Source organism: Lampris incognitus, chromosome 5 (assembly GCF_029633865.1).
Source record: "Lampris incognitus isolate fLamInc1 chromosome 5, fLamInc1.hap2, whole genome shotgun sequence".
NCBI classification, from domain to species: Eukaryota; Metazoa; Chordata; class Actinopteri; order Lampriformes; family Lampridae; genus Lampris; species Lampris incognitus.
The window spans coordinates 8,604,050-8,747,299 of record NC_079215.1 but is presented as its reverse complement, the minus strand read 5'-3'; the positions used below and the strand labels follow the sequence as shown (position 1 = coordinate 8,747,299).

At 47.0% G+C, this 143,250-nt stretch overlaps 1 protein-coding gene across 1 annotated transcript; it reads left to right on the top strand.

The window, feature by feature from the left end:
• Positions 1 to 46,451: 46,451 nt before the first annotated feature.
• Positions 46,452 to 105,497, top strand: vasna (vasorin a). The gene is made up of 2 exons (XM_056280031.1): positions 46,452 to 46,699; positions 102,044 to 105,497. Exon 2 carries the CDS (start codon positions 102,064 to 102,066, stop codon positions 104,197 to 104,199), a length of 2,136 nt encoding a protein of 711 aa, XP_056136006.1. The 5' UTR covers positions 46,452 to 46,699; positions 102,044 to 102,063; the 3' UTR covers positions 104,200 to 105,497.
• Positions 105,498 to 143,250: the final 37,753 nt, after the last annotated feature.

The following is a 143,250-nucleotide window of genomic DNA, read 5'->3' as shown; positions in this document are numbered from 1 at the left end:
CATTATCCGAATTGCTTATCCTGCTCTCTGGGTCGCGGGGATGCTGGAGCCTATCCCAGCAGTCATTGGGCGGAAGCGGGGAGACACCCTGGACAGGCTGCCAGATCGTCACATAGGGCCGACATACACATACACACATACCCACACACATTCATAACTAGGGACAACTTAATATGGCCGATTCACCTGACCTACATGTCTTTGGACTGTGGGAGGAAAACAGAACCCATGCAGACACGGGGAGAACATGCAAACTCCACACAGAGGACGACCCAGGACAACCCTCAAGGTTGGACTACCCCAGGGCTCGAACCCAGGACCTTCTTGCTGTGAGGTGACTGCGCTAGCCACTGTGCCGCCCGACTGTGCATTGCATTGATATAATGTTGAAACGTACTGAGAATTTTCAATAATTGTAGGTGCTGACTGAAAAAGTTTTAATATTTTGGCTTACAAGACAGAGGCTTGTAGCTCTAACCTTTGAAAGTGGACATAGCAAATCTTTATGAATACTTTAAACCCACTCACTTGATGACTGCTATGTTCCAAGACACTTTACAAGGACATATGGATGATGATGATGGATTCTGATTCATTGTTGCATCAAATGTGTGAATTAGTTTGTATTGGTCTAGGTGCAAGGCCATCTGACAGGTAGTACGGCTGCCAAAATACAACCACTATTGTGTGTGACAATACAGCTATTTCTGTGTTTATGTGACCGTATGTTCTGTAAAAAAAAAAACGCATGCCTTATGGTATGAGAAAAAGCTGACACTTCCTCGTAGCTGACAGTTATCTGTAAATCTCATAGACGTAAGCTTTCTGTTTGCTTGGTATTCATTGAAAGACTGAGTCAGTGTTGAAATGTTTATTCTCTATCTCCAGCATCCGGCAAGCGGTTTGAACATACGTCACTCATTTTTAAAATAGGCTGAAAGTGATGTTTGGATGCAGTTCAAAATGGCTGTGGTCACGAAAGTTCCTCCTCTTCAAACGCCTTTCATGGGTTTTTTTTATATCTTGTAAATCCAGATACTGTTTCAGTGTTATATCCTTTTCTGACCTCTGATGTGTGACTCGTGTCTGTAGTCTGTCCTCCTCCCAGGTCTCCATGGTGATGGTGGTCCCCACCTGGAAACTGCTTGACATCCTCATCACATTCTTCATATATCTTATAAACCCATATGATTTTGTTATCCTGTTTCAGTGGTGTATCCTTCTCTCTCCATTGTGTGACTAAAGTTTTTTCTCGTCTCTTCTCCTGTGTTTGTGAATGGTGTGATGTGAGCCTCCCCTGTGTGCATGTGTATTCTGTCCTCCTGCCAGGTCTCCATGGTGATGCTGGTTGCGTGGCTTGGATCCTGGGCTGTTCCGGTGGCGTCTGGACACTGCTTGGCATCCTCTTCGTCGTATTCTTCATCCATCCATCCATCCATTACCCGACACCCTGGACAGGTCGTCAGGCCATCGCACAGGGCTGACACACACACACACACACACACACACACACACACACACACACACACACACACACACACACACACCTAGGGACAATTTAGTACGGCCGATTCACCTGACCTACATGTGTTTGGACTGTGGGAGGAAACCAGAGCACCCGGAGGAAACCCACGCAGACACGGGGAGAACATGCAAACTCCACACACAGGACGACCCGGGACGACCCCCAAGGTTGGACTACCCCGGGGCTCGAACCCAGGACCTTCTTGCTGCGAGGCGGCCGCGCTAACCACTGCGCCACCGTGCCGCCATCATATTCTTCACATATCTTATAAATCCATTATAATTCTGTTTATCCCCTTTCAATGTTGTATTGTTTAAATTGTGTAAACACAACATCCATTGCACGTTGTCCGTCTTGGGAGAGAGATCCCTCCTCTGTTGCTCTCCCTGAAGTTTCTTCCCATTTTTTCTCCCCGTTAAAGGTTTTTTTTTTTTAGGGAGTTGTTCCTTATCCGACGCGAGGGTCTAATGACAGGATGTTGTGTTGCTGTAAAGCCCCGGGAGCTGCCTTTTATTTCACAGGCGATGGAGGGAAAGAAAATGGAAGATTGTGGTTTTCCTCAAGCCTTCTAGATGTTTGTTGTTAATTGAAATGGTGAACTTACGGTTTCATAGGCTGTAAATAAATGTTTTCCGTTCATTCAAATAAACTCGGGAGTTTTGGTTCCTGGTGGCCGAGCTAAGTTGACATTGTCCCTAGGTGTGAATGTGTGTGCGTGTTTGTCGGCCCTGTGATGGACTGGCGGCCTGTCCACGGCGTCTCCCCGCTTTCCTCCCAATGACCGCTGGGATAGGCTCCAGCATCCTCGCGACCAGAGCAGGATAAGCGGTTCGGATAATGGATGGATGGGTGGATGGATAAAACTGACTTAACTTGAAGGAAAGACAGCTGGCAACAGCATCTTATCATGCCGTGTCTGATTTTTAAAAGCAGCCGTTACTTTGATAAGCCCTGCAGTCGAGTCTGTGCTGGCCTCACAGTACTGACCTGTCTGCAAACGAGTCTCCCTTTTTAGAAATGTAAATCGACAAATCAGTTGACTTTCTCGCAATTTAACGTGAGAAACGTCCAAACATCGTTGGTGTGTTGGGTTCCTCCGTCCACACACACAGACATGCTGTACATAGCAAGGAGGCTGTTTAGATCAGGGGTTCCCTTTTTCAGGCCATGACCCGCCTATGGGGATGGTTTTTGGCCCAGGACCGGTCAATTATTTTATGCAGTAAGATTTGTGTCATTACCAGTCAAAAGTAAGATAACCAAAAGTCCTCTTTATTGTCCAGCAACACAGAATCAGAAAAACTTGGTGTCGTTTCCCCCAGCCCACAGCAGTGCAACACAAAGACAAAAACACATATCCAAAAACTACAAGAACACGTATATCCAAACTAACACGCATATCTAAAAAAACAAAAAAATCACTGACCAAGAGAACGAACGCCAGCCCGGATGACTGTCGGAACTGCCGGTCTGCATGGGCTAGCAGTTAGCTTAGCCTGCCCTGCTTCCGCGTCCTGTCAGATGGCCTCAATGTTTCTTCTTTGGGCGCAGCTCTGGTCAGGGCCGTGGTCCTTGGGCCCACAGGATGCAACAGACCAAGCTCCCTCAGCCAATCCAACGCCAGCTGTCCCAGCCAGACACCTTCGACACACCTCCCCACACTCCACATGACAACACTAAAAACACAGTCAAGGCTAGGCGAGGCCACCGCCAGACCGCCCTCGGTGTTATCGGAACTGCCGGTCTGCATGAGCTAGCAGTTAGCTTAGCCTGCCCCGCCTCTGCGTTCTGTCAGACCGCCCTTGGTGTTTCCTCTTCGGGCGCAGCTCCAGTCAGGGCCGTGGTCCTTGGGCCCACAGGACGCAGCAGACCAAGCTCTCCCTGCCGATCCAGCACCAGCTCTCTCGGCCATCAAACCAAGACAAACGTAAACGCAGATGTGGACAAAGAGACTGCATGGCCAGTACTGGGTGACACAGCTGAAAATGTAAATTTGCGCCGCCATCTTCCTACACTGGTACTGGATGAGGCCACTGCAAATGTGAATTCGCGCCACCATCTTTCCACACTGGAAGCGGAACTACAGTATTCCCCTTTTCAGTCTTCAACATGGCCCACGGCACAATGTGGGGTGATAGTTTTGACTGGCAACTGACAAAGACAAGGGGGGTAGGGGATTCAGGTGTTTTTCAGGTAATATTTTCCCTCCTCTCGCTCCCCATCTACTATTGTTTTCTCTCTATCAGTCTCCACACGTCTTCCTCTGCATCTCTCACCAACTGTTTAGCAGCTGTATTTTAATACCAACTTCTTCCTCTCTCTCTGTCTCTCTCTCTCTCATTCTATTTAGATATCCTTTTTATTAGTCTTTATTAGTGTACGGTGTATATAACAAAATCCTTGCATTGTCTCAAAAACACAATTGAGGCAATACAGTCGCATGCATTTTTTTTCGCAAGAAAATATCCCAAACATGTGTTTGTGACATCCTACATCCTTTGTCTCCTGCTGTGACCTGCTTGTTGGTTGCAACCCACAGTTTGAAAACCACCGAAATAAGATGATGGCGTGCCTTATTTATCAACTGTGTGACTGCTGGTATAACCGGCTTGTCAAACCCTTGTTTATTCATCATCACTGATCTACTTTTGAAATTATATAACAAGGTTTTGAGATTTATAGATTACACAGATCATGGAATTCACTCAGTATGAAGAGAAAAACCCCTGTAAACTCTTAAGTTTAGATAAAAAGAGAACAGACACGCTGAAAGCAAGCAGATATTTACAAGTAGAAAGCAGAGATGTCTCCAAAACGGGCCTCGGTTCTGCAGTGAAAAACTGCAGTACATGTGTTAATGGGGTGTGGGTGTTAATACTGGCTTGATATGGGCCTTAACCATGTTGTTGGAGGCGTTTATCTTTTGATTTCATGCGCAAATGTTGCATTTATGAACGTAAACGTCTTCTGAGTCTTAATTTTTACATGCGTCATTTCCATGCATTCATTCTCACGTATTAAAGACAAACTTCATATTTCTTCATTTTGCCATCACTGTCATCTGCTGGACAATTCTTATGTTTCGAAACAACAGGTGGTATGTAGACTATTAAATAGTTTCAGATTTTTTTTCACATTTGACATAGTACTGAGGCACTTTTTCTACCAAGTGAAAGGTATAAACAAGTCACATTTGAGAAGAGGACGTTCTATCCTACTGGTTTATATAATAGTTGGTGTTGAGGAGCAACATCTGAGCTATCATTTTGTTCATAACCAGTCAAGCGTAGGTCTCTAATTGCCATGAAAATGATCCTGTTTGCACTATGAAACCACCTTGGTACTACAGCTTGTTGAGGAACTTCATTATTAAACTGCTTATTCTACGGCATCGCGTCAGTTTGTTGGTCTCACCACAAGAGAGCGCTTTAACATCAGCTGTGAAACAGCCATGTGCTGTGCCGGTTCCTCTTAAAAGTCCTGCTGCAGGCAGCGCGGAGTGTAAACTAAACAAGTTGTTGAAAACCGGGTTTACAGTTGTGTTTGGCCTTGAAGAATGTTGTTTTGCCTGAGCAGCAATCTAGGAATTATAATATTTAGAGCTTTATATGAGCACATTTGGATGTTGTGTTCCAGTGTAACACACCCCCAGCATCTGCATGGTAGACACATGCTCATGTCCCCCCACGCGCACTAATTCACCACCAGATGTCTTGAAACTGCTCTCCCTGTCTGAGGGAAAAGAGGGACTGCTAAGGCCAGAGGCCTTGGCTTGCTTGGCTGTCCATAGCCGACACAATAGCGCAGAATCCGATCTGAACCTGAAACCGTCTTGTTCAATTAGGGAGACCAGATAAAGCCATTGTTTATAGTGTGTTGCCACCTGATATCAAAGACACAACTCGCCAACTGAAACGGGTCGCTGTATGTTCATGCATAGCCTCATCTCACTGCGTGTGAGCTGCAGGTCCAGCACTAAGTATGTGGAGCTTGTTTTTGAAGATCTGACGAAATGTTGGTTGTCTTTCTTTTTCTATGGTATAGGTTATCTGTTGGCTTCGTTCACATACCATGCCCATCCACATTTGTGGACACAGAAAGACCAAAACATACGCACGTGTCTTTGCAGTCTGGTGCAGGTACGTGTACCGAAGAAGAAATGATCAACAGGTAATAGAATCAGGATCAGAACCAGAATCAGAAACATTTTATTTGTCATTTCATCTCATGCACTTGTGCACATGAAATGAAACGAAACATCCAGCCCACAGCAGTACAACACAAAGACAAAAACACACATCCAACAACTACAAGAACTACAAGCACACATACGTATATCCAAGCTAACACATATCTAAACTAAAAAAATCACTGTCTAACGAACGCCAGCCAGGATGACTATCAGAACTGCTGGTCTGCATGAGCTAGCAGTTAGCTTAGCCTGCCCCGCTTTCGCGTCCTGTCAGACCGCCCTTGGTGTTGCCTCTTCGGGTGCAGCACCGGTCAGGGCCGTGGTCCTTGGGCCCACAGGATGCAGCAGACCAAGCTCCCTCAGCCGATCCTACCCTAGCTCTCCCAGCCAGACACCTTCGACACACCTCCACGCACGCCACACGACACTAAAAACACAGTCACGGCTAGGCGGTCTGGCCTGCCGCCAGACCACCCTCGGTGTTACTGGAACTGCCAGTCTGCATGAGCTAGCAGTTAGCTTAGCCTGCCCCGCTTCTGCGTCCTGTCAGACCGCCCTCAGGGTTACCTCTTCGGGCACAGCTCCAGGCAGGGCCCTGGTCCTTGGGCCCACAGAATATAGCCGACCAAGCTCTCCCAGCCGATCCAGTGCCAGCTGTCCCAGCCATCAAACGAAGACAAACTTAGACGCAGACGTGGACAGAGACACTGCATGGACGGTAATGGGTGAGGCCTCCGCAAACGTGAATTCGTGCCGTCATCTTCCCACACCAGTACTGGGTGAGGCCGCTGCAAATGTGAATTTGCACCGCCATCCTCCCACACCGGAAGCGGAAAGTAGTGCTGTGGTTACAGTCTTACATCTGTCCACATTCATCAGAATCAGAATCATGTTTATTGGCCATGTAGGTTTGCACATGTATGTGTGTGGACTCAGACCCACAAACAGTGGCATTCATAAATCCGCCAGGTGCTTTGTCCTGTGTGCCAACTCATTTTAAAGGCCCTACCTTTAAGGTGTGTTTGGATCCTGCTGAAGGTAGCCATTGTTAGTAATGAGCCCCAGCTGCGGCCTTAGCACACCCAGGCTGGCTCTGCCAAGCTGGACTGAAAAGAGGCTAAGATGACACAAAACAAAGACCTGTCTCTTTGCTCCCCTGTTAGCCATTTGTTGCATTTTCCATACACTGTCACTCTTTTAAAACAACTGTAAAATTAAGGAAATATTCTATGTTCAGTACACCAACGGTGTAACCATATCGACATCGGGGGATGTTTTCCCCTCAATACTCAGATATGATCAATTTAACAACCCGATATTGTGTGTAAAGATTGTATTGATATTTTTCCCTCAATGGGAATATGTCATGGCCCACCAACATGGAACTTTTTAATTTCCTACTTGTCACTTCCATTCAGGTGTGTAAGTCATAGTTATTAGTGGTTCCATCTTGATTTGAACAACGTATACAAGTAAAAGTAAAGTACTTCAGATTCACATTCATTACAAATTGTTATAGAGAATGGGGGCGTCCGGGTAACATAGCGGTCTATTCCGCTGCATACCAGCACGGGGATCAGCGGTTCGGATCCCTTGCGGGTGGGAAGCCGTATGTGGGTCTGTGCCCTGGTCGCTGCAGTAGCAACGAGGACTAGTCTCAACTTGAGACTTTAGGGGACGAGACCCTATCAAGCCCACATGCCCCACTGGCCCTCTAACACTGTTTTCTTGCATTTGGTTTGAAGAACAGGTATTACCTAATGTTGATTTGAAAGTTTTCTTTTGCTCAGTTGTTAAAAACACATATTGCCAATCTTTTGCCCCAAAGGGGGGAGGTAAACATCTGAAATGTCAACCACCGACGCGTGCTGACAACATAACAAAGGTATAAAATGGGTGTGGTAGGTATATCAATATTCCCTAGGTTGTACTTTTGTCGGTTGGTTCCTTCAGTTTTGTAGATTTTGCGATGAAAAATAGCAGCTGTCTGTTGACACGTTTCCCCAAACTTCCTGCCACCCAGGCATGCACAAGGAAATCCAAGATGTGTTGCACTAGGGGACTGCTCTTTAAAGCCTATAGGGGACTATATTAATCAGGAATCAGGAACACTTTGTCATTTCATATCATGTACTTGCGCACATCAAATGAAACAAAATATCGTTTCCCCCCAGCCCACAGCAGTGCAACATAAAGACAAAAACACATATCCCAAAACTACAAGAACACACATATCCAAACTAAGAGCACATATATCCAAACGAAACACATATATCCAATCTAAGCAACAACAACAAAAAAAAAAATCACTGACCAAGAGAAGGAACGCCAGCCAGGATGACTGTCAGAACTGCCGGTCTGCATGGTCTAGCAGTTAGCTTAGCCTGCCCCGCTAAGCTAACTGCTCTCGCTCTCCTCTTCGGTCGCAGCTCCGGGGAGGGGCCGTGGTCCTTGGGCCCACCGGACGCAGCAGACCAGGCTCCCTCAGCCGAACTAGTAAAACGATATGAAAGTGTAATTCCACATTAGCGTTACAATTTTCCACATTTGCTTGTTATTTCAGTAAAAATGAAAATGAATGTTGTCCCAAACACAATAGAAACCTGGTCGTACGCAGCCCCATATGTAATAACCACTCATTTCTCCCCTCTAATTTAAATACAGCTTTCATTTTGTGGAGAGGGAGAGGCCTGGCTCGTTTCTCACATTTATGTTTAGAGGGCTTATTTGCCACTTTTAATGATCTCCGCGTTAAGTGTAATTCGCCCCAATCTCATTTGTTCCGGAATTTTCAAGCTCATAATTATGCTCGCACATATTTTACATCCTTCCCTCAGCTTCCAGCGAGGTCTCCTGTGGCTGAGGTACTAAGGCACGTAGTAGGATCTCAGCTTTATATGGCCTTATATCATCCTCAGATGTGGTCTTTCTTGAGGGGGTTAGCAGCGATTGGGTAAAGCAGCTTAAGCTTGATGTGACAGAGGAATGGTGGGAAGAAGCACTATTCATTTGAATTCAATTCAATTTATTGTCATTAAAAATGTGCAGGCACATGCTAAAAATTAAATAAGGGCTGCGGCTATGCCAAACAGTACAAGACAGACATAGACAAACACAGTATAAGATAGTCAGGGTCAACTCTACCTCTTCAGGTGCCCATCTAAGTTTAATTCAGTATAAGGTCCTGCATAGGGTTCATTTTACAAAAGCTAGGCTTACTAAATTGTTTCCAGGTACAAGTGATACCTGTGATAGATGCGGCTTGTCACCGGCGGATCATATTCATATGTGTTTTTATTGTCCAAAATTGGTTGAGTTTCAGTCTTATTTCTTTAATATTGTAATGACCACGGATGAGTAGACTCGCTAGCCCATTGGCTAACGGGTCGGACCCTTTAGTTGACTGGTTAGCACAGTCGCCCGTGGTGCAGCAGACCCGGGTTCCCGCCCCGGCTGGAGCGGTTGCCGGCTGTCCCCCGAATTCACTACATAGGTGCCAGAAAAGGGATGGTGAGACCGTGAGGCCATTGGAAGCGCGTGCGCCCAGAGGCGACAGGTAGTTGATATGCTGAAGTGTTGGGACGCGCTTCCCAAAGGGGGGGGGGGTAACGACCACAGATGACTAGACTCACTAGCCCTTGACTGACTAACGGGGCGAACCCTTTAGTCGACTGCTTAACGTAGCCGCCTGTGGTGTGGGAGACCTGGGTTCACATCCCGGCTGCCCCCCGAATTCTCTATAATATGTTCGGCGAAGCCCTCAATATTACACTAGAACCATGTTCCTTGATAGCCATCTGTGGGGTACCCCTTATTCCAGCCAGTCTCACTGCAACCCTTTTTACACCAAAATTAGCGTGTATAAGTGGAGTTTTTTTTTTAAACGTGGGTAAACCCGCTAAAAATAGGCAATTGACTCCTTTCACAGTGCCGGCAAACCTGGGTCTGACTGCCAGCAGATGAGTTTGCCTTGTTTTTTCCTTCTTCTGTAGCATCATCTTTGACGTCGTGACGTTCATGATATCATGAACACGCCGGAAAACAGAGAAGTAATCAGTAGAAAGCCGCATGGACGCCAGAGACGGTGGTTAGCGTTATTCTTTTATATCTTGTACTTCAGCCTCTTTCAAACCATACAAACTCAACGCAGACTGAACAATGTCCGAGCGCTGCTTGAACGAGGATGGAGACCCACTAACAATAAATGTTTTTCCTCAATTGCCGGCACGATTTTATGACGCGCGGACAACGGCGCTGGTCATCACCCAAATTAGCGTGTCCACCCGGGGTCACGTTTATATCAACGCCGATCGGAGGTGGAGCCGATAAATACCAGTGACTTCTGCAGAGTCATTTGACCCGGGAGTGAATGCCGATTGTACCCTTTTACACTGACCACCAGTGTAAAAGGGTACGAGAGGGTTTTTTGGCCAGTGTGAAAGGGGTATGAGACTCTGATGCTGCCTTTGCCTCACTCACAGCCCATAGACGTATCCCGTTAAAGCAGAAACGCCCAAATTCATCTTCTCCTGCACCCTGGTTAAATGATTTAATATCTTTTCTGTCGTTAGAGAAGGTGAAATATTCCTTAAGAGGTTCAACTGTCGATATCTGCAAAAGACGGCAGCCCATTACCTCATATGTAAATACTCTTACCTCTCTGGACCCTACCCGATTCTCAATGCATCCGATCTCCGAAGTAAGCACCTTGAGCATCCTTCTTATTTTATTTTATTTCATTTTATATACTTCTCTGCATGTATATTATTTATTTATTTATTCATTTTTTATGTGTGCATTTAATCTTTTGTCTCCTGAGAGTTTGGGATGGGTAGGAGGTTGGAGGAAGGTGTTGTTTTATTTCCCTGTTTTCACAAACAAAAGGGGGGGGGGAATTTTGGAACACAGATTTGTAAACTGGATTTTATATTTGTATAATACATATATTATAGGACAGTTACAAGTACCTGGTTATTCCACAGGCAAATGGAAACCATGAGGAGGCCGCAAGGAGGTTAGCTACAGCCAAATACCCACAGAGAGTGAGGCAGGTCCTGAGGAGCCAGCTCAGTAGGAAGAATAAGATCCAAGCCATCAACACATATATCCTACCACCCATCAGATACCCAGCTAGAATAAGCTGGCCAAAGGAGGAGACAAAGGCCACAGATATCAGGGTATGGAAAATCCTCACAATGCAAGCAGGGTTCCACCTGAAGTCAGCAGCTTGAGCCTGTACGATAAGCAAAAAGATGGGGGTCGAGGGTTAGTGAGTGTCAGAGCCACTATCCAGGATGAGACAAGGAACATCCATGGGTACATCAGAAAGAGGGCCCCCAGGATGAACTGCTGAGTGAGTACCTCAGGCAGCAGAAGACAGAGTTCGGAGGAAGAAGAGGAGGTATCATGGAAGACTAAGCCCCTCCATGGGATGTACCATCGACAGATAGAAGACATGGCTGATATCGAGAAATCCTACCAATGGCCACAAAAGGCTGGACTGAAGGACAGCACAGAAGCTCTGATCATAGCAGCACAAGAACAGGGACCCAGGGCCAGATCGGTTGAGGCAGGGGTCTACCCAAACCAGACAAGACCCAAGATGCAGACTGTGCAAAGATGCCCCTGAGACAGTCCACCATGTAGTAGCAGGGTGTAAAATGCTAGCTGGGAAAGTATACACTGAAAGGCATAACCAAGTGGCTGGGATAGTGTACAGGAATATCTGTACTGAATACAGACTGGAAGTCCCAAAGTCCAAATGGGCAGCACAGCCAAAGGTGGTTGAGAATGGCAGAGCTAAGATCCTGTGGGACTTCAAGTTCCAGACTGACAAGCAGGTGCTGGCTAACCAACCAGACACTGGTGATCGACAAGGAACAGAAGACAGCAGTAGTGGTTGATGTAGCAATCCCGAACAATGGCAACATCAGGAAGAAAGAGCATGAGAAGCTAGAGAAATACCAAGGGCTGAAAGAAGATCTAGATGATAAGTGGAAGGTGAAATCCACAGTAGTCCCAGTGGTAATAGGAGCTCTAGGGGCTGTGACCCCCAAACTGGGAGAGTGGCTCCAGCAGATTCCAGGAACAATGTCTGAGGTCTCTGTCCAGAAGAGTGCGGTCCTAGGAACATCTAAGATACTGCACACGACTGTCAAACTCCCAGACCCAAGCTGGAGGAAGACACACACCACCCGAAAAAGGGTGAGGGAGATTTTTTTATATGTAATAGAGGAATTAAGAAAATGCAATGATCCAATTTGCATTTTCATTTTCACATACATACTTTGTGTTGTATGACCATATTAAAATGTAAAAGCTGTTTGATATTTAATTTTCAAAGTTTTATCCCACTCTACACTGGACAATATTCAAATGTTAATTCACATTTGAAAATGAAAATGCATTAAAGACAATGTAGCTTTTTGTGCAAGCATTATTTGTCACAATTAAAATTAAAATGTAATTTTTTACAATTTGAAAAGGAAAATGAAAATGGCAGTGTCATCAATGTGGATATCAAAAATCAACCAGGAGGACAACAGAAGGTGAGATGGCACCTAGCTGGGTCACAAAGTCATAGAGAAAAGAAGGAGTTTGGATTGGGGGGGGGGGGGGAGATAATGGCAGTGACCAAAGGAGTGGGACCAGAGAGTTTAAAGGCAAGGTGTTCGAAAGAATGAGCGGCAAAAATGGAAATGGTGGTTGTTTTAATGTCCTTCCTGTAAACAAAAGGGCTGTGTATTGACAAGAAACTGGCGATTCGGTACGTGTCACGATACAGGGTTACGATTCAATATATCGTGATATATTGCGATACTGTAAGAAAGGCGATATATTGCGTTCCATAGACCTATGTTCTTTGTGCTTATGCTACTTCCTGTCTCAGTTTGCACTGTTTGGCTGAAGATAGATTACAACACTTAACTCGCGGTCGTGGGGTTACACAACACAAAATGTTTGTCCAGAACCTCTACATGTAAACATTTAAAAATCGATATAGTGGGTTTGAGAATCGATACAGTATCACAAAAGATATTATCGCGATACTCGAGTGCATCGATATTTTCTTACAGCAGCAACACAAGCTCCCCGCCCCTCAAAACGAGGTTTATCAATGTGTGTGAACCCTGTGGGTGTAGTCTTGTTTAGTGAGAAATAGTTCAGGGGTTTATGCCGGGTTTCAGTGAGGCAGAGGAAATCTGGGTTACTGCCAGTTACAGATTCATTCAGAATGAGGCTTTTGTTATTGAGAGAACAAGTGTTGAGCAAAACCAGTTTCAGATGACGTTGCTTTATGATAGGTTATGAGGACTGAGGAAGGAGACTGGACTAGTTCACGTGTCGTTTGTTGTGGTGGAACTTGTACAGGGAAACATCCATGTTAGCAGGTGTGGTTAAGGAATTTTAATAGGAATTTTGTGCACACACACACACACACACACACACACACACACACACACACACACACACACACACACACACACACACACACACACGCTTTCAGGTCTCACTCTTCACCCACTCCTCATGCACACACAAACGGGGTGTTACCCTACCATTTCTCCCCCTCTGCCCCTCCTGCAGACTGACTGTCCTCTCTGTCACCCCGAGAGAAAAAAAGAGCACCACCAGGCCATAAACCACACCTGGTCCCTTCGTAGGCAGAGACAGACAGACAGCACCAGCCCAGCCTCCACCACCCCCCTCTGGCCCACAATACTCATCAGCCCTGTTGACTTTCAAGTAGTAGTGTTACCCAAGCATAGATTTACAAACAGGGCCAGCCAATAAAACAATGTTAAGCAATAATAAAACATGCAACAAAAAAGTTAACCATCCTCAAAACAACACATCTTTTGGGTATTCCTTTCTTTCTCCCCCATTGTATCCGGTCAAAATTGGCCACATCCTACTCTTCCGAGCCGTCCCGGTGGCTGCTCCACCCCCTCCGCCGCTCCGAGAAGGGCTGCAGACTACCACATGCCTCCTCCGATACATGTGGAGTCGCCAGCCGCTTCTTTTCACCTGACAGTGAGGAGTTTCGCCAGGGGGACGTAGCACGTGGGAGGATCATGCTACCCCCCCCCCCCCCCAGTTGCCCCATCCCTTCGAATAAGTGCCCCCACTGACCAGAGGAGACGCTAATGCAACGATCAGGACACATACCCACATCCGGCTTTCCACCCGCAGACACGGCCAACTGTGTCTGCAGGGGCGCCTTACCAAGCCAGAGGCAACACAGAGATTCGAACTGGCGACCTCTGTGCTGGTAGGCAATGGAATAGACCGCTACGCCACCCCGACACCAAACTTTTTTTTTTTTTTTTGCAGCGTGTCCGGGGTGTCTCCCCGCCTGCCGCCCAATGACTGCTGGGATAGGCTCCAGCATCCCTGCGACCCTGAGTAAGGATAAGCGGTTTAGATAATGGCTGGATGGATGGAAGTTTTATTATGGCTTAAAATGTGTCATTGGTTATTATTCATTATTATGCCCACATGGTGGGAACAGCAGCCAGATCTCCTATATCGGCAGTTGCTGACCAAGATAATGTCCATGCACCGAGTAACCCATACCACCTTATGTCGATAAATCCAAACTATCCCTTTACAAGTTAAAAAAGTGCCAATAAGCAAGAAGGGTGTTGGACTGTATGGACTGGACAGAGGCAGGGAACAGGGACAAGCACTGGCAGGTTAGAAAGAGAGGTGCTTTCTTTCTGTTTTCTTGGGTAATGATGAAGAGAACACAAGCCAAGAGCCTGACCAAAGGAGGTGGTGGGCCCCTCTTTTCATTTCCCACATTTCTACTCATCTGTCCTTTTATTGTTGTCTCGGTCTGTCTCTCTCCATCTCTCTCTCTATCACACACTCTGTCTCTCTCACTCACACACACACACAGCAGTGTTATGGGAAAGCTAGCCAGACTCGCTGGTGATTTAAGGGTAGCAGACAGTGAGAGAGGTGGAGGCTTAGCTCTGGGTTTCATCTCATATCTCTCCATTCACCAGTCAATAAATATCCCCACTGCCACACATCAACAGGAGGCAGGTTGGAGTGCAAGGAAATGGACTGTGAGAGAAAAGGGGAGTATGTGTGTGTGTGTGTGGGGGAGGGGTGAACAGAAGGATGGGGGTGTACAGAGATAAGAGAAAGAAGACACTGGACAGGGAACGGAATAAATACTAACCTCTTACTGCAACAAGTCCCGTTTTTAACACAACACTTTATACAAAATAATTCATGTCGTTTCATTCCAACTACTCGGACAGGTTTACACAATTATGACAGTTCAGATAGCGTCAGACAGGCACTCCTACGCATCAAATCCCCCTCATGTAAAACTTAAAGTACCGTACATCCCAGACTACAAATCTCACTGGAGTATAAGTCGCACTCAGCAAAAAAAAAAAAAATGTAAGAAAAAAAAAACCCATATATAAATCGCTTCGGTGTATAAGTCGCATCTATAGGGCAGTACAGTATTTTCAATTGAGCCACAAGATTAAACAGTGCCATCTAGTGGCCTCAGTTGAAATGCGGTATATTCGTCCGACAAAATTACACAAGTTGCTTTGGAATATATAAGTTGCAGGACCAGCCAGACAAGAAAAAACACAGCGACCTATAGTCCGGGAAATATGGTAAGGTTAGACGAAACGCTGCAGATGAGAGAAAGGTTTTGTTCAGGTGTAGTTGACAGAATGATGGGGATTTTCATGAAAGCTTGTTTTGGGAAGAGAACTAAAACTTTTTCTCTCATGCCGCAAAATGTTCTTTTAATATTTCCCCTTTTCCTTTATGTCATTTTAGATTAATACTTTTTTTTTTGAGGAGCAGGAATTCCCAGTCTTCTTTGTGCCATAACCCACCTGAGGAGACACTTTTTGGCCTGGGACCCACCAAATATTTTGTGCAGTAAAACAAGCAATACATTCTCTTATCTTTAAAAAACTGAGATAGCTAACAACCCTGTCTATATTGTTCATTGGTGCAATATTCCTCTTTTCAGCCTTCAGTCATGATCAAATGAAGCAGACAGGGAGCGTCAACAGTAAACATTATTTTGCCGCTATTTCGCAATACAATTAAATCCCTGCATTGTATGCATTGATTCAAAAAGTGATTTTTTTTTTACAGAAAATATACATATTTGATCACAATAAAGAAAATAAACATTCATTCATTCATTATCCAAGCCGCTTATCCTATTAGGGTTGTGGGGAGTTGGAGCCTATCCCAGCAGTCATGGGGCGGCAGGCGGTGAGACCCCCTGGACAGGCAGCCAGCCCGTCACAGAATAGTATAAAATAAATATGCTTAAACATAAATAATAGTAATACTAATAATAAACATATAATAAACAAATAATACAATACATATTGCAATAATACAAAAATAAAAAATAAAATAAATAATGATAAAAAATAAAAACAATACAAATAATAAACATGAGACAATAGACATGCTTTTTAAAAATGTCAAACAAAATGTGTATACTGGGGACATCCTGTGACCCTCCTGGCCTCCTGCTGTGGCCCAGTTGTGGGACCGTGACCCACAGTTTGAAAACCACTGTTGTAAAGAAATTATTTTGTTTCTTACACAGGCTGACTTGTGGCATGCATTTACTGTGACATCCAGTTGAAACAAGAGTACTTCGCTGTACTGACCCAAGAGAAGTTTTTTTTAAATTTTTAATTACAGAGAGGGATTACAGAATCCAAGATCAAATCATGCAAAAGGGGATTATCATAGTAGTGTGTGAGTTTAAAGCCAGACGGCAGGAAGAGGTTAAGTAACTGATGGGTCTGATAAGAGTGATAACGGAGGGGGAGAGGGGCCAGGTCCGAGGTGATAAGAAAATAAACGTGAACTGACCCTGACGAACCTTCAAGAAAGAGAAAAAGGAGGTTAACAAATCTTTCCAGACTGAACACCAACACTGAAGGCATTACAGTTATTGTATGTAGGTGTTCCCTGTTTAGATTATGGCCACCTCGGTGATGTCAGCTGCACTTCAGCTTACATCGGCATACGCTAAATGGGGCTTTTGTAGAAAACATGGTGGTTTGTAGGACCAAGAACATTGAGATTGCGTCTGTGTGTTTGACTGTATGTGTGCATACAGTATTTGTCAAAGGGCACATATATACATGCTGGCAGCCACACCAACATGTACCCTGGCTCTGCAGGTGTGGGCTTGGCTAGCACTTAGATGGGAGCCCTCCCAAGAAAACGGAGTTGCTGCTGGAAGTGGTGTTGGTGGGCCAGTAGGGGTAAGTCTTCCCTCTGGTCCTAATAATAACATCCAGCCATCCATTATCCAAGCTGCCTATCCCAACTGGGGTCGCGGAGATGCTGGAGCCTATCCCAGCAGTCATTGGGCGGCAGGCAGGGAGACACCCTGAACAGGCCACCAGGCCATCACAGGGCGGGCCAGCCAACACACACACCTGGGGACAATTTAGTACAGCCAATCACCTGACCTACATGTCTTAGGACTGTGGGAAGAAACTGGAGATCTCGGGAGAAACCGACGCAGACACAGGGAAAACATGCAAACTCCACACAGAGGATGACCCACCAAGGTTGGACTACCCAGGATCTTCTTGCTGTGAGGCGACCGCGCTAACCACTGTGCCACCGTGCCGCCTGCAAATATAATAAAATACCCAATATTGTCCATTACGTGTTGCCCAATACAGGTTGCTTTCAAACTATGGGGACCGACCAACAAGTGGGTTGCAGCAGTGGGCCAGATGGGCTGCAGACTGTTGACAATCAACTCCCTTGGTTTGTGGACAGAATTTGAATGATATAGAAAATAAAGAAAAGAATAATTTTCATACTTTATGACTCAATGCAAACAATGCAATGATTTAAGTGTATTCCAAAATTTCACTGAAATAATGTTTAATGTCGACATGCCTTGTCTGTTTTAAGGCAGGCCGTGATTGAAGACTGTTAAAACGAGAACAATATAGATAGGATTGTTAATAATCTCACTTCTTGACAGGTAATAAGAATTTATTGCTCATTTTACTGCACAACAACTGGCCAAAAAGTATCTCCACAGGTGTGTCATAACCTGAAAAGGTTAGGGAACCCATCTCATCTCATCATCAGCCACTTCTCTGGGGTCGGGTCATGGTGGCAGCAAACTAAGTAGGGCACTCCAGACGTCCCTCTCTCCAGCAACGCCCTTCAGCTCCTCCTGGGGGATCCCAAGGCATTCCCAGGCCAGATTGGACATGTAGTCCCTCCAGCGAATTCTGGGTCTACCCCGGGGTCTCCTCCCAGTTGCACATGCCAGGAAAACCTCCAAAGGAAGGCGCCCAGGAGCCATCCTAATCAGATGCCCGAACCACCTCAACTGGCTACTTTCGACGCGAAGGAGCAGCGGCTCTACTCCGAGCTCCCTCCAGCTGTCGGAGCTCCTCACCCTATCTCTAAGACTGAGCCCTGACACCCTACAGAGGAAACTATTTTCAGCAGCTTGTATCTGCGATCTCACCCTTTCGGTCACTACCCAAAGCTCATGACCATAGGTGAGGGTTGGAACGAAGATTGACTGGTAAATTGAGAGCTTTGCCTTTCGGTTCAGCTCCCTCTTCATCACAACGGTCTGATAAAACGTCTGCATTACTGTTGATGCTGCACCAATCCGCCTGTCAATCTCCTGCTCCATCCTACCCTCACTCATGAACAACACCCCGAGATACTTGAACTCCTTCACTTGAGGCAACAACTCATCCCCAACCCGGAGGGAGCAATCCACCATTTTCCAGTAGAGAACCATGGCCTAATATTATGTTTTCACATTGACATATGCTTCTTTTTTTCCGTCATTAAATTCGCCTTAACCACAGTGAGGCAGCCATATGGGTTCTCAAGATCCTCGTCAGAGTTGGTCTGTGGGCGGTGAGAACTACAAGAGGTCTATAGGCTGTTAAGGCCTCATGGTGGGTTTGGGTCCCTCAGTACAAACACAAAGACCCAAACAAAAACACACATACCAACAAGTTACAAGTCTTCATATGTCATATGTACACAATCTATCCAGCATAGTTAATCGAAGACAGCCGCCTCCATCTGCTTTCCCTCAGCCCACCCCCAAAACCACTCACCACCCACCCCTGAAAACAAACACAGCTGTCCAGGCTACACTGCAGTGGATCACTCGTGCAAAGCCGAAATGTGTTATTCTCTAATCCAGGGAGAAGCAACAAGGTCCAGAAAGGTCCGGTGTGGGTGCAGGTCTTTGTTCCAACCAAGCAGTTACACGCCTGATTCTATAGATCAACCAATAGTCTTGTTCCGACCAAGCAGTTACACGCCTGATTCTATAGATCAACCAATAGTCTTGTTCCGACCAAGCAGTTATGCACCTGATTCTATTAGTCAACCAATAGTCTTTGCTAAGGACCTTGATTTGTAGACTCAGGTGTGTAACTCCTTGGTTGGAACAAAGACCTGCATCCACACCAGACCTTTCTGGACCATGTTGCCTATCCCTGCTCTAATCAATGCCGTCAATGAATGGATGGCGCACTCAGAAAAAAAAGAAAAAGATAATTATCAATTCATCCATTCATTGACTTTCTATACCCAATTCATCAATTTCTGGGTTGTAGGTTGTTGAACTGCATCCCCTAGGAATGGGTAAACAGAAGAGATTGTAGCACCCAATGATGTTATAGCCCCCCCCCACCCACCCACCCCCACACACACAGCAATTTTGAGTCTCTTATTCATCAAACATGCATGTCTTTGGATTGCATGCTAGGAAACCAGAGTGCCTATAAGAAACCCACACGAACAGGGAATGAGCATGTGAACCCAGACAGAACGGCAGGGGTGGAATATACATTGGGGTATAGTCAAGTCAATATTATCTGTATAACCCACTATCACAAATTACACATGTGCATCAAGGGGCTTTACAGCAACACAACATCCTGTCCTTAGGCCATCGCATCGGATAAGGAACAACTCCCTAAAATAAACCTTTAACAGGGAGAAAAAATAAGAAGAAACCTCGGGGAGAGCAACAGAGGAGGGCTCTCTCTCCCAAGACGGACAGAGGTGCAATGGATGTTGCGTTTCCACAACTTACAGAATACAACATTGAAAGAAGGTAACAGAATTATAATGGAATTATAAGATATATGAAGAATATGATGACGAGGATGAGAAGCAGTGTCCAGACGCCAACGCAACCGCCCAGGACCCGCGCCACACGACCACTATCACCATGGCGACCTGGGAGGAGGACAGACTACACATGCACACAGGGGAGACTCACATAACACTATTCACACACACGGGAGAAGACAGGGAGAGACATCATTCAGAGAGAGAAAAGACATGTCAGAGAAGAGAACAGTTGCAATAATCTATAATCTCGTCAGCAGAACAGAGCTTTGTGAATTCACTGAGACAGAAACCAACCCGCAATGCAGTCCAGGTCATGAAGTACTAAATTTAAAGGCAACTAATTGCAGGTCATGTTAGTAGGAGTAGCACAGTTAGTAGAGCAGTACTACAGTAGGACTAGCAATATGTTGTCGGTGTTTCCACTGGCATTAATCACTGGCTTGAAAGTGTTAAACTGTAGTATGTGTATGTTCTTCTGTGAATAGGTGATGCTGGTGTTATTCTTTTTTATAAAACAACCGTTATGGCCTGGACTTATGACTACGAGCATGGGTCCACTCCAAACATGGGTTACAGCATGCTCCAAAACTGCAATATCAAACTCTTCCTTGCTTCTGGGGAATATGATGACTGATCTAGTGATCCATGAAATTGCACAGCCGAACATTCATTCATCAGTCTCAATTGTTGAGAACCCTAATGTAATCCACATATAAGGTACTCCCTTTCATATAGGATTGCAGTCTTCGGGACAGAGACCTCAGATGTTGTTCCTGGAATCTGCTGGAGCCACTTTCCCAATCTGGGGGTCACAGCCCCTAGTGATCCTATTACCACTGGGACTACTGTGGATTTCACCTTCCACATCTGATCTAGTTCTTCCCTCATTCCTTGATATTTCCCTAGCCTCTCATGCTCTTTCTTCTTGATGTTGCCATCACTCGGGATTGCTACATCGATAACTACTGTTGTCTTCTGTTCCTTGTCGACCACCACAATGTCTGGTTGGTTAGACAGCACCCGCTAGTCAGTCTGGATCTTAGCTCTGCCATTCTCAACCACCTTTGGCTGTGTTGCCCATTTGGACTTAGGGACTTCCAGTCTGTATTCAGTACAGATATTCCCACCACCTGGTTATGCCTTTCAGTTTATGCTTTCCCAGCTAGCATTTTACTCCCTGCTACTAAGTACTGGACTGTCTCAGGGGCATCTTTGCACAGCCTGCATCTTGGGTCTTGTTTGGTGTGGTAGACCCCTGCCTAACCAATCTGGTGCCGAGTGCCTGGTCTTGCGATCTATCTATCTATCTATCTATCTATCTATCTATCATTTAGTGATTCAAGTAAATTCAAGCCTGTTCCATGCCATAAGCAGCAGGCTTGTCCCTTCTCAAAGAATTTACTTGAATCACTGAATTATTTTGCTTCTTATTTGTTGAGCACTTTTCCTACTGTTGAGTGTTTCTTTTAACGAAGTTTTATATATATACACTACCGTTCAAAAGTTTGGGATCACCCAAACAATTTCGTGTTTTCCATGAAAAGTCACACTTATTCACCACCATATGTTGTGAAATGAATAGAAAATAGAGTCAAGACATTGACAAGGTTAGAAATAATGATTTGTATTTGAAATAAGATTTTTTTTACATCAAACTTTGCTTTCGTCAAAGAATCCTCCATTTGCAGCAATTACAGCATTGCAGACCTTTGGCATTCTAGCTGTTAATTTGTTGAGGTAATCTGGAGAAATTGCACCCCACGCTTCCAGAAGCAGCTCCCACAAGTTGGATTGGTTGGATGGGCACTTCTTTGAGCAGATTGAGTTTCTGGAGCATCACATTTGTGGGGTCAATTAAACGCTCAAAATGGCCAGAAAAAGAGAACTTTCATCTGAAACTCGACAGTCTATTCTTGTTCTTAGAAATGAAGGCTATTCCATGCGAGAAATTGCTAAGAAATTGAAGATTTCCTACACCGGTGTGTACTACTCCCTTCAGAGGACAGCACAAACAGGCTCTAACAGGTACTATTTAATGAAGATGCCAGTTGGGGACCTGTGAGGCGTCTGTTTCTCAAACTAGAGACTCTAATGTACTTATCTTCTTGCTCAGTTGTGCAACGCAGCCTCCCACTTCTTTTTCTACTCTGGTTAGAGCCTGTTTGTGCTGTCCTCTGAAGGGAGTAGTACACACCGGTGTAGGAAATCTTCAATTTCTTAGCAATTTCTCGCATGGAATAGCCTTCATTTCTAAGAACAAGAATAGACTGTCGAGTTTCAGATGAAAGTTCTCTTTTTCTGGCCATTTTGAGCGTTTAATTGACCCCACAAATGTGATGCTCCAGAAACTCAATCTGCTCAAAGAAGTGCCCATCCAACCAATCCAACTTGTGGGAGCTGCTTCTGGAAGCGTGGGGTGCAATTTCTCCAGATTACCTCAACAAATTAACAGCTAGAATGCCAAAGGTCTGCAATGCTGTAATTGCTGCAAATGGAGGATTCTTTGACGAAAGCAAAGTTTGATGTAAAAAAAATCTTATTTCAAATACAAATCATTATTTCTAACCTTGTCAATGTCTTGACTCTATTTTCTATTCATTTCACAACATATGGTGGTGAATAAGTGTGACTTTTCATGGAAAACACAAAATTGTTTGGGTGATCCCAAACTTTTGAACGGTAGTGTATGTGTGTGTGTGTGTGTGTGTGTGTGTATATGTAGGGTGACTGCCCTCTGTCTATGGCAGCTCGGATGAGTTCCAGTCCTGTGTGACCATGAATCGGATTGAGCAGGTGTAGACAATAAATGGATAGGTTAGTAGAATGTATAAAAATATATATAATGGATATCATATATATTTTAATACATTCATGTCATGTATGCCCCAAGCACCCAAGCACTTTCCTCTGGCTAATGAATAATTATGAATGATATATCTGTTTTAGCAAATTACTATTACATCTCTATTGGTATTTCTGCTATAGCCATGTTAATCCCACAATGGGGTCTGTCCTCATAAACTGTCTCGCCATTGTTCATTGGTAGCGGTGACGGCTGTGAGTAGAAACTGCTTTGAGAAATGTCAACCCCATCTGTGGTCCACTGGGTGAGGTTGAAGGCCGTGTGAAAACAAAACAACAACGCTGGCAAGGCGGACAACTGCAGTGTTTGTAGCATCGGCAAAAGACAAGTTCCCATGGCCGTGTCACCGCCTTCCTTCACCCCTCTCGCTCTAACCCCCCCCCATCCTCTTCTCGCTTTCCCACTTTCTCTCTCTCTCTCTTCTCACACCCTCACTTACTAGTTCCCTGTCCCCTGCTTCCTTCCGTCCCTCTCTCTGTACCACTCTCTTCCCCCCTTTCCCTTCCTTCTAGAGTGCAATAAGCGCGGTAACAATAAGGGAGGCACACACCAAAGCTTAAACTATCTGAACTATTTAAAGTAAGATATAATTAACAAAAGAGAAAAATTAGTAATGGTGGGTCTGCGATGTCAGTAGTGAAGGGAGTGAATACAGTAGTAATCTGTATGTTATATAGTATTATTATGCTTTTAAATACCGTACATACCGTACATACCGTAGTACATGGCTATAGTGAAACTAAAGACCAATGGGGCCAAAAGACTGACACCAGAACAGTACAAGTCGAAATCAACACCGTGACTGTAACTGTAGTAGCTCGCCATCATAGTAGAAGTCAAAATTCCACCACACTATAGTATCTATTTGGGCTTGGGAATGTTTCAGATTCCAACTTTCCAATGTTTCAGACATTAAATTAATGAAAAATGAAAAAGAAACAAATTAGATTGCACCTTTTTGATCGCCTCAGTTGAAGTTTGATATTCACTTCAACAAAAAAAAAAGAAAGAACAGTAAATTGAAGTTTTGCACTTGACCGGTCTTGGAAAGTCATTGAGCTCAATGTTGTCCGAGACTGAATGAAGTCCAAGTCACTGTGCTACGAGATGCTAGATGAGACCCAGAGCTCCAAAATGTGGACTCCAGTCAAGTTTATTCTCCAGCACTGCAACCCTAGTTGTCACAAGAGGAGGTGTACGGTATCCTTCAGCCAGAGGGAGCAAGGTCAGGTTTTCCCCCTGGTGAATTGTGCTTGAGCAGGAAGTGGAATCCTTAAGAGATCTATAAGGAAAACTTCCCTGAAGTCTCCCCCACACGGTGTGATTTTTGGCTATCTTAGCACCATCTCAGAATAAAAATGTTCAAGTCGTGGACAAAATCTTTTGTCGTGAACCTTGGGCCTAATTCATCGATTGTTCGTACGTACAAATTTGTTCTTACACACCCATGGAATGTTTTAGCCCTGAAGTTTGTCTGACAGACCAGTGTAGAACCTGGGTATCCCCAGAATTTAGACACCAACTGACAAACACTGATGTGTTTGCAAGCCTGGGTGTAGACAATAGATGTTAGGGGGAAGGAATTACAAACAACCATCAGGCACTCCGGCTGTCAGACCATTATCTGGACTAAAAAATTCGACGGGTGTGTAAGAAAAAATTTGTTGACTGAGGCCCAATGGTCGGCTGTCTTGGGTCTTTCATTCAGTGTGACAGGGTTAAGGACAGCCAACAGAGTGCTGATCCATGCAGTCAAAGGCACCAACCAAGTTCAAGCAGTGTAAGAAAATTTGCCACCATCGTATAGTGTGGCAGGAGATATGACGATAAAAACTACAGCTCCCAGGTGTCTGGGTAGTGTAGCGATCTATTACGTTTCTTACAAACACGGGGATCGCCGGTTCGAATCCCCGTGTTACCTCCGGCTTGGTCAGGCGTCCCTACAGACACACTTGGCAGTGTCTGCGAGTGTGAAGCCGGGTCGTGGGTATGTGTCCTGGTCACTGCACTAGCGCCTCCTCTGGTCAGTCGGGGCGCCTGTTCGGGGGGGGGGGGGACTGGGGGGAATAGCGTGATCCTCCCACGTGCTACGTCCCCCTGGCAAAACTCCTTACTGTCAGGTGAAAAGAAGCGGCTGGTGACTCCACATGTATCGGAGGAGGCATGTGGTAGTCTGCAGCCCTCCCTGGATTGGCAGAGGGGGTGGAGCAGCGACCGGGACGGCACGGAAGAGCAAGGTAATTGGCCGGATACAATTGGTGAGAAAAAGTGGGGAAAACCCCCCCCCCCCCCAAAAAGGAATCGACAATCTCCTGCCAAGAGAGCTGTTCTACACTGCCTATATGTACAGTACCTGTATGCAATGTGTGAGAGTTTGTCGATGGCGGCGATGGGGGCACAAACATGCCAGTCTGCTACAGTGGTGACAAGTATTGTGTACGTTACAGCGATACTACAGCTACGATTTCTACATGGAAGTAAGGTTGAACGGTTTCACACTGAACTGTCCCGAGTAACAGAATCAATCCCAAATCACATCTCCTTTTCCGGTGCTTGCTTCTTTTCACAGCTTTCTCACATCCCCTTGCAAGAGGAAATCATGCTAACGCTCACGTTTCTCTCACTCACTCTTTTTCTCTGCCCTGTTGACTCAGTCAGCACTGTATTAGCCACACACACACACACACACACATGCACAGATAGAAACAGAGAAAGCAAGAGAGGGGAAGATAAGAGGGGGAGTTGTGGAGGAGTAATAGACCAAAAAGAGGTCAAAGTGCTCCTCTCAGTTCTCTCCCACACTATCAAACATACACTTTACAACCCCCACTGTACCCTATTTGCCCTGCTGTGTGAGAGAGAGAGAGAGAGTGTGTGTGTGTGTGTGTGTGATAATGTATTAGTTCCAGCCGTGACGGGGCTACAGGTGGTAACTTCATCACTTGAGGAGGGAACGTTCTATTTATACAACAGTCTAAGAGGACTTCGAAGGCGCGCGCACACACACACACACACACACACACACACACACACACACACACACACACACACACACACACACACACACACACACACACACAAACACAAGTGACACTGTAAGAATGGGATGAACAGATGAAATCTGTACTTTTCTTTGGAACAGTCTTCCTGCTGACATCAGAGAGGCTGAGAACGACCGGGATTTCACTCCTCCCCAAAACGACCACGGGCCGTCAAAATGACTGCTGCTTTTTAAACTCGGTCTTCTGTCAAGATTGAGATATTAATGCATTGCATACGTTAGTGTGTCTGTTAGGAAACGACTGACACCAAAATTAACATTTTAACCACTATAATACTATTTGTAAACAATTTAAACTCCAGAGAGACATGGTTGAACTTGAATAGCAAAATTGAAAAAGTGAAAATATTAACCTGAAAAACAAAACGGAAAACACATATTGCTAATCTAACAACCGTAACAAGGCCTATAAAACGTGAAACATAAAGAAAGAACTGACAATAACCATTGAAACAGTGCCAAACAACGACCGGAACTTACTAGAACGACCATGCCAAGATAAATACCCAGTTGAGATATTAATGCATTACATATGTTAGTATGTCTGTTATGAAGCTAACTGACACCAAAATTAACATTGTAACAACTTCAATACTATTTTTCAAACAATTTAAAATGGCCGCTGTCCAATGCCCGTACATACTGCAGCACCTCGGTGGTAGTCATGGTGCGTATGAAACGGCATCTGTACCCAGACATGTTGGAAATAATCACAAATCAAGTTCAGACTATTACTCTGCACTGGAGAACGCTGGCGTGTCTCTACAACAGAGCAATGAACGTCGCGAAGGCAATGACGCGACCAACACATCATAGTGACATGACGCACACCATGACGTGCAAATTACACGCCGTCTTTTTGACTGCTCATGGTCGTTTTAGGTAGATCTTATCATAACTTTTTATGTGCAATTGATCTAAAACTCATTTTAATGCAATTTTAGGAGCATTCAGGGAGCGGCAGGTCTGTATCTTTTTTTCCCCGCAAAGTTATTAAACTTTGAAAATCCAAAACCGTCAAAATGGCGGCCTTGGTCGTTCTAGTGAAAAATCTCCATGATGTCTCCAAGATAAACCTATTTTTTTCCTCGTTGCTGTTTAAGTAGCAGTCGTCTCATAGTTGGTTGACTTTGTTGATGCTGAACCCTAACACCTCCTCCCTGGGAGTGTCTCAGTTTCAGTGCAAGGTTAGCTTAGCCCTCCGAGCTAGCGCTCAGCTACACCACTCAACTACCAGAGACAGGACGAGAACAACCATGGAGACAGTGAAGGAGAGATGACTAGCCCCTGAAGGAAGGAATATGAGGACAGTAAAAGACAAACTGTAAGATGAAAGGTAATATGCTGCCTTGTTATATGTTGTGTTGTCTTCGTTTGCTGTTTTGCTTGTATCTTGTGGTGTGATAAGTGTTATACTAGAGGACCACAATGGAAATAAACCACAATGGAAATAACCTTCGAGCTTTATTTCGTTTTCATCCTCAGTGATTTTTAATGTATGACTGGCGGCAGTGTTACATGTGTTTTACTTATCATCCATCCATTATCTGAACCACTTATCCTGCTCTCAGGGTTGCGGGGATGCTGGAGCCTATCCCAGCAGTCCTTGGGCAGCAGGCGAGGAGACACCCTGGACAGGCCGCCAGCCCATCACACAGGGCCGACACACACACACACACACACATTCATAGGGGCAATTTGGTACAGCCGATTCACCTGACCCAGATGTCTTTGGACTATGGGAGGAAACTGGAGCTCCTGGAGGAAACTTACACAGACACGGGGGAACATGTAAACTCCATACAGAGGACGACCCAGGATGACCCCCAAGGTTGGACTACCCCGGGGCTCGAACCCAGAACCTTCATGCTGTTATGCGACCGCGCTAACCACTGCACCACCTAACCCACTGTCTGTGTTGTTTTTAATCATCAAAATAAATTAATTACTCTGATAGGACTTGGCGGCCTGTCCAGGGTGTCACCCCACCTGCTGCCCCATGACTGCTGGGATAGGCTCCAGCATCCCCGCAACTCGAATTCGGGTAAGCGGCTTGGATAATGGCGGAATTCATTCAAAGTAGGAAGAGACAATTTTTTTTTGGATTTTTCCCCCTTTTCTCCCCATTTGTATCCGGCCAATTACCCCACTCTTCTGAGCTTTCCTGGTCGCTGCTCCACCCCCTTTGCCGATCCGGGGAGGGCTGCAGACAACCACATGCCTCCTCCGATACATATGGAGTCGCCAGCCGCTTCTTTTCACCTGACAGTGAGGAGTTTCACCAGGGGGACGTACCGTGTGGAAGGATCATGCTATTCCTCCCAGTTCCCCCTCCCCCCTGAACAGGTGCCCCAACCGACCAGAGGAGGCGCTAGTGCAGCGACCAGGGCACATACCCACATCTGGCTTCCCACCCGCAGACATGACCAATTGTGTCTGTAGGGATGTCCGACCAAGCAGGAGATAACACGGGGATTCGAACCGGTGATCCCTATGTGGGTAGGTAACGGAATAGACTGCTATGCTACCCAGATGCCCAAAGAGAGACAATTTTAAAATTATAATTGTAAAGGGAATTGACATTTTATTGTAATATCATAATGACATTACGAAAATACAAACAACACTTCATTATACAGGTGTGGGGCGGCATGGCTCAGGAGGTAGAGCGGGTCGTCTAGTGATCGGACGGTTGCTAGTTCGATCCCTGGCTCCTCCAGAGAGCATGTCCTAGTGTCCTTGAGCAAGACACTGAACCCCTAACTGCTCCGGATGAGCAGGTTGGTGTCTTGTATGGCAGCCTCCGCCATCACTGTAAAGCACTTTGAGTGGTCGGTAGACTAGAAAAGTGCAATATAAATGCAGTCCCTTAACCATTTTATCTACCATTCACTGATATTAGCATGTTCTGGGGTCATCCCTATGTTCCCTCAGCCCAGTGGGTTAGCTGTCAAACAGGTTGGCTATCGGTTAAGGTTAGGTTATGTTAAGTATTGGGTTAAGGTTAGGCTATGGTAAGTGTTGGGTTAAGGTTGGGCTATGGCAAGTGTTGGGTTAAGGTTAGGTTATGGTAAGTGTTGGGTTAAGGTTAGATTATGGTAAGTGTTGGGTTAAGGTTAGGCTATGGTAAGTGTTGGGTTAAGGTTGGGTTATGGTAAGTGTTGGGTTAAGGTTAGGTTATGGTAAATGTTGGGTTAAGGTTAGGTTATGGTAAGTGTTGGGTTATGGTAAGTGTTGGGTTAAGGTTAGGTTATGGTAAGTGTTGGGTTAAGGTTAGGTTATGGTAAGTGTTGGGTTAAGGTTGGGTTATGGTAAGTGTTGGATTAAGGTTAGGTTATGGTAAGTGTTGGGTTAAGGTTAGGTTATGGTAAACCTTGGGTTAAGGTTAGATTATGGTAAATGTTGGGTTAAGGTTAGGTTATGGTAAGTGTTGGGTTAAGGTTAGGTTATGGTAAGTGTTGGGTTAAGGTAAGTGTTGGTTGGGTTAGTGTTCGGGTTAGGTAGAGGTTGAGGTTAAGTCAGGCTAAGGTAGGTTAGGTTAAGTTTAGCCGAGTTCAGTGAAATAGGGTTGAGGGAACATAGACACGCTGTCCATGTTCTTATGCAATGTAGTCTATTGGCAAGCCAGGAAGTTTCAAAGATACAGTAATATGATTGCTAATGGAGTGTTGTCTGTACAACATAGTGTTGAAAATCGTAATTATACCCCTTTATGTTGTGTGCCAGCGTGATGGAAAAGCTAATTCAATAGGCATCGGTGTATGATAAACCATAAATTGTTCAGCATTTCCTTTGCCTGTGGCTTCATTTTTACTCATCGATTTGGGCGTACTAGACTTTTTAAAATATCCCAGAGGAATATTTGATTTAGTGTTGTTGCACCTGTCTCGAGTCAGCCTAATTGGCTCATGACAGGTTTAAACGTGGCTACACCCGCATCAAGACTCACACCAGAGCCTTGCAGAAGGCTTCGTGGCACCGTGTCCCCGCCCCTGCGTCCTCAGGAATGGTTTGAGGAACATGACCAAGAGTTCGAGGTGTTGCCGTGGCCTCGAAATTCCCCGGATATCAATCTGATTGAGCATCTGTGAGATGTGCTGGAAAAACAAGTCGATCCATGGAAGCCCCACCTCGCAATTTACAGGAATTAAAGGATCTGCTGTGAACGTCTTGGTGCCAGATACCAGAGGACACCTTCAGAGGTCTTGTGTAGTCCATACCTCGACGGGTCAGAGTTGGTTTGGTGGCACAAGGAGGACCTACACAATATATATGCAGTAGACAGACAGAATGTACTGACAATTCAGACACTGCTAGAGAGAACAAAGGGAGATAGGATACTGTTAAAGTCTTGTTTTGGTGTTCCTGGATCAGGACCAAGCAATGTTTCTTACTGCCGCCCCTGTGGAGAAGAACTGTAGGCCTGAATTCCAATCCGCTATTTCATGTTTTCCTCTCCACAGGAGTCATTTAGTCCACAGCCTCTGTAACAGCTCTCATTAGAGTACCTTTGGCAATGTCTGATACGTAGTTAAACACATGTGCAACTATGCAAACTTGAAGCCATATGCACATGGAGACAGAGCTGCACGCATGCAGTTAGTGTGCGGCCACACACACACAAACACACACACACGCACGCGCTAACACACAAACACTCACATCATCTCCCTCTATCTAATACCCTCACATTTTTTGGTGGTGTTTACATTCTTGTAAAACTACAAGTAGAGAAACGAAGGAGGGAGGGGGACAAGCCAGGAGAGGAGGTGGGGGGAGAAGGGGGGTGGGGAGGGGGAGCGAGGGTATTACACAGGGAGAAGTCATTTCCGCTATGTTGGGGAGGTATGCGAGGGGTCAAGCATCCTCAGCCTCGATGGTGTCATTCACATAAACACTCCGCCTGTAACACCCCTACTACCACTGCAGCTATACGGTGGTCCGCCCGGCGTCCAACCATGGGAGCCACACTTGGCTCTATTTTCAAAGTCGCACCATTATCATCATGTCTGATGACATGGATCAGAAAAACAAGTCAGGGTTTTTTTTCCTTGAAAAAATCTAGTAATTTTCCAGAGAAGGAATCTTACCCACCTGGATGCTTCAGTGAGACATGTAGGATATGATACGGCACAATAAGAGGAGATTATAAGCAGAAGTAGAAGTTAGGTATGCAAGGGAAGTAAAGGAATAATTGGTTTCTCCTGTACAGTTAACAAAAAGAAAATCTAAAAAGTTCAGAAAAGGAAAAATGTGCAAACAGCAGGGATTCTACAAAATACTATACAGTTTTCTGAATACTGTAATGGTATTCTGATATGTGTGGAGACATAAGTAAGTAAATTTAAATACAAGTTTTTTTGGAGTGAAATTCATCAGTTCAACCCTCCGACCCCCATCCCATGAGAAAGACCCACTTCAACAGACTGAGGTCAGGATCTCTTGTTTGTTTTCTCGCGTTCCTGTCAAAATTTGTTCCTCTTTCTTGACCCATTCACGTCAACCTAAATCACACTCACTTGTTTCAAACACACGCACAAACACTCACACACACTTTGGCCTGGTCATATTTAAGGGTTTAAATGGGTTGAAAGCCCCAGGTTGGATGATTAGATACGCACCATGCCGGATACACTTACACTACCGATTATAGCGCAAATCACTTACAATTCTCAAAGGTCTTTCACTCGGCAAGCAGCATTCACATCTTCATTAAATCACTTCAGTAGCACCACATCTGTACAGTGTAGATTTTCTGTGGAAAACAAATTATCCAAACTCAAGCCATAGTCAAAGACGTCTCTCCCTATGAGCACTTGAACACAACATGAGTGTTTGAATACAAGCTGCAGCTTTCACCACCAGATTGGTAGCGCAGAGATGTAAACAAAGGCAATGGACTGGAAAAGGAAATGGAGCTACTTGCCAACCAGATAAACATAAACCAACTAGTGGCAGGGTAGACCAATTCCAGACAACTCCACACTGGTGGATGGTGTGTGAAGTATTCGACTGTTTTATGCCAGCAAGCCTGTGCCTACTGCAGAATTTGAAGTCAACATGGGCCTCTGCACACTGCCCTGCAAATCTGCCCACTTGCTAGCTCAGATCCCTACATACTGCCTGCAACTAGAGAAACTTCTAGGAGGAAGTCCTCTGTAAATAATTTTTAACCATGTGTGCCTCTATTTCTTCTTCGCTGGCATAGAAAAATTGGCTGCATTTGACCTTGAGGGCAACATCACGCACTCACTGCCAGTCACGTGGTATGCCCCATATCTCTGTTGCAAATTAATTGCTATATTAATTGCTACAGTACCGACCAAAGCATTACATGGTGATGGTGCAAATCATCACAGAGGTACTTGGGGACATGCTGAACAAGAATATTGCGGAGTTTACTGATAAAAATTTGATTTAATTTTTTTTTTAATTTTAAAACATGCCCATGTACAACTGAATGGGATACCGTACAAATCAATGTAGATGCACGATCAGTTTTTAAGCGGAGATAGCATGACCACGCCTACCCGAAATGTAGGTGGTGCGACTGCGGTGATCAACCACACCAGACACTAATTTTTCGAGTTCTCAATAATCAGCTCATTATCCCAAGAAAACGAGCTTTGCTATCTCGAAATAACGAGATAATTTACTCGTGATATCGAGATGACAGCTTTAAAACAAATAATTGCGGGGCGTCCAGGTGGCGTAGCAGTCTATTCCATTGCCTACCAGCACAGGGATCGCCGGTTCGAATCCCTGTGTTACCTCCAGCTTGGTCGAGCGTCCCTACAGACACAATTGGCCGTGTCTGCAGGTGGGAAGCCGGATGTGGGTATGTGTCCTGATCGCTGCACTAGCGCCTCCTCTGGTCGGTCGGGGCGACTGTTCGGGGGGGGATAGCGTGATCCCCCCATGCGCTACGTCCCCCTGGTGAAACTCCTCACTGTCAGGTGAAAAGAAGCGGCTGGCGACTCCATATGTATTGGAAGAGGCATGTGGTAGTCTGCAGCCCTCCCTGGACTGGCAGAGGGGGTGGAACATAAACCGGGACGGCTCGGAAGAGTGGGGTAGTTGGCCGGATACAATTGGGGAGAAAAGGGGGGGGGGACAATTGCGAGCACAGCCGTTCTCGGCTTCCATAAATGTCAATGCAGCTTACGTCTTAACCAGCAGCCGTGGGAAAATAATAATGGTTGCTACCCAGCAGACAAATGCTGCTGAATTTTGGCATTGGCAGGCAAACTTGCCTCCTCCATTAGTTGCTTTGGCAGGTGGCCAATCATGAGGGCCCTACATGAGGGAGTAGGACCCCCTTTGAGGGCCCTATTCTGGTTTATAAACTTTGTTGGTGGGGGACATGGTAACAAAAAGTACAATCAACCTGGGCCGGTAGACAAAAAGCTGTCTCGCAGCTGAGACAGATGAGGTCATGTGGAAAGAAGAGCAATCACCCAACTGTCTTTTTTACTGGCTTGTCTGTAATTTCTGAGATTTCCGCACAAAAATTTTAAGTCGGATCATAGATGCTCATGCCGATGCTCAAATGCAATTTGTTAAGGCGGCTCAAGATGATGCCAAGAAAGAAATCTGCTGACCATATTGATTTGTGCTCAAGTGTATTTCTCACGCTACACTTTGATTCTAGCAGTAACACTACTATCTTGTGAACATGGCCTCGGCAGAACCGAACACTGAAGAGGTGACTTTAGTGTCAAAGAGGAGCAGTATGGCGTCCACATAGCGTGGCGGTCTATTCCGTTGCCGTTCGAATCCCCGTGTTTCCTTTGGCTTGGTTGGGCGTCCCTACAGACACAACTGGCCGTGTCTGCGGGTGGGAAGCAGGATGTGGGTATGTGTCCTGGTCGCTGCACTAGCGCCTCCTCTGGTTGGTCGAGGCTTCTATTCGGAGAGGAGGGGGAACTGGAGGGAATAGCGTGATCCTCCCACGCGCTACATCCCCCTGGTGAAACGCCTCACTGTCAGGTGATAAGAAGTGGCTGGCGACTCAACATGTATCGGAGGAGGCATGTGGTAGTCTGCAGCCCTCCCCGGATTGGCAGAGAGGGTATAGCAGTGACCTGGACGACTCGGAATAGTGGGGTAAATGGCCGGATACAATTGGGGAGAAAAAGGGGGAAAATCCCAAAAAATTAAAAATTAAAAAAAGAGGCGCAGTATGTCAGTTGTCTGGACCTATTTTGGATTTAGGAAAGAAGATGCTACTCAAGAGTCAGGTATTGTGCAGAACTTGCCTTGCTACTGTAGCTACAACATGGGGCAACACTACAAACCTGTTCCAGCAGTTAAGAAAGCATCAGAAGGCCATGTATGTGTACCCACAGTGATGTTGAGCATATTAGCCACATTAATGGACACTGGGCACGGTGGCGCAGTGGTTAGCGCGGTCACTTCATAGCAAGAGAGTCCTGGGTTCCAGCCCCAGGGGTAGTCCAATCTTGGGGGTCATCCCAGGTCGTCCTCTGTGTGGAGTTTGCATGTTCTCCCCGTGTCCGCATGGGTTTCCTCTGGGTGCTCCGGTTTCCTCCCAAAGACATGTCGGTCAGGGGAATTGGCCGTACTAAATTGTCCCTAGGTGTGAATGTGTGTGTCGGCCTTGTGATGGTCTGGCGGCCTGTCCAGGGTGTCTCCACACTTGCTGCCCAATGACTGCTGGGATAGGCTCCAGCATCCGGCGACCTAAATTCGGATAAGTGGCTTGGATAATGGATGAATGGATGTATTTTTCAGAAGTCTGTTAATAAGAACACTAAGTTTCTGACCTCAGAAACTTTTTGCCACCATTACCAAATGTGAGAGGTCTTTTGTGCTGCCAAATTTGTGGTGTCACGCCAAATGAGATGCTTGTGTGTTATAATACATGTATTCACAATATATTTAATACTCGGAATGTCATGACCTGATATTCGCTTAATAAGACACCGTAGAAGCTTATGACGTCGTGCTTTTATTTCAGTGGTGATGTTGTGCAATGCACTTTTAGATCAATTGTTAGAGGAGAAAGTTGGGGACAGCTACTCAAATACACAGCACAGCAGCTCATTTGGAAGATAACACAAGAATCTTTCTACAGTAAATCTCTCATGATGACAGGAGAGGACTCTAAGTGAGACAGCGTTTCATAACACGGGTACGGATAAAGGAAGGTGTCTGGTGTTGGGGAACGTGTGAGGGTAGAGACAGAAAGACAGAAACTAGCATTTATGTACGTACGGGTGTGTAATTGTGTGTTTTTGTGAGAACGAGAGTGAGTTTTTGAACAAGCGAGTGCACGTGTGAGTGAGTGTGTATGTAGTCGGGAATGTGTGGCGTCCGGGTAGTGTAGTGGTCTACTCCGTTGCCCTTCTATTCCGGGGATCACCGGTTTGAATTCCCATTTTACCTCCGGCTTGGTCAGGCGTTCCTACAGACACAACTGGCCGTGTCTGCAGGTGGGAAGCCGAATGTGGGTATGTGTCCTGGTCCCTGCACTATAGCGCCTCCTCTGGTCAGTCGGGGTGCCTGTTCAAGGGGCAGGGGGAACTGGGGGGGAATAGCGTCCCCCTGGCGAAACTCCTCACTATCAGGCGAAAAGAAGCGGCTGGCGACTCCACACCCAGATAGCAAAATTGCTGTGGCCCGGACCTGTCCCACACCCGACACTTCATCCAGCCCACATACTAAGTGAATGGTGGCACTTGGGCGGTCCGCTCCTGTTTGCCAGATCTGGGCCAGAACCAAGCCATAGCAATGCTGCATGAGCCACATATTTGCCAAAGGTGGCCCATATTTGTTTTGTGATATTTGGGCCATATTCACCATTTACCACACGGGCCACTTCAGGGTCACATTCAGATTACATGTTGCCGAGAGCACCGCATCTTTGCCAGAAAAGGCCCACAACTGATTTGGTATATTTAGGCCATATTTGCTGTTATACATGTGGGCCACTTCAGGCTCACGTCCATTTTGTCAGGGCCAGAAGAAGGCCATCAGTGCCGCATCATTGTCTGAAGTGGCCCACATCCGGATGCTCTCTGGGCATGTATCAGAGGAGGCATGTGGTAGTCTGCAGCCCTCCCCGGATCGGCAGAGGGGGTGGAGCAGCGACCGGGACGACTTGGAAAATAAGGTCATTGGCCAAGTACAATTGGGGAGAAAAGGGGGGGACCCCCCAAAAAAGAGAATGTGTGAGAAAAACAACGTGAACGATGGAGAAGTGTACATTTTTAATTTTGTATATCGTAGATAAGTGTGTAGGTACGCATGCTTCTTAGCCATGTAGTCTGGATTTTCATGTGCATTTGTGCACGTGTGTTTTTAAGTAAAAATGGCCCCGTGTGACATTGTGGACAGCTATGGCCTGGATGGGTGCATTTGTGTGTGTATGCTGTTGTGTGTTTCCACTATATCTATATTTGTGTGCTTTGAGTTTGATTTTTGTGTACACTTGTGTGAGTGTGTACAAATGTATATCATCAGTATAGTTGACTGCGTGTACAGGAGATACCAGCAGAAAACGCTTAGGTCCGCGTACACACCGACGCTAATACGCCGAGTTTAGCAACAGACGTAGTCCTTCTCATGAGTGTCAGTTTTCAGCGTGATTATTTTTTCTTTTACCGCCATCACAACTGCACGGTTTAATATAGTTTCTATGTCTACAGCTCATTGACAGCTTGGGTGACAGAGAGAAGTGTTTAGTACTGGTACACCTAACTTTCCCAAGACTGTGTATAAATACACCCTGCTTAAAATGGAAATACAAGCTCGGAGAAGGCGGCGTAAACAAAAGGAAACAGATTAGGTGGCTCAGCCTCCGGGACACAACTTGCACAGAAAACTTAAAAATTACCCAAATATATGAATTTGCACAGCCTTTATTCTCTCTGACTCACCTCTTAATAAATGACTGTGTGGGCAGGAGGAGGCCTGGCGTGTTTTTGTAAGAGACCGTCCTCCACCAAAAAACGACCCCATAGGTCGTTTGTACAAGCAGCTTATTACGACCTATAGTTGTGTTTTAAGCTACTTCCTCACGGTCCTCCGTCATTATATCACGTTACTTTCCCTGTAACAATAAGCAATCTCCTTCCATAAGCTATCGCGAGAACAAATATTAATAAAAGCAAAGTTTAATGTCACACAGCGGTTACAATGTCCACGCTAGCTGACTTTCTAACTTTTGGCTAGCGTTAAGTTAGCTCCTATAACGTTACTCATAGGTAAACATGCTGCCAATAGCAATCTTAGACCCTGTTCACACTTGGTTTTAAAATGCGTTTTTTTGTGATTGGATCACAAGTGGACAGCGCTAAACACAAGTGTAAACGACCACCAAAATGTTTTGTGAACCGGTTACTCAAACCACTTGCCGAGGTGGTCTGGGACGCATTTGACCACATATCTTTTGTAGTGTAAACGCTACTGCATCCTGATGCGTCCCCGGCAAGGACAGAACAGGAAATCTTCTTCGGAGTAATGGAATCTGATCACAAGTGGTCAGCAGGACACATCTAGAGACGCATGATAGACACAGGTGTAAACGGCGATGTGTCTCGCTGTCCACTTGTTGTGATCCGATCGCCCAAAACGCATTTTAAAACCAAGTGTAAACAGGGTCTTAGTTACTAAACTAGACGGCGAAACAACACAAAACGCACTGACTACATATTCTACGTATTGTTCTCAAATTGTTTTAAAAACCCACAATGCACAGAGGCGCTAATTTAGGGAAACGCTCCTGTGGGTCGTATTAGAGGACAAACAACCTATATGGTCGCACGGGTTGGAGAACTTGTTGTTTTGAAAGGGTTTGTTCAGGGATAATGACGTTTTGCTGAAAACCACTTGCAGGGAGCTGGCTCCTAGGTGGCTCTGTCATGCTGGAAAACAGTTTGGCATGAAGCATGCCCACTAATGGACGTGACTTTTAAGGGGATCAGATCCATGAACACTTAGCTACCGGATGATCTCTCTAAATGCCAGACACCCCGCCCCCCCCCCCCCCGCCTCCGTCCCAAGCCTCGAAACAGATTGTCAAATTCAATACCACACAGTAGATCAGAAAAACAACACTAAAATAGAAATACAACTGCAGGTGTAACTACCATCAACGGTAGGAATTTTTGTGTTCATGCATCTAACACATAACTGCAGGCTGCTCCAGTTGCAGACTTGAAAGCTGTGTCTTATAACTATGCAGCTGTTGCTAATTACTTTCCAACAATTTCACTTTTGTATGGTTTGCAGGACTGGGATTTTACCCAGTTCCCTAACCAGCGGGTCACAGGTTCCATCCCTGAACAGACGAAGCGTTCATCCCTGTTAACATGTCCTCAAGAGCGACACTGAATCCCTGTCTGGTTTAAAAGGTGTAGCCTCTGGCTGCTCATGAGCTCTGAACCCTCTGGGGGAATACATGCCTTAATATGTGTTTTATTAGGGATAACACAATGTGTATTTCTGTCTTTAAATTGCGTTAAGATTCTTGAGGAACATTATTTAGACATACCTTCAGCCTGAAATTCAAGTTATGTTCAGAAGTGGTATTCCTCCTGGCACGAGTGCCCGAGTACCACAATACTCTGGGAAAATAACCAAGAATAATCAAATTTTCCTTGCTGTGGATATTCCATTACCATGTTTTTTTTTTCTTGTAAATGCAAAGCACATCATGAACCTGGCTTCTAACTCACTCACTCACAAAGCAACGTTTATACTCAGGTTTGTGACTGAGTGCATCTAAAAATATATGCTGTCGTAAGACATTTAATTTCTGTGTGTGTGTGTCTTTTTAAAAAAAATCAACATTATAAATCCATCCATCCCTCCATTATCCAAGCCACTTATCCGTATTCAGGTTGCGGGATGCTGGAGCTTATCACATTAGTCATTGGGCGGCAGGCGGGGAGACACCCTGGACAGGCCGCCAGTCCACCACAGTGATGACGCGCACACACACGCAAACACACGCACACACACACACACCTAGGAACAATTTAGTACGGCTGATTCACCTGACCTGCATGTCTTTGGACTGTGGGAGGAAACCGGAGCATCCGCGGGAAACCCACGCAGACACGGGGAGAACATGCAAACTCCGCACAGAGGACGACCCGGGACGACCCCCAAGGTTGCACAAGCCCTGGGTTCGAACCCAGGACCTTTTTGCTGTGAGGCGACTGCACTAACCACTGTGCAGCTGTTTTATTTCTATTTGTCTATTTATTTATTTTTAAAAGCATTGCGCTTATGTTGACTGGATACACTGCAACCAACCACTGCAACACTGCAACCACTATAATCCTCACTGCAAATACTTTTTTGCAGAAATATTTTTTCCGCACCACCACCAATAATCTCTCATAGCCCCTCCCTTGTATTCTATATCGCCCGGTACTGCCCATGCGGTTTCGTTCGGGGCGGGATTCCACAGAAACGCAAGTAAGACGTGGTCTATCATCTTTAACAAATCTTTAGATAAAAGTCCTTGAGTATTTCTGACGTGCGAGTTTGCCTAGGTTCGTCTGGGTTGTCGGTTAGTTAAAAACATGTCGTCACTGGAAAACTGTATACTCCAAGGTACATTTTTCAAAGTGTAGTATACTCAGTTTGGTTAAATAAAAATGTATTTGTAAGTATACTATCATGTTACTTTTTGGGACTAAACTGACCCCCTTTCAGCTCATAGAAGTATACTTGTAAGTGTGCTTAGATTAAGTTAAAGTACACCATACTAGTATGCATACTAGGTGTGCAAATACTAACCCTGTACCCCTTTTTGGAAAAGTATACTTCCAGTCAAGTCAAGTCAATTCTATTTGTATAGCCCAATATCACAAATTACAAATTTGCCTCAGTGGGCTTTACAGCAACAAAACATCCTGTCCTCACATCGGATAAGGAACAACTCCCTAAAAAATCTTTTAACAGGGAGAAAAAATAGGGAGAAACCTCAGGGAGAGCAACAGAGGAGGATCTCTCTCCCAAGACGGACAACGTGCAATGGATGTTGTGTTTACACAATTTATACAATACAACATTGAAAGAGGATAACAGAATTATAAAATTTATGAAGAATATGATGAGGAGGATGCCAAGCAGTGTCCACACGCCACCGGAACAGCCCAGGACCCGAGCCACGGGACCACCATCATGTTTAAAAAAAAAAAGAAAAAAAAAAGAACTGTATGTGTGTGTGTGTCTGTCTGCACAAGGGTTGCCACCCATTCTGGGTTTCCCGGGATAATTCTCTTTTTTGAGTGAATGTCCCAGAAAGTTAATTTTCTTTCCAGGAACATGAATTGTCCTGTTTTGTTTTGGGGTTTTTTTTGTGAAAATGTACTTCTAATTTAGAATTTCAAATAGAACCTCATTTGATTTCTTTCTACTGCTATTCTGTTTTCTTCCTGGTTATATTTACACATCCCAATCCTGTGCCCGTAACCGGGTAACACACAGCGACGACTGGCCGTGTCCATACTTTAATTTGATTGGTAGCAGAAATACTAATGCGTTAGCTTATTGCCTAGCAACTGCCCGGGCTGTCCATCTGCTGTGCGCATCCACATCCACGACCCTACCGTGAGCTCAGCTGCTAGCTAGAGGTAATGTTAGGTTTTCATTTATTTTATTGCTTTTGTGAAACAGGGAGAGACAGGCATCATCATTGGATGGCGGCGCAAATTCCCGTTTGCAGTGGCCTCACCCAGTGCTGGGGTGGGAAGATGGCGGCGAGAATTCACGTTCACAGCGGCCTCACCCAGTACCGCCCATCCAGTGTCTTTGTCCGCGTCTGCATCTGGGTTTGTGTCTTCATTTGATGGCTGGGAGAGCTGGCACTGGACTGGCTGGGACAGCTTGGTCTGCTGCATCCTGTGGGCCCAGGGACCACGGCCCTGACCAGAGCCGCACCCAAAGAGGTAACACCGAGTACGGTCTAACAGGATGTGGACGTGGGGCAGGCTAAGCCAACTGCTAGCCCATGCAGACCGGCAGTTCCGATAACACCGAGGGCGGTCTGGCGGCCTGGTGTTGACTGTGGTGTTTTAGGTGTCGTCGTGTGGAGTGCAGGGGGGTGTGTCGGGGGTGTCTGGCTGGGAGAGCTGGCATTGGATCGGCTGGGGGAGCCTGGTCTGCTGCATCCGGTGGGCCCAGGGACCACGGCCCTGCCTGGAGCTGCGCCTGAAGAGGAAGCACTGAGGGCGGTCTCACAGGACGCGGAAGCGGGGCAGGCTAAGCTAACTGCTGGCCCATGCAGACCAGCAGTTCCAACACTTATCCTGGTGTTCGTTCTCTTGGACAGTGATTTTTTTTTTTTTTAGTTTGGATATATGTTAGTTGGATATATGTCTTCTTATAGTTTTTGGATATGTGTTTTTGTCTTTGTGTTGAACTGCTGTGGGCTGGGGAAAATGTTATTTCGCTTCATTTTATTTCATGTACACAAGTACATGAAATAAAATGACCAAGTAAAATTCTCCTGATTCCTGGCAGACATACCGGAGGACAACATAAAAAAAAAATCGGATGAGCCAGCATCAACGAAAAAATTATTTACAACATACAACTCAGACGGGGTGACAAGAGAAAACTTCTGAACGGTAACGCCCACCCAAGGAGACCCATTTCCAGCCACCTGCGTTTTGTGTCCTGCTAAAAATTGTTAAATATGAGGGAAAAACAGCACTGGAAAATCATGCATCAACAAAGAAGCACCAGTGTTTTGTATTAAGCAAATGCAAAAGTCCAGCAATTGCAACTTTTATGACAAAAAAGGTTCACCAGAGGAAAACAGGACAGCAGTAGCGGAGGTTAGCAGTGCATACCACATTGTGCTTCACGGCCACAGCTACTTATCTACAGATTGCGGCAATAAAACAAGTGCGAAAAGCTTTCAGGATTCAAGCATTGCCACAAAAATGCCATGTGGAAGAACAAAAAGCCAAGCTTTGGTTCAAAATGTCCTAGTGCCTTACAGCCGCAAGCATTTAGCTACAGACCTGAAACATACCCTGTATTTTTCCATCTGTTCTGACGCATCAAATTCAGGCAACGCCAAACTACATCCATACAATATTTCCACGAAGACGAGGCTGTTGAATATGGGCTATTGGAATTTTACGAGGACCCCCATGAAACCAACAGAGCTATCCACAAACAAATTGTGGTCATCACAGGAACAAGTGGCCTGTGTGTCAGCCAGGTTAGTGCGCATGGTGCCGACAATGCATCTGCAAATTTTGACAAGCATAATTCCGTTTTTCCAAAAACTGAGAGAAGTCAGTCCACACATCGTAAAGGGCAACTGCAAATGCCACTTGATGCACCACACCCTGAAAAATGCAACCAGAATTCTCAGCGCTGCAGGTTCTGTATGATGTTGAATCCATTATCCTAAAAATCTACAGTAATTCTCATGCTCAGCCAAAAAAAAGAAGCAGTATCTCTGAAAGAGTTTTGTGAGTTTACTTCACTACAGTTCAGAGATGCTGAGGCATGTACCAACCTGTTGGTTATCGCTATTGCCTGCAATTCAGCGGATCTCAGAGTGTTGGGCTGCCCTGAAGCGTTTTTGTTTTTTTTACATCTGGAAAGGATTGTCCTGACATTATCTGGAAGGTTATATGCAGAAGTGGTGCTGATGCTGCCGACAGCAGTGATAAGGATGATGCGCCAGTGTCTGGATGTTTCCTGTCACTCATGCACAACGTCATACAGGAATTTGATAGCAAAATTTGGAAGTTGGAAAGTGAGCATACAACTCTACTGCGTGTTCACAGAGTGATTAGCTGATTGGGCAGCTGTAACCGGTGATGTCTCTCGTGCGTTGTCTGATGAATTGGCCCAGACCAGACCCAGATAGCAAAATTGCTGTGGCCCGGACGCTTCCCACACCCGACACTTCATCCGGCCCACATACCGCGTGGAATGATGGCACTTGAGTGGTCCGCTCCTGTTTGCCAGATCTGGGCCAGAACCAAGCCAAAGCAATCCTGCATGTGCCATATATTTGTCAAAGGTAGGCCATATTCACCATTTACCACACGGGCCACTTCAGGATCACATCCAGATTACGTGTTGCCCAGAGCACCACATCTTTGCCAAAAAAGGCCCACATTTCATTTGGCATATTTGGGCCATATTTGCTATTGTACACGTGGGCCACTTCAGGCTCACATTCAGATTACATGTTGCCGAGAGCACCGCATCTTTGCCAGAAAAGGCCCACAACTGATTTGGTATATTTAGGCCATATTTGCTGTTATACATGTGGGCCACTTCAGGCTCACGTCCATTTTGTCAGGGCCAGAAGAAGGCCATCAGTGCCGCATCATTGCCTGAAGTGTCCCACATCCGGATGCTCTCTGGGCATGTGGTAGTCTGCAGCCCTCCCCGGATCGGCAGAGGGGGTGGAGCAGCGACCGGGACGACTTGGAAAATAAGGTCATTGGCCAAGTACAATTGGGGAGAAAAGGGGGGGGACCCCCCAAAAAAGAGAATGTGTGAGAAAAACAACGTGAACGTGAATTTGCTATTGTACACGTGGGCCACTTCAGGCTCACATCCATTTTGTCAGGGCCAGAAGAAGGCCATCAGTGCCGCATCATTGCCTGAAGTGGCCCACATCCGGATGCTGTCTGGGGGACATCTTTGGAGGCAACCTCCGTTTATTCTCTGACAAAGTTGGAAAAAAAAAGAAAGAACCAAAATCCTCCAGTCAATGGCGACATATGCTCTTCAGCCCCTCTCGTGTACAATATAAAAGGCTGATAATGTTGCAGTCAATACAATGAAATATAAGAGCCTACCTGACAAAGTTAAAACCATCCAAGTCACGGCACCAAGTGTACCCGGCGGTGTCTCGCGTGCTCTGCGTTTGAGGAACTGGCCCAGACCAGGACATCTTTGGAGGCGACCTCCGTTTATTCTCTGACAAAGTTAAAAAAAGAAAAAAGAACCAAAATCCTCCGGTCAACAGCGACATATACTCCTCAGCCACTACACAAATTAAATGACACAGGAATATGTTAGCATGCTACACGGTAAGTTTAAGCTAGCGAGTACAGAAAAACCGTCACTTACCGCTCACGTACAATACAAAAAGGCGCGACGTGAGGCGGGAGGTGTTATTTATAGGGGGGGGCGGGGGGACACACGGAAGTGACCGTGAGAGAACAGGAATTGGACAAAGGTTCCGCATATATTTGGAGGCGTAGGTTAACGACAGTTTATGCCCCTTTTCCATTACAACTCGACTCGACTCGCTTCTGTGTCGTTTTCCGTTACCGTAACAGTGCCCCACTCAGTGTAGCTGGTCGTCATGGCGACGCCTGGTTTTCAATTACAAAAGGTAGTGTAACCGGTTATTTTTTGCCCGGTGCGGGATCCGATACGGGGTGTATTGCACCACCAGGCGACAAAACTAACCACTCGGCTAAAGGGCCAGACCCGTTAGCTAGCGGCTAACGTGACTTATTAGTAGTTTACAGTACATTCAAAGTAACTCCGCTTCGACCGCTTCGGTATTTAAAAATGCCGGGTGATAGCCCATGCGCGCGTTGATGACGCAGTAACGCAAAGTGACGCATTGACGCGTTTCTCTGACCAATCAGAGGTCTGCATTGATTTTGGCACCTACTCCGGTCTTTTTGGAACCTCGACAAAGGTGGTACCGGAAAAGCGGTAACAGTTACCAAAATGCCGGCACTTTCCAGTAACGGAAAACGAAAAAAAAAGGGCAAGTCGAGGAAACGCGACATTAGCAGGGTATAAACGAAGATTACATATTTCCGCCCGCTTCGGGACTCGAACCTGAATTGCACTGCACCGCAAGGCGACGTCACTACCCGCTCGACCAAAGGGGCCATTCTTTGGCATAATTTTTGTGCCAAATTTCTTTGCGCGTGAAGGGATATGTTGAGCCCATAAATAAATGCCGTGCACACGCATAAACTTAATTTCGAAGAGGAGTGTATCGTTGCGCAACTAATTATCAATTCTGAGCAAAGGAAAATCCATTTTGTACTCAATAAGAGTTTATTTGCATGTCTGCTAAAGTCCATATGTGCACGCACAACGCCTATAACCCCCTGACCGGTCGGCCAGTGAGTCTTTTTGGTAGTTTACAGTGGTTTTGTGTAATTATAATACCACATATTGCGACGGTATACGAGTCTGTTACACAGTCAATTCCTCTCGCGTCGTGCAGAGTTCTTAGCAAGTGTAACCGGTTATTTTCTTGCCCGGTGCGGGATTCGATACGGGGTGTACTGCACCACAAGGCGACATCACTAACCGCTCGGCTACAGTCGTCACCCTCTCCCGGAAGCGCGCCCTCGCGCTTTGTTATTCCCGCGCTCCGAAGAGACTTCTGAGGATCTGCACACTTCCGGATCCCACCGCTGCCACCAAAGTGGCATCCGGTTTGTTTTTTCTGTCCCCATCAGCAACATCTCTGCTGCTGCTGTGTGTGTACATATTTAGCCACATGGAGGGTATCAGTGAGGCTGGTCTTGCCTACCAACATGGGGATGGACGGTTTGAATCCCCGTGTTACCTCCGGCTTGGTGAGGCGTCCCTACAGACACAATTGGCCGTGTCTGCGGGTAGGAAGCCGGATGTGGGTATGTGTCCTGGTCGCTGCTCTAGCGCCTCCTCTGGTCGGTCGGGGCGTCTTCTCGGGGGTGGGGGCACTGGGGGGAATAGCGTGATCCTCCCACGCGCTACGTCCCCCTGGTGAAACTCCTCACTGTCAGGTGAAAAGAAGCGGCTGGGCGACTCCACATGTATGGGAGGAGGCATGTGGTAGTCTGCAGCCCTCCCCGGATCGGCAGAGGGGGTGGAGCAGCGACCGGGACAACTCGGAAGTGTAGGGTAATTGGCCAAGTACAATTAGGGAGATAAAATGGAGGGGGGGGCTCAGAAGCAACAGTTAGATTAAACTTTAAATGGTCATGCTTGGAGTTTAAAGCGCTCGTTGGGGGGCAGCAGGGACGTGCAGGCAGCAGAAGGGCGTGAGAAATACCTATGACCTGTTACAACGCAGCTAATCGGGTGCTCATTGCTTCGGGACATGTGATTAGGTGCTATAGCAGTTTATAACCGGACAGTACACGTTACAGCAAACAGCCTGTATGTCATCTGGGGAGGGACAGCGGCGCAACTGCGTCAGGACAAATATAGGTAAGAGAGGCAACGGAGAGTCCTGCAACTACAAACATGGTTTGAACCCCCTTCCTCCCCCCCTCCCCAAAAAAGAATCGTGTTCCGGTTTTCCACAAATCAGAGGTGGTAACCCCGGTCTGCACGTATGAGGCGACGGGCTCCATGAAAACTGAGAAGCAGCTCCTCAACGACGGAACACGCGCCGACACGCAACACGACTCGGACCTCGAACCTCCGGCTGCGTCGCCGTCTCGCTCTCCGTACGTGTACGTTTTACAGGTGCAGCCTAAAACCCGGGAAAGCGCAAAAGCTCCGCGGGCGGACTCGCGCCTCCCACTTCCGACTCCTTCTTCTTCTTTTTTTTTTTAATCGTTGGTGCTCCCCTCCTCCCCCCTCCTTCCTCCCTCCTCCCTCCCCCCTCCCTCCGTCGCCCACTCAGCTCGCAGAGCGGCGCAGCGAGTCCTCCTGCAGACGGACCGCAGGCTGGCGGAGGATCGGGGAGGACTTGACTCGCTGTGATTTCTCTTCGCCCGGCTTTGGGGGGATGCGCGGCGGCGCGAGTGGGGAGGGGAATACAGAGCGCCTTAATTAGAGAAGCGGGCGCGGGTCGGCGTGGCGCGCGGACTGGATAACGCGTGTGGATAAGGTTGTGCAGTGGAAGCAGCGGCAGCAGCGGCGGCAGCGGCGCATTCCGGCGGCGGACTTTGGCTCCAAGTTTACTTGAAGGTACGTTTGCTCCGCAGAACCCAGGCGCACACGCACACACACGCACACACACGCAAACACACACGCACACACCTCTGTCACGGCCCAAAGCTTTCATGAAAGAAAAGAAAAGAAAATCACGCCGCGAGACTACGCACGCTTGTTTGTTTTGTTTTCTTGTAGAGGGGCCGTCAGACCTCGCGCACTTTCCCCAAAAAGCCAGATAAATTACGCGTTGCTCGGACATCCGAGGGGGGGATGGGGGGGTGGCGATCTCATTCATGCATTGCTGTTAAATTTGTTGGCTTGGACTAGTTGCTGACTCGGTTCATTCAGTTAGGAGGTGTGTGTGTGTGTGCGTGTGTGTGTGTGTGTGTGTGCGTGTGCGTGTGTGTGTGTGTGTGTGTGCGTGTTTTCAGTAGGACGTGAACTGCAGCTGACACTCTGGTCTTCCTATGGTGGAGGACTCCTCTCTGCTATCGGATCAGACGCTGTGGCTTTCGTCCTTGGAATTGATTATTCCGTGGCCTTCTTGCATTCCTTGTTCGTGTTCACGAGTCTCCCGTATTGGGTACAAAGCACGAGCGCGCGCGCACACACACACACACACGCACGCGTATCCACGCAGGCTGGACACGCTCGGGTGAAGCGCAGGGTGCGCGTCAAGGCGTGATGTGCGCAAACACGGCTGCGTTTGATCGGCGTCGTCGTCGTCGTTATCCTCCGCTTGCACCGCATCTAAAAGCTGATATCTCCCCCACAACTCCAGCTTCCCCCCCTCCCCCTCCCCCCCTCTCTCCCCCTTTCATGAGCACATTTTATTGGCATTTTAGGAAAACATAAAACGATGCATTAACATAAACTGTTCCATTATTGAAGCCGTCCAACCTGCCCTTCCTCTACCCTCCCTCCTCTACCCTCCCTCCTCCACCACCACCACCTCCACCACCACCACCACTTAGTCTCCTTATCTTAGGTCAAGGAAATATGACAATAACAACAAAAATACATTACTGTTAAGAATAACAACAACAATATAATAAACGAGGTACGTTAGTGTAAAACAAAAAGAACAAGAATATATATATATATATATATATATATATATATACACACACACACACACAAGCATAAAGGAGAGCCAAGAGTACTGCGTACATGTAGGGGCCGTTACAGGGCACAGTTGGGAGATTTGAGGATTTTCGGCGCGCTACCGAGCTGCAGGACGTAGCTGTTGCGTTGTGCTAGTCGTCTCGTCTGGGCAGTCTGGGTAGTCCGGGTAGTCTGGGTAGTCCGGGTAGTCCGGGTAGTCATCTCGTCTGGGCAGTCTGGGTAGTCCGGGTAGTCTGGGTAGTCGTCTCGTCTGGGCAGTCTGGACAGTCTGGGCAGTCCGGGTAGTCCGGGTAGTCGTCTCGTCTGGGTAGTCTGGGTAGTCCGGGCAGTCTGGGCAGTCCGATTGAGACCGCTTATCTGTTTTAGTGACGCGTTAAGTTAGAATAAACGAGCAAACAAACATCAAATCAAACTCATAATCACCTCCACGTGCCTGGACATTAGCTGATGACGTCATCATATGGCCATGCAACAAAAAAACAAACAGGGCCCGTTTACAGCGTCGTTCATGTGAGCCTGCAGTTAGAAAACTGATGTACCTGTTTCGTTTTGTTTTGCATTCCGGACTTTAAAAGTTGCCGCTAAAGCCAGCGCAGGAGAGGGTTTGGAACATACCTGAGGGATGAGGAACACGACCCGGGAACAATACGGGGCTTTATTGGGAAACGCTTCCTTTGACTCGTCCAAATCCTGGTTGACGTGTCTGAGGTGAACGTCATGTGTTTCTTCACGTTCAACTCTACATTTTAAGCGGTTAAGCAAGCGCCTTTATAGAAATGGTGACTTGTTAAGCATGGCCTGCATGGAGGGGGTGGGGTGGGGTGGGGTGGGGTGCAATAAAAGCTGGCCAATATGGGATGAAGGCTGCGCCCGAGAAGACACACTCAGCATGGGGCGCGAGTATGGGAAAAGCAAAGAGCGCCGGGGACAGAGGGATGGACAGAAGGATGGGGCGCACCAGAGACAGGAAAAGCAAACATTCCTGACTCGGTGTCTCAGCAATTTAATTGAGTTTTTTTTTTCTTTCTGTGAGACGCTGCAGCGAGCACTTCGGGGTGAAGGCTTAAACCCCCCCCCCCCCCCAGTTTCTAGTCTGGACTAATCCCAAGGGTCAGCTAATAAGTGTTTGGGTCATGCCACCATGACAACTAAATATGGTGGACCCCAAAGGGAAAGCTCCCCAAACCGAGCAGTTAATAACCCCGTGAAGGAAGTTTAAGAACTACAAGGTGAAGAGGATTGTGCGTGTGCGTGCGTGCGTGTGCGCACGCATGCGTGTGTTTTGAGTTGTTTTCAGCCACGCTAAACTAAAGACACTCCTTCTTAGCGAGGCTTAAGTGTGCCCTGTGGTGTTATGGTGTCACCCCTCCCCAAACACCTAATAACCCCCCCCCCCGCCCGCCCGCCCCCGTGCGCGCTCGCACACTCACACACGCGCACGCGTGCTCCTTCCCCTCGGGTCAGGCGCTGGTCACTGTAACAGTTGCTGGATATGCTTCGTTTTGAAATGAGGGGCTGTGCCAGAGTCAGACGGTTCACGTTCTTCCCCCAGAGACTCGCCTGTGGCCGGGGACCGCTCTTCGTAAGGGGGAGGTTTTTTCCTTTGCCTTTTAAACAAGTTTTGAATACGAGAGAAAAAAAAAAACCCGATGGAAAACGCTGTAGTACGCATGCCAGGCCAGTAGTTGGCGATGAAACTTTGTAGTAAAGCGCTCGATAACACCACGCGCATGCGCACACAAAGGCGTCTTTTGGTCGACCTCCGTCGACGTGTGGGTGGATTGAGAATTTGGCGCATGTAAATGTGCGTCTCCGCTGATGACAGTGACGGTGCAGCAAATCCACCCTTTGCCGGAGGAGCGTTAATAAACTCAGCAGAAGTAACGCAACACAAACACAGCTCGGCTGTCCGCCATCGCTAACGTCGCCTTCTTACTCGCCCACGGCCGTCTGACTGAAAACGTAATACGCATGTGCGAAGCGGGGCCGTGACGTCACCGTTTTCGAAAGAACCGGTTTTGCTAGTGTAAACTACTAATAAGACACGTTAGCCCCTAGCTAATGGGTCTGACCCTTTAGCCGAGCGGTTAGTGACGTTGCCTTGTGGTGCAATACACCCCGTATCGAATCCCGCACCGGGCAAGAAAATAACCGGTTATACCAGTTTACACGGCGACGCCGGAGTTGCGTTTTCGCAATACGTCACCCTGGAACCCGGATGTCAGACGCCCGAAACGCGGGGGTCGTGTGAACGAACGGCCAAAACGCAACAATACTTTACCGTTTTATGTTGAAAACGTTGCCGTGTCTGAAATCCCGCATCTGGTGTTTTGATGTATGGAGAGCCAGCCTGCAACCTCCCCCCTTTGACTCCAGGTTGTCCTTGGCCAATTACCCCACTGTTCCGAGCCGTCCCGGTCGCTGCTCCACCCCCCTCCCTCTGCCGATCCGGGGAGGGCTGCAAGCTACCACGTCTCCTCCGAAACACGTGGAGTCGCCAGCCGCGCCTTTTCACCTGACAGTGAGGAGTTTCGCCAGTGCGACGTAGCGCTAGCCCCCCCCCCCCGCCACCGAACAGGCACCCCGACCGACCAGAGGAGGCGCTAGTGTAGTGACCAGGACACATACCCTCATCCGGCTTTCCACCCGCAGACACGGGCGATTGTGTGTGTAGGGACCCCCGACCAAGCCGGAAGTAACACGAGGATTCGAACCGGCGGAATAGACCGCCACGCCACCCGGACGCCCCACAACATTTTTTTTTGCATGTTTGTTCTTCACGTACGCAGGCAAAGTTGGTTGAATATTTATGGCATTTTTCAGCAGCACTCTGATTCCCACTGCGATCCGCTAAATGGCGTCACATTACACAGATGATGTGCTTGCACCTGCCTAAGCATGCAGCAGTTGAACTGATGCGGAGTAATTCATTATACGATGTACACAACACCACAATCTCTGCTGTTGCACAACATGTGCGGTAGGGTTACAGATGCCAACCGACTTCACGTTGTAAGAGTTCCTCTCTTCCCCTCAAACACGGACCGACTCCCCTCAAACCGGACCAACCCCCCTCAAACACGGACCAACCCCCCTCAAACACGGACCAAACCACCTCAAACACGGACCAACTCCCCTCAAACACGGATCAACCCCCCTCAAACACGGACCAACTCCCCTCAAACACGGACCAACTCCCCTCATACTGGACCAACTCCCATCAAACACGGACCAACCCCCCTCAAACCGGACCGACTCCCCTCAAACCAGACCAACTCCCATCAAACACGGACCAACCCCCCTCAAACCGGACCGACTCCCCTCAAACCAGACCAACTCCCCTCAAACACGGACCAACCCCCCTCAAACCAGACCAACTCCCCTCATACTGGACCAACTCCCCTCAAACATGGACCGACTCCCCTCAAACCGGACCGACTCCCCTCAAACCGGACCAACCCCCCTCAAACACGGACCAACCCCCCTCAAACACGGACCAAACCACCTCAAACACGGACCAACTCCCCTCAAACACGGATCAACCCCCCTCAAACACGGACCAACTCCCCTCAAACACGGACCAACCCCCCTCAAACCAGACCAACTCCCATCAAACACGGACCAACCCCCCTCAAACCAGACCAACTCCCCTCATACTGGACCAACTCCCCTCAAACATGGACCGACTCCCCTCAAACCGGACCGACTCCCCTCAAACACGGACCAACCCCCCTCAAACACGGACCAACCCCCCTCAAACCGGACCAACCCACCTCAAACACGGACCAACTCTCCTCAAACACGGACCGACCCCCCTTAAACACGGACTAACTCCCCTCAAACACGGACCAACCCCCCTCAAACACGGACCGACCCCCCTTAAACACGGACTAACTCCCCTCAAACACGGACCAACCCCCCTCAAACCAGACCAACCCCCCTCAAACACGGACCAACTCCCCTCAAACACGGACCAACCCCCCTCAAACCGGACCAACCCACCTCAAACACGGACCAACTCTCCTCAAACCGGACCAACTCCCCTCAAACACGGACCGACTCCCCTCAAACCGGACCAACTCCCCTCAAACACGGACCAACTCCCCTCAAACACGGACCAACTCCCCTCAAACACGGACTAACTCCCCTCAAACACGGACCAACACCCCTTAAACACGGACTAACTCCCCTCAAACACGGACCAACCCCCCTCAAACACGGACCAACTCCCCTCAAACACGGACCAACCCCCCTCAAACACGGACCGACCCCCCTTAAACACGGACCAACTCCCCTCAAACACGGACCAACCCCCCTCAAACACGGACCAACTCCCCTCAAACACGGACCAACTCCCCTCAAACACGGACCAACACCCCTCAAACACGGACCAACCCCCCTCAAACACGGACCAACACCCCTCAAACACGGACCAACCCCCCTCAAACACGGACCGACTCCCCTCAAACCGGACCGACTCCCCTCAAACACGGACCAACCCCCCTCAAACACGGACCAACTCCCCTCAAACACAGACCAACCCCCTCAAACCGGACCGACCCCCCTCAAACCGGACCAACCCCCCTCAAACACGGACCAACCCCCCTCAAACCAGACCAACCCCCCTCAAACACGGACCAACTCCCCTCAAACACGGATCAACCCCCCTCAAACACGGACCGACTCCCCTCAAACACGGACCAACACCCCTTAAACACGGACCAACCCCCCTCAAACACGGACCAACACCCCTCAAACACGGACCAACCCCCCTCAAACACGGACCGACTCCCCTCAAACCGGACCAACTCCCCTCAAACACAGACCAACCCCCTCAAACCGGACCGACCCCCCTCAAACCGGACCAACCCCCCTCAAACACGGACCAACCCCCCTCAAACCAGACCAACCCCCCTCAAACACGGACCAACTCCCCTCAAACACGGATCAACCCCCCTCAAACACGGACCGACCCCCCTTAAACACGGACTAACTCCCCTCAAACACGGACCAACCCCCCTCAAACACGGACCAACTCCCCTCCAACACGGACCAACTCCCCTCAAACACGGACCAACACCCCTCAAACACGGACCAACCCCCCTCAAACACGGACCAACACCCCTCAAACACGGACCAACCCCCCTCAAACACGGACCGACTCCCCTCAAACCGGACCAACTCCCCTCAAACACGGACCAACCCCTCTCAAACACGGACCAACTCCCCTCAAACACAGACCAACCCCCTCAAACCGGACCGACCCCCCTCAAACCGGACCAACCCCCCTCAAACACGGACCAACCCCCCTCAAACCAGACCAACCCCCCTCAAACACGGACCAACTCCCCTCAAACACAGATCAACCCCCCTCAAACACGGACCGACTCCCCTCAAACCGGACCAACTCCCCTCAAACACGGACCAACCCCCCTCAAACACGGACCGACTCCCCTCAAACCGGACCAACTCCCCTCAAACACGGACCAACCCCCCTCAAACACGGACCAACTCCCCTCAAACACGGACCAACCCCCTCAAACCGGACCGACCCCCCTCAAACCGGACCAACCCCCCTCAAACCGGACCAACCCCCCTCAAACCGGACCAACTCCCCTCAAACACGGACCAACCCCCCTCAAACACGGACCAACTCCTGGCTTTGTCTTCCGTTGGTGATTTTCTGCTATTTCATGGGACCGTTTTACCGCCTTCACGCTGTTCACATTATTTGATATTGTGACTGGTGTAAAGAGGCTCCCAGCCTCCCTCACATTTCTTGGATGGAGTTTTTGTTTGTTTGTTTGTTTGTTTTTTTAGTTACATGTCAGGATGTCACTCACTCACGTGTAGCATCTGGATAGCACCCGGATGTGGGCCACTTCAGGCAATGATGCAGCACTGATGGTCTTCTTCTGGACCTGACAAAATGGATGTGAGCCTGAAGTGGCCCACATGTATAATAGCAAATATGGCCCAAATATGCCAAATCACATGTGGGCCTTTTTTGGCAAAGATGCGGTGCTCTGGGCAACATGTGATCTGGATGTGACCCTGAAGTGGCCCCGTGTGGTAAATGGTGAATATGGCCCAAATATCACAAAACAAATATGGGCCACCTTTGGCCAATATGTGGCACATGCGGCATTGCTATGGCTTGGTTCTGGCCCAGATCTGGCAAACAGGAGCGGACCGCCCAAGTGCCATCATTCCACGCGGTATGAGGGCCGGATGACAGTGTTGGGTGTGGGACGGTCCGGGCCACAGTAATTTTGCTATCTGGGTTCTGTTACCTTAGTCTGAGTTCTGCTCTCTCTCTCTCTCTCTCTCTCTCTCTCTCTCTCTCTCTCTCTCCATATGTATCCTCTTGGGGTGGTTCTGCAGCTGTGTGGCGTGGCTGGATGGGGTCGGGGGTTGGGGTTGGGGGGCTCATTTGGGAACATTTGAGGAAGTAGCGATGGTGTGGACTGAGCAGACGCCCAGAGTGTGGAGACCCTGAGTCCTGATAAATCACTCGGGTTCGGTGCGAGTCGGTGTGCTGCTGCTCACAGCTGAGGAGCAGACCTGCCTCGGACCGGCCAGACACGCTGGAATGATTTCCATGTAAAACGCTGCTCTCGTGAAATTTATCGACGACATCCTGCCAGTTTTGCTTGGCTTGGTTTGAACTTTATAGGATAATATGCGCCACTGTGTTGATGGAAAAATTGCATCCAGATCCCGTTTCAATAAAACCAGCTTATGTGCTGACATGTACATTTGTTCTTGTGGCAGATGCTTTTATCTGAAGCAACTTACAAGAGCCAGAAATTACTAGATGGATCTGGCTCTCATCAACTGCCATCATAAAGTGCTATGTAGTAATCGTACTGTAGTAGTACTGTATGAAGTAGTAGTAGTAGTAATAATAGTAGTGGTAGTAGTAGTAGTAGTAGCAGTAGTGGTAGTAGCAGTAGTGATAGTAGTGGTAGTACAAGTAGTAGTAGCAATAGTAATAATAGTAGTAGTAGTAGTAGTAATAGTAATAGCAGTAGTAGTAATAGTAGTGGTCGTAGTAATAGTAGTAGCAATTGCAGTAGTGGTAGTGGTGGTGGTGGTAGTGGTAGCCGTAGTAGTAATAGTGGTGGTAGTGGCAGTAGTAGTAGTAGTAGTAGTGGTAGTGGTAGTGTAGTTGTAGTAGTAATAGTAATAGTAGTAGTAGCAGTAGTCATAGTATTAGTAGCAGTAGTAGTGGTGGTAGTGGTAGTAGTAGTGGTAATGGCAGTAGTAGTAGTAATAGGAGTAGTCGTAGTAGCATTAGTAGTAGTATTGGTGGTAGTGGTAGTAGTAGTGGTAATGGTAGTAGTAGTAATAGTAGTCGTAGTGGTGGTAGTGGTAGTAGTAGTGGTAGTGGTAATGGTAATGGTAGTAGTAGTAATAGTAGTCGTAGTGGTGGTAGTGGTAACGGTAATAGTAGTAGTAGTAGTAGTAGTGGTGATGGTAGTGGTGGTAGTAGTAATAGTAGTAGTAGTAGTAGCAATTGCAGTAGTGGTAGTGGTGGTGGTGGTAGTGGTAGCCGTAGTAGTAATAGTGGTGGTAGTGGCAGTAGTAGTAGTGGTAGTGGTAATGTAGTTGTAGTAGTAATAGTAATAGTAGTAGTAGCAGTAGTCATAGTATTAGTAGTAGTAGTAGTGGTGGTTGTGGTAGTAGTAGTGGTAATGGCAGTAGTAGTAGTAATAGGAGTAGTCGTAGTAGTATTAGTAGTAGTATTGGTGGTAGTGGTAGTAGTAGTAGTAGTAATAGTAGTCGTAGTGGTGGTAGTGGTAGTAGTAGTGGTAATGGTAATGGTAGTAGTAATAGTAGTGGTAGTGGTGGTAGTGGTAGTAGTAGTAGTGGTGGTAGTGGTAATAGTAGTGGTAGTGGTAATGGCAATGGTAGTAGTAGTAATAGTAGTAGTGGTGGTAGTGGTAGTAGTAGTGGTAATGGTAGCGGTAATAGTAATAGTAGTAGTAATAGTAGTGGTAGTGGTGGTAGTAGTAATAGTAGTAGTAGTAGTAGTAGCAATTGCAGTAGTGGTGGTGGTGGTAGTGGTAGCCATAGTAGTAATAGTGGTGGTAGTGGTAGTGGTAATTGTAATGGTATTAGTAGTAGTAGTAGTAGTACTAGTAGTAGTAGTGGTGGTGGTAGTGGTGGTAGTAGTAATTGTAATGGTATTAGTAGTAGTAGTAGTACTAGTAGTAGTAGTGGTGGTGGTAGTGGTGGTAGTAGTAATTGTAATGGTATTAGTAGTAGTCGTAGTAGTAGTAGTAGTAGGTCATTTGCTTGGCAGGAGTGTAAGTCGTGTGGAGTGCGTCTGGTGGCGATGTGGTTAAATGGCCTGGACAGTAACAACAGGAGGGCCGCGCCACGACAGCAGAGACCCGGTGAACGGCGGCCGGAGCCTGGCAGCAGCAGCAGGCACGGCGGCACGGCGGTTAAACGGGCTGCATGTTCCATGCAGCGCTTTCCCCGCTGCAACCGCCGCTCGGAGCGCTTCACCGTCGATGAATGCCTCGCATTCAGCCATGCACACACACCCTCATACAGCGACGGTGATGTCACCCACGCAAGGTAACAACCGGCTCACCGGGGGCAGTTAGGGTTTCGTGTCAGCCTGCAGATACCAGACAACCTGCTCGACCTGCGAGCCACTGCCCCGGCTGCAACTCACCTCCACTGCAAAGCGCCGCCAAACACGGTAGGCCTCGGGGAACTGCGTGTTTTAGGCCTTTCTTGAAGCGAGTCAGCAGGTCCGATGGAGACCAGGACTCGGTTCCACCACTCCGGGTCCGTGTGAGACAGAGTAGAGATGGCACAGCTAGCGGAGTCTAGCAGAGTTGGAGCGATCATATATCTTTAGTACAGTGTGGAGTTAGAAAACAACGAGACAGGAGACGTGAGAGTAGACGTAGTCGAGGTAGTTTACTAGCTCCAACTTTGCATGTCATACATTCGACAACGACACTGAACTCTGTGAACCGGAAGCGGAAGTGCATTATCTGACCCCTCGCCTCTTCCCTTAAAGGTACACCGTCCTCTTAGGTGAATGTCTCTCGATATATAGATGTGGGTCACCACAACAGCGTGTATCCCCGAGGGGAGCTGACCCCCCCCCCCGGATCGTGGCTGTGCCGTGCCCTACCTATGAAGCGACAGAGGTTTACACAAGACCCGCTCCTTTCTTCTGGGGACCTTCTGTCAAGACGTCGGTTTCAGCAGCCTCTGAAAATTCAGCGGGGGCACAGAACACGTGCGCGGTGACGAGCGACGAGCTCTGCCAGCGTTTCTGTTTTATCCTCCAGCGGACTTACTAGGGGTTTTTTTCTCCCCCTTTAGTGCGCCGTTTGCCGATTATCTGGAATTCGCCGTCCGTTTTCAACAACATAAAAAGGATCGCGTTGCACCGTTACAAGGTTCTTTGACACCAGAAGAAATCTTACCCCCGCCCACCCCTCCCCCCTCCCCCAAACCCCCCCCCCCCTACAATAGGCCATGACTTAACACGCTCAACAGAGGGTAACCAATACTTCCTTAGAACTTCAGACCCCCGGAGGGAACGGCAGAGGGGTCGCTCCACTGTTGCCAACCCATCGAGCGCGTCTCTAAATACCCCCCCTCGCCCCCCCCCCGCCATCTTCTGAATGTGTTGCGTAAACACTGCGGTTTAGGAGGAAGGTAAAGCGGGTGACACTTGTCAGCTCCCACTTACATTCCTCTGAGGTACCGGGAGACTGCCGAGGAAGTAACATGGCCCCTTATGGCAGATCTGTGGTCCGATTACCCGGCATCGACGACTCCACTGAACCACAGAAGCTTCTTCTTCTATTGGTTAGTACCACACACACAGACACACACAGACACACACACACACACACGTAGAGTAGACAGTGTGGTTTAAACGTGGTTCATGCATATATATATATATATGTAATACTGGCGGAGGTGGAAAGATACTAATTAAAGCTACTCTCAAGCTGGCGTCCGGATGGCGTAGCAGTCTATTCCGTTGCCTACCGACACGGGGGGTCGCCGGTTCGAATCCCCTTGTCACCTCCGGCTCGGTCGGGCGTCCCTACGGACACACTTGGCCGTGTCTGCGGGTGGGAAGCCGGATGTGGGTAGGTGTTCCGGCCGCTGCACTAGCGCCCCCTCTGGTCAGTCGGGACGCCTGTTCAGGGACGGTTTTGGGGTTAGGCGGCACGCGTGAATGAGCTGTAAGTCTCGTGTCGTCGATACCGGCTGTTTTTAGAGATTTACGCTGCAGAATTAAATGTGGTTTGTTCGTACAAAGTGTTGTTTGTCCATGTTGTTTGCAATGATATAGGCCATGCCCGCTTAAGGATATTTGCATATCTTTAAAGCTTCAGCTGTGTGTGTTTTTGTCGTCGTGAAACGAACAAACTTAACTCACGGACTAATTACTCGACTGTCTTGACGCATGCTCAGTAATGCAGGTAAGAAGGTCAAAGAAAGCTGAGTCGGTTCATCTGGATACAACGTTTATGGACAGATACAGTGTATCCACTAATAAACATTGTATCCAGGCGACCTGGTCCAACTTTCTTTGAAGTACTCGACCAGCTTCTCTAGAAAGAAACTCATTTACGCTTACGCGAGTACTTTTTGAATACTTCAACTCGTACTCAAGTGAACTGTCACTAAAGTAGCAGTACTTTTACTCAAGTAGCAATCTTCAGTATTCTTTCCACCTGGGAATACTGGGTTGAGGGGTGTGGCCCCTTACTCTCTGTCTATTCCCCTGCAGACACACACACACAATCTTCAGTATTCGTTCCACCTGGGAATTATTGGGTTGAGGGGTGTGGCCCCTTACTCTCTGTCTATTCCCCTGGAGACACACACACACACACACACACACACACACACAATGCGTTAGAGATAGGCAGTGGCCCCGGGGGGCTTGAGGCCCTACTGAGGCGCTTCAAAGGGCCGGGGTGATGTGCTGTACTGCTACTATAAAGGCATCACAGGTGATGAGAGAAGCCATTTGACAAACAGAGGGGATCCGACCCTCCGAGTCACAATAGACGTGTGTACCGAATCCCACACTCGTGCGCAGCGCTTTGTCTGTGTCAGGACGTTTCACATTATTGAGCCTCGTGAGGCCTCAGGCCCAATACGTGTGTGTGTGTATTCTTATTCAGCTATATTTGTGAGGACTGAGGGGGGGGGGGTGCCTGACGTTATGGTCAACTTATTGGTATTCACCTCCGGCTTGGTCGGGCGTCCCTACAGACACAATTGGCCGAAGCCGGATGTAGGTGTGTGTCCTTGTCGCTGCGCTAGCGCCTCCTCTGGTCAGTCGGGGCGCCTGTTGGGGGGGGGGGGACTAGGGGGAAGTAGCGTGATCCTCCCACGCGCTACGTCCCCCTGGCGAAACTCCTCACTGTCAGGTGAAAGGAAGCGGCTGGCGTCTCCACATCTATCAGAGGAGGCATGTGGTAGTCTGCAGCCCTCCCCGGATCAGTAGAGGGGGTGGAGCAGCGACCGGGACGGGTTGGAAGAGTGGGGTAATTGGCCGGATACAATTGGGGAGAAAAAAAGTGTGTGTGTGTGTGTGGGGGGGGGGGGGGGAGTGTTATCGCACTGTAAAAAATGTTTAATTGGATTTACCTAATAAAATTGCTTCATTTTGTTGCAAGCAATTTAATTGAGTTCTCTGAATTTAAATAAAACACCTTGTATTTAATCAAATATAACAGTTAAATCCAAAACATTTCATTTGATTATTTTCGAACTAATTTTTTAATTAATGCCAACTTAAGGTTTTGCATTGTTTTCGCTGATGAAATTTAAATATTTTACTTAATCACGAGTTATGTTTTTACTTTGGAATTATCCCTTTATTATCACCTACTTTAAATTAAAATTTCACTTCAGAATAATTCAATTTTTCCTTTTGGAATTACTTAATGGAATTGTTTCATTTTATTCAAGTCAATATTATGTAAAAAGTCAAATACAGTAATATCAATTTGTTCAAACATTTATTAACAATAAAAAATATAACCATACATAAAACAGTATATAACAATTCACAAACAATATAATTTTGTATAACAAAAACTGCTGTTAACTATTAATTATAACTAAATATAATTCAAAATACAAAAGGTTTATAAACAAAAATAAATTCATTAACAATTATATATTTTGTAACAAAAATTGTTAATTATAATATATAACTAAATATAATTAATACAAAAGTGGTGCAGGGGTGGGGGTAGTTTAGCGAGTATTCTAAATGTCAGACGGATTTATGTCGAGGCAGTAGGCAGGGGCAACATTGATTTTGACTGTTCCTAACCCCAAACCTAATCCTAACCTAACCCTAACCAAGCCCACCATCTGCGGGCAACCGCGGATTTTCCAAGACATCACCTACAGAATCTGTGTATCCTACGCATGTGGAAAAAATGGGACAAAAAAAACAACCCGCATGTGTGCAAGTATGAAGGGGGTTTAAAAAAAGGGAAGAAAAGGAGAAAAATAGCTTCAGTCTATGGTGACCTGTACAGCTTGGTGTTCAGGCTTTGGACCTTTGGAGACATCTTTTGGCTTTCAAGTCCCATGAACACTTTTTGGACGAACTCGAAGGTTTGCTTTAGTTTGTGCGGGTAGCTGAGGTTCAGCGCATAGATAAAACCAAGGAGCATGGCAAATGCCAATGCAGCGGAGGCCAAGTTGCTCAGAACCTCAACTCCCTCAACGACAACTCCGATGTCGTCTGGGCGATGAAGTTGATCGTCGTCCTCCCTCGTCACAAAAATTGCCAAGGTGGCCTGCTGCAGCTCACCCTCTGCTTCCTCTTTCTGAGTGTCCTGAAACAAAGAAACGAGATCAGAGTGGTTGGGGGTAGGAGGGGATGGTTGGGGGGGGTAGAAGGGGTGGGTGGGAGTAGGAGGGGGTGGTTGGGGGGTCAGTGGGATAGGAGGTGAGGTTGGAGAGTAGGAGGGGGACGGGGTAGTTGGGGGGTAGACGGGAGTCGGAGGGGCCATATATTAAAAACAACGACCGTTGGTCCTTTTTTAATCGTTTCTGAATGAAGAGGTCACGTGACAATAACAACCATCCAGCTTAAAACTAAATACAGTCAATAACAGCTTGACGTTCTGGAAAAAGAGTACATAATGGCATTGAATCAGTTCATTACCTCAGCATTTGCAAAACAAACATTGGCGAAAATGCACTTGGATGGTTGTTTTTGTTGGGTCTACTTCTTTCAGAAACCTTTTTTTTTTCTGAAATGAGACGAACGGTCATTGTTTGTGTTCTCTATGGCCAAATGTATAGGCAGAAAATATTACCGTGTACTCCTTGATCAGCACATCTGGGTCTTCACCGAGGTAAATGATAAGAGACTTGAGGATCACCTCTCGTCTCGTGTGAATGTCCACATCCTGCATGAATGGAGGACAGACGACAAAATAGATATTGTTAAGATTCTCCCCTCTATGCACTGAAGCTCTTTTAGAGTCACTACTGTAGCCTTCCTTACTGATGTTGTAACAGAATAGGGCTATCACAAGAGAAATATAGCAAGAATAAAAACTGTAGATGGGGTGGATGCGGGTAGGAGGGGGTGGGGGTTCACTAATCAGGTCAGTGCAGGAAAAATCAACAATGCTGTACCTGGTCCAAGATCTTCATTGTTTCGATCATCTTTCTTCCTGTGGCACCTCCCTTCTCTTTGAAGCTGGTTAGCAGGTTTTTGGAGTGCCTGTCCAGCTGTGACTGCAGAGGAACTGTTGTAATCCTGAGGAACTCAGCATTGATCTGAGGGAAGACCAGACAAGACAGGACAGTGCAAAGACAGGACAGTCTAATTAGGCATGTGTTTGACAAAACAAAAATGCAGGGAATGTAGCCGATATATTTGTCTAAATTTGTCCCGTATCACCCTCCTTGTCCCCTCTTACCCCCCGCCTCCTGGCTTTTGGAATTGAGCAGTGTGAGATCATGTGATTCATGTGAATTATTATTATTTATTATTAATAATCAACTTTCCACAGGGCATAAGGCAAGTAGGCTACTAAAATGTGTGTGGACTCCTCTACAGGCAAGTATGACATGCATGTATGAAGGGAATTGGGGTTATGCATTTTTCAAACCTCATCAAGTGGAACATGGCAGGCCACCTTTCCAGGTACTCTTCAGCCTGTGGATTTTTGTCCACTACTTCCTGCCTCCTGTATGCGAACGTCCGGTCCATTTTCTGCCTTATAATCAAGTCGTTGTTTCGCTTCTTCACCTCCGTCTGGAGAAGCTGTCGTTCCTTCTCGAGGCTTTCTGGTGTCTCACCAGCTGGAATCGATGGGTAGAAGTTGGCTTCAGCCTTCCTTGGCTTTTTAACCTTCTTGGCTGGGTAGGCATCATCCTTTGATTTGGCCTTCAGTGAATTAACGGACAATTCTGGGCACCCACGGGTCTTCAGCATGGTGCGGTAGTTGCCCATCTTGACTTTTAAGCTGCACTTCCACCCTGCACAGTCACTGTAGGACCCAGGTTCTTTCAGACAGGGATGTGCTTTCACCAATGCCTCTGCCACTGCACTAAATTGAAAATCATCTGGGTAAGCTTTAAACTTGTAGATTTCTTCTGATAGTTTAGCCAGTATGTCCGATTTCATCCTTGAACTGACAGGCAACATCTTTTGGTTCGCAATGTACTCCATATTCCCCTTCTCCAGCTGAACTTCTGTGTCATAAGAGAAACGTGGAATGGTGAACTCTTTAGGCCAGAGTTGAGTTCTCACGGACACAGGCTGTGATGCTGCTGGCCTTGAGAATGAAGATGCAGACCCTGAGGAGTGGCATGCTGATACAGTCCCAGAGGTTATCAGGGATTCCTGAAGATCATCACTGATGTCTGACGTAAAGATGCAGTCCTCCACAAGTACAGAAAGGTGAGAGGCAGGCGGTGCGAGGATGTGGGTCACTGAATCTCTGGTCACCAATGAAATCACATTGATTATACTACGATTTGCAATGTCTGTGGTTGAGGTCAAATTCACGAACTCATTAAATGCAATGTCTTTGTACTGCAAACGGAACCTTCCTTGTATTTGACAAGCAGCCTTCACCTCCTCAATGAGCTCGTCAATGGACTCTGGTAAGCTTCCAGGCAGCGTGATCTTCAATTTGTTGTCATCAGAGATGATGACGAGGAGTCTCACAGAGCTTCCAGCAGCCATAGTTGGTAATCTGAAAATAAACACAGGAAGAATCGGAATCAAAATACGATCTCCAATGTAGTTTGAAAAAAAAAAGTAATACTAGGAATCTGTTCACACAATGGTAAATAGACTGCACTTAAAGCACTTTTCTGCACCCAATGGTACCCAAAGCGCTTTACAATAGTCTCATTCACGCACACATCCATACACCAATGGCGGCAGCTGTCATGTAAGGCGGTAGCCACGGCCCACTGGGAGCAATGTGGGGTTAAGTGTTTTGCTCAAGGACACTTTGACATGGACAGTTGGGATTCAAACCACCGACCCTTCGGTCTATGTACGACCCGCTAGACCAACTGAGCTACAGCTGTCCCTGTGTGTTATGTGCAGGGACAAGACAGAAAAGTGCAAAGACAGGACAGTAAGTATAATAAGTGCAAATATTGCAGGAGGACAAAGTCAGAGGGTGGAGAGTCTGAAGGGGACACAATCTGCAGTGTGCAATGTCAGAATTTTTTTTTAGTGGTTTACACAGGTGTCACAAAACATGCCAATAATCTGACCACCCCAAAAATTAAAGTCTGACCTTATGAGTGGATGAATCTTTTCAGTGTGACTACGCGCATCCCCCTGAAGAGGTAGTCATGAAGAGGATATGGGTCGGACAAGTCATGTGGCACCAGAAGTTTCACTTCTTTGACGGGAGACTGTTTCAGGTCAAATGCACTCAACCTCTTGACAACAAAAGTCAAATTGTCCATCACCACAAACATTTGGATTATTTCCCAAAACTCAGGAAGTCCGGCGAGGGAGTCATGTGTAACAACCATTCCCTTTCTATAGTGGAAACCATTGTATGCAACACTTTTGGCCACACAGACAAATTCAATTTCTGGTTGCTTTTCCTTCAAAATTCTGGCAACATCATCGTTCAGAAGATCAATGGGAAGCTTGGTAACATCAGTTACTTCCAAAAGAGGTTTTGAAGCATTGCATGTCGTGTGCAGGTCGTGTGCCTCATGAAATTGGTTCCGCACAGCCAAGGAAAGCAAAGCATTTTTAAAGCAACCAGTACGTATAACCCTCTTGAAAAAACTGTTCAATCCATCATCCGGAAATGGAGAGAGTATGGCACAACTGCAAACCTACCAAGACATGGCCGTCCACCTAAACTTACAGGCCAAACAAGGAGAGCACTGATCAGAGATGCAGCCAAGAGGCCCATGGTGACTCTGGACGAACTGCAGAGATCCACAGCTCAGGCGGGGGAATCTGTCCACAGGACAACTATTGGTCATGCACTGCACAAATCTGGCCTTTATGGAAGAGTGGCACGAAGAAAGCCATTGTTAAAAGAAAACCATAAGAAGTCCCGTTTGCAGTTTTCCAGAAGCCATGTGGGGGACACAGCAAACATGTGGAAGAAGGTGCTCTGGTCAGATGAGACCAAAATTGAACTTTTTGGCCTAAATGCAAAACGCTATGTGTGGCGGAAAACTTAACACTGCACATCACTCTGAACACACCATCATCCCCACTGTCAAACACGGTGGTGGCAGTATCATGCTCTGGGGGTGCTTCTCTTCAGCAGGGACAGGGAAGATGGTCAGAGTTGATGTGAAGATGGATGGAGCCAAATACAGGGCAATCTTGGAAGAAAACCTGTTGGGAGTCTGCAAAAGACTTGAGACTGAGGCGGAGGTTCGCCTTCCAGCAGAACAACGACCCTAAACATAAAGCCAGGGCTACAATGGACTGGTTTAAAACACAACATATTCATGTGTTAGAATGGCCCAGTCAAAGTCCAGACCTAAATCCAATTGAGAATCTGTGGCAAGATCTGAAAACTGCCGTTCACAAACGCTCTCCATCTAATCTGACTGAGCTTGAGCTGTTTTGCAAAGAAGAATGGGCAAAAATTTCAGTCTAGATGTGCAAAGCTGGTAGAGACATACCCCAAAAGATTTGCAGCTGTAATTGCAGCAAAAGGCGGTTCCACAGAGTATTGACTCAGGGGGGCTGAATATTTTTGCACACCGCATTTTTCAGTTTTTTATTTGTAAAAACATTTTAAAATCATGTATAATTTTCTTTGTACTTCACAATTGTGTGCCACTTTGTGTTGGTCTTTCACATAAAATTCCAAATAAAATATATTAATGTTTGTGGTCGTAACGCGACAAAATGTGGAAAAGTTCAAGGGGTATGAACACTTTTGCAAGCCACTGTATGTTGCCTCATCGCTAACATTTTATACTCCACCGTTGATATTACTTATTAAAAGTAAGGGGCTTACCAGCTCTACATCCTGAGTGGCGTCTGAAATTACAGTGTGGGGGACAGAAAAATGTGCTTACCGGTCGGTTGAGCAAATCTTCTGGTTTTGGGTGAGGAGGAATGAATCACGTTCAAACACTGGGAGAAAGGGAGGACAAAGGAGGTCATTTGTAAAAAAAAAAACGCGTTTCCCATTGGAAGTAACAACCCCCTTCAGCCCGCCATTTAGCAAACACCGGTCACATGTGTCGCACCGGGCATTCATGCAGCATAAGCCTCGGTTTTTAGCTAAGAGCCGTTCACAATGTGCTGCACCAGGCCTACCTACACATGTAGCCTGAGCCTCGAATGTTGCTAGTGCTAGCTAACGTTAGCTAGTACAAGAAATGAATCTCTTGTGCTGCTTAGCTACGGTGCTTAATAGTGACGAGCATAATCGTTCAATAAACATTAGGCTCACATGCATCGAAACTGACGATATTAAATGATTCCAAGTAGAAAATTCAACAAGCCAACTAGCTAGATAGCATTCGCCTTGGCGTGGGACTGACAAGCTAGCATAAGCTAACTTGAGCTCGTGAAAATTCGCACACATTAAAATTACATCTGGATGTAACGTTACATGTATATAGACATCTCCGATATCGTTACGCAAGCAGGTGAGCGGCTAACGTTAAACCGGAATTAAGCAAGCGAGACTGTGTGGCTAGCTAGAATTAGCAGGCCCCGTGTATAGCAGCTAGTGTAACCGGTTATTTTCTTGCCCGGTGCGGGATTCGATACGAGGTGTACTGCACCACAAGGCGACACCACTAACCGCTCGGCTAAAGGGTCAGACCCGTTAGCTAGGGGCTAACGTGTCTTAGTAGTTTACACTAGCAGCAGGTCTGTCTTCTAACGTCAGGCGTAGCCAATCGCTCGGTTGGTCGTCGGTGTGACAACGTGGCAATATTCGCTAACTTTTTAAAAAAAATAATATCCGCTAACTAACGTTAGCTAGCTTATGCTAGCTAGTCGTTTCCTAGCCAGGCTAGCTAGCTATGAACGTATAAACTGCGATGACATTATAATTAGCTTTAATCAGTCACTTAAAAATCACACCCGAGTGTGCCAAATGTTACAAAAACATGTCGATATTCAATGTTGACTGGGTTTTTTCGCGCTTCGGCTCGCTTCTTACCGAGAAATTGGCACTTGGCACAAGTTGGCAGTGAACTTGACTTCTCCTCAGGGCTCCGAGCGGTGAAAAGAAAGATGGCGTAAAATCAAGAGACTTTGAGTACCGAAGTTTGGTTACGTCAGTAGTCACGTGACATACTGGATGGAAAAATAGTCTTTGGTTATAAGTCAGTCAAATACATTGAACCAATGAGGCCCTGATTTCCACTGAATTAAAGTGATTTTAATACATATATATAGACCCAAAATATCATAAATACAATTATATCGGGTCCAATCAAATAAAAAACACGCTTTAATTGAATGGCAGCATATGATCACTTTTTACTGTGCGGTGTTGGGACAGATATTAAAATTATGCCCGATATGTCAGACTAATGTCCTCCAACCCAGTGGTTCTCAACCTTTTTGGGGTCCTGGACCCCCTGCGTATTTTTGATCTACCCTGAGGACCCCTCCACCTGATCTTGGGGGAGGGGGGTTGCAATTTGATAGAAAAAGTAGAAACTGCATTTTAAATTGCATTCTAGCATTTAGTCACTCTTTGGGGCAAAAATAAGAGCTTTCAGTTGTAACTTAGATATATGTAACAAAACAGAATTCTTATGCAGTAACTTTCAGATATATGTAACAACAGAATATGTAATCAGTAACTTTCAGATATATGTAACAACAGAATTTTTATGCAGTAACTTTTAACAATGCAAACGGGAGCGAGATCTCTTATTAAAATACAATAAATTACACTTGTGAAACAGATGTAATTAGAGAAAAAAGTCCTGTTACCCTTTATAGTTTAGGTAGATAAAGGTCTCAGTCACATTTGAGTAAAATAATCCTATTTCTATAAATGTCATAGGATCTTCTTTTTAAAGATATTTTATTTTCACGGACCCCTTGCAATTACACCACGGACCACTAGGGGTCCGCGGACCCCCGGTTGAGAAACACTGCTCCAACCCATACGACCACATAGGTCGTACACCCTCCAATACGACCCACAGGAGCGTTTCCTAAATTGGCGCCCCTACCGGCGGCAGGAGATATGCCACAGATACTTTCCGCCTCGGTGCATTGTGGGTTTTTATCTACTTGTTGACGTCCTTTTTACAACGCCTCATAGCCAGGCTAATAAAGGTAAGCAGTCAGTAAATAGTGATAAACACAATTTGAGAACAACAGACTATGTAGTCGGTGCGTTTTTGTGTTGTTTCGCCGTCTAGTATTGTAACTAAGGTTGCTATTGGCAGCACGGCCGCTAGAGGGCGCGTAACTTTAAAACGTACCTACAGGTCGTAATAAGCTGCTTGTACAAACGACCTAGGGGGTCGTTTCTTTGGTGGCGGACAGTCTCGTTAATTATGTGCTGACAAAGATGACGTCAGGCGTTTATGGACAGACAGGTCGCGCTGTAGCCTATACCAGGAAACGTAGGTCATTCTGACATTTACAGACGCTGTTTTCCCTCGAGGCGACGGTGTGGTAGCCGGTATTTGACAAGGAAGCTTTACGGATCGACCCGTGGTGGAACAAACGCAAGAGTGGAGGGGTTTAAAAATGTCATGGCAGAGTGAATGTTGCATGTTTCCTGCGTTTAAGTCGAAGTGATTTGTGGTCACCTCCCTCAGCTAACATGCAGACGCGTGGAAACGGTGTAGTGTCCAGTAATAAATCAGGACAGCTACTAGCAAAGCAGTGTTTATCAGATGGCTCCACCTGCACCATGCATCACAGTTACAGGTAACACTTTATAATAACAACACCAATTAAATATTAGTTAAGTATTAGTAACTACTGAACTCATCATTTGTAAAGTATTTGCAAAGTATTTGTAAAGCATGACATGCACCAATGGTTAGTGTGTTAATATATGTTTTATAAATACTTACTAATACTGCAATTCATGATGACGTCATGCACACATCTACATCTACATAGTTTGTTAATCATGCACTTACACTTTCTAAAGGATCTTGTGATCCTTTAGACTTTTGTGAGTCTCAAGGTGCTGCTGGCCGTCCAGTCTCATGTGTAAATGCTTTGTAAGGCAGGGATAGTCCTCACTTTAGAGGAGGTCACACAAAATACTTACCTAACAACTAGTAACTACCTGAACTAACCATGAAGTGCAGTATTAATTAGTATTTATAAAACACATTAACACACTCACTAACCATTGGTGCATGTCTTGCTTTACAAATACTTTACAAATGCTTTACAAATACTTTACAAATGATGAATTCAGTAGTTACTAATGCTTAGCCAATGCTTCACATTGTGTAGCTATTATAAAGTGTAATTAAAGATAGACTCCATTGGTGGGAACTAAAACACATTGGTTTTGCGATGGAAAAAAAAATCAGTATCCTATTGACCGAAACAAGCGCGGAAATGATCAGTCATCGGAGAGCGCCAAATATTTCAGTAATCTGCTAGGACCACTGGAGTTTTAACCATAAGAGGGGGGATTCTGTTGCAGAGCGGGGACATTTCACTTCTTCAATGGTCCATTTTAGGGCCAGGATTAGGTTTGGGTTGGGGTTAAGGTTGAGGTTAGGTTGAGGGGCCAGGGAATGAATGTAGTCAATGAGGGTCCTCACAAGTATAGATAAACAAATGTGTGTATGTGTGTGTGTGTGTGTGTGTGTGTGTGTGTGTGTGCACAAGCATACAAGTGAATGTGTCGATAAGTTCGTTTTCCACACCACGTCTTTCTGCTTTAAGTGCTGTGTGTGTGTGTGTGTGTGTGTGTTTTCATGTCCACTTCCACGCGCACACAAACGCTTATTTCAGGCAAGGCTGTACATACAAGTACACACTGACTTGGAGAAACACACACACACGCACATGGTCACACACGTTCCTCAATGCACGACACACGCGCATACTCACACAAACAGACATCCATAGGCTCACACAGGACACCGGAGGCCTCCCTGCTGCTGGCAGGGGATTAAAGGGTCAGGAGTCAAAGGGGGGTTGCGGGACTAGTCAACCCGCAAAGCAGAAAGAGAAGCTGACAAGGCAGAACAACAAAACAGAGCGAGAGAGAACGAGAGAGGGAAGAACGACGAGAAGGAGGACGGAGGTGTATTTGTGTCGCGAGTCTGAATTTGCCTCACAAGGTCCGTGGTCTCTTAAAAGCTACGAGCCGAGTAAGCGAAGCCTCCCCCTGCCAGAGCGGGCTGCGATCGGGGCTCCGGGCTTCTCCCGGTTCCCTCCTTCTTTGCTTTGGGCCCCAACGCTGTTTTCCTGGTCACCTCCAGATCCCCACACAAACACCAGCGGACGACTCGAGCGAGCTGGGGCTCGATCGTCCCCTCGGTGGGAGGTGAAGGGGGACTGTGTCGGTACTTGTTTGTCGCGAGTAGTCGGGTATTCTTCCCATTCAGCGTCGCGCTGGTTAAAGTAGAGAGAACTTTGTTCCATTTAAAACTCAACCAACGACACGTTTGAATGACTTGACTACCGATGGCTGTGGTTACATGGACACTTGTCCTCGTCCTCGTCCCGACTGAAGATTTGGGGTCAGCCGTCTACATGGCATGTGACCTAGCGCGGTCTGGTGTTCACACGCGCCGACGCGTTTAATCGGGGCAGCTGCGTGACATGCGCTGTGACGTTTTCCTCGTGGACTTGTTAGAAAAGGTCGTTCTTTCTTATTTTCCTGCCGCCTAGGCGTCCAGTAATGTTCAGTTCTTCAACAGACTTTCTGTTCGCCTTCTGGGGCAGCTGGCACTCTTCACAGGACACTGTGTCTGATCCAGATACAGTCCGACTTCTGTGAGGGAGAAGGACGTCAGTCTCTCGAGTGTCAGATCAGGACTGACACAGGCAAGAGATTCCCGGAGTCTCTGGAGAGATACGACCCGCTGAAAGTGTCTGTCAGGGAGCACTTGCTAGCTGCTTTGACTAGAAACAAGCCGGCGCTAGTGTAACCGAGCACATTTCCGCCCGCTGCCGGATTCGATCAGGGTTGCAATGCACCACCAGGCGACACTGCTAACCGCTCGACTGAAGGGGGCCGACCCCCCCAGGCCATCGGCCATTGAGTCTTTTTGTAGGTTACAGCAGTCACCTTCTCCCGGAAGCGCGCCCTCACGCTTCGCTATTCCCGCGCTCCGAAGAGACTTCTGAGGATCTGCACGCTTCCGGGCACTTCCGGATCCCACCGCTGCCACCAGCGTAACCGAGCATATTTCCGCCCGCTGAGGGATTCGATCCGAATTGTACCGCACCACGAGGCGACATCGCTATCCGCTCCGCCGAAGGGGGCCGACCCCCTGGCGATGGGCCCAGGGAGTCTTTTTGTAGGTAACACTAGTGTAAACTACTAATAAAACACGTTAGCCCCTAGCTAACGGGTCTGACCCTTTAGCCGAGCAGTTAGTGATGTCGCCTTGTGGTGCAGTACACCCCGTATCGAATCCCGCACCGAGCAAGAAAATAACCGGTTACATTGGTGGCAGCGGTGGGATCCGGAAGTGTGCAGATCCTCAGAAGTCTCTTCGGAGCGCGGGAATAACAAAGCGCGAGGGCGCGCTTCCGGGGAGGGTGACGACTGTAAACTACTAATAAGACATGTTAGCCCCTAGTTAACGGGTCAGACCCTTTAGCCGAGCGGTTAGTGATGTCGCCTTGTGGTGCAGTACACCCCGTATCGAATCCCGCACCGGGCAAGAACATAACTGGTTACACTAACAATAGCAGCGGAATCCGCTAGCTGTACAGATGCAGGGATCGGCGATTGTGAGCAAAGCCAGGAAAGCCCAGTCTGGGTGTTAGGTCGCCACAGTCGAGCAAGAGTAAAATCGATTCATGAATTAAACGATAATAGACTGCATTTCCAGAAATCAGACAAAAAGCTCAGGGAGGAAGCGTAAACAAAACCCGTCGATCACGGCCACGGCTGAGTCCACACGGTTCTCTCCGGCGCCAGCACTGCTTAGTCGGAGACTTCAGTGCAATCAAGTCAACAATCGATGATCGGATAAGATCTATAAATCAGGACAGGCTAACCATTTTAAAAAAGCAAGGAAGCAGAGCAAAAACAACAACAAAACAAAAAAATCAAATAAACCGACAACTGACAACCGGAAATGACTCATGCGGATGCGCAGAAAGATTTATGACAAGGTTTAAACGACCCCTCTGGGTCGGTTTGGGTCTGTTTATTCTGATTGAGGCGGATCATTTTTATTCTGTTTGGGCCTTTAAACCGATTATAGTCATAATCTGCGGCACCGTGTAAACGCGTGGTCAAGAGGAAACCCTTGTAAAGGAATTACATTACATGCTCGTTAGAGTGGATGGTACGAGGACGACAGGAGCTCGTAAACGGTACAACAAGGTCTGTGTGGCATACAATGCGCAGTGTTGTGTACGCGACACGCAGACATGGTTTATGAATTTCAATTAAGCATTATCTTATTATTTGTGTGTGTGTGTGTGTGTGAGAGAGAGAGAGAGAGAGAGAGAGAGAGAGAGAGCGCATGGTCAGTGTAGCTACATAGGTAAACCCATCTGTTTGCTTGGGTCAAAGCTCTTTCCAGGTGAACAAGAGGGGAGCCAAGCCAGTCTATCACACATACACGTGGTCGACGTTTCTGTAAATGTCACTGGAACAGACCTTTACTAAAAAACTACCAGGAACTTGCTGCTTCCTGTGGCTTTGTTATCGCTAGAATGCAGCACACAAATCCCTAGTTACATATGCATACTACTACTACTACTACTACTACTACTACTGCCACCAAGAACTACAACGATGGGACTGTCCTCCACCACAAAACGACCCCATAGCATAGGTGGTTTGTACAGGCAGCTCATTACGACCTATAGTGACGTTTTAAGCTGCCTCCTCGCGGTCCTCCGTCATTATAACTCGTTACTTTCCCTGTAACACTAAGCATCTCCTCCCATAAGCTGTCGCGAGAAGGAATCTTAATTAAAGCAAAGTGTAATGTCACATAGCGGTTATAATGTCCACGCTAGCTGACTTTCTAACTTCTGGCTAGCGTTAAGTGAGCGCTTATAACGTTACTCATAGGTAAGCATGCTGCCAATAGCAATCTTACTTACTGTACTAGACGGCCAAACAACACAAACACACACTGACTACACATTCTATTGTTCTCACATTGTTTTAAAAACCCACAATGCACAGAGGCGAAAAATATCAGTGGTATATCTCCTGCCGCCGGTAGGGGGCGCTAATTTAGGAAACGCTCCTGTGGGTCGTATTAGAGGACAAACGACCCATGTGGTCGTCTGGGTTGGAGGACAATGCTAGTTAATGTATGGTACACTGGTGGTGGTTGAAGTGAGCTACCCCCCTTCAATGTGAAGCGCTTTGGGTGTCTAGAAAAGCGTGTTACAAATGTAATTATTATGATTATTATCATAATAATCAAAATGATAGTATTTGTTCTCTTAGACTTTAACAAGTCAAAGCTTCGAAGTGCACAACACCGTTAAGGTGAAAGACAGAAATAAAAGGAGTAGCAGACAAGCTGAAACACATATATAAAAAAGTCAAGAAGGCCAAGGCCTTAAAAAGGCATGTTTTGTAGGCAAGTCATTCCAGAGCTCGAGGGCCCTGAAAGCACAAGCCTCTCGACTTTAGTAAGGTGAAATATAAATAAATGGAGCACAGATTGGCATTATAAGCACTCGCACGATATTAACAGTCTTTTTTTCCCCACCTCACGGACAAAGAGGGCCAGGACCTCCAGGGGTGTAATTTTTTCAGCTTTTCTAACAAGCTGAAATAATGTTAATTACGCTCGGCTTTGATTTGGCACTTTTTATATCCTCTGCCAACTAGATCCAGCACGTGAGCTGAGATCTGGTCTGGAGGCGACGGAGGGCGAGCCTGTGGTGTTTTGCATGTAGACCTCTTGTTCACAGATGAGAGCCAACAGCCACTTCAAAGACCCAGCAGATGGATGGATGGAGGTTAGGCTGCCACAGCGTTTCGTACACGCTGATGGTGGAGGATTTAAATAGCGCAAACGTGAGTGTGTATTAGTGTGTGTGTGTGTGTGTGTGTGTGTGTAAATAGAAACAGGCTAACTACATTCACATCAAATGCGACGTCATCAGAATCAGAATACTTCAGTCATCCCCGAGGGGAAGTTGGGTTCTACTACAGACACCCACGCTCGAGTAAGAAAAAACTAAAAGCTAACAAGATAACGAGAAAATAGAAACAAACAGAAAGAAGAAAAACAGAAACGAATCGAAATAAAAGATAAAATAAGAACAAGATAAACAAGGACTAAATATATCAACAAGCATGGTGCACATAACACCCTATCTATACTGCAGTACCGCAGCACAAACAAAGCCAGCAAGGTCAAACAAGGGGCAGGGCCAGAGTCATGTGTCTGGCCCCGCCCTTCTGACATGAACAAGGCCAGAGCAGCACGAACAGCACAATGATGCAGTCTGGCCCGGACCCGTCCCACACCCGACACTTTCATCCGGCCCACATACCACGTGGAATGATGGCACTTGGGCGGTCCGCTCCTGTTTGCCGGATCTGGGCCAGAACCAAGCCATAGCAATGCCGCATGTGCCACATATTTGCCAAAGGTGGCCCATATGTGTTTTGTGATATTTGGGCCATATTCACCATTTACCACACGGGCCACTTCAGGGTCACATCCAGATCACATGTTGCCCAGAGCACCGCATCTTTGCCAAAAAAGGCCCACATTTGATTTGGCATATTTGGGCCATGTTTGCTATTATACATGTGGGCCACTTCAGGCTCACATCCATTTTGTCAGGGCCAGAAGAAGGCCAGCAGTGCCGCATCACTGCCTGAAGTGGCCCATATCCGGATGCTGTCTGGGGTGGCTAGCCAGCTAACGTTAGCAGACTAGCGTCGTTGGGGGTCAGCCCCATGTTCCCTCATGAATAGGGTGAGGGTCAGGGTTAGGCCAGTTAGGGTGAGGGAACACAGACACGCTCCCCATTCTGCCCCAGTAAACGTGTGTATTACAGCATATTGTAACGTAGGCATCTAGTTTCCGCAGTGCACATGCAGCAGGATATGAATGCTGGGTTGTGCATTCGGGGGAAGGAACACATGGCAATTATTAATCCATTTTTTCTAATAGCCGACGTTTCGTTGGAGGGCATGTGACTTCCCAGTAACCGCGCTCAGAGCCAATCGGTTTCGTCACAAGAAAGCAGCGAGCCACCGCGCCCCCTGGCGGTGGCTTCTCATCAGCGTTTCGCGGTCTGCGCTTTGCCAAAGTTAGGCGTCGCATTCCACCGTAGGGCTCCAATTAGTTGCACGGGACACATTTTTTTTGGCAAGTGGGAGGTGCCTTTTTCCAACGGATCTTAACGAGTTGGAAGGACTGTGCTGGCTGTTTATGAGGCCTGGCTTCCTCGTCCGCCTGGTGTGCCTCGCGTCACGTGGCAGGGGCGTCCGGGTAGTGTGGCGGTCTATTCCGTCGCCTACCAACAAGGGGATCTCCTGTACGAATCCCCATGTTGCCTCTGGCTTGGTCGGGCGTCCCTGCAGACACAACTGGCCGTGTCTGCGGGTGGGAAGCCGGATGTGGGTATGTATCCTGGTCGCTGCACTAGTGCCCCCTCTGAGCGCTTGTTCAGGGGGGAGGGGGAACTGGGGGGGGGGAATAGCGTGATCCTCCCACGCGCTACGTCCCCCTGGTGAAACTCCTCACTGTCAGGTGAAAAGAAGCGGCTGGCGACTCCACATATATCGGAGGAGGCATGTGGTAGTCTGCAGCCCTCCCCGGATCGGCAGAGGGGTCGGAGCAGCGACCAGGCCGAATCGGAAGAGTGGGGTAATTGGCCAAGTACAATTGGGGAGAAAAGGGGGGGATTATATATATATATATGGGATCATGGTTGTTGCATTGAAAAGGCGCCCAGTGTGATCACACCCTAACAGACACAATGCCCACGAGACACCAGTAAAGCTGAATAGGTTGAGAAACGCACCGTTTTAAAAAGGTGGAACGTTGTAGAAAAGACGAGATGTTTGTTTCTTCGTGTCTTTAACTTGTGGTGGGGCAGTGACACGGGCCAGCGAAATGAAAACATTCCAGAATACACAGACCAGACCGAGACGAGGCCAAGACAAGCAGCCTGGCCCGGTCAGACAGCTGGAGAAATAGTGGACATTCCCTCTGATGAGGTCAAAGCCAGTCAAACTGGTGTGCGTCCATTCTGTTATTGGAACAAATGAAACACAAAGACCAGCAGAAACGGGCAGACTCTCAGCAAATCGTGTGGAGACTGAGCTCATCTCTTGTTTTCCAGCGTAATCGAGCAACTACTTGCATTTGTTTTTTCTTATTGTATTTTGCGCGGAGGAGTTGAAATGAAAGGGGAGGGGTCACCATGAACCCATTTTCTCCATTCACGTTTAAGTAATTGAGCATTTGATATGTTCATATATGTGTGAACATATAAGATTTTGGATTAGAGAGGGGAAAAATATATGTTCTTATTAGCCAATGCTACTTCGCCTGGCTCCTCTCAGTTCGTTTTCGACTTCCAAAGGGCGTTATCAACGGACGCAGACCAAAATCCTCTGGACGCAATCGACTCTGCATAACTGTAGTCCACTGACTTCCGGTTTCTACTGCAGCGGTCATACCGGTTTCCTGTTTGTTGGCGTGTGCCATTGACAATGGCACTTTTTTGTTTGTTTATGTAAACTACTAATAAGACACGTTAGCCCCTAGCTAACGGGTCTGACCCTTTAGCCGAGCGGTTAGTGACGTCGCCTTGTGGTGCAGTACACCCCGTATCGAATCCCGCACCGGGCAAGAAAATGACCAGTTACATTTATTTCGAACGTTACAATTTTTTTAAATATATAATAAAAGAAAACAAAAGAGAAAAAAAATCAAAACAAGCAAGCAATATCATCATCAAACATTTGTTTTAAATCTCGGCAGTTGGAAAAGGAGTAGGCAGAAGTTAAAAAAAAACACTATGGCACATTTTCCGCGATGCCTGCAGGATTTATCATGGATAAATGTCCACGACATGCACACAACTGTCGACAAACTTTCACCTGCACCCACCAGCAAACGGAATTGTGGACGTAGCTTGATATGTACAACTTGAAACTTTTCACCCGCTTGCTGATGGGTGCAGGTGAAACTTTGTCAACGATTCTGCGCATGTCGTCGGCATCACGAAAAATACGCCATTGTCAATAGCACACGCCAACAAACAGGAAACTGGTATGACCGCTGCAGTAGAAACCGGAAGTCCGTGGACTGCACAGAGCCGATTGGGTGGACTTACAACCAATCAGAGCAACGAAGTGTGTGACGTAGCACTTAAACGTTTACCAAATCCCGTAGGAAGTGCCGAAAACACACCCTTCTTATCAACAAAAGCTTTAAGTGCAGTTGTTTGTTATTCTTTTAGAGAAAATTTACCGTTCAGTTCGTTTAATACTGTCACGATAACGGATTCAACAGACCGTTACACATCAGCGGCAGCCAACGGCGCTCCTATGTACGTCAGTGTTATTTCCCCCCCGGAAGCCCCGCCCCTAATATGCCTCTAATTGACTAACCCCACCCTAACCCTAACCTTAGCCAACCTAAGCAACGGAGGTAAGGAGTACTAGCCAATCAGAGGCAGAGGCAGAGTTCCCGGAATTCGGATAGGTTCCCATATTTAAAAGAGGGACCGGAGGGTGTGCTCCAATTATCGGGGCATCACATTGCTCAGCCTCCCTGGGACAGTCTACTCTAGGGTGCTGGAGAGGAGGCTCCGACCGATTGTCGAACCTCGGATCCAGGAGGAACAATGCGGATTCCGTCCTGGCCGTGGAACAGCGGACCAACTTCTTTACCCTTGGCGGAAGTGCTGAGGGGGGCATGGGAGTTTGACCAGCTAGTCTACCTGTGTTTTGTGAACTTGGAGAAGGCTTACGACCGTGTACCCCGGGGCACTCTGTGGGGGGTACTGCGGGAGTATGGGGTATACCGGGGCAGTTGCTACAAGCCGTCCGGTCCTTGTATAACCAAAGTGAGAACTGTGTCCGCATTCTCGGCACAAAGTCAAACACGTTTTCGGCGGGTGTCGTACTCCGCCAAGGTTGTCCCTTGTCTCCGAGATATTCATGGACAGGATCTCGAGGCGCAGACAAGGCGAGGAGTGTGTCCGTTTTGGGAACCTCAGAACTGCATCTCTGCTCTTTGCAGATGTTCTGTTGGCTTTAAGGCTGTAGTCATTGTCTCAAACCCGCCCCATTTCAGATAAACGGCTGTGATTGGCCCGACCCGGGCCTGGTCGGCTGGAAATCTGAACGGGAGGGTGGCCAGAGGTATACCCCAGAGCAAATGTAAAACGTGAGCTCGCAGATTTGTCCCATTCCTATCGAGTTAAAATAAAACAATATATCCTCCTATTGATTACCTTCCATATAAGAATATGATACAACAGAATGAAGGTGAACTTATTCCCAAGCTAATGTAACAAATGCAGAACATATCTCAGATAAGGTGCTTATCGGTGTCCTGAAAAGCAACGTTTCTTTGTCATCTGTGGGTGGAGAGTGTCGTTTGCATGCATGCACATGTTTGTCCGCACCTGTAGGACAGGTCCCATCTGTTGTGCAAAAGCGAAGATGGGGAAATCACTCCTGCTGCGTCTGATGGTTATCTCCAATCAGGTTGAGCAGATTTATGAGCAAAATGCTTGCGTGAAGGACCTGGGACAAATGTGACTATAAATGAACCTTGCGTTTGGCCTGCGTAACTGGTTTCCTCCGTGGTCCAGCCTGAATGGATTCGTCAGCACGGATCGAATGTTCACATCTCAGCGCATGCTGGACTCACCATCTCCGCAGGACCTCCTCATCCTCTAGGCAGCTAAGAGGTGTTTCTCTGCGTTTGCTGGCCCGTTTTAGCCACAGTATCGATTTTAGACTCTGTTTTAAGAAAACATTCACAGAGAAAAGAGTCAAAAAATTTTTCCAAAGTGTCAGGTCAATATTATTTTGGGGAATAAATAAGATTTTTAGGGGCGGGGGGCGGGGGGGCAAAGTATTCCGATGACATCCAGCAGGATCAGTGTATACACAGCAAACCACATACTGAACTTTTTGATCTATAAATTAAAAGACGGGACGCAGCCTGCTCCGGTGTAACCCCTTCAGACCTCCCTGTCTGCCGTCATCTTTTACTTTTATTTTTAGTGCAGCAGAAATTACTCAGACAAGAGGGGGTGTTTACGGTTTCATTTGTTGTGGCAACACGGTCGAATCAAACTGAATCGTTTTCATGTGTACAGCTGTAAATCACAGTTGCGTGCCAGAGGACTCTGCAGCCACATTATGTTTCATTCTTATGACAGGTAAATAGAATGAATGACAATTTACAGCACCCTTGATTGAGAGAAGGAAAGAAAGACCACAGAAAACGCCTTTCTGGGTAAAATGATGGGTGAAAAGGAGCCTCGTAGGAGGGAACTTTCTTCCAGGATGGATCCCAGATAATGTGGGCCACTTCAGGCAATGATGTGGTACTGACGGCCTTCTTCTGGCCCTCAGAAAATGGATGTGAGCCTGAAGTGGTCCACATGTATAATGTGGACCTTTTTGTGGGCCTATTTTGGCAAAGATGCGGTGCTCTGGGCAACATGTGATCTGGATGTAACCCTGAAGTGGCCCGTGTGGTAAATGGTGAATATGGCCCAAAATATAACAGAACAAATATGGGCCACCTTTGGCAAATATGTGGCACATTGCTCTGGCTTGGTTCTGGCCCAGATCTGGCAAACAGGAGTGGACTGCCCAAGTGCCATCATTCCACGCGGTATGTGGGCCGGATGAAGTGTCGGGTGTGGGACGGGTCCGGGCCACAGCAATTTGGCCATCTGGGATAGGCGGGTGTGCATTATGTATTGAGCGACTAGATGAGTGTTAACAGATTTACAATAAGCACTCGGTGAGGCACTTAATGCACACACCGTTTTGGCATTACAATGCAAATTTGTTAACAACATGGAGTATCCTCAACAGGGGCATGTAATCCATAACATAATCCGTATTTTAAGCGGAATAAACACGATTAGTCTTGCTGCAAAGTAAAATTTTCTGGTGCCAAATAAGAAGAAACCGGAAGGGACGTTATTCTAAAACGGTAAACATTACAAGTGATATCAGGACATATACCCTAAAGCTGTTACATACATGGGGTAACACTAATAACTACACAAATGAAGCATTAACTAAGTATTAGTAACTACTGAATTCATCATTTGTAAAGTATTTGTAAAGCAAGACATGCACCAATGGTTAGTGAGTGTTAATAGGTGTTTTATAAATACTTAATACTGCAACTCATGATTAATTCGTGCACAAATGTACATCTGCATAGTTTGTTACTCATGTACTTACACTTTATAAGGGATCTTATGATCCTTTAGACTTTTGTGAGTCTCAAGGTGCTGCTGGCCTTCCAGTCTCATGTGTAAATGCTTTGTAAGGCATATAAATAGTCCTCACTTTAGATTAGGCCATACAAAATACTTACCTAACAACTCGTAACTACCTGAATCAATCATGAATTGCAGTATTAATAAGTATTTATACAACATCTATTAACACGCTCACTAACCACTGGTGCATGTCTTGCTTTACAAATGCTTTACAAATGGTGAATTCAGTAGGTACTAATACTTAGCCAATGCTTCATTTGTGCAGTTATTAAAGTGTTACCCACACATGGTTTCTATTGGAATGCTTCTTTCCATGCCTCCCTCCGCATGTGTGACACGAAAACATATTTTTCTTTTTCTTTTTTTCTAACGTTTCGCTCCTCTCCGATCACCCCCAGACGCCTCCCGGCTTGTTCCATAGCTGTACGTCAACACCCTGTCTCCAGCGTAGTGTGCACCGCGTCCGGGCCGTCCTCCCCATCCGCCCACTGCTCTGCGTCTCAGTGTCCAGTTACACCGACACAGTGTCCAGTCCACTTCCACTCTGCAGGAATGCATCTGACTGTTCGTTTGTGCACACAACAGGAAAAAGAAGAATTTCACAGCTCATACTTGCGGAATTAAATCAAGAAAGTGGCTCAAAACAATCTCAACAGAAACGACCGCAAGAAAAACAAAATGCCGTGCTAACATGGCCTTTGACCCCGTCTAATGGGCACTGGGCTGTCTTATGTGGCTGGCAAGTGAAGCTGTTTTTCTTACAGCATTACAACTGCAATGCTGAGAATTCAATCCCCTTGGCCACAAAACTAGTGATTTGTATTATTTATTTGACAGTTTAAAACACATTAAGGGAAAATGAGATTATTAGGGATGCCACAGTAAAAGGCCAGATGTCCCTCCATTGTGGTCTTCGTGATGTAAAAATGCAGAGGAAGATGAGTAGGTTGGTAAAATTGATTTCAGATTGGCATTACCCTCATCCTTTCCATTACCATATTGGTGGAGCCAGAAGGCCATTGTATTGGGGTGTGAGATAATACTGTAGCGAATTCAGGGGGCAGCCGGGAACCGCCGCAGCCGGGACGCGAACCCGGATCTCCCGCATCGCGGGCGACTACGTTAACCAGTCGACTAAAGGGTCTGATTCATTAGCCAACGGGCTAGCGAGTCTAGTCATTCGTGATCGTTATACTACCGCCCTCCTTCGGGAAGCGCGTCCCCACGCTTCAGCATACCAGATCCCTCACGCCTCCGACGGCGTCACGGTCTCACCATCCCACTTCTGACACCAGTGTAGCGAATTCAGGGGGCAGCCGAGAACCGCCGCAGCCGGGACGCGAACCCGGGTCTCCCGCACCACGGGCGACTACGTTAACCAGTTGACTTAAGGGTCTGATCCATTAGCCAACGGGCTAGCGAGTCTAGTCATTCGTGATCGTTACATTACCGCCCTCCTTCGGGAAGCGCGTCCTCACGCTTCAGCATACTAGATCCCTACGCCTCCGACGGCCTCACGGTCTCACCATCCCACTTCTGACACCAGTGTAGCGAATTCAGGGGGCAGCCGGGAACCGCCGCAACCGGGACGCGAACCCGCTGACTGCGCTAATCAGTAAACTAAAGGGTCCGACCCGTTAGCCAACGGACTAGGGAGTCTCGGTCGTTACAATATAACTAAAATTAGGACTTCGTGCCAAACTTGAGCCGCACTTGGCACAGTCAGGGGAAAGAAGCCATGTGGTGCAGAAAGCCATCGTTTTCCATGGGCTACACAAAACGAGAGAAATGGTCGCTCGCTCGCTCACTCGCCTTCTGCCAAAAACCTTCAGGTCAAGTGACGAATTTGCTTGCAGCCAACCAAACATCTTAAAGCATGGATGGCTCCTTCGTAAAGCCAGTGAAACGTGGTAAAAGATGGAGGATAAATTAATCAGTACTACCCAGTAATGCTCCACCGGGACTGAACCATCAAACTAGCGTGGATGAACGTCAGCGACGCAGTTCCCGCTAAGTGCCATTAGTTCACTTTGAAAATGATTTGTCAGTGAGGCCCCGGGGTGGTCCAACCTTGGGGGTCGTCCCCGGGTCCTCCTCTGTGTGGAGTTTGCATGTTCTCCCCGTGTCTGCGTGGGTTTCCTCCGGGTGCTCCGGTTTCCTCCCACAGTCCAAAGACATGTAGGTCAGGTGAATCGGCCGTACTAAATTGTCCCTAGGTTTGAATGTGTGTGTGTGGGGGAGGGGCCCTGTGATGGCCTGGCGGCCTGTCCAGGGTGTCTCCTTGGCCGCCTGCCGCCCAGTGACCGCTGGGATAGGCTCCAGCATCCCCGCCACCCTGAGAGCAGGATAAGCGGTTTGGATAATGGCTGGCTGGATGGATGGATGGATACTGGTGTGCAGACGCTAGCTTGGTTGCCACTGGTCAGACAAACGTCCTGATGATGTCACTAATGAGCTGAGCTGTTCGTGCTCTTCTTACTTGTGCGAACAGAGCGACAACACGGCGTGACGCAGTAAGTGAATGGAGCTTCAAGCAAACCAAAATGTAACGTCTTGATCCTCTCTGAGGGGAAACTAGAACGTGAAGAGCGTCTCTCTCTGTCTCTCTCCGTCTCTCGCTGTCTCTCTCTGTCTCTCCCTCTGTCTCTCTCTGTCTCTCCCTCTGTCTCTCTCCGTCTCTCGCTGTCTCTCTCTGTCTCTCCCTCTGTCTCTCTCTGTCTCTCTCTGTCTCCCTCTGTCTCCCTCTGTCTCTCTGTCGCGTGTCTCTCGCTGTCTCTCGCTGTCTCCCTCTGTCTCTCGCTGTCTCCCTCTGTCTCTCGCTGTCTCTCTCTGTCTCTCCCTCTGTCTCTCTCTGTCTCTCGCTGTCTCCCTCTGTCTCTCTCTGTCTCTCGCTGTCTCTCGCTGTCTCTCTCACTGTCTCCCTCTGTCTCTCTCTGTCTCTCGCTGTCTCTCTCACTGTCTCTCTCTGTCTCTCGCTGTCTCTCTCTGTCTCTCTCCGTCTCTCGCTGTCTCTCGCTGTCTCTCTCTGTCTCTCCCTCTGTCTCTCTCTGTCTCTCGCTGTCTCCCTCTGTCTCTCGCTGTCTCTCTCACTGTCTCTCTCTGTCTCTCGCTGTCTCTTTCGCTGTCTCTCGCTGTCTCCCTCGCTGTCTCTCTCCGTCTCTCGCTGTCTCTCTCTGTCTCTCGCTGTCTCTGTCTCTCGCTGTCTCCCTCTGTCTCTCTCGCTGTCTCTCTCTGTCTCTCGCTGCCTCTCTCGCTGTCTCTCTCTGTCTCTCTGTCTCTCTCTCCGTCTCTCTGTCTCTCTCGCTGTCTCCCTCTGTCTCTCTCGCTGTCTCTCTCTGTTGCTCTCTCACACTTGGTTAAAGGTCAAAGGTCTCTATATCACGTTCTCTTTCTCTCTCTCTCACTCTCTCTGTCTCTCACTCTGTCTCTCCATCTCTCTCTCTGTCCCACGCCTCTCTCTGTCGCTGTCTTTCTATCTCTCTCTGTTGCTCTCTCGCGCTTGGTTAAAGGTCAAAGGTCTCGATATCACGCTCTCTGTGTCGCTCTCGCTCGCTCTCTTTCTGTCTCCCGCTCTCTCTCTCTCTCTCTCTTGTGCTCTGTCTCTCTCTCTCTCTCTGCATGCATGCTGATCCTCTCATGAGTCTGCCCTCTTGCCTCCATTTACACATCAAGGTGACTTGGATCAAATCAAATCTTCCTCTTTGATTTCCCAACATAAAGAACTCACATCAATCTCGCCGTGGTTACCGTGTACTGGACCACGTGACGAGTCTGCAAGCAAGCGGGGAACCAAACGCCGCCTCCGAACGAACGAACGCAGAACTCCTTCTTTCTGGATCACCAAACACCCCCCAGGTCACTGGCTGTGCCCCGCCAAGCGAAACCTGTTCCGTCTACCCAGTAACTGACTCCTCTTCCAGCAGAGAGGAGTCCAACAACTGTGTTATGTGTGTGTGTGTGTGTGTGTGTGTGTTTACTTTCAGGGCTCTGTGAGGAGTTTGTGTAAACAGAAATGTGACAGAGTAAACAGCAGAGGTTCAGTAAACTGCAAGTCGTCTGTCATCCCACCTCTGCCCTGTGCTCGCTCTCTGTCAGTCTCACACACACACACACACACATCAACATAAATCAATGCAACAATTTGAACTTAACATATTCACATACAAATATGTGCTCAAACAAACAACATAAAATAAGTCCTTATTTGCGCCCCGTGCCCGAATGTTGCATCAAAAATGTTGCCTGTTAGAAAAATGTCGTAGCGAATTCGTGGGGGCAGCCGGGAATCCGACGCAGCCGGGACGCGAACCCGCATCTCCCGCACCACGGGCGACTGCGCTAACCAGTCGGCTAAAGGGTCCGACCCGTTAGCCAAGGGCTAGCGAGTCTCGTCATCCGTGGTCGTTACGCAACCCCCCCGCGCTTCAGCATACATACTCCATCACGCCTCCGGGCGCAGGCGCTTCCAATGACCTCACGGTCTGACCATCCCACTTCTGACACCGATGTACCGAATTCAGGGGCAGCCGGGAATCCGCCCCAGCCGGGACGCGAACCCGGGTCGCCCGCAGCACGGCCGTGAGGTGCTTTAACTGTGTGCTCTCCCTCTCAGCACTCGGCCGGCCAATCATGTAACTTCAGTGACGTTGTTGGTCACCTGATCCAGCGGCCCAATCGTGTCGAGCATGATCACTCAGTCGTTCAGTCGGTGACATTCGCGTCTGTAGGGCTAGCCCGCCGGCCGGGCAAAAAGTTGAGACCTGGTGTGCCAAGGGCCCTAATGTAAGCTAACCCGCTTGCCTCCAATACTACAAGTCCTCCAACCCATACGACCACATAGGTCGTATACCCTCTAACACGACCCACAGGAGCGTTTCCTAAATTAGCGCCCCCTACCGGCGGCAGGAGATATGCCACAGATACGTTTCGCCTCTGTGCATTGTGGGTTTTTATCTACTTGTTGACGTCCTTTTTACAACGCCTCATAGCCAGGCTAATAAAGGTAAGTCGTCAGTAAATAGTGATAAAATCAATTTAAGAACAATAGAATATGTAATCAGTGCTTTTTTGTGGCGTTTCGCCATCTGGTATAGTAGCTAAGATTGCTATTGGCAGCACGACCGCTAGATGTCGCTTAACTTTAAAACGTAACTATAGGTCCTAAGCAGAGGTGGAAAAACCCGGTCCAGAAGTAAAAACCCTAACCGTGTCTGTACTCCATCCATGTATTAAACCAGCTGATTTGGGAAACTAGTTGGTGCAATCTGATGGTTTAGAACATGGGTGGAGTAAAGACACGGTTAGGGTTTTTACTTTCTGGACCGGGTTTTTCCACCTCTGGTCGTAAGAAGCTGCTTGTGCAAACGACCTATGGGGTCGTTTTTTGTTTGTTTTTTTTGTGTTTTTGGTGGAGGACAGTCTCCTCTAATAGGTGTTGTGTGTGTGTGAGGCTGGGACCCTGTTGCTTTGACGATAGGTCTTGCAGAGGTCCCGCTCATGCAGTAAATCCCTCCACACTCCCCTACCCAACACTGCGTTAATGAGGTGATTCAACAGCGGGGGTTGGTTGGTCAACTGTGGACCTTTGTCAGACTTTGTGCATGCGTGCGCGTGTGTGTGTGTACATTCATGGATATGTGCAGGCAAACTGCTATCAAGGCACACGTGAAATGGCTACAAGTCCTCCAACCCATATGACGACAGGTCGTATACCCTCTAATACGGTCTCGAAATTCTGGGATTGTTGTTGTTGTGCCCTACGTAGGATAAACGGATGTAATGGATGGATGGATGTTTAGTGGCAGTGCTGTAGGAGAGAATCATGAAATGCCGGTGATCTAAGAATTAGAGCCTTTCTAACGCTGTTCTCAAACCACTCTTGATAAGCGTGCCAGATGAAGCGTTAAAGCAGAAATCTGCAACTTTTTGCCATTCATAAATTGTCGTTTTATCTATCTGCACCACGGAGTCCGGTTACATTATACCAGCTGGCATCTTTACCACGGCTGGAGACACTCCAGTGGTCCAGACAGGACGAACACTGGTGCAGCGACAAACACGTCCCGACTTACACAGGGAATGGTGATGCTTCTGTTGGACAGGCGATATTACAGTAGAACAGTGTTCCCATAGTTTGATGTAGTTTATAATACTGTAACGACCACTGATCACCACACTCGCTAGCCTTTGGCTAACGGGTCGGGCCCTTTAGTTGACTGGTACAGCGCAATGGGACGGTGAGATCGTTAGGCCATCGGTAGCGCGTGCGCCCAGAGGCGTGAGGGAGCTGGTATGCTGAAGCGCGAGGACGCGCTTCCCGAAGGAAGGAGGTAGTGTAACGACCACGGATGACTAGACCCTCTAGCCCTTGGCTAACGGGTCAGACCCGTTAGTTCTGGTTAGTGCAGTCGCGACCCGGGCTCGCTTCCTGGCTGCCCCTGAATTCGCTACATTGGTGCCAGAAGTGGGATGGTGAAACCCCGAGGCCATCGGAAACGCGAGCGCCCAAAGGTGTGAAGGAGCTGGTATGCTGAAGCGCGAGGACGTGCTTCCCGAAGGGGGCGGGGGGGGTAGTGTAACAATGTAACAACCACGGATGACCACACTCGGCTAACGGGTCGGACCCTTTAGTTGACTGGTTAGCGCCGTGGGTTCGCGTCCCGGCTGGCCCTGAATTCGCTGCGATACATTAGACTGTGTCAGCGTTGGGCTGAGGATGTCATTTTTACAAGGGTGGGAACTGTTTACTGCTGAGCTGACGGTACACGGGCGACAGTGACTGTTACTCCTTATTTGTAGTCTGAGAAAACCAGTCGCAGCAGATCTAGTCATCGCTGCCGCCTGCATCGAACTATATCAGAACACCGTGCTGCTGTAATATTGATCGTCTGTTCAACAGAATCGCCACAATGTCCGTCGCAACTCAAATGGATAAAATAACGACTTTTAAATGCAGGAGAGTCGCAAATTGCACGTTTGAAGGCCCCACGAAACAGCATTTGGAGCACCGCAAACTTCCCTATACCTGCATGAAATGGGGCCGTGGGATGGACATTTTTGTTAGCGTACGCCTGCAAGTGCATGATGACGTAATCAAAAAGATTGTAATGGTCAGCAAGAGAGACATATTGTTCTTAAAAACACAAACATAACACAAAGTTGTTGTTTTCTTGTTAAATTCTAAAGCATAGTGTTAAATGGATGTAAACTTAGTGTGGATAAAACAGGTAACAAGAATGAAAACGCATTTTATTTACTCCATGGGGCCTTTATCGTTTCGATAAACAATCCCAACAAAGATGACAGTGTGAGGTTGACGGGTTTCTGCCACAGTCCAAGGTCATTGTGTGCACGTACCTATAGAGTGCTTAAAACGGGACTAGTTCAGACAGAAACATGAATCTGACACAAAAATGCAACCCTGTGTTGTAGGAGTAGAATTGGGGCGAGTGTTCGTTAATCTACAGATCAGTTGTGGAGGTACATTCTATATGCCTGAGCTTGTATGAGTAGGTGGGAGTCTGCCAGGCTTAGGTAACTGACGGCTGGGGTTAGCCAACATGAAGGGGCCCACCATTGGGTAAAAGGGGCCCACGGATGATTGTCAAACCCTCAAATGAATAGACTTGCCTCTACAACTCTCAGGTGGGGCTAGAGAGAGCAGGGGCGTAGCACAAAACTCTGGGCCCTATACATAAGCAGTCTTTGTGGGCCCCTTTCGTCTTTAGCTGGTTAGCCATCATAGCTTTCCTCTTTAGCTAGCCACCTTTCTTTTAAAAGCTCCTAGCTCACCTTTCTTTTGGAAGAAATTACTCAACAGTTGTTTTCCCTCGTTCTGCCTTCTCTCCCTTCCCCTTTTTTTCTTTTCCGGAACCCAGATTTTGCTTTCTTTGGGAAAGACATGACTCTGTGCTTGTGCTTGGATCAGCAGTCACTCATGACAGGATGAGCTGCATTGACAGATGCTCTTAAGGGGCAGACTTAACCATTTTGCACCTTTTGTAAAGGGGGAGAGGGGCCTGAGAGAGGGGTGAGAGGGGCCTCAGAGAGTCTCTACTGTTTCCTTTAAGTCCCTCAACCGATGTATTGAGCCAATTTTAGCAGAAGTTATGACACCAATTAGTTAGAAATAGAAAATTGCAAACCAAAACAAACTTAATTCCAGGCTTCTCGAGGGCCCCCCCTCCCTTCTGAACCCTGGTAGCCCCCCCCACTATGACGTTGCTGAGAGAGAGAGAGAGATTGATAAGAGGGGGGATGATGGGATGGAGGTATTAAAGGATGGATCGATGGATTGGCGTAAGGTTAAACGAGGGATGAGAGGGAGATCAGAGCTTCTTTCTTTTACTCAGGGGAAAGCTAAACAGGAGCTCACTAAGTGTTAAAGGATTATTCTATTTTATAATTTTTTTTAAACCTGGGTCATTTTGGATACGGGTGCAACCGATGGACTCGTTTTACAGCGGCACTTAAAGAGCAACTGAAAACAGGTGCCACACAAGTTTCAACAGGTCCAATTTAACCCAACCATGTAAACCATGTGGTATGTCACATCGCTGAGCTACTCCCTGGTTCGCCTTGCAAGAATGACCAACCTACACTTAGCATACGTAATAGTAACTGTAATAAACTACCCAGCCAGCACACCTGAGAAGTCTTAGATAACAGGACATCATGTAAACAGTCTAACTGAGACACTATGCTTTATTTGATTTTCGCTGTTGAAAGGACAGGTTTAAGGTCTGTCCATTCTCACCCCATGGCGTCATATATCGACGCTGTTGATAAAGTGTCTGGATGAGATGGACAGAGTTACCTACAACCTATCCTAAACCACTACCTAACCTGTATGTGATTAATATTCATAAATGAAGCCGAAAGTTTAAAATTGGAGTCTATCGCTATACAAATGCCGAGGGGGTAACTAGTGTGTCATACATACATCAACGCTCTATCGACAGGGTCAATATATGACACCATGAGAGGAACTAACGCCATTGTAACTCTAGTTAATGGTCGTGGCAATTTGCGTATGAAACAGATCGTTGGGTTGGTTTTGGCTGTTGTGCCAATGTATTGTTTATAAGGGTGGGGGATACCTGCAGTCAGTTGAGACTGAGGAGGCCACTCAGATGAGTGATGAAACGTTCCTGCCAATAAACGTATCCAGATGAACCGATTCAACTTTCTGTGAAGTAACGCCAGTGGGTTTCCTAAGTTGTTTTACTCATCTTCTGTACACTTTTGTTTCTCTTGGATCGCCCAGTAATCAGTAGACATACCGTGCTGCATTCATTACGGCATTAAGCCATCGGCTCAGTGAAATCAGCGAACCATTCATGCGGAATGTACCCTGCTCTTCCTATACCCGGAAGAGACTTGGAAAAGTCACTAGCAATGCTTACGCTGCAAGGTTTATGCTGCTATGCTTACGCTGCTATGCTTACGCTGCTATGCTTACACTGCAATGCTTACACTGCAATGCTTACGCTGCAATGCTTACGCTGCTACGCTTACGCTGCAATGCTTACGCTGCTATGCTTACACTGCAAGGCTTACACTGCAATGCTTACGCTGCTATGCTTACACTGCAAGGCTTACACTGCAATGCTTACGCTGCTATGCTTACACTGCAATGCTTACACTGCAAGGTTTATGCTGCTATGCTTACGCTGCTATGCTTACACTGCAAGGCTTACGCTGCTATGCTTACGCTGCAAGGCTTACGCTGCTATGCTTACGCTGCAATGCTTACACTGCAAGGCTTACGCTGCAAGGCTTACGCTGCAAAATGTTTAAAGTGGGTGTAAGCAAAGATAACATCCAGCTCTGAAAGACATAATGGGTACATGTGTGGAAAATGCGTCTTGAATGAAAAGGCAAATAAGGTCGTCTCTCATTTAAAGGAGGGTGTGCACAGCCTGTCATCCTTTACTCATCACTTTACTTCTGTCCTCTTATTTATGTTTGTGTTTTTACTTGGGCTTTCCTGTGTTTTTGTTTGATCCCAATCATCTTAATCTCTGTGTAAAGCACTTTGGGTCGACGTTTGTTGTTTTTAAATGTGCTCTATAAATAAAACTGACCTGACTGGACTTGAGAACACATTGTGGTTTGCGTGTCCAAAACCTCCAAAAGGAAACTGAGTGAGTAAACTGTTATCAGAAACGACAGGCGCGACAACAAAAACTACAAAAACAAGACCCGGGTTGGAAGAAAAACCGAATTATCCTTCAAGCGTTCAGTGGTTCTTTATCAGCCGACAGTATTAGAATTGTTTTAGCCTCTGTCAACAAGGATATGGAGGGGAAAGTCCAAAATTAGTCTTTTCCTGTACATGCCAAATCCCACACAACATTGTATGTAGACAGTGAGAGAGATCCGAGTGGTTAAGTCCTTCACGTCTGGAGCCACTCGTTACACCAGAGCCTTCCAACAAGTCCTCCAACCCATACGACCACATAGGTCGTATACCCTCTAATACAGGGGTGGGCAATCTTATCCAGAAAGGGCCGGTGTGGGTGAAGGTTTTTGTTCCAACCAAGCAGTTACACACCTGATCCCACTGATCAACCAGTAGTCTTTGCTGAGCAACTTGATTAGGAGACACAGGTGTGCAATCGCTTGGTTGGAACAAAAACCTTCACCCACACCGGCCCTTTCTAGATATTTCCCACCACTGCTCTAAGACGACCCACAGGAGCGTTTCCTGTATTAGCGCCTCTACCGGCACTTCTCGCCTCAGTGCATTGTGGGTTTTTAAAACAATGTGAGAACAATAGAATGTGTAGTCAGTGTGTGTTTGTGTTGTTTGGCCGTCTAGTACAGTAAGTAAGATGCTATTGGCAGCATGCTTACCTATGAGTAACGTTATACGAGCTAGCTTAACGCTAGCCAGACGTTAGCAAGTCAGCTAGCGTGGACATTATAACCGCTATGGGACGTTACACTTTGCTTTTATTAATATTCCTTCTCGCGACAGCTTATGGGAGGAGATGCTTCTCGTTACAGGGAAAGCAACGCGTCATAATGACGGAGGACCGCGAGGAAGTAGCGTAAAACCTAACTGTAGGTGGTAATGAGCTGCTTGTGCAAACCACCTACGGGGTCGTGTTCTGGCGGAGGCCAGTCTCGCGCCTTCCCTCCCACGGCCTCCGCGTCTCCGCATCCTGTCTGCCTTCCCGCGGGTGTAAAACGGCGAAAGATGAAACGCAAGCTTCTGAAAGGAAAGCGGTCTCCCTGCTCTCCTAATCAAGAATTAAAAGTAAAAGTAGGAGTGTTTAAAAAACACACGCACGCACGCACGCACGCACAAGTAAAAATAGAGCTGCTTGATGAGGTAGAGTTACTAGTTATGCAAGATGTATACTGCCGTCCATTCACCGGAGCTGTATGGAGGCAGGAAGCAGACTGGGCGACGGAGAGGACAGTGTGAGGGTGGACAAGGAAAGCTTCAACCTGTCCCTGCACACCTGGGCTCCAGCATGCATGTGTCGCCAATAGGTAGGGGTGTGTGTGTGTGTGTGTGTGTGTGTGTGTGTCGGCTCCTGGCACACCTGTAGTGTGTGTGTGTGTGTGTGTGTGTGTGTAGTCAGTAATTCGGCTCCTTGCACACCTGTAGCTGAGTGCAAGCGACACTCATTTCTAGTTGATGACAGACAACACAGGCCTGCAGCTTAGGGAACGAAATCACATGCACACACACACACACACACACACACACACACACACACACAAAGGAGCACAAATGCATGTGAATGGTCACGTGATCTCACACATGCCCTCATGCAAAGGAATACCCACAAACACAAGCACGGCGCACACTCGCATGTACGCATGTATATACGTTCATGCGGGTTGCTGCCGAGGAGCTCGACCGAACCCCAGCACCACCGTTCCTCCGTCGTCCCGTCAGATTGACGGGTGGTTATCTGTCATCTCTCGCGGTTCTCCGTCGTCCCGTCAGATTGACGGGTGGTTGGCACAGGACGGGAAAAAACGGGTTCCTCTCAAATGTCACGCCGGCTTGCTTTTAAGGCGTGCACTTCGCCGGGCCGCGAGTGGCTTCAGCCCAGTCATACGTGCACACGGCTCACTTTCTATCAACGCACACGCCTTCCACCAGGCCCAAGGCGAGGCTGTGTGCTGGTGTGCGTTCGTTCGTTTGTCTGTATTGTGTTGTCTGTACGGCTGCAGTACACTGGCGTGTAACTTGGTCGTCGGGTGTCTCTGTGAGTGACCGTGTCTGGAATGTTGGGGTAGATTTGTGTACATTAATGTATATGCAAGTGTGAGCATGTGTGTGTGTGTGTGTGTGTGTTTCCCCTGTGCACAGAATCTAGGCTGCAAGCCCGTTCTGCACTCCCATGAGACTCCAATAAAAGGCTAATAACTATCACATCCTGCCATCTCACGGCATGGGCCAGAGAATTATTTGCCACACATCTGTAATTGCAAGATGAGATTTATAAGGATCACGTTAATCTAATGAGTTAATTCTATTTCTTTTTTATGGCTACTGCACAAACACACACACACACACACACACACACACACGCATGCGGGAACACAACCCTGACTTCTGGTGATTTAGCTAAATCCATTTCATTGAGACTGAAACAAGGCAAAAGGGTCAATGTGGTTTCGGGTCACAGACGCCTGTATGCGCACACACACACACACACACACACACACACACACACACACACACACACATCCTCCCCAGAAAGCATCCGGATGTGGGCCACTTCAGGCAACGATGCGGCACTGCTGGCCTTCTTCTGGCCCTGACAAAATGGATGTGAGCCTGAAGTGGCCCACATGTATAATAGCAAACATGGCCCAAATATGCCAAATCAAATGTGGGCCTTCTTTGGCAAAGTTCCGGTGCTCTCGGCAACATCGGGCCACCTTTGGCAATTATGTGTCACATGCGGCATTGCTACGGCTTGGTTCTGGCCCAGATATGGCAACCAGGAGCGGACCGCCCCAGTGCCACCATTCCAGGCGGTATGTGGGCCGGATGAAAGTGTCGGGTGTGGGACGGGTCCGGGCCACAGCAATTTTGCTATCTGGGGCCCTATCTTGTGGCCGGACTGTTGTCACGGCAACAGCAGTTGGAGTATATTTGAGAATGAATGAGAACTTGGTGGTTTTCCATGGTGATTGTGTAAGACGGTTGTGCGTCTTCCTAAAGCCACGAGACGGAGGTGAGGTGTGACGGACGCCGGCAACACGCCCAAGAGACAATGTTACATGTGCCTCATAGTAGCAGCGGCATAGCTGTCATCGCTGCCATACCTGACTTACAAGACCGTCACGTGGGCCGAAGGAATCCACTTGGTTTGACTCGCCGTCAGTCGTGCGTGACATGGTAACACAATCACTTAGTGCGTTTGTGGGTCGTTTCCTTTGTCCTTTGTTGTATTGTTGCTCGTGCACAACTATTTCAGAGATCCCGGCGTTCTGTTCTTTAAATACTTGAAAGCTGAATTTCGTTGTGTCGTTTTACAACCAGAGTCCTATTTTTGCAGTTTTTGCCATCACGCATATCAAGTTCAAGTGTCACTTCATTGCCACGTGCACATCACAAGTACCATGTACCTTCAAACGCAACGAAATGCACGTGCTCTGCCTCTCACAGCCCTTAGAAACGATATACGAGGAAATAAGAAACCAGAAATCGGGTGGTGTCCTCCATCATACTTGGGGCCTCCCTTCTTCAACGGGTGGTGTACATGTCCTGAAACTGTGGCAGTGCTGCTCCTATGACGTCTGAAGCCGTCCTTACTATCCTCCTCAGTTGTTTGTGGTCCTGTTCAGTCAGGTTGCCGACCCACACCAGTCTGCTTCCAGCCAGGATGCGGTCTGGGGTAGTCTGGTGGAAGCTGATCAGGGTTTCTGTGGACATTCTTAATGGTTGAGGACATTGATGGCTGGGAGAGCTGGCATTGGGTCGGCTGGGAGAGCTTGGTCTGCTGTGTCCTGTGAGCCCAGGGACCACGGCCCTGCCCGGAGCTGGTCTGACAGGATGCAGAAGCGGGGCAGGCTAAGCTAACTGCTAGCCCATGCAGACCGGCAGTTCCAATAACACCGAGGGTGGTCTGGCGTCGGCCTCGCCTGGCGCTGACGGTGTTTTTAGTGTCGCTGTGTGGATCGGCTGAAGGAGCCTAGTCCGCCGACCGAGCCGGAGGTAACACAGGGATTCGAACCGGCGATCCCCGTGTTGGTAGGCAACGGAATAGACCGCCATGCCGACCGGACGCCCCTGTCTAATCCTCCTTTTTAATTCCAGACTGGGTGTTTTATTCATCGCAAACAATATGTGACCCCTGCTTTACTTGGTGTTAAAGGTCACTGCCAGGTGCAGTGTTAGACTTAAAAGTTGCTGTAAATAGTTCAGAGTAATCGCAGGTTTGGGTTCCTAGTATGTAGCATGTGTGTAGTATGTATGTAGCATGTGTGTAGTATGCATGTAGCATGTGTGTAGTATGTATGTAGTAGTGTGTGTAGTATGTATGTAGCATGTATGTAGCATGTGTGTAGTATGTATGTAGTAGTGTGTGTAGTATGTATGTAGTAGTGTGTGTAGTATGTATGTAGCATGTGTGTAGTATGTATGTAGCATGTGTGTAGTATGTATGTAGTAGTGTGTGTAGTATGTATGTAGTAGTGTGTGTAGTATGTATGTAGCATGTGTGTAGTATGTATGTAGCATGTGTGTAGTATGTATGTAGTAGTGTGTGTAGTATGTATGTAGTAGTGTGTGTAGTATGTATGTAGTAGTGTGTGTAGTATGTATGTAGCATGTGTGTAGTATGTATGTAGCATGTGTGTAGTATGTATGTAGCATGTGTGTAGTATGTATGTAGTAGTACGTAGGCTTCTGGCTTGTGCTGGTGTATATCTGGTTATGGGGTGAGAGGTAAGGGAGTAAACGCAGGAAGTAGACGGTACAATTTTGTGTGCGTGCGTGTGTGCTGTGTGTTTGTTTGTGTTTCTGAGTCAGCCCAGCCGTAGGCTACGGGCCCGGGGGAGTGTGGCATGCTGCTGCCCGGCGTCTGCCCTGCAGGATTAGGTTTCTGGAAGAGCGTGTTTGAGAGGTATTGCCGTAACAGTCGCTGTGTGGCGAGGTTGTGAAATGTGCTGCAGACGGATCCGCCGGAGGGCCCGAGGGACCGGGGTCAAGAGCCGCCACAGGGACACGCCTGGACGTTCGCTGCTTGTGGGGTTGAGCGAGGGGACGTGTGCGCGCCCCCGTCTGGATTTCTTTCGTAGTATCTAGTCGTGAGCTGTGTTCCTGTCTTTGTTTCGGGGTTGAGCCGACCTGACTGCAGATTTAGGACTCCTCGGTGGATACTCGGCTTCGGGGGCGACGATCGGCTCGGGGTTGTGACTAGGTCTTCTACCGATGCACACACTCTGAAACAATTCGGGATCCTTTTACACTGAATGCGAGTCTGAATTCCAACCAAACACTCCATCCTGATTGCAATAGCCCAACCACCACCACCACCACCACCACCACCCCAGGGTCAAAGGCGGGGTAACCTGAGAAACCAACTGGGGTAGCAGTGCACATGCCCTCGATGACACGTGCAAATCCCTGGTTTCCTCTAGTGAGTTGTTAGTACAGCCTACATACTTAACGTGTTTAGCGTATACGGTATACCGTCGGGACACAGTATTCAGAGCGCCGTATGCAGTACGCACCGCGTACTACCCGCGCTGAACCCGGCGGAGCCACGCCCGAGCAGGAGTGACCCTCCATAAGACCAGGAGAAGAATTCCACCGTGTTCAGTTTGGAAGAACGCCATTGGCTTGGCTCATAATTACACACATACAAGGTGTCCGCCACCGCTGCTGTGACGCGCCGCACTTTCAGTTGTTCACATATGCGTGTGAATGTGTCGACTGTGGCTCCTCCCACTTCGCTGTCCGCCCTCGTCGATCGCTTCCACGGAAAAGTCAAAAGTGCAAAGAATTATGGGATGGTTTGTAGGTAATTTTTCTTTTTGGATTCCCCCCCTCCCCCTTTTCTCCCCAATTTGCGCCCGGCCAATCACCCCCCACTCTTCCGAGCCGTCCCGGTCGCCGCTCCACCCCCCCTCTGCCGATCCGGGGAGGGCTGCAGACTACCACGCGCCTCCTCCCGTACATGTGGAGTCGCCAGCCGCTTCTTTTCACCTGACAGTGAGGAGTTTCACCGGGGGGGGGGGCGTAGCGCGTGGGAGGATCACACTGTTCCCCCCCAGTTCCCCCTCCCCCCGGAATAGGCGCCCCGGCCGACCAGAGGAGGCGCTAGTGCAGCGACCAGGACACATACCCACATCCGGACGCCTTAGGAAACGGGTTTTGATTGATTTCATCAATATCACCCAGCCCTGACAGAAACGCAAAAGCAACCAAAAAAAAAACCAAAAAAAAACCAAACAAACAAAAAAAACCCATCCGTGCTGACCAAAGCTGCAGACGTGGGGGTGAGACACATCCACGTGGGAGAGAAAGCTACATTAAGGGGGATGGTGACGTGGTTAGGACTCTTCAAATCCGTCCTTTGTCATGTAGTCAGTGGAGTCAAAGACTGTTTAGACTGAGGTACAGTATTTCTCAGCTATCGGGCATTTACATCTCTCTCTCTCTCTCTCTCTCTCTCTCTCTCTCTCTCTCTCACTCTCTCTCTCTCTCTCTCTCTCTCTCTCTCTCAATTCAATTCAATATGTGCTTTATTGGCATGACATACGTTTGTGTACATATTGCCAAAGCATGTAAAACAACAACAACACAACACAACAATGATTATATCAAACAGCAACAGTAGCAATAGGTGCCGTTATCTATTGCTACTGTTGCTGTTTGATATAATCTCTCTCTCTCTCTCTCATCTCTCTCTCTCTCCCTCTTTCTCATATCGCTCTCATCTCTCTCTCTCACTCTCTCTCTCTCTCTCTTTCTCATATCGCTCTCATCTCTCACTCCGTCTCTCTCTCTCTCTCCCCCCCCCCCCTCTCTCTCCCCCTCCCTCCCCCCCTCTCTCTCTCTCTCTCTCTCTCTCTCTCTCTCTCTCTCTCTCTCTCTCTCTCAATTCAATTCAATATGTGCTTTATTGGCATGACATACGTTTGTGTACATATTGCCAAAGCATGTAAAACAACAACAACACAACAATGATTATATCAAACAGGAACAGTAGCAATAGGTGCCGTTATCTATTGCTACTGTTGCTGTTTGATATAATCTCTCTCTCTCTCTCCCTCTTTCTCATATCGCTCTCATCTCTCTCTCTCTCTCTCTCATCTCTCTCTCTCTCCCTCTTTCTCATATCGCTCTCATCTCTCTCTCTCTCTCTCTCTCTCTCTCTCTGCCTCTTTCTCATATCGCTCTCATCTCTCTCTCTCTCTCTCTCTCTGCCTCTTTCTCATATCGCTCTCATCTCTCTCTCTCTCTCTCTCTCATATCTCTCTCTCTCCCTCTTTCTCATATCGCTCTCATCTCTCTCTCTCTCACTCCCTCTCTCTCTCTCTCTCTCTCTCCCTCCCCCTCTCTCTCTCTCACTCCGTCTCTCTCACTCCGTCTCTCCCTCCCTCTCTCTCTCTCTCTCGCTCCCCCCCCTCTCTCTCTCTCCCTCTCTCTCTCTCTCTCTCTCTCTCTCTCTCTCTCTCTCTCTCTCAATTCAATATGTGCTTTATTGGCATGACATACGTTTGTGTACATATTGCCAAAGCATGTAAAACAACAACTCAACACAACAATGATTATATCAAACAGCAACAGTAGCAATAGGTGCCGTTATCTATTGCTACTGTTGCTGTTTGATATAATCTATCTCTCTCTCTCTCATATCTCTCTATATCCCTCTCTCTCATCTCTCTCATCTCTCTCTCTCATATCCCTCTTTCTCATATCGTTCTCATCTCTCTCTCTCTCTCATCTCTCTCTCTCTCTCTCTCTGTGTCTCTCTCTCCCTCCCTCCCTCTCCTGTTACAGGGCAGCCCCTGTGTTTATGTGGGGCTTTCTCTCCCTATCACAGTAACAGACTGGATACCCCGCTCTGCATTGTAGGTAACACAATCCTGCGGCTATGCAAACACACAACTGCGTGTGCGTCTGTGTGCACGTGTGTGTGTGTGTGTGCGCACGGGCGGTGCATGCATGGGTTTCCGCGCATGACGCAGTGCCTGTGTTATGCGCGCTTGGGTGTGCAGAGTATCTTACCTGTTTTGTGTCAGCGGGACAGCCGTCGTGTTTCTCTCATCGCATTACCTTATCTACACCCCGTACAAATGAGCAGGGATTACCCGCATTCCTGCAGCTCTGCAAAGCCGAATGCTTCGTTGCATTCGTCACAATTCTGCAAAACAGCGGAGATGCAGAGATTTCACAACACCGAGTCATGTGAACGCCTCACAGCGAGGGAACCAATTCCATGCTGGACGGTCCAGCTCACCGTGGCGTGCTTCGCATTTATCCCGTCATTCTCCAGGATTAGTCTACGAGACTGATAAACCAAGCCATCCTTCAAAGCTCTGCCGTGTGATCCCCCAACTAAACGATAAGAGAAAGACGGGGGAGGCAAGAAATGCTAGAAAAGGTCAAATGCCCCTGAAAACTGTCCGCACCCAAGGCTCTAAGCTTTTTATTATTCTCTTCATCACGTTATTCAGCCAACACTTTCTTCCTTAGCCTTTAGCTTGGCATACGCTGAAGTGGGTTAGCGCTGAGCTAGCTGGCCAAGCTCTGTGGCAGAGTTAACACTAACCTTTTGGGGTTAGTCCAAGAACAACAAGTCCTCCAACGCATACGACCACATGGGTCGTTTCTTCCTACGCTGCAACACTGCTAATTATGGGGTACTCGTTTGAGGACACTGGGACTTTATTATTGTTCATGCAAAGTGAAGGTGTAAGCGTAAGCAAACACGGCTTGGGAGATTTGTGAAGAAACCAACAGTTCACAAGAGCCTGATCTCCCATCGAGCGGCGCTTGGTCCTGGCTGTGTGGAGGGGCAGGGGGGATTGTGGGAGGGTGAGCGGTTCTTTGAGGTATGGAGGTGCGTTGCCGTGGACGCATTTGAAGGTCAATAACGTGGTTCTGAAGGTGACTCTGTGGGAGACGGGGAGCCAGTGCAGGGAGGCCAGGATGGGGGTGATGTGGTGGTGTTTCCACACTCGCATCGAGATCCTGAGAGCGCCGGTACTAAATTTAGGCACTAAACACGTTTTCAAAGTATTCTGCCCACGTGTCCTGTGTGTGTGTGTGACTTGTTTGTGGATTTGTATGAATATGCATATACATGTGAATATATGTATAATATTGTAAGTAAAATGACCTTGCACATGTGAATCAGATACAGCTGTTCATTTACCAGGGTTCATTTTCAGTGATTTGTAGACCACACCGTTGACAGTGATGCTTGTCACAGTGAGACAAGGTAGGCCTTTTTTTCTACAAAGCAAAACGGGAAAAGTTCTTCAGCCCATTATCGATCAGATATACCATATGAGGATGGAGCGGGAGATTGACAAGCGGATTGGTGCAGCATCAGCAGCAATGCGGACGTTGTACCGGACCACTGTGGTGAAGAGGGAGCTGAGCAGGAAGGCAAAGCTCTCAATTTACCAGTCAGTCTTCCTTCCAACCCTCACCTATGGTCATGAGCTTTGGGTAGTGACCGAAAGGGCGAGATCTCGGATACAAGCGGCTGAAATGATTTTCCTCCGTAGGTTGTCTGGGCTCAGCCTTAGAGATAGGGCGAGGAGCTCGGACATCTGGAGGGAACTCGGAGTAGAGCCGCTGCTCCTTCGTGTCGAAAAGAGCCCATTGAGGTGGTTCGGGCATCTGATTAGGATGCCTCCTGGGCGCCTTCCTTTGGAGGTTTACCGGGCACGTCCAACTGGGAGGAGACCCCGGGGCAGACCCAGAACTCGCTGGAGGGACTACATGTCCAGTCTGGCTTGGGAACGTCTTGGGAACCCCCAGGAGGAGCTGGAGGGCATTGCTGGGGAGAGGGACATCTGGAATGCCCTACTTAGCTTGCTGCCACCGTGAACCGATCCCGGAGAAGCAACTGATGATGAATGAATGAATGAATGAATGAATATACCGTATGACCCTCAATCCAATATGTAAATTACTAAATCTCTACTTATATTGAACTGGATGCACTGAGTAGGTTCTCATATCCACAGCTACATGTAGTACGAGGAACCTAAAGCCTACATCCCTACATCAGAGATACTAAGCAATTACACACCTGTGTCTCCTAATCAAGTTCCTCAACAAAGACTCTACTAGTTGATTAGTGGGATCAGGTGTGTAACTGCTTGGTAGGAACAAAAACCTTCACCCACACTGGCTCTTCCTGGATAAGATTGCCCACCCCTGTCCTAAAGACTTGGTCTCACCCTAAAGACTTGGTCTGAACTTGGTTTCGCCTTGGGTTGTCGTGACTACAAGGCTATACATCGATATTGTGTTAAATTCCACATGATTATCGCAAGATTTTTTTGCATAATGCCCAGCACTGGTTGGAGTAGAAGGCGAAGGAGGAAGTATGACAGATGAATAAATGAGGTCTGGCGAGGAAGAGGGAGCTGTAGGAGGTGAGGGAGGAGACGAAGAGAGCAGAAGAAAATTAATAGGTATCTTCTGATAGCTTTGTAAAGCTGGATTCAGTGCATGATGGGCCGTTATTCCCCATTTTAATGTAGCTATGACTGTCCTATGTATAGATAAAGCTAGATCTTCATTGGAGATGTATTCCAGGCTCCATGCTACGAGCTCTGTTTGGACAGTTGGAGGCTGAAACCCGAGTTGGAAAACATCTTGGTGGAAAGTCACGTGAGGGCAGTTTTGCAAGACGTTTTTATAAATCGTGTCTCAGAACTTTTATGGTTTGACATTCTAACATGATTTTATTATTGTGCCTGATTTATACCTTCTCTATTTCTCACATATTTCTTCTGGTTTTACCTTTTATTATATATTTCATTGCGTTACTTTACTGTAAATTGTATGGTAGATTTTATGGGTTTTTTTTCTTTATCTGTAAAGCACTTTGTAAACTGTTTCAAAAAAAGTCCCGAATATGTTTTTATTATTATTATTATCAGGCATGTTTTTTTTTTTTTAAATTAATTGGCAAAGGCTTGGATTAGGAACATACTTAGGGGATGTAGAGACATTCCTTCTGTTGTTACCATAAAGTCAATTAGCCGAGGGGTTAATTGAATTTTCTGCACCCGTTGTCACCCTTCTCCGTTTCTAATGTTTATTAGTCTTACATTCTTTATCTCATTCTTTCACCCTTGCTCTCTCTCTCTCTCTCTCTCTCTCTCTCTCTCTCTCTCTCTCTCTCTCTCTCGCTCTCTCGCTCTCTCTCACACACACACACACACACACACACACACACACACACACACATTCTTCTCCCCCCTAATTTCCTGTGACCAGATATGTTTGAAGATGTGGTGGAGTGTGCGCATGTTTGTATGAAGTAAATTTGTGGCTGTGGGTGTTCAGCCATGTTAAGGTAGACTTGGTTTCATGGGCCATTGACAATGTCATAAACACAGGGGAAGAGGCTGAATGCGCTCTCACTTTCCCTAGCGTGGGTCACCCTGGGTGGGCCACATTTAGGCCCTTGGCTGGGCCTAAGGGAGTAGAGGGCGAGTCTAATTAAGTGAACAGAAAATTTAACAGAATGTCAGGCAATTTGGGATGTAAATGTTACATATTGTGTTGTATGTTTATGTGTATGTTTGTTTTTGTGTGAAAGAACGAGTGAATAACTGAGGATATGAGTCCACACTGCTTGTGTGGTATATATATATATGTGTGTGTGTGTGTATATATACATATATATATACATATATAATATGATTGAGAATAAGGGAAAATCCCTCTCTGGCATTTAGTAGTCAACCAAGTGAATTAGGCATAAAAATTAGATAATGACACAGGGTACATTTCTCGTTCAACCAACACCCAGTTTCTCACTGCCAGGCTGTCGAGTCTCAGTAACCACATCCTCGTCATGCCTCAGTTTGTTTCTGACAGTCTAATTCTTCAATAAATCATTTTATAGTAAAGTAATAAACACTTTTCTCTCCTTTCCTTTTTCTTCTTTCAGATTTTGTTGCTGAAACCATCATGCCACCATTCCTCCCCCTCCTCATCTTCCTTCTTTTCTCATCTGGTGTGGTGCTATCTGGTGGCTGCCCATTAGACTGCATCTGCCAAGGCCAGGGCTCGATCTTCTGCATCCAGCGACACTCCACCACCGTGCCTCGCAGCTTGCCTGTTGACACCAAACAGCTCTACATCTTCCAGAATGGCATTGAAACTCTGGCCCAAGATGACTTCACTGGCTTGGGAGAGCTAGAGATGTTGGACCTGAGCCAGAATGAGCTAATTGAGGTTCCAGACGGTGTGTTTGAGACACTGTCAGCACTAAAGAACTTGGATCTTTCCTCCAACTACATCACCCACATTTCCAAAAACAGCTTTTCTGGGTTAGTCCAGCTTGAGAGGCTTTATCTCCATGCCAACCGCATCCAGAGCATACAGCCAGATGCCTTTGAAGGCTTAGAGATGTTGCTGGAGCTCAAGCTTCAAGGGAACCAGCTCACCTCCTTACCATCACTCCATCTCCCTAATCTCCTGCTCCTTGACCTCAGTTACAACAAAATCCCAAGCTTGGGACCATTGGACCTCCAGACCCCCCATCTTGAAGCCCTCAAAGTGGCTTCTTTGGGGCTCACCTCTTTGGATGAGGATCTGATGGGCTCCTTGGGGAACCTCCATGACCTTGATATCTCTATGAACCAGCTAGTGGAGGTGCCTCAGGCATTAAAGCAGGGATCCCTGAAGGGGCTTATCAAACTCAACCTGGCTGCCAACCCACTAGGTGAGCTGAAACAGGAAGATTTTCAAAAGCTAGTTGGGCTTCAAGAGTTAGACCTCAGTGGACTCAACCTTCAAGGATTCCCCCAGGGACTTTTCCAGGTGTTCCCTAGGTTGGGGCAGCTAACTGCAGCTGAAAACCCCTTCAACTGCTTATGCCCTCTTGCATGGTTCCCCGTCTGGTTGAAGGACAGGGACGTATCTCTAGGGAGGCCTGAGGAAACCAGATGCCACTTCCCCCCAGTCAATGCTGGGAAGATGCTTGCAGAGTTGGAGCAAAAAGACTTTGGCTGTCCACCTGCCACAACTGTACTAACTGGCTCTCCCATGGAGAGTACTCTTGTGCCCCTGCTGCCCACCACGTATCCAGAGGTTACCCACACTAATGCTGTCCCACCTTTCTTACCCAGTGAAGAGCCCTTCTCCTCACAAGCAGATATCCATCCCATTCCACCGCAACCTCCAGTCTCTCCTAGCTCCATGAGCAAGGAGCAAGAGGTACATATCTGCCCACCAAGTATCTGCCTTAATGGGGGCACCTGTCGTTTTGACCTCTCGGGGCAACTATACTGCCTGTGTCCTCCTGGAACCACCGGTCATTACTGTGAGAATGTGGAAGAAGTCCATGAGCCAGCAATTCCCTCAGCAACTGAGGTCACTGTAGTTACCCCGGTGATAACCGCTGAACCTGATGCCATTAGTTCGCGTCAAGTGACCTCCACCTCCATCCTCCTTGACCTGCACCGCTTCATTGAGACGAGGCCACATATACGAGGAATCAGGCTGACCTATCGTAACCTTTCAGGACCTGACCGCCGCCCCATGTTTCTCAGTGTACCGGCATCCTATCCAGAGTACACCCTGCGTGGTCTGAGACCCAATTGTACCTACTCAGTCTGCGCCAGTCCCCTGGGTGAGCGAGTCAATTCCCGGGGCAATAGCTCGGTGGAAATGGGTTCGTGTACAGAGGCTCGCACTGCAGGGGTCCAGGCCACATCCTCAGAGCCCAGGGTGGTGACCCAGAGTCAGCTGACATATACGCTCATCCTTGCCATAGCTGCCCTGGCCCTTGTTGTAGGGGTTACAGTGGTGGCTGGGGCAGTCATCTGTTTGCGGAGAAGGAGGCGGGCTAAGGCTAATATGGGGCTGGAAATGGGCCCAGCTGAACTTGATCCCATGGAGGTAGAAGGGATCAAAACGTGTCTGGAGAACGGGGGCAATGGGACTCTCCCTCACAAACAGCCTGAGATTGACCGGTGTCACACACCCCAGCCGCCCCCATCCTCACAACAAAACGGGGGTTTGGAATATGAGGTTCCCTTAATGCAAGGGCACTGTCCATCAAATAACAACGTAGCTGCCTTGAAACCCTCTTATTTCTGAGATTCAGTTCAGTTCAAGGACTTTGAAAAATTATTTGAAAGAGTAGGCTCGAACATTGAGGGTCCAAGGATCTTACTATGAGACTTTTGAGGCCTGATTGAAATGGTTCTCTTTCAAGTTGAAATATTTCATTTGAAAAAGAGTGGCACTTACCCTGAAAAAAGCCAGAGTACTGGGCTTACCATAAACATCTGTAGACCGGATCCTTAGTATTTCTGATATATGGAATCTTAAACCTCAAGCAGTGATTTTTTTTATTTTTTAAATGGATGTTGATCATTTTCAAAATGAACTCCTCTTTCACAGAAGAACAATTTGTGACAATAAAATGGAGGATTTAAAAAAATTATCATGCAAAGGGACGGATGATGGCAAAACCTAACAAAGTATTTAAACTAAGTGCAATCACCAAACAAAGGTCTTATTAGCAACCTGAAAACGGAAGTGCCTTTCTGCATTGACATGACTTTATTTTTTTTTCAGCCCACTTTTTAAGTTGCTTTGTTGAAGTAAAAAAGCTGTTTTTAAATGAGCTGCAATCCTGTTGCTGGATTTAGGAAATACAGTTTGGGGGTGGGGCAATTAGTTTTTGTTACAGAGTTCGAGGCAATAAAACACATGACTCGGATATAGACTCACCTGGACCACACTTCCTGGTACAAAGTGGGCATGTGACAAACTACAAATGCCTCACGGAAAACAGAACTTGCACTGAAAAAAAAGGAAACGCTCCTCTTCAAGTCCAAGTAAAGAACTGAGATGTGTCTGATGGGCACATGAAAGTTGCATGATTTGACTGAGATTTGCTCTTGACAGTATCAGAAACAAGTTAACGGGTTTACAATTGATTGTAATCTCTCAATCCAAATTTGGCTTTTAAGAAGTTTTACAATGAAATAAAACTAGAATGTTCTTTATATCAGAATCTGATCCTCTCCCTCTGAATAAACACCCAAACTGTTGTCTCCATGGGAGATAAATTTGCTGTGAAAGACAAATAAACAAAATGAAGAGATATTGAAAGTGGACTCTGCCTACGGCCTGCGTACTTCTGGGCTTCTGGACTACGTGAAGGCTGTTTTGTCACACGAACATCAAAATCTGGAGATTTTGTACAAAGGCTTTTGTATTTTTTTATCATGGATTTTGCTTTTGCTGTTCTTTTTGAGTATTGTTGTTCTCACTATGTGGATATGTTGCATCCTGTGCGTCCTTGGGGAAAAAAACAACATTTGATGTGTATAATAGATTAGGTTGGATCTTTTACATCTTTGGAATTAAACAGACATTTTCCGCAACATCTCTCGATGCATGCTCAATAATCCAGGTAAGAAAATCAAACAAGGTTGAATCAGTTCATCTGGATCCAATGTTTATTGACAGATACGTTTCATCCCTTGTTACTAACGTAGTAACAAGTGGTGCATATCCATCCCTTGCATATCATCACTTGTTACTAACTTAGTAACAAGGGATGAAACGTATCTGTCAATAAACATTGTATCCAGATGAACTGATGCAACCTTCTTTGATTTTAATCTGGACACAATGGTTATTGACAGATACGTTTCATCACTTGTTACTAAGTTACTAGGTAACGTATCTGTCAATAAACATTGTATCCAGATGAACTGATGCAACCTTCTTTTGATTTTCCACAACACTTTACAACAAGTGTTTCTGCAGAATAAGCACAAGTTCTTACAGTTTCACCAACATTACAAGCAACTTCTAACACGGAGTATGAGGGCAGAACAGAGTCCCTTGTAGAAAGGATAAAATTACAGCTGTCTTCAGGCCATGCCCAAAATGTTTCGGTATGAGGTTGACTGAAAAATGCTACAGGAGGTCACCAAGTCGATGTCATTGTTTAGCACAATGAACTAAAGAAATCCCAGACACTTAATTCTGTCTGCCAGGTCTGCCAGTGCTGCATAAGGACATGGTTAAGGGAAACCTCAGACTATTTTTGAGCCCTTAAGCTCCAAAACTACATTCAAAGCCCTTTGGCCGCAAAACCCACTGCTATAAAGGCAGCACACACACACACTGAGAGAGAAAAAAAAAACGTCAAGTTCAAAGAGCTTCTAGGCAATTTACTATAAATGTTACTGACTTGTAGTCGGTCATTTCCTCTGGGCGCTACTGGCCTTAACATGTCTGATACGGCTACAGATGAAATCTCCAGCGGCTTATTCTCTTGCTTACCATCTCTCCTTTTATCTATTTCCTATCTTTCTCTGTCTCTTTCTCCTTGTTTTGTCCTTCCCCTATTTCGGTCTCCCCGGCTATGTCTGTCCGTCTCTCTATTTCTCTAACCCCGCTGTTATTTTTTCCTCTGCACGCAATTCATTCATTGTTGTCCAATGAGGATGCTTGGCTGTCGGGCTGGAACGGGTTTTGCTTGCTTAAAGTAAGACTAAACTTGTTGTCGTGATTCATTTATCCCCCGTTACTGTCTGCACCTGTCTGGGTCTGGGAAGGTCGTGACCTTCTTGTGTTTCGCTTGGTTTTCCTTTATTGTTCTGTTTTTCTCCCCAATTGTATGCGGCCAATTACCCCACTCTTCTGAGCCGTCCCGGTCGCTGCTCCGCCCCCTCTGCTGATCCGGGGAGGGCTGTAGACTACCACGTGCCTCCTCTGATACACGTGGAGTCGCCAGCCGCTTCCTTTTCACCTGACAGTGAGGAGTTTCACCAGGGGGACGTAGTCATACTATTCCCCCCAGTTCCCCCTCCCCTCCGAACAGGCGCCCCGACTGACCAGAGGAGGCGTTTAGTGCAGCGACCAGGACACTTACCCACATCCGGCTTCCCACCTGCAGACACGGCCAATTGTGACTGTAGGGACGCCCGACCAAGCTGGAGGCAACACAGGGATTCGAACCGCCGATCCCCGTGTTGGTAGGCAACGGAATAGACCGCTACGCTACCCGGACGCCCAGTTTTCCTTTATTTTCAGCATCACTCTGGCTCAACAGAGTCAAATTATCCGTGTGAAAAGTACAGTGAATATACCATAACACTATATTGCAGTGACCTTTTGAAAGCTTAGGCTGGCTATACACGGTGACACGTCCATGTAACCAAGCTGCATGTTGCCGATTGCATGCAACTTAATAGCTGCACGAAGCAATTCAGAATTAATCAAAGTAGAATGCAACACAGCTGATTTAAATAGCCTATTCTGCTAGACGGCGACTGTTTTCTCGCTCAGTAATATCTGGAACGGGCTATATTTTCATCTTTGTATTTTATATTGTATTGTTTTATTGTTGTTATTGTTTACCATCTTTTATAATAAGTCATCTTTTAAAAAAAAAAAATATTTGGCACCGGGTAATTTGTTTCATTATTGATACCAGTGTGAAATATCACTGTCATAAATGCTGGTGTGACTGGGACGGGACTGTATGGGAAAACACGGGGAGAACGCTACGCTTGAGGAAGAAACACAATCTAAGAGGACTAAACAAGTGTGTGTGTGTGTGTGTGGGGGGGGGGGGGTGACTGGCTACTCAGAAGAGAGATCAGTGGATCATTTCACACTCGGTTTCAAAGAGCTAAACCCCGCCGAGCCTCCGGTCTTAATTTCATCTCCATTTTGGTAAAACTCCATCGGGGTGAAGTCGCCAGGACGACGCGCCTCGACAGTCATGTCACCTGACCCGTCATCGACATTTTGACGGGTTGTTGTATAAAACTAACTACGTAAATGTGTGGTGCTTGCAACTGCTCCTGCTTGAGATTCAAACAGGTTTCAAGTGTGCTGCAGAGGGAGGGCGTCACGTGATGCTGCCCGAGTGCAACAACTAAATTTTATGCAACTACATTTTTGTGAGTTTCATGGTGTGCAGCCAGCCTTCGGTGCATCCTGACACATACAGACATACTGTGTGTGCATGTTTTTGAATGTATGCATGTAGTGTGTGTGTGTGCTTGTGTGTGCATTGGGAATATTCATAAAGTTGTATGCTCCCAGGCGGCACGGTGGCGCAGTGGTTAGCGCGGTCACCTCACAGCAAGAAGGTTCTGGGTTCGAGCCCCGGGGTGGTCCAACCTTGGGGGTCGTCCCGGGTCGTCCTCTGTGTGGAGTTTGCATGTTCTCCCCGTGTCTGCGTGGGTTTCCTCCCACAGTCCAAAGACATGTAGGTCAGGTGAATCGGCCGTACTGAATTGTCCCTAGGTATGAATGTGTGTGTGTGTGTGTGATGGCCTGGCGGCCTGTCCAGGGTGTCTCCCCGCCTCCCGCCCAATGACTGCTGGGATAGGCTCCAGCATCCCTGCGACCCTGAGAGCAGGATAAGCGGTTTTGATAGTGGATGGATGGATGGATGGATGGATGCTCCCATTTATCTTTGTGTGTGCGCTCACGTTCACATCCACAGCACATTTGTCCACAGTGTGTATTATCATGGAGTCCACGTGGAACACTACAACACTAGACTGTCAATAAGCAACTTCACATTCTCCTCTCTGGTTTCAGCAGTTTAATCCGTATATCAATATTAACATATATGTATCAGTGTAACACAGATTCCTATTCATCTGCTCCGCTCTAATGAACCAACTGGAAGACGGCGTGTATTGCTTTGGGATTTCGAGAGGGTCGGGAAATACTGACCATGTTTTTACCACGCTTTTCACCTTCCCCGTTTAATTTGGGAAGCATTCTTGTCCTTTTTTTTTTATGTATGTTTTGTTTGTAGGTCAACAATATTGTTGCGCTCCTATTTGTGAAAAGACAGTTGAAAATGCTGAAAAGTATTAAAAGCATAAAATGAGGAAAAATGCCCCGTGTTTTGTCTTGTTGTGTTCACACTGACTGACACAGGAACACATATCAGTATCACAACTGATGCTGATATATATTCATTCATTATCCAAACCGCTTATCCTGTTCAGGGTTGCAGCCCAGATAGCATCCAGATGTGGGCCACTTCAGGCAATGATGCGGCACTGCTGGCCTTCCTCTGGCCCTGACAAAATGGATGTGAGCCTGAAGTGGCCCACATGTATACTAGCAAATATGGCCCAAATATGCCAAATCAAATGTGGGCCTTTTCTGGCAAAGATGCGGTGCTCTCAGCAACATGTAATCTGGATGTGACCCTGAAGTGGCCCGTGTGGTAAATGGTGAATATGGCCCAAATATCACAAAACAAATATGGGCCACCTTTGGCAAATATGTGGCACATACGGCATTGCTATGGCTTGGTTCTGGCCCAGATCTGGCAAACAGGAGCGGACCGCCCAAGTGCCATCATTCCACGCGGTATGTGGGCCGGATGAAAGTGTCGGGTGTGGGACGGGTCCGGGCCACAGCAATTTTGCTATCTGGGGGGGGGGGGGGGATGCTGGAGCCTAACAGCAGTCATTCGTCGGCAGGCGGGGAGACACCCTGGACAGGCAGCCAGTCCATCACACACACATACACATACCTAGGAGCAATTTAGTACGGCTGATTCACCTGACCTACATGTCTTTGGACTGTGGAGGAAACCCATGCAGACACGGGGAGAACATGCGAACTCCACACAGAGGATGACCCGGGACGACCCCCAAGGTTGGACTACCCTGGGGTTCGAACCCAGGACCTTCTTGCTGTGAGGCGAACGCGCTAACCACTGCGCCACCGTGCCGTCCTGTGCTGATTCATATATCTCTTATGAAAGTGGGAAGCTCACTAAAGAGTTAGACATGTCTGACTAGGTTGCACTGAAAAATAGACACAAACCGTATCAGGTAAAAACAACACTTTTGCAATTCTGCAAATGTGTCTAACTCGCTACACCAGTGAAGCCTTTTGTTCATCTATGTGCATCTTCTGCAGAAAGTAGCTCAGAGTAAAATCGGATTCAGTGGATTTGATTTGGAATGATTGTTCATTCTGAGCGAACATAAAATAAATGAAGGTATCTGTGACTGGGTCTCATTTTCTAAAGAGTTATTCCATGGTTTTTTTTCTCGGGGGGGGGGGATTTCCCCCCCTTTTTCTCCCCAATTGTACTTGGCCAATTACCCCACTCTTCCGAGCCGTCCCGGTCACTGCTACCGCGTGCCTCCTCCGATACATGTGGAGTCGCCAGCTGCTTCTTTTCACCTGACAGTGAGGAGTTTCACCAGGGGGATGGAGCACGTGGAAGCATCACGCTATTCCCCCCCAGTTCCCCCTCCCCCCCGAACAGGTGCACCCGACCGACCAGAGGAGGCGCTAGTGCAGTGATCAGGACACGTACCCACATCTGGCTTCCCACCCACAGACACGGCCAATTGTGTCTGTAGGGACGCCCGACCAAGCCGGAAATATCGATGCAAATGGATGAAAAATATTTCAGCAAAGTGGAAAAAAATTTAGTTCACAAAAACGTGTTCAGACTGTCCAGAAAAATAAAAAAAAGCATTTACAACACTCAAGGTATTACCTCCACCAAAGCCACGGTTTCCTCCACGACCGCCGGTGTTGCATCTGCCACGCCCACCGCTGAAGCTGCTGGAACCACCGGATGTCCGACGGTAGTCTCTGGCTCCAGAACCACCCGAGAACCTACACAACAGACAGAATCAAGACGTCTAAACATCTAACAGTCTGCAGAGCTCCGCACCTCTCCAGGGGCCTCATGTATCAATCCTTACTATGGGCAAATTTGTTCTTACACACCCATGGAATTGTTTTACCCCTCAAGATTGTCTGACAGTCAGTGGCAAAGCATGATGGTTATTTGTAATTCCTTCCTCCTAACATCTATTGTGTACCTCTTGCAACGAGCCATCACCCAGGCCTGCAAAGACATCAGTGTTAGCCAATAGGTGTCTAAATTAGGGGGGTTACCCAGGTTCTACACTGGTCTCCAAGACAAAGTTCAGGGGTAAAAAAAATCCCATGGGTGTGTAAGAACACATTTGCCCATAGCAACAATTCATACATGAGGCCCCTGGTCTTGAGAACATCTTGAGTTTGTCTGAGCATACCCTGGAAACCAGCGGCAGCTGCTGTGTACCACTTGGAATGTTGTGCGTACCTCTTATACTGGGGTGTGTGTACCTTTTTGAACACGGGGACTCGAACCGGCGATCCCCGTGTTGGTAGGCAACGGAATAGACCGCTACGCTACCCAGACGCCCCCTACGTCATGGTTTTTGAAGCCTTAAGTGATTCCATATTTGACTGATAAGAGAATTTAATGAGACGTTTACAAAAAAAAGTCGACTTGTCCTTTTAATGCTTACTTTTTGTCAGGTCAGCCTTGCTGACTGTGTCAGTCAGATGTCTACTAGACCAACTTTTCAACAAATTTAGCCCTGTTTTTGCCTAGTTGGAGTGTACCAGTTAGACGTATTTCAGACGTTAAATCAGTGTAACAGTGCTTAGTAGAAGTCAGTGCGTTTCGTGTGCATGAATATGGCACACATCTGGGTTATTCTTCAAGTTTAGTTAGTCAATATTTTATGCAAGCTAAGACAGAAGGAATCCTTATCTACTATATACTCCACGCATTCATCAGAGTGATGGAGGGGCATTCTCCAGGGGCTAGCTCCTCGCTTTTGGATTTGACAGTGATTGATATTCAATGTTTCCACTTTCCAAGTTACAAGTGTATGGTCCTTGTGTATGGTCTTTGGGGAATACTGGAAACAGTATTCGTTTGGATAAAGAATTTAATAAACAGCAGAAACAGGGCGGCGCGGTGGCCCAGTGGTTAGCACTGTTGCCTCACAGCAAGAAGGTCCTGGGTTCGAACCCCAGGTCATTTCTGTGTGGAGTTTGCATGTTCACTCCGTGTTTCCTCCGGGTGCTCCGTTTTCCTCCCACCATCAAAAAGACATGCGTGTTAGGGTTAATACTCCTGTCTGTGCCCCTGAGCAAGGCAACAGAAAGAAGAACTGGAGTTGGTCCCCGGGTGCTGCAGCTGCCCACTGCTCCTATCTAGGGGTGGGCAATCTTATCCAGAAAGGGCCGGTGTGGGTTTTTCTTCCAACCAAGCAGTTACACACCTGATCCCACTAATCAACCAGTACAGTCTTTGCTGAGGAACTTGATTAGGCGACACAGTTGTGTAACTGCTTGGTTGGAACAAAGACCTGCACCCACACAGGCCCTTTCTGGATAACATTGCCCACCCCTAAATGGGTTAAATGCAGAAGACACATTCATTGTAAGAATACAATGTCAAATAAAGTGGCTTTCTTCTAAAATTGATAACACACACCCTCTCTCTTTCCTCATCAAAGTGACTGATGCACAAACAAACAGATGCAGACATATACACATGTGCAGACATGCATACACACAAATACACACTAGCCTTAGCCTCAGAATAATGACATAATATTGGTTTGCGGAGAGGGGTAATTTACTGCGTTCTCTCTTCATGGCTTAAATCAGATGCAAGAGGAAAATATTATAAAATATTACTGTTTCCCAGTTAAAGGAAAAGTCTGGTATTCTTAGCCTAAATTCTACTTTCCCATCGTTTGGAGTAGAAAAATCATCTAAACTGATTCAAGAAAGAAATCTCATGCCAGTAAACTGTTGCACAAAAATGTTGTGAGAAGTGCCTGCAAACGCCTTCCATTATGAAAAGACCATCCCGGTAAAGTCAGTGATAGACTATATTATTTTAATTTTCTTTTTTGCATTTCTCTCCAACTCAACACTTCTGCTTTTTTCATCCTGCAAAAATTCATCTCTCGAAGGATTACAGGGCGGAAATTGGTTCGGGTTAGAAATGGATTGATATCTATGTTAACTCATGGCTGATATTGTGAATAAACTTCTTTAGACTCCGTAACATTCTAAACATGTTACTGTCAACAAAAAAAAACAGCTTTTCTAACGGATGTTATTTGATAAACGATCACGTTGTGGCTTGGTGCGCAGTAGTCAGCTGATGCTAGCTTGCTCAGTACTGAATCGGTTATTAATTTAACGGAGTTAAAATTACCTGAGTTTTCCTATAACAGTTACATATGAAGGCTAATGCCCCAATTAGAATTACTCATGAAGGCTAATTATTATTAGCTAATGCTAATACTGTGAGTAACCACTTTGAGGCATTTCCATTAAAGGATTCGAGTGGTTCAAGGTAATGGGATTTCTCCGATACCCAGTAAAAAGTGATAACTTGTCCACAATCATTCTATGGAATCAGTATAATAACAGGCACTTTCTACACTTCCTGTTCTTTCTTGCAACTTCCTATTACTGCCCAATTGTGGCAGAGACAGACGGTATGTTGCCCTGACTGACTGAGCTGGATTTGTTCCCAACTTGCATGGATGACTTTAACGTTGAAAACCTGTCTGCTTAGCCTGACTACTGGCGAGCCAGTTTAAATGTGCAAAGCTGAGTATCACTGGATATAGACATCGAAAAGAGAGACACTGTGACCTGACATTCCTTCCCACATTAATTGTAATGGAACTAATCTCCCACTTTCTGGTAAGAAATGAGACGTTAATAAATCAGGGTGTTCCTTCAGAACGCGGAGTCCTTGAAATGTGACTACAGCTGCAGATACTCTGGAGGGTTTTTTTATTTTAACATCTTGAACTCCACAGAACATAACTATGGGGTGTAAAAAAAATTGTCTGTCTGTTTTGTGTTTCCTTAAACACGGGCCACTTTTGAAAGGCTCGGCCTGAGGTGGTACAGGGAGTCCCCGCATTACGAACGAGCTCCATTTTTGAGTTTGTTCTTATGTCAAATCTGTATGCAAGTCAGAACAGTTACGTACAGTTCACATCTAGTGTCAGTTTGTCGAATGTTTGTCTTAATATATATTTTACCTAAAATATCATCCATCCATTATCCACGCTGCTTATCCCAACTGGGGGTCGCGGGATGCTGGGGCCTATCCCAGCAGTCGTTGGGGTGGCAAGCGGGGAGACGCCCTGGACAGGTCTGGACATTTATTGTTTGTGGGTACGGCGTCTAAGAGAGGCTGAAGCACAAGGTATAAAAAGTAACGTCAACCAACCGTCTCTCCGGCTTCCGTGCTGCTTTCTACCGCTCACTTCCGTTTTCCGGCGCGTTCGTGACGTCACTGGTGCCATGACGTCAAAGATGACGCTACAGAAGACGAAAGAAAGACAAACTCGTCTGCTGGCAGTCAAACCCGGGTGTGCTGGCACTGCGAAAGGGGTCAACTGCCTGTTTTTAGCGAGTTTACCCGCCAATTTTGGTGTAAAACTCCCCACCTGCCACCTGCCCGGGGCGGGTCACGACTGGTGGACCGAGAGCTTCCGGCTAAGCCAAAAAGACGGTAAGAGCGTTTCACCTCTCTGAACGCTTTATCATTTCAGTCGGGGTCATTTCCCCTTTCTTCGATGCGTCCCCGCCACTTGCATCAGATTTGCGCTTTGGAGCCGTGATTACGATGGCGAACACACGAAAAAAGCGAGACGGCGCACAGCAACGTTCATGCGACCCGACTTAAAATGGCGACGACGGCGCGGCGTTGTTCTCCCTCGGGCCGACGAACCGCCTGAAACACGCAGCGGTTTGAGCGCTGCGCAAAGTAGTCCGTCCGTTCGTTAGTGGGAACCATTGTGTGTAACTCGATTTTTTTTAAATAGTCGGCTTTACGGAGGTCGGTTCGTAAAGACGGGAGTTCGTATGTGGCAGGAGAGAAGATCTACTACTACTGCGTTCGGCAGCTCCCGGTAGGGGGCGCCACAGCGGATCATCCGTTTCCATCTCTTCCTGTCCTCTGCATGTTCCTCTGTCACACCAGCCACCTGCATGTCCTCCCTCACCACATCCATAAACCTCCTCTTTGGCCTTCCTCTTCTCCTCTTCCCTGGCAGCTCCATATTCAGCATCCTTCTCCCAGTATACCCAGCATCTCTCCTCCACACATGTCCAAACCATCTCAATCTTGCCTCTCTTGCTTTGTCTCCAAACCGTCCAACCCGAGCTGTCCCTCTAATATACTCGTTCCTAATCCTGTCCTTCTTCATCACTCCCAGTGAAAATCTTCAACTCTGCCACCTCCAGCTGCACCTCCTGTCTTTTCATCAGTGCCACCCTCTCCAAACCATATAACATAGCTGGTCTCACAACCATCTCGTAAACCTTCCCTTTAACTCTTGCTGGTACCCTTCCGAGAGAAGATATATTTTTAGCATATGTAAAGAGTTTATCCTTTTTTTTAGTATGATGTGTAGAAACATTGATGTTAATGTAAAGATAATATTTAGTGCTCTTCTCACTGAGAAACCATCACCACCAAAGTTCCTTTAGTGAGACACAAAAGCCTCTCTATGGAGGACGTTTCACTCGGGAGCCATCTTGGAAATGCTGCTGGGCAGTAAATTCTTGAAGAATCCCTAACTTTCCAATGAGGAGTTGTCTGTATCTCAAGTTCTGAGACACGTATCATGTGCATTTCATTATGAGGGAATGCTGACAAATTGTTAACATGGAACCATTAACGTTTTTTCCCAAAGGAAGCCATTTTCACAGAAAACATTTTTTTCACATGCACATGAGCCATCAATCAACTTTGCATGTGCTCTGTCATAAATAACAGTACGTCGGTTCTTTGTGAATCTGAATGTGTTGTTGTTGGCAGATTTTCTTTATGATGTGCGGACAAAGGCGCTTCCGGTTTTGCTAACAGCATGACATTGTACTGTCTTAGGTTGTCAGTGCCAACATATAGCATTCCTAATTGTCCTATTCTGAACTAGTAGAGCGCTTTGTCTCCAATATACTATGAACTGCCTCTGGCACTGTAACCCCAAATGCTCAGCAGCTGTAGCCCCAGGTGTGATAGTTTGTTAGAAAGTTAGTTTTCCCCTCTGTAGATTCAAGATGGCCAACTGGCACAAGGTCAATCAGTTACAACCTGCACCTTCTCCCACCAGTTTTGTGAAAGAGGATGATTATGGTTAAGAGGCCCAGATGGAGTTCATTTCTGACAGAGAGACAAAACAAAGCAAAACTGAAGTTTTCAAGAATGTCCTGTGGTCAGATGAGACCCAGTCGAGGCTTGCTTTTTAGTAAATCATATATCAAGCCTCAGAGTGAGGAACTCCTCACCCACGTGCAAAAGTTGAGGAGTTTCAGTGAAGTTTGGGTTTTTGCTTTGCAGTCAGTCTGCACCACTGGACGCCTGAACATAGGCCTCGTATCAGGAAATTAGGAGATTATCAAAGAATACTGGCACGCAATGTTTACCCAACGTTGTCCTAGAATTTGGTGTTCCAGTAGAACACAACATGCGTGAAACACCAGTGAATGCCTCAAGACAAAACACAACAACTCCAATATTAACACTGGAAAAAAAATGTGGTCAGTCTATTTTGAAAGAATCAGTGCAAAGGGGGGCAATAGTTTGCTCCCCTTTGCACTGATTCTTTCAAATGCAGCCATGGTGCAATATTTTGCACCATGGCTGCATTTGTATAAAGGTTAAAAGAAAGTTTAACAACAACAAAAAAAAAAAACTGCATTCAAATGTCCTCAAAACTCACCCTGTTTAATCAATTTAGAGGGACTAGTTTCATCGACAGGCTTGCTATTGTGGGCCTCATTTCATCCTGTGGGGGGAAAAAAACCCTTTAAATTTACCTTTGGTGATTTTAGTATTTACAGGAGCTGAAGATTTATATGGTCCTTCACAGACAGGCAGTACATCACGACAATGTGACCCCTGAGGGCCATTCACAACCTATGTTAACGCCGACAAACTCAAACAATATAAAACATGACTAAAAACAATACAAAGTTGTCAGTCTGATAGATTAGACTCTTGGTGGATTTTTTTTTTCTGAAAAATCTGGAGAAAGCATTAATTTGAAGATGCAAGGGTTTCACCTGACAGAAACAAATGTATGCTGAAGTACCGTGCACATGTTAATGTACAAACCCAACTCGGAAAAAGTTGGGACGGTATGGAAAATGCAAATATATATCAAGAAAGCGATTTCTAAATTTACTATGGCTTGTATTTCGCTGCAGATGGCATGAACACACCATATTTGATGTTTTGTTTGGTCAACTTCATTTCATTTCTAAATATACATCTGTTCCTGTCTTTCAGGCCTGCAACACATTCCAAAAAAAGTTGGGATGGGGGCAATTTAGGGCTAGTAATGAGGTAAAATAATTAAATCATCATGTGATTTGAAACAGGTGATGTCAACAGGGGATTGTAATCGTGATTTGGTGCAAAAGCAGCATCCAGGAAAGGCCTAGTTCTTTAGGAGCAAAGATGGACCGAGGGTCGCCAGTTTGCCAACAAATGCATCAGGACAATACTGAAATGCTTAAAAACAATGTTCCCCAAAGAAAGCTAGGAAGGGATTTGGGTATTTCACCCTCTATGGTGCATAAAATAATTTAAAGATTCAAGGAATCTAGGGGCGTCGGGGTAGCGTGGCGGTCTATTCCGTTGCCTACCAACACGATGATCGCTGGTTCGAATCCCGGTGTTACCGCCGGCTTGGTCGGGTGTCCCTACAGACACAATTGGTCAGGTCTGCGGGTGGGAAGCCAGATGTGGGTATGTGTCCCGATTGCTGCACTAGCACCTCCTTTGGTCGGTCGGTTGGGGCGCCTGTTTGGGGGGGTGGTGGGGGAACTGGGGGGAATAGTGTGATCCTCCCACGTGCTACAGCCCCCTGGCAAAACTCCTCACTGTCAGGTGAAAAGAAGCGACTGGCAACTCCACGTGTATCGGAGGAGGCATGTGGTAGTCTGCAGCCCTCCCGGATCGGCAGAGGGGGTGGAGCAGTGACCGGGATGCCTTGGGCTTGGAAGGGTGGGGTACTTGGCCGGACACAATTGGGGAGAAAAGGCAAAAAGAAAAAGTTTCAAGGAATCTGGAGGAATTTCAGTGCATAAACGGCAAGGGCACGAGCCTAAGCTGGATGATCGTGCTCTCCGATCCCTCAGATGGCACCGTCTCAAGAACCGTCATTCATCTATAAGCAATATAAGCACATGGGCTCAGGATTACATTGGCAAACCTTCGTCAAGCATGACAATACATAGTTACATCCTCAAATGCCAGTTAAAACTTTACTGTTCCAAAAGGAAGCCACATGTTAACCGTATCCAGAAGCGTCGTCGACTTCTCTGGGCTCACAGGCATCTGGGATGGACCATCACACAGTGGAAACGTGTATTTTGGTCAGATGAATCAGTATTTCAGGTCTTTTTTGGAAGAAAGGGGTGCCGTGTGCTCCGGACCAAAGAAGAAAAGGACCATCCAGACTGTTACCAACAACCAGTCCAAAAGCCAGGGTCTGTTAAGGGCTTGGGTCAGTGCCCTTTGGCAAAGGTGACTTAAACTTCTGTGATGGCAACATGTGCTGCCTTCAAGACAACATCTCTTCCAGGGACGCCCATGCATATGTCAACAAGACGATGCAAAACCACAATTCTGCACACATTACAAAGGCATGGCTGTAGAAGAAGAGGGTGCTGACTGGCCTGCCTGCAGACCCGAGCTGTCCCCAATACAGAATGTGTAGCGCATTTTGACACGCAAAACGCAGCAACAAAGACCCCATACTGTTGCATACAAAAGTTGTTTGCAGGAAGAACGGGACAAAATTACACCTGAAACACGTCATCACTAGGTGTCCTCAGTCCCTGAACGTCTTTTCTAGGTGTTGGGAAAAGGAATGGCAACATTACAAAGTGGTAAATGCTTTACTGTCCCAACTTTTCTTGAGCTATGTTGCAAGAATCAAAATCGAAACGAGTATTTATTTTGAAAAACGACAAAATCCACGAGGTAAAACATCAAATAATGTGCTGCTGTGTTGTTTTCACTGTGCTACAGCTCGGAGATCATTTACAGATCACTGTTTTGGGTTTTAATTTTAACTTAACATACCGCTATGGGGTTGTATACGACAGACACTGGCGCCTTAACTGGCTGCTTAATATTGCATACACCAACTTCACAGCCCATCAGCCACATTCTTATTGCAATGTGCTTCTGATTTGCAGCACGCCCTCCAAACGGGCGGCGAGAGAGAGAGAGAGAGAGAGAGAGCGCGAGAGAGAGAGATGGGATTGATTTATTTGAACAATCTGGTTGTAGTGAAAGCAGCTGGCATTTGCTGGGGGTGGAAAGACAGAAGAGTTAAGAGAGGGCGGGTATTGAACTCAAGACAGATTGTTGGACCTGGTAATGTCAAATGGACCCTACAAGTCTATTAACCCCCTGAGTCCATGTGTGTGTGTTTCTGAATGTGTGCATTGCTGTCTGTGTGTGTGTGTGTTACAGCCGAGCTGCATTTTATTTTATATCTTCCTATCGTAGCGCTGCCTTACCTACACAGTCTTAAAATATCTCTAGCTCCTTTAAGTTACAACATAAAATCACAAAAATAACATTTTCAAAACTCAGTTCCAAAGTCCCTTCCACATCAGCTATGCACAGTATTTCCTCACCCCCCCCCCCCCGTACCGTAACAAACTGAGGTATTTTACCCCACTAACGTATAAAAATGGAAATTCCACCTGGAGCCTTGCTGATGCCGGTGCGAGCATAATTCTGTCTGCCTCCACTGACCATGAACCCAAACACTTGTCCTCTCTGCTCTTTCGGGTTACCATCTAAACCCCTCCTTTGTAAAAGTTCAGCGTACATACTGTCCTCTTTGCAGCCTACATGCATTTAGGTCACATTGTAGTACTCGATCGGGGTCTTGTTCTCGAAACGGGTCCGAAAAGCACATTTTAAATGTCTCTTCCTTGACTGGCTAATTTGAAAAGTAAAAGCCAGCGAATGTGCTCATGCTGTGTTTGGTCTGTCTGTAGTGATACCCCAGTGAATAACTGCACTGCACATTAAGAGTCCACATGGGAACTATATACAGGGTGAGCCATCACCCTTTCTGAGGAGTCTGGCCCCAAATTCCCTGACCTCGATGACTTTATTCCTCTTAGGTCCTAGTCACACCATAAATGGGCAGAGTTCATTTTTTTCCACGTACCCTTCTGGTACCAGAAGCTTGGTGGTGATTTTTGTGCCCCTTCAAGTAAATTACTGCATCATACTGACAGAAATGGTGCACTAGTTTACACGAGGAAGCACAAGATGACTAATGTCTGGGGTAGGAGTAAAATCAAGCACTTGTGTACAAACTTGGTCAAGACTGTTCAGAACTGAGTTCATGACTAAGACTAGAGGACTGCCAAGTGATTTGTATCTTAGTCTGTCAGGCTCGACTCTCCGTCTTGTTGACCTTCTGACCTCGGAAACTTCTGTTTTTTTTCCTGAACAGGATTGCCTTCACCTGCTTTAGGCCCAGTTTCACCGTGTTCCTCCATCCCAGATTCTTCTTCCATCATCACTTCCTCTTTGTCGTCTTCTTTTTCCTCTTCTACATTTCCTTCACTTGCTTCAACCGCGTTTTCTCTTTCAGATTCATTTTGGACTATTTCATCTTTGACTTCCCGGGTCATCATCAACAGGTATGTCTCCTTCAGCCGGTAAGTTTCTTTCCACAGGTAGGTCTCCTTCTCCTAATCATGACGTGAGGAAATCATGATGTAATGCGTTCAGTATTATGGTTAGTCCACTTTATTTGAGGGACTGCAAAAAAGGGTAACCAATGCCCCTTTCCCACTGGACAACCCCCCCCCCCCACAACACCCGCTAACATCTGGCTTTTGTCTTTAGTGGGAAAGGTTACAATCGGCATTCAGTCCCGGGACAAATGACTCCGCAGTAGTCAGGGGTAGTTATCGGCTCCGGCTCCGATCGGCAGTGATGGAAACACGACACCCGGGTAAGACGCGCTAATTTTCGCCATGCCACAAAGTGATCGCCCGCCAAAAACTGATTGCCGTCCGCGGTTTCCACTTGCCAAAAAGTGATTGCGGCTCCTACCTTGTGACTGACCGCAAGGTTGATTCTGCCTCAGAATAACTTGAACTAGATAAACTGATGCGGCTTGTGGGCGGCAATCACTTTTTGGCGGCAATCACTTTTTGGCACGACACCGGCGCGTTCGCGACGTCAAACATGACACGCCAGGAAAAACTAAACGAAGACATACTGTGAAAATATTGGCTAGGTGTTATCCAGTTAATTCTGTTATTGTAAAATACAGGCTAAATGTTGATCCTCGTTTTCATTCTGTGTACCACACACAGATGAAACGATAACGCATCTTTCTGTGGGACTGTACCTTCAGTCAAACTTTGTGGTTATGACCTTCATCTGTAGTTAAACAGAAAATTAGATATTCAGCTCCAGCTCAAAATTGAATTCATTTCATTTGGTCTCTTTGATGATGAAACGCCCGTCAAGAAAATGTATGTCATTAATCTTGTTTCTCCATTAGCAAAATTCCACATACGCGCCAGCAAATTTGCAAAACAGAAACCCGAACTTGCCGTTTTCATGTCCTACTTAAAACCCTACCTGGACACACGAAAATGCTGCACAAACTCTAAAGCTGTGAAAACTAGAGCCTTATGGGATGAATTTGATTTAATTTGATTGGTAATTTATTTTAATTGAATTTGGTTTAGGTCTGCATTTATTTTATTTCTTTATCCTTTTATGTATTTTTTTTAATATATTATGACTTATCAATACCTCAAGCATGCATTGCCTCGATTAAATTGTGAACATTTTGTAAGTTCAATTGTGTAAATAAAGTTTATTAAAAAAAATAAACTAAGGCATGCTCGTCTACTGGCAACGGGAAAGGGCAATCCCCTATTTTTAGCATTTAACAAACCTCCCATTGGCACTAATTTTGGAGGAAAAGGGCAAAATATAGAGGCAATAAGGAAGCAGTGATTTGTTATTGGTTAGATGCCGTTTAGTTGATCAGGAATAACTCATTAAGATAGCCGTCATTGCACAAATTCCCAGATGTCCAGGACTTAATAATTGGATATTAATTAGATAAACTGGTTCTTGCATCAGTGCTTACAATTCTGCTTTTCTGAGAAAACAAAATCGCTCACGGAACCGAGTTGAAATGAGAGGCAGAAAGACCAGCTCGCTTTATAGTTGTCTCCAGAACGACTCGGGCGATCATCATGTTTCTTATTCTCATGAGAAAAAAAATGCAGTCGCCAAACCTGTGTGATGGCCCCTTTCCTGTCTGAAATGCTATACAAGTTTAAATCGAATTAGCTTTAATTGCCATTCATTTTGTCTGTGGAACCCAAAGGTCTCCTATTACCCCTGTCCTGTAATGACTTCCATGTCCTCTGTGGCGGAATCCACATTTGAATAAGAACTCTGAGAATATGAGCTCGTCCCGTACTGCACATATCTCTAAAAACAAGTGTAAAGACTGCCGACACATACAAGTTTTAACACTGGATCACATCTGACCTCATGAGCTGACGAATAAAAGAGAACTAGTGATCTGGGACTAAATATTAAATTCAGACCAAAATCAGGAATCATCCATCCATTATCTGAACCACTTATCCTGCTCTCAGGGATGCTGGAGCCTATCCCAGCAGTCATTGGCTGGCAGGCGGGGAGACACCCTGGACAGGCCGCCAGACCATCACAGGCCCCCCCCCCCACACCTAGGGACAATTTAGTACGGCCGATTCACCTGACCTACATGTCTTTGGACTGTGGGAAGAAACCGCAGCCTCTGGAGGAAACCCACACAGACACGGGGAGAACATGCAAACTCCACACAGAGCACAACCCGGGACGACCCACCAAGGTTGGACTACCCCCAGGCTCGAACTCAGGACCTTCTTGCTGTGAGGCGACCGCGCTAACCACTGTGCCACCCTGGAATCAGGAATCAGGAACACTTTGTCACTTTAAACACTTTGAAACGAAATGCTGTTTCCCCCAGCCCACAGCAGTGATACAGACAAAGACACATTTAAGAACTACAAGAACACACATATTCAAACTAACAAATTGATCCCAAAAAAAAATCACTGTCCAGGAGAACCAACGCCAACCAGGATGACTGTCAGAGCCGCCGGTCTGCATGGGCTAGCAGTTAGCCTAGCCTGAACCCGATTACGCTTCCTACTCGGGTGCAGCTCCGGGCAAGGCCGCGGTCCCTGGGCCCACAGCGCAGCAGACCAAGCCCTCCCGGCCGATCCAGCGCCAGCTCTCCCAGCCAACAAACGAAGACAAAAATTTAGACACAGATGTGGACAAAGACACTGCGTCGATGGTACTGGGTGAGGCCACTGCAAATGTGAATTTGCGCCGCCATCTTCCCACACCGGAATTGGAAGTAACCAGATTTAACTTTTCATGTCTACAAACCTTGAACACAGCATTATAAAACATTCAACAACTATTTTATTTTCAAGTGACCAGTAGTGTGTTCTTCATACCTTTATCCATAACTGTTCTCGGTTGTCTCGAGAACTGTGAGGAAGTGGTCCAGTCTTCATTAATATTCATGAGCTGACCTTTGAGTGACAAGTATATGCAAGGGTTGGTGGTAAGGGTGGGCAGGATTTCATATTCTGATGATTTGATGTGATTGGCTGCATGTAAATGAGTGTGTCTGATGATGTCATGAGTATTGGAAAAAAGATCGTCTGAGAGAAGCTATACTAAGGTGAGCTCTTACAAAGAACAAACAAAGAATTCTACCTTTTATAGCATGCCTTTTTTCAGCAGAAAGAGGCAATACAAAATGAACGTTTAAAATGATAAGTGATGTTTGAGAATATCAGCGTTTCTATAGCTCGTTTGCAGTCACGTGATTCCGATGACGCGCGAGATTCAGATGGAGGGCAGGGAGTGAAAAGCAGAATGGACGAGACGAGATGGAGCAAGTTTAGCCCGAACTGTGCTAGTTTAGACGATATTATGAGAGAAAGGTATAAATAGAAAGTTAAGATATGTTGGACATGAACCTTATATTATGCAGAGTGATTGTTTTGACCAAGTGGTCACTGCACACACGCGCGTTATCCGACTCCGCCCCTCTCGACCGCAGACGGTTCGCGAGCCATTTTTTCCGGCGTTTTCGGTCAACTTCTTGCATTTTTCCCCTCGTGAACAACAACTTTTGGTACTCAATAAAAACTCTTTGTGGTTTCTCAGTTAATGATGCCAAACGTAGGCATTTCAAAAGTTTGCGATAGTGCTTCCTTTGTTGAAAATCACTTCCGGCCCTCCATCTGTAGTTCATGACGTCATATGCAAACAACCTATTCCTGTCCGACTTCAAGGGTTTACACTGAGTGGACTTGCCAAATAAAAAACAAAACTACCAACACAGGGCTCGTCGGTCCGAATCCCCGTGTTACCTCCAGCTTGGCCGGCTGTCCCTACAGACACAATTGGCCATGTCTGCAGGTGGGAAGCCGGATGTGTGTCCAGGTCGCTGCACTAGCGCCTCCTCTGGTCAGTCGGGGCGCCTGTTTGGGGGGAGGGAGGGGGAATAGCGTGATCCTCCCACGTGCTACGTCCCCCTGGTGAAACTCCTCACTGTCAGGGGAAAAGAAGCAGCTGGCGAATCCACATGTATGGGAGGAGGAGGCATGTGGTAGTCTGCAGCCCTTCCCGGATCGGCAGAGGGGGCGGAGCAGCAACCGAGACGTCTCGGAAGAGTGGGGTAATCGGACAGGTACAATTGGGGAGAAAAAAAGGGGGGGGGGGATAAATTTAAAAAAAAAAAAATTTAAGAGCGTAAATGAGTTTCTATGAGAAACATCTCCAAAGCTGATATCAACAGAGAATCTCGCAGAATGAAACCACGCCAGACAACTTTGGCTACACATCTCTTAACACGGTTGACTAAACATGGCCTCCTCACCAGAAGAATGGCACAAAAAAGACAAAAGAAACTGGAGACCAGCAAAAGGAACAGGCGGAAGAAACAGGGATGATAGGAAGAGCGTTGTGCGGTTGCTGTGAACTCGGGGGGCCTCATTTGGGAGCAGTGGCTCAGGGTTTTATCAGACGGGAGTGTTTTCTTGGGACAACAATAGGTCTCCTGGGCCAAGCAGGTCATGTTGACACAGGAGACGACAACACTGGACAGGGAAAGGATTACCAGGGACTTGGACCTTTCTGGCGCTTTCTGCAAATTGTAGCAGATAATGCCAATAAGACACATGGCAATGTGCACATAAAGACATCTTGCAGACATATGTAGAGTGCGCTAGGGGCATGTGTCATAAGCCTGTAAAGGCACGCACCGATCTCTGAGGGCATGTACTCACTTCAGGGTGTGTCTGACTCGTGTCCTTTTATCGATTCAGCTGTTGAACCGCTGCAGAGATTGTTGGAATCAGCCACTCGGCTCAGTTTGATTCCAGGACAAATGTAATCGGATGTCTTCTACTGACTAAATCAATCAAGTTTATTTTCTCTCTAGGCGCAGGGAGGCACCGAGCAGACTGGCATGTGCAAACACATAACAGAGAGACGTTACCCGGATAGCAAAATTGCTGTGGCCCAGATCTGTCCTACACCCAACACTAAATCCGGCCCACATACTGTGTGGAATGATGGCCTTTGGGCAGTCTGCTCCTGTTTGCCAGATCTGGGCCAGAACCAAGCCCTAGCAATGCTGCATGTGCCACATATTTACGAAAGGTGGTCCATATTTGTTTTGTGATATTTGGGCCATATTCATCATTTACCACACGGGCCACTTCAGGGTCACATCCAGACTACATGTTGCCGAGAACGCCGCGTCTTTGCCAAAAATGGCCCACATTTGATTTGGCATATTTGGGCCATATTTGCTATTATACATGTGGGCCACGTCAGACTCACATCTATTTTGTCAGGGCAAGAAGAAGGCCAGCAGTGCCGCATCATTACCTGAAGTGGCCCACATCCGGATGCTGTGTGGGAATCCGAGAGAGAAGAAATCCCTGAATGCCGTCACGTTTTATATGAATATGCCGATAGTTCGATTAAATTTTTTTTTTAAAACTCTAAGTGGGGAGAATGAGTACATATCCTCCTTTGAAAACTTGTGTGACTTTATGGGACGCTCCCTTAAATACGCTTAGGACATGCGAGCGCCAGGGTGTTGAAGCTGCACCGGGAGGCCAGCTGCTCGACTTTCTATCTGTATGATGACTCACTGACACTCCGTTTTGTTAAGTCTTCAAAGTTTTTCACCAACAACACATTGTGTGTCCACAAGGTCTAAAAAACATGTGCAATTACTTTCCTCGCTCATAAAAAATGTACAAAGCCTTTTTCTGGACCGCGTCATTGTTTATATCGGATTGCAATCATCTTCTTCTCTGTTTATCAGCAGATGCAGCACATTATTGCCACTAATTGCCACACAAATATTTGCAAGATTTCTTTCTTTGTCCTTTCACTTTCGTCATTCTATGTCAAGGTCCGAGTTGGGTTTCTTTCGTTGCAGCTGCTTTGCCTCCTCCAATCAATGTTGCCTTCTTCTACTTTTTGCTCTATCTCCGCAGCAACGTGTAGTACTTTACCCCTATGCTCATGGCGTGCACTTGTGTCCCTGTGCAAGCGCGGGGAAAAAAAGTGAAACAAACGATATGGGGATCTGCTTTTCTTATGGTGCTCTATAGCGCCACTAGTGGTCAAAACTCTATTGGATATAGTTTAGCAGAAGTGACCCAGGAGTCATTAATGTAGCTGAGGGGAGAGTACGCACTCTTGCGGAACATTAGTTAACAATACCAAGACAACAGCACTCATGATTTCTTATACAAACAGTTTAAGAACAAGCCCAGTATTTAAACAACACGTTACCTTAACGGAGCAGTTTCTGGTTTCTAATTATTCCCTTGCTGGAAGTCGAAAAATATTTTAGGGACCACGGCCCTGCCTGGAGCTGCACCCCAGAGGAAACACCGAGGCGGTCTGGCGGCGGCCTCGCCTAGTGTCGACTGTGCAGTGTTTTGGTCTGCGTCTGCATTTGTGTTGTCGTGTAGAGTGCTGGGGAGGTGTGTCGCAGGTGTCTGGCTGGGAGAGCTAGCATTCGATCGGCTGGGGGAGCCTGGTCTGCTGCGTCCGGTGGGCCCAAGGACCACGGCCCTGCCCGGAGCTGCGCTCGAAGAGGAAACACCAAGGGCGGTCTGACAGGACGTGGGAGCGGGGCAGGCTGAGCGAACTGCTAGCCCATGCAGACCGGCGGTTCCAACAGACCGCTATGCAGGCAACACATTTTTCCATCTAAATCAAGTTAGCCAGTTTATAAAGAGCAATAGCCATGCGCTTCTCACGTGGAACTGGCTCCCTCAGGCATGATATGGCAGGCGCCACACGAGAGGCACTATTACGTGACATAACTCATCAAAGGTTTAAGCGTGTCATTCTGAAGTTTCGGATCCACAGGACCTCTGTAAAACCACTGCGCAGAACGACTTCCCATAAATCCCTAAAAAGTGGCTGCTGCCAGGTACAAGGGGTTGGCCTTTCCATCCCTGCATGCATCACGTGCCCTGCCCTCATCACCTTCGATTAAACATGGCTCCGAAACCACCGCGAACACTTATCAGGTCTTACCAGGATCCGTCCCCATATCGCGAGAGGAGAAACCCCAGCTTTAATCTCATAACATTGCTCGATGGGAACACTGACCATTCACAATTGCGTTTTGTTGACTTTAAAAAAAATAAAAGAATCCCTTCGATTCTGTGCAAAACTGCAGTGGAAGCCCGTCTACAGACATGGCGCTCTCAACCCTTTCCTTCATGGCGTCCGAGTCTCTTCGTCTTTTCCCCTGCCCTCCCTCTCAGTCCTCCTGCACAAAGCTCACGCCACACACTAAACTGCCAGGGGGCTTGTTCCCCTTGACCTTTCACCTCCCAGGTCCCACAGGGTGACCTTTGACCTCCCCCCCCCCCACCACTGCCACCAGAAACGGAGTATGCCCTGTTCTTTTTATGCCCACTTGGAACAACAAAGGAGAGGGTGTGTTTGGAGCGGTCAGGCTATTCTCGGTAACTCACCCCGTCTGCCCTGTCAACCTCAATTTCTTGCTTTTCATCGTTCTTTACCTCCCACCCCCCTTCTCTTGTTAATTTGATCTACCTCTCCGCAGTTACGACTCCTTCCTACATTTTTGTTCCATGTCTTCAGACATGCTCTTTTCCCTTCCAGCTTCCGCAAAGTGTGTTCACCGGAGTGACACAAACTACGTTTTCATTTCGTTTCGCCATTCTTCTATGCGAATTGTTTGGAATATAAACAAAAGCTTGGCGGAAACCGCAAAAAGCAACTTCAATCCCCAAAATCTGCCCACTTGCATGAAGAGGATACATGCTTTATTCAATCAAAAGAAATCTGATGAACTGCAATGGCGATGCGTTTGCAGACTAAACCAATGAAACGTGAATAGAAGGTTATCGCGCGATCGAGCGTTTCTTCATCTCAACTGGTCCGCCGTTCTCGTTGGTGTTGGTATGGTCATGTGACGTAGGCCTGTTCACATTCAGGCTTTCATTTGTTTAAACAGATCTGATCGAAACACACCTGAATTCAAATGACTTCTTTTTTTTGTGTGCAACATTTGTCTGCTTGAAATTTATTCAAATGTTGGCTGGAAGGGCATCCGAGTAGCGTAGCGGACTAATCCGTCGCCTACCAACAAGAGGATCCCGGTTCGAATCCCCGTGTTGCCTCCGGCTTGGTCGGGCGTCCCTACAGACACAACTGGCCGTGTCTGCGGGTGGGAAGCCGGCTGTGAGGTATGTGGCCTGGTCGCTGCACTAGCGCCTCCTCTGGCTGGTCGGGGCACCTGTTCGTGGGGGGGGGGGGGGATAGCGTGATCCTCCCACGCGCTAAGTCCCCCTGGAGAAACTCCTCACTGTCAGGTGAAAAGAAGCGCCTGGTGACTCCACATGTACGGGAGGAGGAGGCATGTGGTAGTCTGCAGCCCCCCCCCCCGAATCAGCAGAGGGGGTGGAGCAGCGACCGGGACGGCTCGGAAGAGTGGGGTAATTGGCCGAGTACAATTGGGGAGAAAGGGCGGGGGGGGGGGGTGTTGGATGGAAAACTAGCTAGTGACACACTCGACAACGCTTTTAAGTCAGAATCGAAGCCACTTTTATCATGCGGTGAAGTTTACACAGTAGTCGAGTCAGTTTTATTTGTGTAGCCCAATATCGCAAATTACAAATCAAATTAAATTAAATTACAGTAGAAGAATTCCACCTGCTGTGCTGCGTAACTTGCGTACATTAAAGCCATTAGACACAGACATTGTGAAAGTAAATGTCTCGGTGGAAATAGAGCGTAACGGGTGTCTAATGCAGTGTGTGTGTGTGTGTGTGTGTGTGCGGCAGATAAACAGCATAAGTCTGTGTGTGTGTGGACGGGGTTATCTAACAGGCAGTGGAAAAGAAAAGAAAAGGTCAAATATAAATGGAAAGCGGCGGTATCCTAAATAGCATAACGACTTGAGTAAATTGCACCGGTTAGGAGCAAATTGAAAGACATTTATACGGATTTGGTCCCGAGTAACGAGTCTGCCACGGTAACATTCACGGTGGCGATAACTTCTATTGCTCCCTACCTTAACACTTTTTCTTTAACCCCCCCCCCTCTTGTTCTATCCGATGTCTCCCTCAATCCCTCCCTTTGGTTTCCCCCCCTGCCACCCCCCCCATCACCACCACCACTTCTCCCTCCTTGCCCTCAGGAAATATCTGGATAACATTGAGGCTCATCTCTCTCTCTCCTTTCTCAAATAAATACCAATTGTACTGTTGAATTGCCCCCCCCCCCCAGTAACAAGGGCCTCGTTTTATTGCGGCTTGTCAGGCTAGATTGGAAGCAGGTTTTGGCATGCCCGAACTCTGTTGGGGAGGAAATGGGAGCAGGGTATCGCAGGAGGAGGAGCTGCAGGGGGAGGAGGAGGACAGAAAAGGGAAGAAGGTGGAGGGGAGGTGAGAACAAGGAGATATGGGGATAGGGAAGGCATCTGGAACATAGTAGACGTGCGGGTTTTTGGACAGGCAGCAGAGGTTCCCATCTGTGTGCTGATAAATCACTTCTTACCGTCAGTTCAGTGTTGCTAAAACTTCTCAGTGACAATGGGCTGCCTGTCTCATTTATGGGCACAGATATACTACAACTAAGTGATTATATTGCATTTTCAAGGAAGAGTGGGCCGTTCACTGAGATCTGAATTTCTATTGGTGTTTAAAGGATTTTTTTTTTTTTTAAACAACCTGGGTCTTTTTTTCCCTGTTTTGCAGTTTTTGTTATCATGCATATTGGTTAATGTCATTTTACTCACCGGCTTCGTTTTGTTGATTTTGGATACGGGACCACCCCGGGACACAGCTTTACATAGACATCTTTCAAAGAGACTGAACATGAGTCTTAAATTCATCTGTTCAACAACAACAACGGCGGCACGGTGGCCCAGTGGTTAGTGCTGTCGCCTCACAGCAAGAAGGTCCTGGGTTCGAACCCCAGGGTTGTCCAACCTTGGGGGGGTCATCCCAGGCCGTCCCCTGTGTGGGGTTGGCATGTTATCCCCGTGTCTGCGGTGGGTTTCCTCCGGGTGCTCCGGTTTCCCCCATCAGCAAAAAGATACGCATGTTACTCCTGTCTGTGCTCCTGAGCAAGGCATGGCAAGAGGAACTGGAGTTGGTCCCCGGGTGCTGGACGGCGGCTGCCCACAGCCAGGATGGGTTAAATGCCGAGAGGAATTTCCCCATGGAGATTAATAAAGTATATATATATATATATATATATATATATATATATATATATATATATATATATAATAAATAAATAAATAAAACAACAACAAAACTCTAGTGGCTCAGTTAGACGGCATCCATGCTTTCCAATTATCCATGGTTACTACTACCTGCAGTATGTACGTATAGGCTGGTCAGTCCTTTAAGTTCAACCAGGAAGTAGCTCAGCAATACAATCAACCATTGATAATAGCAGATATTTTAGGTATTAACTTTTGACTTGCACTTTTTTTCCCCACTTCCAAATACTTGGTTTCAATAATTAGGTTAAACTGGACTTGTTGAAACTTGTCTGACGCCCGTGTTCAGTTGCCCCGTAAGACAACGTCGGGACCGTATCCAAACTCTCCACAGTGAAGCCAGAAAGTAAAATGACGTCATAACCGACATGCAGGGCAACATGGTGGCGCAGTGGTTAGAGCGGTCGCCTCACAGCAAGAAGGTCCTGGGTTTGAACCCCCGGGGTTGTCCGACCTCGGGGGTTATCGCGTCATCTTGTGCGTGGAGTTTGCATGTCCTCCGCGTGTCTGCGTGGGTTTCCTCCGGGTGCTCCGGTTTCGTCCCTCGGTCCAAAGATATGTAGGTCAGGTGAATCGGCCGTACTAAATTGTCCCTAGGTATGGATGTGTGTATGTCCGCCCTGTGATGGACCGACTGTCCAGGGTGTCTCCCCGCCTCCCACCCAATGACTGCTGGGATAGGCTCCAGCATCCCGCATCCCAAATTAGGATAAGCAACTTGGACAGTAGATGGATGGATGGAACTCATGCACAATATCTAAAACTACAAAGACTGTAAATTACAAAAAAACATCATTTAAAGGCTGTGTGTACAGCATCTTTCCAGGAAACTAAACATTAGCCCTGGTTTCCTCAGCTTTGGAGGAATAAAAATGTTCAGTGGCGCACACATATCACATATAATATTTACTAGGTGTAGAACAAGGACAAAGTAGATAACATGCTCAGTACTGGTAATTCATGCCCTGCATGGGAGTGTGTGAAGTCTATGAGAACAACTGTCCAATTTCCCTTCATGGCAAGAAGCCTGGCCTTGACCTTCCTAATGTGACAGAACACTTTTTATAATTGTCTTAATGTCCACGATTTTAGTCAGCTTTTCCTGAGCAGAACAGTGTGCATGCTGATATAGGGGCAAGGTCCTGGCACTTTTCTGGGGCGTAAAGGACAGTCCTGGCCCTGATGGCATGGAGGTTGTATACTTGAGAATTTTGAAGAACAGTTGGAAGATATAATCTGTTTTATCTTCATGTTGTCACTCCAGCTCCTTAGGGTTCCTTGTCATTGGAATGATTCCATCATTGTACCCGTGCCAAAACATAAAGCTCCACAGTCATTTACTGACTTCAGGCCTGTGGCGCTTACCGCTCTTATTATGAAATCATCTGAGAAAACTGTGAAGGATGTGCTTCTGAACACAATGCAGGCAAATTTGGACCCGCTCCAATTTGCTTACAGGTCAGGCAAGGGTGTTGACAATGCGAGACACCCCCCATCAGACACGATTCTGGCAAACCTAAAAGGTGCAACGACTTTAGTGTGACTAGTTTTTATTGATTTCTCTTCAGCTTTTAATTGTATCTAGCCGTATACTTTAGTAGGCAGGTTGGAGAGCATCTACAACAGCGATACTGGCCTGATATGTTGGCTGCTGAACGATCGCAATGTGCGAAGCTTAATGGTGTTTCATCAGATGTTATTTTTTTCTACACTGGATCACTTCAGGGGTGCATCCTCTCACCTCTTTCATTTGTTTAGTACACTAACGTCTTGTTGCATGCTCAATAATCCAGGCGTAGACGCCCCAGAAAGGTGAATCAGTTCATCTGGACAGGTTTACTGAGAGAAATGTTGCATCACTCATCTCGGTGACTTCACCAGTCTCAACTGACTGCTGGTATCCCCGCCCTTATAAACAATATCAAAATATAAAATGTAAATGAATAAATAGATAATGCTAATAATACATATAAAATAAAATAATAAATAAATATAAATGAATAAAAATATGGAAAAATACCCAAATCAGTTGCGTAACGATGGCCATGTGTACTATTCACAGAGGATGTATATGATATACTCTTAGCCCCCCCCCCCCCCCCCCCAGTTCAGGGATGGTCGTTCTCTCTCCCCATAGATGGCCTCTTTGACTCCCTGTTCAAACCAGCGTTCCTCCCTATCAAGGATGTGCACATCCTCACCCTTGAAAGAGTGGCCACTGGCCTGTAGACGGTGTAGACCAGGGATAGGCAACATGGTCCAGAAAGGTCCGGTGTGGGTGCAGGTCTTCGTTCCAACCAAGGATTTACACATTTACACACCTGAGTCTACAAATCAAGGTCCTTAGCAAAGACTATTGGTTGACTAATAGAATCAGGTGTAACTGCCTGGTTGGAACAAGACTATTGGTTGATCTATAGAATCAGGTGTGTAACTGCTTGGTCGGACCAAAGACCTGCACCCACACAAGACCTTTTTGGACCATGTTGCCTATCCCTGGTGTAGACTGTGGAGTCCTGGCCTGATGTGTTAGCTCTTCTGTGTTGTGCCATCCTCTTGGCCAAGCGTCTGTTTAGTTTCCCCAACGTAAAAGTCACGGCAATCCTCCCGGCACTTAACAGCGTACACTATATTGCTCCGTTTGTGCCGGGGGACCCGATCCTCGGGGTGGACCAACTTTTGGCGCGGCGTGTTTTGGGGTTTGAAACCAACTGAAACACAGTGTTTGGAAAATACGCGTCTCAACTGTTCTGACACTCCTTCCCGATATGGACTCACCACTGGTTAAGTCAGTTTTATTTGTGTAGCCCAATATCACAAATTACAAATTAGCATCAAGGGACTTTACAAACACATTGGAAAAACTATTCAGGCTTTATATTGGTTAAAAATTCTTATGAAAAAATGGTGTGTGCTTGTGTGGCACAATATCGGACACGTATAGGCATAGCCTATACTTTAATTTGGAATCCACCGTCCCACTGCCGAAATGTCTTTTATGATGTTCTTTTTAACAGTCCAGTAGGTGGACACCCGATTTGTTGATTAAAAAAAAAAAAAACACCGTGGATAGTCTTAATTCCTGTAGCAGGTCTTACAAAATCCACTCAAGTAAAAGTCACGAGCCTTCAGTCATTCTACCCCCCCCCCCCCAATATACAAATGTGGGCAGAGATATAGACACCAACATTTTAGATGCATACTACATGTACTGTGAGTACTTGTCCAGTAGACATACGCAATCTGGATTTTACAGTTGGACTTGGAATAGTGCAGGCAACATTAGTTGGTGTTTTGTTTTTTAATTATTTTCCAATACGACAAGCAAAGATCGGGACCCGTCTGTTCCCGTTTCCCTCTTTCCAACAAAGGGATGGGTGGATAGCCTTTTCAAAGAGGGGCTGGGTGGAGGGAGCGGAGGCAAAAAGGGGAAAAACTGAAGTCGAATGGGTGAAAAAAAATTGCACCAAGCAGCAGAATATGGAATTAGTTCATGGTTCATAAATCATATGTATGAAACGCATTCCTATGTGGTAGTTTTTTTTTTTTTTAAAACTTGTCTTGAGGTTTGCGTGTATGTGTGTAAAAGGGGGAAAGAGAGTAGGAAAAATGAGGTTTTGGACTGGACGGATCAAGTCTTTTGGCTCCTATAATTTACAAAACCTATCACGGTTATGAGCAATTTGGTCGCTTTTATTTCATTTTTTTTTGCCTTCAGTTTCAGATTTTGGAGGGACACCGGCGAGACAATCCAGCAGCGGCGGGCCGATTCTGGACAAAGAAGACTGATCACCGCTGTCATCCGCAACATAGCAAGCCGTGTCAAGCATTAAATTAAACCCAAATAAACTGTGCGTAATGCTTGGCATCTATCACGTGGTCTTCTGCACTCGACATGCAAAAGTTCCTTCTTTCTCTTTTGTGCGGCCTCGACATTTCCTGTGCAGGCGCCGTTACGTTTGAATACTTGGCAGGAATGGTGGACGCCACCGCCACCAATCAAAACAACAAGTCCTCCAACCTATACACCACATACTAGGTCGTTTGTCCTCTAATACGACCCACAGGAGCGTTTCCTAAATTGGCGCCCCCTACCGGCGGCAGGAGATATGCCACAGATACTTTTCGCCTCGGTGCATTGTGGGTTTTTCAAACAGTTTGAGAACAACAGAATATGCAGTCAGTGCGTTTTTGTGTTGTTTCGCCATCTAGTGTAGTAGCTAAGATTGCTATTGGCAGTGTATTTACCTATGAATAACGTTATAAGAGCTAAATTAACATTAGCCAAAAGTTAGAAAGTCAGCTAGCTAGCTAGCTACGTCGTAATAAGCTGCTTGTACAAACGACCTACGGGGTTGTTTTTTGGTGGAGGACAGCCTCAATCACAAATAGTGCATGGCGGTGCAATCACAGAACACAACACCATTTAATGGCTGTTGCTATGAAAAAGTTGGTGGGCAAAGTTATCAAATATGAATTTTTTGATAGAAAAAATTCACATTACTTATTTACAGTTACATTTTACGTCTGCCTTTGTAAATACACACCTGCATGCACTTCCTCTTTCTTCCCCCCCCCCTTTTTCTCCCAGTTGTTCTTGGCCAGCCCTGTGATGGTCTGGTGGCCTGTCCAGGGTGTCTCCCCGCCTGCCGCCCAGTGACTGCTGGGATAGGCTCCAGCATCCCCGCAACCCTGAGAGCAGGATAAGCGGTTTGGATAATGAATGAATGAATATTCTTGGCCACTTACCCCTCTCTTTTGAGCCATCCTGGTTGCTGCTCCACCCCCGCTGCCGATCCGGGGAGGGCTACAGACTACCACATGCCTCGATACATGTGGAGTCGCCAGCCGCTTCTTTTCACCTGACAGTGAGGAGTTTCGCCAGGGGGACATAGCGCGTGGGAGGATCACACTATTCCCTCCAACCCCCCAAACAGGTGGCGCGACCGGCCGGAGGAGGTGCTAGTGCAGTGACCATTCAGTTTCCCACCTGCAGTCATCCAATTGTATCTGTAAGGACGCCCAACCAAGCCGGAGGCAACACGGGGATTCGAACCGGCAATCGCCATGTTGGTAGGCAACGGAATAGACCGCTACGCCACCCGGATTCCACCTGCGTGTACTTCTGTCATTACATGCAAGTCTACTGATTGACAAAGACAAACCCATTTCCTTTCACAGAGTTTAGTCCCAAAAGAGTTTGTCACGAAACAAATAACCTTTACTTTCACCTTCATCGTGGCTTCCTCTTCATACAAACAACATTCTTTTTTGTGCTGTTGAAACAACAGAGTGCGTCTAAATGTTTGAATGTCTATAATCTTTTTAAGAGTTTGTCCCTCTGGCCCCTTGTGCAGACCCAGCATAGATACATTCGATCAGCAGGTGCAGGGAGGTCGTAGCCATATTGCCTTGGAGAGCCGGCGGACAGGGTCAGCTATGCTCCCATTGTGAGAGGCACACAGACGAAAAACAAACTCACCCTCTCAGGCTGACACACACACACACACACACACACACACACACACACACACACACACACACACACACACACAGGAAGATTATAGACCGTAAGGCGTTGAGGAGCCGGGTAGATGAAGATTAGAAAAGATGGCAGGTGGGAGATTGAATATTGGGGCTTAGCTGAGAGCCTGCTGTGTGGAGATATGAGAAAGCATTGTGAGCTGAGAGCCAACCAGCCCCCCCCCCCCCATTGGGTTTGCTGACTTTGTGTGTGTGTGTGTGTGTGTGCGTGTGTGTGCGCGCATGCTGACAGCCCGACTGGGAGATAACAGTGAAGAAATGTTTGAAGTGCTGGAACAGGACATGGGCCGACAGCAAAACAGATGTTTGAGGGTGAGGTGTGGACATAGGGGGCACACGGGTGTGGATGCATGCCTGTATTTGTGTTTCTGTGTGTGTTGGGGAGGCGGGGGGGGGGTTCGTTGGTATGAATATGTGATTATACCACATACCTAAACATCTTGTGATACGACACCCCTTATCAGAGCTAACTTAAAATAATGAATGCGTAGACTGGTGAAGGTGTGAGTGTGTATGGTAGACATTTCTCTGTTGTGTGCGTTAAAACCCGCATTAGCCCCACATGAGCCCCTACTTTGTGTGCCAGTAAAGAGCATTGCTTTGTGAATTAGGAAAATGGAGATTAAGGCGAAGCTGTTGGTGAAATCAACTTAAAAGTGGAATAAAAAAAAAGGCTCCTATGACGTAATATCAAATAACACATGGCTATCAATCAGACGATCGGATCGCTTGATTACAAACAGCGGTCGTATGATCCCAGTTATATTCCTGGATATCCAACTTCCAAGAAACACAATGAAAACACCAGCAGAGCTACAGCACCTCGCCTAGAAAAGGGGAACCGGAGCCCCCTCCTGGAGCCAGACCTGGGAAGGGAGCATGCTGGCAAGCATCTGGTGGCTGGGTCTTGGACCATGGGACCCGGTCGGGCCCAGCCCGAAAAAACAACATGGAGCCACCACCCCGTGGATCCACCACACATGGGGATGAGCATTGGGGTAGGGTACAATGCAGGCCGGGCGGCAGGCAAAGGTGGGGACCAGGGCATGCTGACTTCCAGCATCGCAGATTGGTCCTGGGGAGATGGAGTGTCACCTCTCTGGCAAGGAGCCTGAGTTGGTCTGGGAGGTGGAGCGGTACCAACTAGATATAGTTGGGCTCCCCTCCACACATAAAATGGGCTCTGGTACCAAATTCCAGGAGAGGGGCTGGACTCTTTAATTTTCCGCAGTTGGCCAAGTTGACAGGCGCCGGCCGGGTGTGGGGATACTCATAAGTTCCCAGTTGAGCACCGCTGTGTTGGAATTTTCCCCGGGGAATGAGAGGTTCACCTCTATGTGACTGCAAGTTGCTGGGGAGAAGGCTCTGACTGTTGTGTGTGCTTACGCACCGAATAGCAGTTTGGAGTATCCAGCCTTCTTGGAATCTCTGGGTGGTGTCCTGGATAGGTTTCTGCCTGGGGACTCTATAGTTCTGCTGGGGGACTTGAACGCTCACGTGGGCAACAACAGAGAAACCTGGAGGGGTGTGATTGGGAGGAACGGCCTCCCCGATCAGAACCCGAGTGGTGCCTTGTTATTGGACTTCTGTGCGAGTCATGGATTGGCCATAACAAACAACATGTTCAAACATAAGGTAGTTCATGAGTACTTGGTAGCACAACACTTTAGGTTGAAGATCGATGGTAGACTTTGTGGTCGTATCATCAGATCTGCGGCCGTATGTTTTAGACACTCAGGTGAAGAGAAGCAGAGCTGTCAACTGATCACCACCCGGTGGCGAGTTGGATCAGAGGGCGGGGAAGGCTATCGGACAGACCTGGCAAACTCAAACGTGAGGGTGAACTAGGAACGTCTGGTGGTGACCCCTGTCTGTGAGGTCTTCAACTCCCAGCTCCGGGAGAGGTTCTCGTGTATCCCAAGGGACGCTGAGGACATGGAGTCTGAGTGGGCCATGTTCAAAGCCTCTATTGCAGATGCGGCAGGTAGGAGCTGTGGTCATAAGGTCATCAGTGCCTGTCGAGGTGGCAACCCAAGAACCTGCTGGTGGACACCGGCGGTCAGGGAAGCCGTCAGGCTGAAGAAGGCTTTTCGGGCTTGGTTGGCCCAGGGGTCTCCTGAAGCAGCAGACAGGTACATAGAGGCCAGAAGGGCTGCGGCTTTGGCAGTCGCGGAAGCAAAAACTCGGGTGTGGGAGGAGTTTGGTGAGGCTGTGGAAGAGGACTTTTGGTTGGCCTCAAGGAAGTTCTGGCAAAACATCCGGCGACTCAAGAAGGGGAAGCAGGGCTTGGCTCAGGCTGTGTTCAGCCAGGGAGGGGATGCTGACCCGGACGGGGGATGTTGTTGGGCAGTGGAAAGAAGACTTTGAGGAGCTCCTGAACCCTGCTAACATGTCCTCAGTGGAGGAGGTAGAGTCTGAACACTTGGGGAAAGCCCTACCCATGTCCTTGGCAGAGGTCTCTGAGATAGTTAAGCTCCTCGGTGGCAAGGTGCCGTGTGTGGATGAGATTCACCCTGTGATTCTGAAGGCTCTGGACACTGTTGGTGTCTTGGCTGACATGCCTCTTCATTGTCACACGGAGGTTGGGGACAGTACATGTGGAGTGGCAGACTGGGATGGTGATTCTCCTATTTAAATAAGGGGACCAGAGGGTGTGCTGCAATTATCAGAGCATCACATTGCTCAGCCTCCCTGGGAAAGTCTACTCTAAGGAGCTGGAAAGGAGGCTCCGACCGATTGTCGAACCTTGGATCCCGGAGGAACAATGCAGATTCCATCCTGGCCGTGGCACAACGGACCAACTCGTTACCCTTGCGGAAGTACTGGGAGGCATGGGAGTTTGATCAGCCAGTCTATATGTGTTTTGTGGACTTGGAGAAGGCTTATGACCGTGTATCCTGGGGCACTTGTGTTGTCAAAGCATGATCAACAAATGTTAAAAGTATATAAACAATGAGTAAAAAACACAAAAAAACAACAACCTGGTTAAAAAAACAGCAACATTGGAATACATGAGTAATATTAAGTTAAATTATACATTACATACAGGGAACTTCATTTTTATATTTCAATCCTGTGTATATATGTAAAATATATATTTGTTCAACTTGTATTGTGTGTGTGTGTGTGTGTGTGTGTGCCTCTCACTCTGAGTTTGTCAGATCAATCCAGTTTTCCTACCACCAATTCATACAACAGTAAATACAACAAGCTAACCAAAAAGAAGGAGAAACTAGAGAGAACAGCAAACACTCTTCTAATAAAAAAGAACATTATTACACGCAGAGACATTGAAAATATGACAATAAAAATCGACAATTTGAAAATTCTAATAAATAAAAGATGAGTACTTGACAAGAAGCCTGATTGTAATGGCCGCTTATCCAAGTCGCATCCAAAATGTAACTCAGTTAATCCTGTCTCTCTCGCTCTCGCTCTCTCTCTCTCTCAGTTCCTACCTATTTGATTACCTCTGTCTCTGTATATTCAATTCAAATGCTTTATTGGCACACGTTTCATCAACAGCATTGCCAAACCTTTGAAGAATAATGAGTAATAGTTATATAGAATGTAAGAAGAGATAACAGGCAGGGGGATGAAATAAAACAGAAGTGTATGGATCTAATGCTAATGTACACAAAGGAAGACACAGGACCTTTCAAACAAACAATGAGGGTATCCCATCAAACAAAACATCGGTTTTGAGCGTACAGTATGTAAACATCTGTCCACTGCTGTGCTAGATCCCAATCAGTTTGCGTACAGTGCCAATAGGTCAGAGGACGATGCTGTATCTCTCTGTCTGCACTCCATCTTGCAGCATCGAGAGGCGCCTGCCACCAATGTTCAGGTACTGTTCATTGACTATCGCTCAGCTTTTAATACAATAATACCCACAAGACTGTATAACAAACCTTTTTTCTTACTACTTTTTTACTACTTTTTTTTTTACTACTGTTAATCCCTGTAGGGCAATTCTTTTTCTGTGTTTAACCCATCTTAGCTGTGTAGTTAGGAGCAATGGGCAGCTACCATCCAGCGCCCGGAGACCAACTCCAGTTCGTCTTGCCATGCCTCGGTCAAGGGCACAGACAGGCGTATTAATCCTAACATGCATGTCTTTTTGATGGAGGGGGAAACCGGCGCACCCAGAGAAAACCCACTGCAGACACGGAGAGAACATGCAAACTCTACACAGAGAACAACCTGGGATGACCCCCAAGGTTGGACTACCCCGGGGTTCGAACCCAGAACCTTCTTGCTGTGAGGTGACCATGCTAACCACTGGGCCACCATGGTTTCCATCAGTCTCTATGTGTCTGGGTCTTGGACTTCTTACTGGGCAGAACACAGGTTGTCAAAGTCAACAATAGATCTTCAGACTCATTGACCATTAGCACAAGTGTCCGTCCCTCAGGGGTGTGTTCTCTCACCTCTGCCCTATTCATTATACACCAATGACTGTATTTCACACCCTGACACTGTAAAAATTACTAAGTTTGCTCATGATTCAACACTGGTGGGACTGCTTTCTTGTAATGATGAGACAGCTTTTAGAAAGGAAGTATCCTCCCTTGTCGACTGTTGTTGCAACAACAATCTGGATCTGAATCAGAAATCAGGAACACTATTTGTCGAAAGGTCGCTTCCCCCAGCCCACAGCAGAGCAACAAAAAGACAAAAACACATATCCAAAAACTACAAGAACACACATATCCAAACTAACACGTACACCCAAACTAAAAAAAAAAAATCACTGTCCAAGGGAACGAAAGCCAGCCAGGATGACTGTCAGAACTGCCAGTCTCTATGGGCAAGCAGTTAGCTTAGCCTGCCTTGCTCCCGCGTCCTGTCAGACCGCCCTCGGTGTTTCCCCTTCGGACGTGGCTCCTGGCAGGGGCCGTGGTCCATGGGCCCACCAGACGCAGCAGACCAGGCTCCCTCAGCCGATCCAACACCTGCTCTCCCAGCCAGACACCCTCGGCACACTTCCCTGCACTCCACACGACGACACCAAAAACACCACACTTAACACCAGCCGAGGCTGCCGCCAGACCACCCTCGGTGTTATTGGAACTGCTGGTCTGCATGGGCTAGCAGTTAGCTTAGCCTGCCCCGCTTCTGCATCCTGTCAGACCGCCCTCGGTATTACCTCCTCAGGCACAGCTCCAGGCAGGGCCGTGGTCGCTGGGGCCCACAGAACACAGCAGACCAAGCTATCCCAGCCATCAAACGAAGACAAAACTTAGATGAAGACGTGGACATAGACACTGCATGGACGGTACTGGCTGAGGCCGCCGCAAACGGGAATTCGTGCTGCCATCTTCCCACACTACAAGCGGAACTACAGAAGAACATTAACAAAACTAAAGAACTTGTGGTTGACTTTCATAAAAATCAGGGAGAGCTAATATCGCTGGCCATTAACAACCAGGTGGTAAAGATGGTGGATCATTTTAAATTCCTTGAGACTCCAATCGCCTCCTCCCTGAAATGGGAAGACAACTTCACTACCATCCAGAAGAAAGCTCACCAAAAGCAGCTTAGAGAATTTGGAGTGTCATGGGTTGCAATGTTACAGTTCTACAGAGTTGTAATAGAAAGTGTGCTCACTTTCTCAAAAACTGTATGGTATGGCAATTCTGCAGCCCAGGAGAAAAAAAACTTGTTGGACAGAGTCGTGCACACCGCTTCAAAAATAATTGGTTGTAAACTCCCCACCATTTCTGAATTATACCATATTCGCATTCAGTGGAAAGGTTTTAAAATTGTAAAGGACTCCCTCACACCCAGCCAACTCCTATTCAACCATCTTTCTTCGGGTAAAAGACTCCACAGTATTAAGACCAGAACATCTCGCTTCCACAATAGCACTTACCCTGCAGCAATCCGCATCCTAAATGCTTCTCTGATTATACAAGTATAGACTCCTTAAGCACATGCACTTTTAATTTGTCACTTTAAGGGAATGGGACATATGGTTGCATTAACTGAACTATAATTGTAAAAGTATGTTTTTGTGGACAGTCCTTTTATGTATTGTGTGGTTATGCGTTTACTGTTGTTATCTTTGAGCACATCAAAACAAATTCCAAATCAACTGTAAAGTTGATATGGCAATAAATGATTGAATCTCGTGATGTGGTTCAGAAACAGTTTTCTAACGTGATACTTCTTAATGGGTATGAAGATGCTTTGATGGAAACATGGCTTCAGAGGAAGGGGAATGCTTTAAGATGAAGTGAGTTTGGAGGACTACACTGAAACTGAAGGTGCATCAAGAGATAATGTGTTTTCACTTCTTTTTTTCCCAATATTTACTGCTTATGGAAACTGGCCTGTACTGCCGTACATGCAGTTGTTGGAGTTTCTCTCTCTCTCAACAATAGGTATAACCTGAGAGTTGAGAACGTGCCATTTCTATAGCAAACCCACTGCTCCTTTTCTTGTAACGCTGAGCTCTGTATCTAATAATGTTTAATGAAAACCATGCTGGGCACTTTTCTTCCTTGACTCTCAGCCACAACTCCGTACAGCTCTGTTAAACTGGAGCAGTTCTCTTTTCTAGTGGCTCTTTTTCATACAGTGGAAAATTTACACAATGGAGAGCCTTATCCCCGGAGCCTGCCTCTCCCTGCCTTCCAAATACCTCCAGGATGAAATCAAACTCCCTGCGGGAATTTGCATTATGGGTTTCTGCATCTTATTTAGCTCTTTTGCTAACTCTCCTTTTTTATCCCTGTCCCAGTGCTCTCCATCTTTCTCTTTCGCTCTCTCTCTTTCTCTGAACTTGTCAGATCAATCCAGCTTTCCCACTCCCCAAGAGAGGATCAGCCAT

Bases quoted from the DNA above. Each gene is read 5' to 3' on its own strand.
- vasna (XM_056280031.1), top strand. From the start codon at position 102,064: ATGCCACCATTCCTCCCCCTCCTCATCTTCCTTCTTTTCTCATCTGGT.